General features: G+C 38.8%; 1 protein-coding gene, 1 long non-coding RNA gene, 1 other non-coding gene and 1 pseudogene across 7 annotated transcripts; 3 read left to right on the top strand and 1 right to left on the bottom strand.

The window, feature by feature from the left end:
* Positions 1-26,158: 26,158 nt before the first annotated feature.
* Positions 26,159-102,042, bottom strand: WAPL (WAPL cohesin release factor). Of its 2 annotated transcripts, none has more exons than XM_030862800.3 (19): positions 101,738-102,042; positions 98,543-99,063; positions 77,705-78,748; positions 74,392-74,510; positions 50,450-50,545; positions 49,139-49,291; positions 48,727-48,863; positions 47,898-48,009; positions 45,481-45,708; positions 42,244-42,355; positions 41,769-41,866; positions 40,978-41,054; positions 38,015-38,190; positions 37,194-37,309; positions 36,656-36,820; positions 33,185-33,392; positions 32,352-32,440; positions 28,817-28,912; positions 26,159-28,489 (listed from the first exon to the last, which is right to left on the bottom strand). In XM_030862800.3, the coding sequence occupies exons 2-19, from the start codon at positions 99,039-99,041 to the stop codon at positions 28,424-28,426; spliced, it is 3,591 nt and encodes a 1,196-aa protein (XP_030718660.1). In that variant the 5' UTR covers positions 99,042-99,063; positions 101,738-102,042; the 3' UTR covers positions 26,159-28,423. The 2 variants fall into 2 exon arrangements, with proteins under 2 accessions (XP_030718660.1, XP_030718659.1); XM_030862799.3 differs by having other exon boundaries at positions 74,392-74,492.
* Positions 34,740-34,839, top strand: LOC115856495 (U6 spliceosomal RNA; annotated as a pseudogene).
* On the top strand, positions 89,761-89,867 carry LOC115856503 (U6 spliceosomal RNA). The gene has a single exon (XR_004040873.1). It is a non-coding gene; the product is annotated as a U6 spliceosomal RNA (small nuclear RNA).
* A 283-nt stretch (positions 102,043-102,325) lies between the features above and the next one.
* On the top strand, positions 102,326-108,537 carry LOC115856284 (uncharacterized). 4 transcript variants are annotated; one of them, XR_009559376.1, is made up of 3 exons: positions 102,326-102,465; positions 103,287-103,463; positions 103,725-108,537. It is a non-coding gene; the product is annotated as an uncharacterized lncRNA (long non-coding RNA). The 4 variants fall into 4 exon arrangements; XR_011376801.1 differs by having other exon boundaries at positions 102,341-103,463; positions 104,907-105,011; positions 105,664-108,537; XR_011376800.1 differs by having other exon boundaries at positions 102,341-103,463; positions 103,725-103,850; positions 104,907-108,537.
* The last annotated feature ends 35,642 nt before the right edge of the window (positions 108,538-144,179 follow it).

Raw genomic sequence — 144,179 nt, 5'->3', positions numbered from 1 at the left:
GGATTGGATTGAATCTGTAGGTTGACTTGAGTAGTATGATCATTTTTATGATATTAATTCTACATTCTTACAATCCATGAACACACTATATCTTTCTATCTGTTTGTGTGGTCTTCAGTTTTTTTCATCAGTGTCTTATAGTTTTCTGAGTAGAGGTCTTTTACCTCCTTATATTTATTCCTAGGTATTTTATTCTTTCTGATGTGATGGCAAATGAGATTGTTCTCTTAATTTCTCTGATAGTTTGTTCTTAGTGTACAGAAATGCAACAGATTTCTGGATATTAATTTTGTATCTTGAAAGTTTACTGAATTGATTGATGAGCTCTAGTAGTATTTTGGTGGCATCTTTAGGATTTTCTATGTATAGTATCATGTCATCTGCAAACAGTAACAGGTTTATTTCTTCCATTTTAGATTCCTTTAATTCTTTTTCTTGTGCAATTGCTATGGCTAGGATTTCTCATACTATGTTGAATAAAAGTGGCAAGAGTTGGCATCCTTGTCTTGTTACTGATCTTAGAGAAAATGTTTTCAGCTTTTTACTGTTAAGTATGATATTAGCTGTGGGCTTATCATGTATGGCTTTTATTATGTTTAGGTATGTTCCCTCTATGCCTACTTTCTGGAGAGTTTTTTATCATAAGTGGATGTTGAATTTTGTCAAAAGCTTTTTCTGAATCTGTTGAAATGAACGTATGATTTTAATTCTTCAGTTTGTTAATGTGGTATATATCACATTCATTTGCAGGTGTTGAACCATACAAGGTTATTCTTTTTGTAATAATTCACTAAGCTTCCCATTTGTTTTGTGTCATTTTCTATACATTGGATATTTGATACAGACTAAGAACTTCTAACTCCAACACCCAAGGCTACAGCCCACAGAGGCAGAGTCTGTCAGGTAGAAAAAAGGAAGGCTCCAGGGATCTCTAGTTAAGGCAAGGTTGGGAAATGGGTCCCCTGCTACCCATACTGGAGACTCACTGCAGGGAGCGCTGTAGGCACACTGGAATCAAGGAAAGGACTGCAGTTTTTTGACCTAACTCCTGGGAAGCCCAGAGGCCTCTCCAGTCCAACTCAGAACCGGAGAGCAGACAGTGAAGAGGGCGTCGGGGATCTGAGCTCCGCAGCTGGTTGACGTCAGCCCCAGGGTTGGACAGGCAGGCCTGGGCACGTGGCCCTGAGCACCCAGAGAACTGGCCTGCAGCCAGGCACAGGAGGGTGGAAATGTGCAGTTCGCTGAGCCCCAGCCAACAATCTGGTCCAGGAGGAGGCGGCCCACCGCCCCCCCACCCCCCGACCCCACGGCTGGCTGACTGCCAAGCTCTGCTTGTCCCGGTGGCTCCTTTGATTGGGCTGATGCCGATGGCAGTTGCCAACCTCTCGGACTTCCCCTGCATCCCGCTCAGGCGGACCCCAGCCTGACTTGGGCTCTGGAGCTGTTTGCACTGGTTGGGGTCAGCCTCGCCACCCTGCAAGTTCCCCCACACCCACATCTTCCAGGCTCGGAGGAAGGGCCAGTCGATCCAGAGAGGATGGTGGCGCAGGGACAGAGGAGGTCAAAATTGGAGCTGATGGGCTCCCCTAGGGACTGTGGGGAGTGGGAGAGGTGGATCTTCCCGTGACTGAAGGCTGGGAGCACGAGGCCATGGGTTTGAATGGGGGCCAAGGTGCCAGCACCTCCTAAGGCCCCCAGGGGAAGGAGCAGAGCAGGGCGAGGTCCAGGGAGGTGGTGCCTACGCCAGGATGTGTCACTCTGCCTACCTACTTACCCACGCGGTGACACCTGCGAATCCTGGCCCTGTGCCGCCGGCCCCAGGGTGCTGACGAGACCCCAGGAGAGGTCAGACAAGGACAAGTTTAGGCAGGCGTGGGGCCTATGATGGCTGTCAGCAGCTGCCAGCGTCAGCCTCCTCTCCAGGTAGCCCTTGGGAGGCTTGCTCCTCCTGGGGCCTCTGATTCCACCCCTGGGTGAAGAGAGCTAAGTGGAGGGGACATCCAGCTGACTGGGGTCAGCAGTGCAGTTTCCTCCGCAATCTAGCCAGTGTAGAGATGCACGCAGGGACTGGAGCCCTGGACTTGGAGTCCACCAAGGGCAATCTCCTGCCCTCCTTACTGCTCCTTGTCAGCTTTGAGCTGGTCTTGGGGGTAGAAGGGCGAGTCAGCCCGGCTCCACTGCCCTCGGGTGCTGACAGGAGGGAAGGACACACCAGTGTCTGCAGTGAGAACAGAGGGGGCAGTAGATGGAGCAGGGGAACCATAGGAGGGGAAGTGACAGATGGCACATGAGGCATGGGAATCACAGGACAGCCGGCAGAGGACTGATGCACACGTGCTCCTGAGGGCTGGTCACCACTACTGAGATGTGTCCTAAGTTCCCTGTGTGTCCATCCCTAAGGGACCTGAGAGGTTCCTTGTTCTGTGCAGCCTGCAAAGACCTAAGGAGCACGGGCAGGGCAGATGGAGTAAAGCACAGGAGCAAAGGCTTCTGGGGACCAAAGTGTGAGCACACCAAGACCCAAAGTAAGTACAGTTCTGATCAGTTCGGGTCACTTGTAGCTGAGAGGAGAGAGAAGTTTGAGAGGTGATGAAAACAAACCATGGGAGTCCTTGAATGCCATGGGGAGATGCTCAGACTCCAGAGGGGATGGGCAGCCATGGCCAATTGCAAGGTTGGGCAAGGCAGATTCAGAGCTAGGTTGCAGACTGATGTATCTGGAAGCTGGGGAAATGATTTACCTAAGGGTGAGCCTAGAGACTGATTTGGCACCAGCACAAGAGCCCTAGTGGGACATGAGAAGGACCTGAATGAAGTGGTGGAGATGGAAAAGCAGGGGGTCAGTGTGACAGATGCTGTGGAGGCCAGCATCACAAAGACTGATATGGAAGAGATATGGGTTAGGCTTATTTATTTAATCATGTGGACAAGCCCATTCAGGCTGCAAATAGTGGGGAAAGGGATGTCTTCTATAAGGGCAGAAATGAAGCAGAATCAGGCCTCATGGGAACAAGGCTCGGATCTGGGAAGCATTAAGATCAGAGGAGGCTCCTCTTTTTATGTGTGGTCCTTGTCTCTCCTTTCTGAGACTCTACCCTGTTCTCCACGGTTCCAGGTTTCTGTTCCCTGTGACTTCATTCTGCAGTGGTCCAGGGTTACCATGGCACCAATTCTGACCTCTTATCTCTGTGACCTGAAAGTTCCAGTGCTGCACAGTTATGAACAGTTTGGGATCTTGACATGGGAATACTTGTCCAGCATTGAACTACGTGTGTGTTGGGTCATGTATCTACTCTTGGGTGGGGTCACCCAGGGCTGCCCCTTCTTGAGCTTTGGCAAAGCAGATTAGATCAGAAGTTGAATGACATGTCTGGTAGAAATGCTGAAGAGAAGCAATCAAAAGCAATAGCAGGGACAGTCTATTCTTATTGAAATACGTTGCTGCGTCTCACTGAAAGGAAAATATGAGAGGGAGCATTTGATGAAGTTCAACACCAGGTCGTAACTTTAAAAAAGTCTACATCAGAGATTGTTGTTAATGGGAAAATGTTAAAGTTCCTTTAAAACTAGAAATATATAAAGGATGACCACAATCACCACCTCTATTCAATATTCCATTGGTGATCCTAGCCAATGTAGTAAGAGAAGAAAAAGAAAATGTATAAAAAAATGGAAAGGTAGGGCTTCCCTAGTGGCTCAGTGGTTGAGTCCGCCTGCCAATGCAGGGGACGCGGGTTCGTGCCCCGGTCCGGGAAGATCCCACATGCCGCGGAGCAGCTGGGCCCGTGAGCCATGGCCGCTGAGCCTGCGCATCCAGAGCCTGTGCTCCGCAACGGGAGAGGCCACAACAGTGAGAGGCCCGCGTACCGCAAAAAAAAAAAAAAAAAAGGAAAGGTAGAAACAAAATTGTCATTACACAAGTGATATCATTGTCTAATAGAAACCAAAGAAATCTATAGACAAACTATTATGTTAATAAAAACGTATCTAAAAATCAATCACACTTCTATACCTCAACAGTAGTTAGAATAAAATCTTAATAATAACGTATTTTCATTAAGAACAAAAAACCCACAAGATATCCATGGAAAAATCTTACACAAGATGTACAACACCAGTATGAAAAAAATTTGAAGCTTCTTGTAACACATCAAAGACCTAAGTAAATACAGGAGTATACTATGTTCTTAGGAAAACTCAAGATTGAAAGAGGTTAATTTTTCCCAAAATGACTATTCATAGAGTCAATATATTTCTAAACAAAGCCACAATAGGGTCTTACGAGGAGCTTGACAAGCAGATTCTGAAATTTATCTGGAAAAGCAAAGGCCTAAGAAGAGTCAGTTAGCCAAGACATAGGGAGGAGGAGGATGAAGGACCTGCTTTACCAGGATCAATAATTATTATAAAGCAGAATAGAGAGCCTAGAAAGCCTCAGGAGAATATGAAACCTTGATATATGACAAAGGTGATGATGAAGACTATATTAGTTTCCGGTGGCTGCTGCAACAAATTACCAAAGACTGCGTGGCTTAAAGCAGCACAGATTGAATATCACATCATTCTGGAGGTCAGAATTCTAAAATGTGTCCACGGGGCTTTGTTCCTTTTAGAAAGAAGCTCTAGAGAAGAATGTATTGTTATTCCTTTTCCAATTTCTAAAGACGCCTGCATTCCTTGGCTTGTGACCCCTTCCTCTGTCTTCAGAGTACATAACTCCATCTCTGACCTCTGCTTCTGTCCTTGTATTTCTCTAAGTCTACTCCTCCCTCTTATGAAGATCCTTCTGATTACACTGGGTTCGCCCCGCCCACGTAATCCAAGTTAATCTCCCATTCTCAAGATCCTTAACTTAATGAATACCTGCAAATTCCCTTTTGCTATAAAAGGTAACACATTCTCAGGTTCCAAGGATTAGGAAGGTAGACATCTTTGGGGAACCATTATTCACCCTACCACAAAGACCAATAGAGAATGAAGACATATCAAGCTAGGACAATTTGTTATTTATATGGAAAAAATGAAATTGATATTTGTAACACAAAAGTCAATTCCAAATCAAACACTTAAATGTGAAAGCAAAGTTTAATACTTTTAGAAGTTAATACAGGTGAATGTCTTTATCAACTTGGGTAGAGAATAGTTTACTAAATAATATTTAAAAATTCTAGGAGTCCCCTGGTGGTCCAGTGGTTAGGACTGGGCACTTTCACTGCCATAGCCCCAGGTTCAATCCCTGGTCAGGGAACTAAGATCCTGCAAGCCACACGGTGCAGCCAAAAAAAATATTTTTCTAATCATGAAAGAAAAGATTAATAATGCAACTACATTAAAATCAAAAACTTCTCTTTGTTAAAAGACACTATAAAGAAAGTGAAGAGTCAAGCCACAAACTGGGAGAACATATTCACAACATATATAACCAACAAAGGAATAGTATTGAGAATAAATAATTATAACAATCAATAAGGAAATGATAACCTAATAGAAAAATGGATTAAAGACCAGTGGTCCATAAATATGCTCCAGCTTATTAGTAATGAAGAAAGCGGAAGATGACAATGAGATATCATTTTATATCCACCAAATTAGAAAAATTTTTAAATCTGATAGTTCAAAGTGTTGGAGGAAATGTGGAGCAATGGGGACACCTTTAACTGCAGGTGGAAGTATAAATTGGTACAACCACTTTGGAAAACAATTCGACAGTATTTTGCAAAACAGAATATGACCACATTCTATGAGCTGTATATTCCACTCCTTTGTATATACCCTAGAGAAACTCTTGCACAGGTAGGTGCACAAGAAGATATTTGCAAGATGGATCCTAACAGCATTCTTTGAAATAAAAAAAAAAAATACTGAGAACAACATGGATGGGCTAATGCATAAATAAATTGTGGGGGAAAAAATCACGTAGAATGTTATCCAACTGTGAAAATGGATGATCTACAACTACATGCAGAAATAAAGATGAATCTTGGAAACATAAAGTGAGTAGGAGGAAAAAAGAAAGCCTAAGAAGACAACACAGTATAAGAGACTATTTTTATAAATCTCAGAAACAGACAAGTGGAGCAACATGTTGTTTAGGGATACATCCATATTAGGTAACACTATTTTTAAAAGTATGTGAATGATAAATACAAAATTCAAGGCAGGAGTTATCTCTGAGGGAGTAGCAGGGAGGGAGTAGTTGACTTGAAGGGCAAGCTGCTCCAAAGTAGGGGTCATGTTCTAGATCAGAAATTTGGGGTGAGTTTGCAGGTATTCATTTTATTATTATTATAATTTACATATTCATCATATTTTTAAAAAGATAAGTCCTGGTTCATTAAAAGTAAATACTTAGGTTAAGCAAAAGATATCACTAATAGGCAAGCCAGCAACTGGGAGAATAGATTCACAACACATCTATCTGACAAAAGAACACCTACATATCAATAAGAAAAGGAAAAACAACTCAATTAAAAAATGGGCAAAAGATTTGAACAGACACTTCATAAAGAGGCATCCAAATGGTCAATAAGCATTTGAAAAAGTGCTCAACCTCATCATTCATGTGGAAAATGCAAATTAAAACCTCAGTGAGATACCACTACATACCAGACAGGGTAGCTAAAATATAAAAGTCTGACAGTATTAAGTGCTAACAAGGACATGGAGCACGCTTCATTTTCAGAGGGAGAGTAAATCATTTTATCTACTTCAGAAAACTGTTGGACATTATCTACTAAAGCTAAACATATGCTCAACGCTATGAATCAGCAATTTCACTCCTAGGTATTTACCCAAGAGAAATGAGGGCATATGTCTACAAATATGTAGGAAAATGTTCATCACAGCCTTATTCATAATAGCCCCAGACTGGAAATGACCTTCATGTTCATCAACAAGGTATATAAGTGTTGGTATATTTGTACAATAAAAACAAATTACTGATACAACATGGATGAATTTTCGACGTTATGTGGAGCAAAAGGAGTCAAAGACACACATGCTGTGTATTTCCATATGTATGAAGTTCAAGAACAGGTTAATTAATCTGTGATGATAGAAGTCAGAGTAGTGGTTACCTCATGGTACCTAGGAAATGCATGAGGGAACCTCTGGGATGATGGATGTTCTAGATCTGAGTGGTGGTTACATGGTGTATACATATGCACATTTTATAGCATTGTACAATTAAGATTTGTGTAGTGTACTTTATATAGGTCATACCATTAAAAAATTTTTTTTTCTAGTGTCCTCTTTCAACCAGGTTTCTCCTCCCCAGCATGCCCTGTATAAGAATTTTGGAATCTTTGACATTTTGCCTGAGGAAAGCCACTTGAATCACAGTGAGCAAAGACAGCAAAGAAACTGAGTATTATTAGGGGCACAATATGGCTCACAAGATAAACAAGAAACCAGCTGACACAGTTGAGAGGAATGTATTTTGTTGATGGAATGGAGATAAGTAGGACAGGAAAGCTGACTGCCCCATGAATTCATTTGTTTATTCAACAAATACTTTTTGAACTTCTGCCATGTGCAGACATAGTGCGAAGTTCTCCTCTAAGGATCAGGCCATCTTGTTTATCCCTTAGCAATAGAACTAGCTTCATCTTCCCCTTCATAGTTTGTTTCCCTCTGTACCTGCCTCATTCTGTCACCTTTTCACCCTCTTCTCTGTGTACTTTTTATGCTCCCGAGTTTAACTTGCTTGGATTCAACCTTGGGCTATGAATCTTTCCAACTTAGGCTGTTCCTAATAAGGGTCTGTCTCAGTCAGCTATAGCTGTGTCACAAAGTACACTCAAACTTAGTAGCTTAAAACAACAGTCCTTTTGTCAGTTATGATTCTGTGGGTCAGAAATTTGAGCTGGGCTCAGTGGGCATGGCTTCTTCTCCACATGGTGTCATCGGGAACGTCTCAACTAGGGCTTCTCTCTTCTTAACAATGCCTGCTCATTAGGCATTACTTTAATACGTCATCTCCTTTCCCATTGAGGTCTTGTGAAACTTTCACATAATGGCTGCCACAATCCCTAAAACAAACATAAAATCACGCTAAACCAGGGCCTTAGGCTTTGCATCAGCATCAGATGTCCACTGTGTGTCTAAGAAACCTTGGTTAAGGAAACACACAGAGGTATTATCCTTTCTGTAATTAGGAGACTAAGATTCTTTATTTTACTTCTTTCACGAAAGAAAAAAGAAAACGTTACTTTGGGTGAACCCATGAGTGGACAATTAACTCAGTCTCCTCTCTTGACACTGTTCCCCAATACACCCAGCTTCTTCCTGGATATGTCATTCAGGCTACATCTTCAAAAAACCAAAGTATTAGTAAAAAATGTAGATGGAGCAAAACAGAAATAAATGTCAAATACTGCACAGATAAAATACATCAGTCAGTCTTCTAACCCAGCAGATTATTTCAGGAAACATCCATGGAGCTCAGCAGGACATAACTGCCCTTCAGAGCTTGCAGACACAGGGAGCATTGCTGGTACAGGACAGGCTTAGAGAATTGGGTTACAGCACTGAGTTAGCCCTTATCTGCTAACTGTGATCCTGGCCTTCTCCAGGCTGCAGTTCCTGCCAGTGTGACAATTACTGAGGGAGTGCACAGGAAGCCCCTAGCACCATACATAGCACCTTGTAGATATGCAGTAGATGTTGGCTTTTACTGGGACTACTGGAGCAGCCCAGCCCTGCAAACAGCTGGCCATGTCCAACCACTTTATCGAGTGTCATGGAACCAGGCCCTGGTAGGCTCTCCCCACTCGGCACTGCCTCTTCCAAAGGAGTTGTTCATTTTCCTACCACATGAGGCTATATACACCTGTGGCTCACCCCTAGTGGGTCCAGCACTGGCAGGTCATTTTACCATGTAGAAGATTTGATTCAAACGTCATTGTATTAATTTGGTGTAGCATGTAAGGGAGCTACACACTGCATGATAAATAACTCATTAACTTCCAAGCAAGCCCTCAAGTTAATTTTCATTGCTTTTTACCGTCATACTGCCTTGAAAATTAAGAGTTAGCTTGTTCACACTTTATAAAGTCTTCAAGCATAGACTTAGAACCCCATAACTGAAACATCAGCTCTTCTGGAAGTATCTAAATATTGAAGGCTATGCCAGGCATATCCTAGGTGCTCAGTAAAGGTTAGCAGTTTATATTAAAACGTCCCTCAAAATGTCATCCTAGGTTGGAGAGGCAAGGTGAGGTAGTCATTGGAAAATTAACAGGTGCTTTAAAAAGATGGTTTACTTTATTCCATTTTGGTTTCTCTTGAATGTGGTTTTGCTCTGTCACTCCTAAAACCCTAAAAATAAAATGCTGTATTTAATATTAGCCCACTTAAGCTATTTCTGGCTGGCCACGGTAGATCGTGCAGTAATTCATGCTTACCATCTCAGAAACTCTTCAGTGATGCAGAGGTTAAAGGCAGGAAGTGGTTTATTCAGCGTCTGGCATAGATACAGCGAATGTTCAGTGTAGGTGAATTATTTTTATGAAAACTGTGCTTACATTTTCACCTTGAATGACAGCAACAGAAAACGGAAAAAGCTGGAGTAGCAGTATGTGCTTAAGTAATGTTTGACTTGTACTGTTTTATTTTCCATGATGTGCTGTATGGCTAGAGTACTGACAGCTACAGTACTAAAACCCTGAACGTTTATTTTTGTTTCAGTTTAGTCACCAAAAATTATTTGATGCTCCACATGGCTAATCATGCAAGAATTCACACTCAGGTACTTCAGAAACAGTTCCATGGTCTAAAGGTTCAACTCAGGATGTGGGTTCCACCCTGAAGACAGTCCCAGCTACCACTCCCTTTACTTTATAATTTAAGTTTTATCTCTGTCAAAGTAATAGATGTATGTACCTTAAAAAGTCAGAAGTTTTACAGTGAAGATGCTTACAATGAAATATAACAGTTCCCTTGGCTTTCCTCCAACGCACCCTCATCCCCGTTCCCCAGAAGTACCCACATCCTGCTCTTTCAGCTGTTTCTTATGCCTGTTACTTCCTTATTTCTTTTTTTTAAGTTTTTTTAAAATATTTATTTATTTATTTGGCTGTGCCAGGTCTTAGTTGCAGCATGCGAACTCTTAGTTGTGGCATGCATGCGGGTTCTATTTTCCCGACCAGGGATCGAACCCGGGCCCCCTGTATTGGGAGAGCAGAGTCTTAGCCACTGGACCACCAGGGAAGTCACACCTCCTTATTTCTAAACAATATGCTTGTACTGCTATTTCTTGGTATTTTCATCAACTAGCCACCCTGGAAGACTCAGATTCCCTCTCCTATGGCCCCCGCCCCGTATTTACCCTTCCAACATATCTATATCACAAGTTTTGGTGAAATCAATATTCAATATTCATAATAACAATTGTGTAAATATTACTCCCAGATGAGCTATATATAATATACCTCGATTACATTTCTTTTCTTGTGTAACTTTGGTTACCTCTAAGTTAATAATTTGCTTAGTTTTCTAAGTACCTGTCTTTAATTCATCCCAAATTGCCAACTGACATATAAATTGCTTCTCAGCACATTCAAACTAATGAGGTATCCAGCAGCCTAATTTTTTTTTCTTAACTATGTCCCTCCTGGAGTCCTACTGCTTCTAATTACTCTCTTCCTTAGAACTTTAAATGGTTTCTTCTTTGCTGTAAGAAATCAGAATTTATTTTAGAAATTGGATGAGAGAAAAATAAAAAGTTATTTTAAGCTAGTTTCATCAGGACCCTGAGCATTCAAACATGAATAAGCCATGCTTCCTGCCCTCAATAAACTCAGTGTGGATGGGGAAACCCATGAAACAGAAAGATGCAGAGACCCTTGCAGGGGATACAATGAGAGGTCACCCCAGGTGGGACAGCGTGGGTGCTTACCTTTGGACTCAGGCAGTTGTGGGTTTGAATCCTGATTCTGCCCCCTGTGGGACCTCAGGTAACCAACCTGACCTCCCAGAGCCTCAATTTATTTCTCAGTGAAATACAGATACCACTCACCCTTCCAGGATGTCGGAGAGATTATATCAGAGAGGAGACATGTGAAAGCACCGAGTACCACGTTGGACCCGTAGCAGTCACAAAAAAAACTCTCTAAATAAAATCCAAGCTTCACATACCTTAGGATTTGTGCCAACGTTGATTTCATATTGCAGTCATCCTCCCCAAAACCACCATACAAACTCTGGGCTTTTACAGTTTTGTAACTAGGGGAGTAAAAAGCTCAACTTTACTGGAAGGTAAAACCTTTGTTTCAGTTCATCCCCATTTCAGAGCTCGACTCAAGTTTTGTGTGTCAGACATTCTGGCGGTGGTTGTGAGAAAAATCGCCCCAGTAAAAATTCTGATGTTTCATATGCTAAGAGAATTATAAGGTTTCAGATCAGCCATCAGGGAGTATTACTTGAAAGCTGAAAAGTGCGACTGCCCTATGGTGTCATCCTCAACTTGGCTCTTCGTCGGAGGGTCAGGTTTCTGCTGCTCACAGGCCTGCTTTCCCTCCCAAAGTCTTGATCGTTTATCAGCAAATAGTGGTCCCGTTCTCATCACATCCTTGAACAGAGTTGTTTTGAGTTGCTTCTGCTCTTGATGTTTTAAAACACTTTAAATGCCTTAAACAGACTGTTATTTGGAAATCGACTCTGTTTTCAATAGTATTTGCTTTTTTCCAGGGATCAAGACATTCATTAAAAAGATCTAAAAATCATTCCCAGTTTTGCATTAAGCTATTCATATGATGCTGGTTGAAATATACAGTACCTGTTAACCTCTCAAGGACTCTTAGTTGCACGTAACATGTTTATTATATTTACTGCCTACGTCTGGCACTAAATAATGATAACTTGCCCCCACAAAGCTCAAGTTTCCACTGAGCTATTAGGACTATTTGAACTAAGTTGAGGGTGGTTTGCTGGGATGCTCTTGAATGTAACCAGATCACCATTTAGGCTCAATATTTAGAATCCTCTGTAGATAGCTACTAGGTAGCAGTGGCAAAAATACCAGCTTTATGTCTGTTCATTTGATTTTCTGGCCTTTCAAATTTATTTTTAATACATATGAAATGAATAAATATGTTCTTATTTAAAAGAAATCCAAATCGATTCCGATTAAACAAAGTTCACCCTGACATCTCCCCTCACCTCATCTTCCAACATAAAAATCATTGTTATCAGTTTGATAAGCAGCCTTCCAGAATTTTTCTGTCTATGCACTCATAAGCATATCTAGATATCATATAAATATGTACTTTAACTGATTATGATGCACTGTACATATTACTGTGCAACTTAAATATCCCCCTAACAATACGACTTTGAGATCGTGTCAGTAGAAGAATGATCTCTTTCTTTGCACAGATGTATGGTATTTCAGAGATTTGCCTATGTAATGTTTATGACGCATAATCCTTTTTAAAGTTTCACTGTTGGGGCTTCCCTAGTGGTGCAGTGGTTAAGAATCCACCAGCCAATGCAGGGGACACAGGTCGGAGCCCTGGTCCGGGAAGATCCCACATGCTGTGGAGCAGCTAAGCCCGTGTGCCGCAACTACTGAGCCTGCGTGCTAGAGCCAGTGAGCCACAGCTACTGAAGCCCACGAGCCTAGAGCCTGTGCTCCGCAACAAGAAAAGCCACCCTGGGCTTCCCTGGTGGCGCAGTGGTTGAGAGTCCGCCTGCCAATGCAGAGGACACGGGTTCATGCCCCGGTCCGGGAAGATCCCACATGCCGCGGAGCGGCTGGGCCCGTGAGTCATGGCCGCTGAGCCTGCGCGTCCGGAGCTTGTGCTCGGCAACGGGAGAGGCCACAGCAGTGAGAGGCCTGCGTACCGCAAAAAAAAAAAAAAAAAAAAGGAAAAGCCACCCTGATGAGAAGACCGTGCACCACAATGAAGAGTAGCCCCCGCTTGCCGCAACTAGAGAAACCCCACGTGCAGCAATGAAGACCCAACGCAGCCAAGAATAAAATAAATTTTTAAAAAAAGTTTCACTATTATTACCTGGGGACAAGGAAATCCCTCAGGGCAAAAGTGATTGTGAGTGCTGGGTTCTTCCTTCTCACCTCTTTGTTAAGCCAAGTAATGATTCACTAGCCTGTTAGTTCTTCAGTGCTTTTCTTAAAAGGTTTAAAAGAATTTTTTTTGCCAGCATTTTAATTTGTCTTCAGCAGGATGGTTTGAACTCTTCTGTTGGCTGTTCAGTTTTTTTAAATTCTTATCTACTATATTGCTAAACTATCTTTTTATTTCTAACAAATTCTCTATGGATTTATTTGGATTTTGTATTAGACAATCATATCTGCAAGTGGTTTCAGGTTTTCTTTATTTTCAACTTCTATGTCTGTAATTACTTGTCATCACACTGGCTAGAACCTCTAAATAATGTTAAATAGAAGTACTGACATTGGAAATCCTTATTTTGTTACAGACTTTAAAGAAAATGCTTCTAGGATTTTACTATTAAGATACATTTCTGGGGCTTCCCTGGTGGCGCAGTGGTTGAGAGTCTGCCTGCCGACGCAGGGGACACGGATTCGTGCCCCGGTCCGGGAAGATCCCACATGCCGCGGAGCGGCTGGGCCCGTGAGTCATGGCCACTGAGCCTGCGCGTCTGGAGCCTGTGCTCCGCAACAGGAGAGGCCACAACAGTGAGAGGCTCGCGAACCACAAAAAAAAGAAGATACATTTCTGTAGATTTATACTAGATACCTTTGATTGTTTCAAGGAAATTCCCTTCTATTCCTACCTTGCTAAAAGATCTTTTTTTCTTTGAATATTTTTGAATTTGTTTTGTTCATACTGAATCTTCAAATAAAATAATTCTTTCAGCTAGGCTTTCGATTTATTTTGAATATTATTTGAATTTAATTAAATGCTTTTTGTGCATCCACTGAGAAGATCCCACGGTTTTTGTCATTTATTAATGTGAAGAGTTACAGATACTGATTTCCCTAATGTTAATTTACCATTGCTTTCCTGTGATAGATCCAACTTGGACATGTTCTGTATTTTTTTAATAAATTGCTGGACTCAATTTGCTAACATGTTTTAAAGGAATTTAGTGTCTATGGTTTTCAGTGGGAGAAGCCTGCAATTTCCTTTTCCTTGTTGTCCTTGTCTTATTTTGTTATTAGTGTTATATGGACTTCATCGAGTATTTAGGCAAGTTTCCTCTTTTTCAATGCTCTAGAAGAATTTGTGTAAAATTGGAACTGTTTATTGCTTGGAAATTTAGTGGAAATAACTTTCTTTCTTTCTTTTCTTTTTTTTTTTTTTTTTGTGGTACGCGGGCCTCTCACTGTTGTGGCCTCTCCCGTTGCGGAGCACAGGCTCCGGACGCACAGGCTCAGTGGCCATGGCTCACGGGCCCAGCCACTCCGCGGCATGTGGGATCCTCCCGGACTGGGGTACAAACCCATGTCCCCTGCATCGGCAGGCAGACTCTCAACCACTGCACCACCAGGGAAGCCCAAAAATAACTTTCAAAACCATGAACTTTCTGTTATATATGTTATGGAATTTTTTTCTTAATGTTGATTTCTTTAGAAGTTATAAAACTCTTCTGCTTTTCATTTCTTTTTGTGTGTTTTGTTCACTTAATTTTTCTGATTTGATAATGTCTCTTATCTATTTCATTAGCATATATCTATTCAGAGTATTCAGTTAATGTCTTTTAAATCACTATCTCTGTACTTTTGTATTTTTATAGTTAATTTTTAAATGTGTACTTTATGTCTTCCTTCTTTGTCAGTATCCCCAAAGTTAGGTTACCCTCTTCAAAGAATCTATTTTTGGCCAATTAAAAATTTTTTTTCTATTAACTTCTTTTTTTTTTTTAACTTCTTTTTTTTTTCACTTTAAAATGGTTAAACTGATACTTTTATTTTATGCATGTTTTCCTAAAATTAAAAAAGAAGCTATCAAGAAAGTAAAAAGACAGCCCACAAAACGGAAAAAAAATTTGCAAATCATATATCCGATTAGGGTCTAGTATCCAGAATATAGAGAGAACTGTTACAACACAACAACAAAAAAGAACAAATAACCCAGTTTCAAAAATAGGCAAAGCAATTCAATAGACAGTTCTCCAATGAAGATATGTAAATGGCCAACAATCACATGAAAAGATTCATGTAAAAGATTCTTGTATATGAATGCAAGAGATTTTGTGCATTAATTTTGTATCCTGCTACTTTACCAAATTCATGGACTAGCGCTAGTAGTTTTCTGGTAGCATCTTTAGGATTCTCTATGTATAGTATCATGTCATCTGCAAACAGTGACAGCTTTACTTCTTTTCCGATTTGGATTCCTTTTATTTCTTTTTCTACTCTGATTGGTGTGGCTAAAACTTCTAAAACTATGTTGAATAATAGTGGTGAGAGTGGACAACCTTGTCTTGGTCCTGATCTTAGTGGAAATGGTTTCAGATTTTCACCATTGAGAACGATGTTGGCTGTGGGTTTCTCATATATGGCCTTTATTATGTTGAGGAAAGTTCCCTCAATGCCCACTTTCTGGAGGGTTTTTATCATAAATGGGTGTTGAATTATGTCAAAAGCTTTCTCTGCATCTATTGAGATGATCATATGGTTTTTCTCCTTCAATTTGTTAATATGGTGTATCACATTGATTGATTTGCATATATTGAGGAATCCTTGCATTCCTGAGATAAACCCCACTTGATCATGGTGTATGATCCTTTTAATGTGCTGTTGGATTCTGTTTGCTAGTATTTTAGTGAGGATTTTTGCATCTATGTTCATCAGTGATATTGGCCTGTAGTTTTCTTTCTTTGTGACATCTTTGGTTTTGGTATCAGGGTGATTGTGGCCTCATAGAATGAGTTTGGGAGTGTTCCTCCCTCTGCTATATTTTGGAAGAGTTTGAGAGGGATAGGTGTTAGCTCTTCTCTAAATGTTTGATAGAATTTGCCTGTGAAGCCATCTGGTCCTGGGCTTTTGTTTGTTGGAAGATTTTTAATCAGTCTCAATTTCAGTGCTTGTAATTGGTCTGTTTATATTTTCTATTTTTTCCTGGTTCAATCTTGGAAGGTTGTGCTTTTCTAAGAATTTGTCCATTACTTCCAGGTTGTCCATCTTATTGGCATATAGTTGCTTGTAGTAATCTCTCATGATCCTTTGTATTTCTGCAGTGTCAGTTGTTACTTCTTTTCATTTCTAATTCTATTGATTTGCATCCTCTGCCTTTTTTTCCTGATGAGTCTGGCTAATGGTTTATCAATTTTGTTTATCTTCTCAAAGAAGCAGCTTTTAGTTTTATTGATCTTTGCTATTGTTCCCTTCATTTCTTTTTCATTTATTTCTGATCTGATCTCTATGATATCTTTCCTTCTGCTAAATTTGAGGGTTTTTTGTTCTTTCTCTAATTGCTTTAGGTGTAAGGTTAGGTTGTTTATTTGAGTTGTTTCTCGTTCCTTGAGTTAGGATTCTATTGCTATAAACTTCCCTCTTAGAACTGCTTTTGCTACATCCCATAGGATTTGGGTTGTTGTGTTTTCATTGTCATTTGTTTCTAGGTATTTTTTTATTTACTCTTTGATTTCTTCAGTGATCTCTTGGTTATTTAGTAGTGTATTGTTTAGCCTCCATGTGTTTGTATTTTTTACAGATTTTGTCCTGTAATTGATATCTAGTCTCACAGTATTGTGGTCAGAAAAGATACTTGATATGATTTCAGTTTTCTTAAATTTACCAAGGCTTGATTTGTGACACAAGATATGATGTATCCTGGAGAATGTTCCATGAACACTTGAGAAGAAAGTGTAATCTGCTGTTTTTGGATGGAATGTCCTATAAATATCAGTTAAGTCCATCTTATTTAATGTATCATTTAAAGCTTGTGTTTCCTTATTTATTTTCATTTTGGATGATCTGTCCATTGGTGAAAGTGGGGTGTTAAAGTCCCCTACTATGATTGTGTTACTGTCAATTTCCCTTTCTATAGCTGTTAGCATTTGCCTTATGTATTGAGGGGCTGCTATGTTGGGTGCATAAATAGTTAACAATTGTTATATCTTCTTCTTGGATTGATCCCTTGATCATTATGTAGTGTCCTTCTTTGTCTCTTGTAATAGTCTTTATTTTAAAGTCTATGTTGTGTGATATGAGAATTGCTACTCCAGCTTTGTTTTGATTTCCATTTGCACGGAATATATTTTTCTATCCCCTCACTTTCAGTCTGTATGTGTCCCTAGGTCTGAAGTGGGTCTCTTGCAGACAGCATATATACAGGTCTTGTTTTTATATCCATTCAGCCAGTCTATGTCTTTTGGTTGGAGCATTTAATCCATTTACACTTGAGGTAGTTATAGGAACATACCTATAGGAACATAATAGGTATGTTCCTATAGGAACATAATAGGAACATAGGAACATAGGAACATAATAGGAACATAATAGGTATGTTCCTATTACCACTTTCTTAATTGTTTCGGGTTTGTTATTGTGTTTTCCTTCTCTTGTGTTTCCTGCCTAGAGAAGTTCCTGCCTAGAGAAGTTCCTTTAGCATTTGTTGTAGAGCTGGTTTGGTGGTGCTGAATTCTCTTAGCTTTTGTTTGTCTGTAAAGGTTTTAATTTCTCTGTCGAATCTGAATGAGATCCTTGCTGGGTAGAGTAATCTTGGTTGTAGATATTTCCCTTTCATCACTTTAAATATGTCTTGCCACTCCCTTCTGACTTGTAGAGTTTCTTCTGAAAGATCAGCTGTTAACCTTATGAGGATTCCATTAAATGTTGCTTTTCCCTTGCTGCTTTTAATATTTTTCCATTGTATTTAATTTTTGATAGTTTGATTAATGTGTGTCTTGGCGTATTTCTCCTTGGATTTATCCTGTATGGGACTCTCTGTGCTTCCTGGACTTGATTGACTATTTCTTTTCCCATATTAGGGAAGTTTTCAACTATAGTCTCTTCCAATATTTTCTCAGTCCCTTTCTTTCTCTCTTCTTCTTCTGGGACCCCTGTAATTCGAATGTTGGTGAATTTAATGTTGTCCCAGAGGTCTCTAAGACTGTCCTCAATTCTTTTCATTCTTTAATCTTTATTCTGCTCTGCAGTAGTTATTTCCACTATTTTATCTTCCAGGTCACTTATCCGTTCTTCTGCCTCAGTTATTCTGCTATTGATTTCTTCTAGAGAATTTTTAATTTCATTTATTGTGGTGTTCAGCATTGTTTGTTTGCTCTTTTGTTCTTCTAGGTCCTTGTTAAACATTTCTTGTATTTTTTCCATTCTATTTCCAAGATTTTGGATCATCTTTACTGTCATTACTCTGAATTCCTTTTCAGGTAGACTGCTTATTTCCTCTTCATTTGTTTGGTCTGGTGGGTTTTTACCTTGCTCCTTCATCTGCTGTGTGTTTCTGTGTCTTCTCATTTTTCTTAATTTACTTTGTTTGGGGTCTCCTTTTTGCAGGCTGCAGGTTCATAGTTCCTGCTGTTTTTGGTGTCTGCCCCAGTGGCTAAGGCTGGTTCAGAGGTCTTCTGCCACCGTTCCGTAGGTGTTCTGTAGGAGGTGTTCCACTTGTAGATGTACTTCTGGTATATTTGTGGGGAGGAAGGTGATCTCCACATCTTACTCCTCTGCCATCTTGGAGCGCTTTAGCCCAAGCACAGTCAGGAAGCCAGGCACCTTTAGCCTCAGTTTGTCAGTTGGGGAAAAAAGGGGAGGTGAAGACTCACTATCCTCTTCCTCTAGCTGGAACTGCTTCGCCCCCGGGGGCTGTCTCCAGGGCGCAGCACAGCAGAGCCTAATGCCTGTTAACTTCTACTTATCAAAGGTTTATTCTATTGCTGTTCTATCTTTAAAGTGGAAAGTTTGTCCTTTAGAGTTTTCAGTCATTCTGTTTTTCAAATATAAACATTTAAGGTTAAACGTTTATCCTTAGTATTGTTTTGCTGCTTCTTATGACTTTTGATATTTTATTTTTGTCATCATTTAGTTCTAACTTTTGAAGAATTTCCATCATAATTTCTCTAACCCATAAATTATCAGGAGGTTTGTTTTAAACTTTCTAAAAAAAGATTTTTTCATTTAACTTTCTGTTATTTTTTTCCAGACTAATTGTTGTGAATGTTTTCACCTTAGGCTTGTTTTGCCAGTTCTACAAATTTGTATCAATTGATTCATGCTATATGTAAGTTTTTTTTGTTAGGCTTCTTCCACTCAGCATTATAAATATGAGATTTATCTACATTGTTGATTGAAAGAGTAGGTCATTCCTCTTTATTGCTAAATTATGTTGCATAAATAAATCACAATTTGTTTATCCATTGCCTGTTGATGGACATCTATGTTGTTTCCAGTGTTTGGCTATTGTTAATAAAAAATGGCTATGAACATTTTTTCACACATTTTTCTGTTGAATGTTTTCATTTCTCCTGGACAAAATGGAAATACTGAGTTGAAAGAGAAATGTATTTTTAATTTTACAATCACATCCCAAAACTTTTTCAAAGTGGTGTTATGACTTTACATTCCCACCAGCAACATTAACAAAGTTCCAGTTGCTCATTTGTGCCAACATTTAGTGTTATATTTGGTTGAATTTTGGCTGTTCAGTTGAATAGAGTAGTATCTCGTAATTTAAACGTGCATTTTCCATGATTACTAATGATGTTGAGCGCTTTTAAATGTGTTTATTAATTCATACATCATCCTTTGTGAAGTACCTATTCAAGTTCATGTAAAAATTAGACTGTTTGCTTTTTTTTTGAGTTGTAGTTCTTTCTATATTCTGGATACAAGTCCTTCATCAAGCATATGATTTGTGAATATTTTCTCCCAGTCTAAAACTTGCCTTTTCATTTTCTTAATGGTGTACCTTTATGAACAGGCGTTTTTGATTTTAATAAAATTTAACGAATAATTTTTTGGTTATTGATTTCTGTATCTTGTCAAGAAAATTCTTGCCAATCCCCAAATCATGATGATGTTCTTTCATGCTTTCTTCTAAAAGCTTTATAGTTGTTGGGTTTTTTTTATAGGTAGGTGGTACATCTTTATTAAAAAAAAAAAAAACTTCTATTTGATTGACTTAGAAATAATCACTTACAAATTAAATATTTCTAAATATCAAGGTAGCTGGCTAGAATGAACTTTAGGGTCATGTGATCTAGTAAATATTTAATTTTGAGTCAATATCTGGTATTAAAGCTAGCTTAAGCTTGTTGGTTTAATCAATACAGATATATCTTACTTTTTAATTTTTTTTTACATCTTTGTTGGAGTATAATTGCTTTACAATGGTGTGTTAGTTTCTGCTTTATAACAGAGTGAATCAGTTATACATATACATATGATCCCATATCTCTTCCCTCTTGCATCTCCCTCCCTCCCACCCTCCCTATCCCACCCCTCTAGGTAGTCACAAGGCACTGAGCTGAACTCCCTGTGCTATGCGGCTGCTTCCCACTAGCTATCTATTTTACATATGTCCATGCCACTCTCTCACTTTGTCACAGCTTACCCTTCTCCCTACACATATCCTCAAGTCCATTCTCTAGTTGGTCTGTGTCTTTATTCCTGTCTTACCCCTAGGTTCTTCATGACATTTTTTTTTCTTAAATTCCATATATATGTGTTAGCATACGGTATTTGTCTCTCTCTTTCTGACTTACTTCACTCTGTATGACAGACTCTAGGTCCATCCACCTCATTACAAATAGCTCAGTTTCGTTTCTTTTTATGGCTGAGTAATATTCCATTGTATATATGTGCCACATCTTCTTTAGCCATTCATCCGATGATGGACACTTAGGTTGTTTCCATCTCCTGGCTATTGTAAATAGAGCTGCAGTGAACATTTTGGTACATGACTCTTTTTGAATTATGGTTTTCTCAGGGTATATGCCCAGCAGTGGGATTGCTGAGTCATATGGTAGTTCTATTTGTAGTTTTTTAAGGAACCTCCATACTGTTCTCCATAGTGGCTGTACCAATTCACATTCCCACCAGCAGTGCAAGAGCGTTCCCTTTCCTCCACACGCTCTCCAGCATTTATTGTTTCTAGATTTTTTGATGATGGCCATTCTGACTGGTGTGAGATGATATCTCATTGTAGTTTTGATTTGCATTTCTCTAATGATTAATGATGTTGAGCATTCTTTCATGTGTTTGTTGGCAGTCTGTATATCTTCTTTGGAGAAATGTCTATTTAGGTCTTCTGCTCATTTTTGGATTGGGTTTTTGTTTTTTTTGTTATTGAGTTGCATAAGCTGCTTGTAAATTTTGGAGATTAATCCTTTGTCAGTTGCTTCATTTGCAAATATTTTCTCCCATTCTGAGGCCTGTCTTTTGGTCTTGTTTATGGTTTCCTTTGCTGTGTAAAAGCTTTGAAGTCTCATTCTACAGATTCAGTGCAATCCCTATCAAACTACCAATGGCGTTTTTCACAGAACTAGAACAAAAAATTTCACAATTTGTATGGAAACACAAAAGACCCCGAATAGCCAAAGAACTCTTGAGAACGAAAAACGGAGTTGGAGGAATCAGGCTCCCTGACTTCAGACTATACTACAAAGCTACAGTAATCAAGACAGTATGGTACTGGCACAAAAACAGATAGATCAATGGAACAGGATAGAAAGCCCAGAGATAAACCCACGCACATATGGTCACCTTATCTTTGATAAAGGAGGCAGGAATGTACAGTGGAGAAAGGACAGCCTCTTCAATAAGTGGTGCTGGGAAAACTGGACAGGTACATGTAAAAGTATGAGATTAGATCACTCCCTAACACCATACATAAAAATAAGCTCAAAATGGATTAAAGACCTAAATGTAAGGCCAGAAACTATCAAACTCTTAGAGGAAAACATAGGCAGAACACTGACATAAATCACAGCAAGATCCTTTTTGACCCACCTCCTAGAGAAATGGAAATAAAAACAAAAATAAACAAATGGGACCTAATGAAACGTCAAAGCTTTTGCACAGCTTTATAGTTTTAGCTTTTACACTTGGATCTAGGAACCATCTGGAATGAATTTTTTGTTTGGTATGAGGTGGGATCAAGATTTTGTTTTAAATGGATATCTAGTTGTTTCAGAACCATTGTTAAAAAGTAGTTTCTGCATTAAATTGCTTTGCTGCCTCTGCCACAGATCAGTTGGTGATATATATGTGCTTCTGTTTCTAGGCTCTATTTGCTGTACTGATCTATTTGCCCTTATGCTAATATCACAAGGTTTTGACTACTGTAGTTTTATAGTGAAACCTGAAGTTCAGTAGTGTACATCCTTTGTTATTCAAGATTATTTTGACTACTTTAGGTCCTTTGCATTTTCATGTGAATTTTAGGTCCGTGTGCCAAGTCTTCTTAAAAAAAAGTATTGAGATTGGACATCTCTGCCTTTTTCTCAATATTAGGAGTAAAGTATTATACATTACTGTACTTTTCCTATATGCTCTTTTTCTTATTATGGTGGTTCCCATCTATTTCTAGTTTGCCAAGAGTTGGGGGTTTTTAAAATCATGAATGGGTGGGTGCATTTGGTCAAATACTTTTTCTGTATCTAAAGAGCTGATCATATTATTTTAGTCCTTTATTTTGTTAATATGGTTTATTATCTTGATTTTCATGTTAAAACAACCTTGTATTCCTTTGATAAACCCCACTTGTGATGTATTATACTTTTTATATAATAATGGATTTTATTTTCTAGTATTTTGTTAAAGCTTTTGCATCTTTATTCATAAAGTTTGGTCTGTAGTGGTATTTTTTCCCTTTGCTGTTTATTTTTTCCATTGTCTGCCTTTAGTATTAGGGATATATGGGTAAGATCATAAAAGTGATTTGAGAAGTATTCCATTCTCTGCTTTCTCAATAAGTCTATTTAAGATTGATACTCTTCCTTAAATGTTTTATGATACACTAGTGTTCTTCTGGGACAGGACTTTTATTTGTAAGAAGATTTTAAAATATAAATTATTTTTATAGATAGAGGGCAAATCAGGTTTCCTATTTCTTGAGTCAGCCTTGGTAAGTTTTGTTTTTCAAGGAATTTGCTCATTTCACTTAAGTTGTAAAACTTACGGGCTTAAGTTGTTCATAAGTCTTTATCATCCTTTCAAAGGTCTGCAGTATCTATAGTGATATTCCATCTTTCATTCCTGGCATTGGTAACTTGTAACTTCCTTTTTCTTGATTAGTCTTGCTAAGTGTTTATCAATTCTATTAACTTTTCAAACAACAAAATTTTGGCTTTGGTAAAATTTCTCCATTGCTTGTCTTTTTTATTTTATTGAGTTCTGCTCTTGTTTTGACTTCTTTCCTTCAGCAACTTACTTGGCTTTAATTGCTCATCTTTTTCTAGCTTCTTCCAGTAATTAGCTTCTTCAAGCTGATTTTCCTCTAAGCACTGCTTTATCTGCATCCAACAAATTTTTTTTTGTATTTTGTCATTTAGTTCAATTTTTTTTCTAGTTTTCCTTTCTGATCTGTTATTTAGAAGTGTATTTAATTTTCAAATATTATGTTCTAGATATTGTACTGTATTGCCTTCTGATATAATTCCTTGTGATCAAGGCTTCAGTCATCTGAAATTCACTGAGACCATCTGTGGTCTGTCTTGGTAAAGGTTTCACATGCATTGGAAAAACGGTTCTGTGTAAATGTCCCACAAATGTCAGTTAGGTCAAGGTAGTTGATATTGTCATTCAGTTCTTCTTTTCTTACAGATTTGTAAAATATATCAATTCCTGAGAGGTGTTAAAATATCAAACTGTTACTGTGACTATATCTATTTCTCCTGTGGAAAAAGAATGTTGCCTGCTCTCAGCCACTGCGCACCCCCTCTCCCCACCACCACGAAGGCATACCCTGAGGGGAATTCAGGATGGAAGAAAAAAGTTAAGATTCTGTGATCTGGATACTGGCCCTAGGTAGTTAAGATGCATATCTAAGGAATGATTTGTGAGCCGACTCTTGCATCTTCCCATGCACAGAAAAGCACTAAAACCATTAGCTTGAAGTTTTTGTGATCAGCAGTAATCTTTCAATGTTTGACTACATGTTCTTTTCAGCAAAAACTCCTGTGTTCTGGCTCCACCCTCACCTCTTTGGAGGAGTTCCTCAGAGCTATATGAGAAGCTCTCGGGCTATAGTCCTCAGTAAGGTCCCCAAATAAAACTTAACTCACAACTTTTAGGCTGTTTTTCTTCAGTAGACACTCCCTTTAATTTCAGTTTTTGCTGTGCATTTTAAAAGTTCTACTGCTAGGTGCATAGCCATAATTGTTATTTCTTACTGATACAGATTTTTCCCTTTCCCTAATCACTATGCAATGCTTTTTAGACTTGTTAATATTCCTTTGTCTTAAAAGTCTACTTTGCCTGATTTTAATCACTCCAATTTTCTTATGATTAATTCTTGCACAATGTATCTTTTCCCATCCATCTTCTTTGAAACTATTTGTATATCCATTTTCTTTGAAATTATTTGTATATTTGTGTTTATTGTGTGACTCTTCATTTTTCAATTTGACAATCTCTGCGATTTAATTGGAGTGTTAAAATAATTTAAAATAATTACTGGTATCATTAGATTTAGTGAACAACCTTGGCTTGTTCCTGTCTTAGGAGGAAAGCAGTTTTTGCTTTTTACTTACATGTGTTTTCTATTTTTCTCATCAGTTTTTGTTACTGCTACTCTTTCCCTACCTTTGGTTAATCAAATATTTTCCAGTGTTTGACTTCGATTCCTGTAAGGGGCTCCAGCTGTTATCTTTTTGCATTACTTTTTACTGGATGCTTTAGGCATTATAACAGGCATCTTTAATTGACTTCAGTCTACTAAGTATTACACTACTTTACATTAAGATTTCTGAGCCTTGTAACAGTATAGTTCTATTTACCCATAGTCTCCGTTATACAACTGTGGCAGACAGGTCCTTTTAATCTAGGTGGTGTACAGGTATGGTTTTCTATTTTTGCTCCTTGAGCCAGTGCACGGCCTTTGGAGTATTCAAATTGCAAACACAGAAGCTAAGGGAATAGAGGTTTGACCAAAACACTCAACAGTATTTATTCAATTTTTTTCTTCAGTTTAAAAACTTTCTGTATGAAATTATCTATGCATCCAGTATCAGGATACCAATTAACTGACAGTGAATTGTGCAAACTTCTTCTGGTCCTTGCTTCTTATGTAAGGAAAAATCTTATTTGAAACATTTTAATGATTACTTAATTTTATTCCATTTTTCCCCTGCTTTATTAGTCACTACCAAGATATTAATAATATGTTTTGAAACAACAATTTTAGAGATTTGCCTTTAAAGTAACCCAAACCCAGTACCCACAGTGATATGCAAAGGTATTATCCCAGGTGTTTAAAATTGTTCTGCACATTTGTTCTTCCATTTCCTGATGGAGTGAAAACAAAATTGTTTGATAAAAGCTACTGTTTACCAAGACCTGTTTGAAACACTGAATGCTTCACATGTACCATCTTAATTGTCACAACACTGAGGTTAAGTACTATCCCCCATTTCTGGCTGAGTAAACAGAATAAAAGTTCAGGAATTTATTCAAAGTCCATAAACATCATTAATATTCAAAATTTATGCATTTTTTTTACGATCTTTCTATATCCTTAGCCTGCACTCTTAAACAGGTTATATACTATCTCTATGTGGGTAAGAGGGGAAAGTAGATGGGAACTTCCAGGACAGATCCTTTCATCTAGGTTTGTAGTTAAAAGCACTGAGGAGAGGTTGAGGAACCCACTTGAGTAAATACAGGAAACTTAAAGGCTGTCAACTAAGAAGAAAACTGAAAAACTAAAAAGCAGCTCTAAAAACTCAAACGCAAAGAAGTCTTGGGTCATATTCAGAGGAGCAAAAGGATTAAAGCAACTTAATAAACACACCGAGGGCATGACTACTTAACCAGAAAACTACCATCCCTAATATGTGAGCTGCTCAGTTGACATTACATTCAGATGAGTATTATTAAAAACATGGGGAGATATAGTGTTTAACAAAAATTGGTTAAATTTTTATGTGCATATTCAAAGTGTGAAACTCACTTAAGTGACACATCATGTTTCCCATTAGTTGGCTATATCAAGTTCGTGAGACTTCCTCCTCCAAAATAGTTCAATAGATTTATGTTAAAGACAACATGTGTATTGAAAGTAGCAATTTTATTTGAGTTAAAATTATTTACAAAAACCCAAAGACATACTTCATGAAACTGGTACAAACTAGTTTTTTCCTGCCGTTGGCTTTTGCTCCAAAGATCACAGCTGAGAAATACTGTATAAAATAAAAATAGGATTGGATTCAAAAAAGTACTCTACCTTCTAATTTCCGATTGATAGTATTTACAGAAATATTTACAATGGAAAAAAAGGTTACTTTAAAACTTTAATTTGCAAGTCAGCCTCAAGTACCCTAAAATGCAGAGTTCTCTGAGGGTTAAAAACACACAAATGCACTGCGGTTGGTGAGGTGATTTCTCCCCCACCACTCCCCACCAAAATCTGCATCTCTATCAGTGCTTGACAATTAGTTATTATTTAAAAAACAAAACAAAAAAACTGTTAAACACTGAGGTAAATCAATTCTCAAATGATTACCAGTGTAACAGAAAAATGTAGTTCGCCCTGATTGTTCTTATCCAAATGTTTTATAATACCCCTTACCATCTGCCACAAGTCAGTTTGATCAACACTAAAAATCTCTTCCTAAATCCAATGAGTAATAAATATCAGTGTATTTTAAAATAATTTAACTAATTCAATTTTATGGATATCATTTACCAATAAGCTTTTAAAATAGTTTGCTAAGCTAGCTTTTATACTCAGGGCAAATACAACCTCAATCTTTCCCAAGTTACACTGGCATACTATGCTCTTACAAGGTGATGGGTGGGGTTTGGGGTGGGTAGGAGGAAGAAGAAAACAATTTGACTGGAATCAGTTACTTCCTTATAGATTTCCCAACAATCTGCATTATCAAAAATAGGAAGACAATAAAAGGCAGCCACTGCATTAAAAAACATTACAGGTGGCACTGATCCAAGAGCCCCAATTTGTCACTTTATACAAGGAAATAACAAAGTCTAAATGGGTAAAAATTAGACTTTCAGCTATTTTCCCCAATACACACCAAACTAATATTTTTATGGCTTCAAGTTTTACAAATCCAATGAAGAAACATAACTACCTGAAAGGTATTTTAATGTATTAAACGAAATCTCTGGAAAGCCTGTATTCAGGCCTGATCAAGAAAAAAGAAAAAATGTATTAACCAGTGGTCTGAACAATAATTAATATAATAAAAATTTGCAGTGTTGTGAAATTAAATACATAAAATGTGTTTTGTGTGTTCCAAACAACACACTGTTCTATGAACTAAAAGAATCTGAATGAAAAAAAGGATCTTCTCTAAACCAACAATTTAAGGCTTTGCGTTTATGCATTTGATCCTGTCACTCTTATAGAAGAATATACATGTTATCTGGAAACATGAATTCTACATTGGTGTTTTAGCTTACTTATATTTACTGTACTGAACATTAGAAAATATATCTAGAGAGTTCTCCCTCAAAACTTAATCATGTTTCAAGAGCCTCCCCTAACATTAAGGGTAAACTACCCTGGGTTTGTCTATTTTGCTTCATCCTTTTAACAGGGCACATCATCTTATATTCCCTCAAACTGTTATTTGTTTTCTTGCGTCTATAGCTATGACTCATTATGATATGATAATGAATATGGTCATGGTCTCAAAGGTGAAAAACAGTTTTGACAACCCAAACCAAATCAAGAATAAAAAAATATACTATTAATCCCTTGTGTCTTTGGATTCCATCTAATTTTAAATATAGACAGTAGTTCAGGGAACAACAACAAAAAAAATTCACAAAATTATTAAAAGCTTTATTTACGATCGGAATCATTCAACAAAAAAGCAAAAGCAAATGAGCCTGAAAAAGGAACTAAGCTGTTGTCTAGAATGTCCCCAGAACATTCGATACCTCAGTAGCTAAGCTGCCTTTGCACCTGGCTGGCATGACAACAGTGGCTCAACATACACAGCAGTTGCACTAACAGCAGCACAAATTTTCCCCTTAAAACTTGCCCAGAATAAAAGCAAGAAAACAAGGGGAGAGTATAAATTCTGCCAAAGTGTGTTTAAATACTGTGTGGAACTGTTAACAGCCTGAACCTTTTCCCTCATTTTTGATAGTTGCAGATTGATGTAGTAACTGTCATTTAGCAAATGCAGAATGCATGACGAAGAAGAAATCAGGTGGCCTTAAAAATCCACATATGAATGATACTGATGAATGTTCTTGGTATATCTTCAAGGACTTCTTTCGTGACTTTTCTTTGTCTAAGAATAGCTCCAGCATTACCGAGCACCTGAAGCAAAGGTAAAGCAGCTAGCAGTGTTCCAAGTATTCAATCACTCTAGAGATAGATTTCTGGCCTGTGGTTCCAACAGCACACTGAAAAGGGGAGGATTTGAGGTGGGGGCGGGGGGGAGAGGAAGTACCAATTAATATTTATCAAATTTTCAAAAGTATTGAATAAGAGCTTAAATTCTTTAGCTTTACTAAACCAAACAAACACTATGAATCAAAACAGATTGTGGCTTTGATAATACAGTATCAATATATTTGGCCATAATAATTCAGTTATCTTAAAGAAACAGAACACAATTATTAAGAGAATCTTTTTTTTTGCTTCTATTCACTATGGCCAAGTATTTGTATTTCTACTGTCATTAATGTATCATAATTAAAACCACAGAAGCTGCAATAGAAGCCACTTACAGTAAGATTCATGAAGCTCAGGAATTTTTTGAGCATCTCTGTCATTATTGAAAAGTCCCCTTCTGGCAGATACTCACGCACAGTGGTCACATTGATCTGAGGAAACATGGAAACATTGGTCAGGTGACACAAACCATAAGCTTGAACCTTGCACTGTGTTGTTGATTTTGGCACACACACCCTATTTCAAACTTCTACAAGGTCCTTGAACTCCTTGTAGATAGTAGTTCAAGGACCTATGTGATTTCCTTTTCCACACTCCTTAATTCTGTAAGTGTGTGTGTCCATTCCCTACTCTATCCCATTCTCAGAAAGAAAGGAAAAAAGGTAAAGCTGACAAAGGCTACAAAGAAACATGTGCATGTTTACTTTTGTAAATGCACAGAAAGATGCCTGAAATAACAAAATGCACTGTTGAATGTGTGTGTTGGGGGGGTGAAGGGTGGTGGAGATGGAAGGAGATGGAGGGAGAGGGAAGGAGTACAGACTTAGAATGTATCCAAAAAGCTGCTTAGGAATACAAAGAAAAAGATCAAAGAAAATTCTTAGTGTTCCTATGTAGGCTAGGAATTAACTGTATCTTTCCAAAGATAATATAATATTATCTATGAGAAGGAAAATGTAGGCAATGCCAGGAGAGAAGATTAAAATGTTTCCCTCCATTATTACCAAGAAGCAGCCAAACTATATATAAACCAATTTGTTGTAAGAAAAATAGATGGCCTGCTTTAAAAACTGTTTTATTTCAATATATTTTTTAAATGCTTTAAGCATTTTAAGTATAGCTCTTCTAAGGAGGCTCACCTGTAATAAAAAGCACATACAAAAAAATGTTGTCCCGAGTTTTGGGCCACAAGATGGGGAGGAAGTGGGAAGCTTCCGATTTGACTTTTGTTGATGGAGGCAGGGGAGGAAAGAGTACATATTATCTCTTAGGAAATTTGCAACCAATCCCCTCCTTCCAACTTTAACTGCTACTGGGTTAGATCTTGGAGCTAAAATCTTTAAAATACTTATATTTTTTAAATATACTGAAAAGTGGAGAGTATGTTATAAGGGCAATAGCTATGGTAACTAACTGCAGAGGTAAAGGAACGCTGGATTTAATGACATCTTTAACCAGTTTCTAGGAAAGGGACATGATAGCACCGTGGTGGGAAGAACAGTGGCTATGTTGTCTATGAAGAGTGCTCAATAGAAAAGTGTACTTCTATCATTCAGAATAAATGATGAGATCCTAGACTTTGAGTGAAAGCCCTCAACAACCCAAATCAAATCCTTTTCTATCAACACACTACAGAATACAACATAAAAAGTAGCTGAGGCATAGGAAGGAGAGCCTGAGCAATTTTTTTTTTTTGGCCGCGCTGCATGGCATGTGGGATCTTAGTTCCCTGACCAGGGATCGAACCCGTATCCCCTGCATTGAAAGGTGGATTCTTTACCACTGGACCACCAGGGAAGTCCCTGAGCATTTATTTTTAAATAGTGTGCAGCAGGTATAAAAAGAAAAGGTGTGAAATGGCATGGCCTATTAGGGAAATTTAGAAAAAGTACCCACAGGGTATGACAGATTTTAATATTGGATCAACTATACTTCAATAAAATAAAATTTAAAATAAGAAAAATTGGAGAAGCATTTAAGTTTGGAGTCTTACAGTAAACAAAGTCATCATTCCCTAAATGATGGTGAGTCAGGAAAGACTGATGAGAAAGGAGTTACATGATCAGATGTGCTCTTAAGGAAGTCAGCTATGGTGGCAGTGTGCAGGATTTCAGGAATGGAGAGTGTCGAGAGCAGCAAGGACAGAAAGACCAGAGAGAAGACTGACCATTGCAATGCACCAAGATGTATAGTGGGTAATGGAAAATGACACCAGGGTCTCCTGGGCTTCCTAAGCATGTTGTCCTTTACCATAAAGCAGCACTTAACTGCATATAACCACCTGCTTTCTTGTCTCTCCTCCACTTAAACATTGGGCAAACCAGTTTCTTTCAGATTTTGTGGCATCAGCTAGCTCTTTGGCGTTATAATCATAATGATTCCCAAGGCAACAAAGACATCCTGGGCTCTATGAATTCACAATATTGTTTACAACCTAAGGAACTTATCTCTTTAGAGACAGGAGAGAAACAGACAAATAGGAAATTATTAACATGGGAAAAAGATGGCCCTAAATAAATCACACCTGATAATTAATTTTAAGAATGATTATTTAAGAAAGAACATGATTGAAACCAGGTGTATACAAAATACAATACCTAAAAATCTTTAAATTTAAATAGCATACCCATTGTTTTTTTCTTTTGAGGGGGCGAGGGGGGAGTCTTCCTCCTTCCCTTTGCTTGGTATGTGTTTCTCATTTGTCCTTAATCTCCGGATTTTAAGGAAATAAGGAAAAGAGCTGAGCTGAAGGATTCAGGAAAAGGAATAAAGATTTGCAGAGACTCCAGAGCCACAGTAAGAACTCTGGTCTTGATCCTGAAAGCAGCTGTGCCAGCAAAGGCCACAACGAAGTGGGCTACTGTGCATTTAGATCTGAGCTGTCTATAATATAAATATGGAAGAGATGAACAAGAAGGAGTCAGAAAAATGCACAGGACTTAAGACAGATACAGGGCAATGCAGAAAACTCAATGGCAAAAATGAGGAAATAAGGGTAGGCTGATAGAAGCCCTTCATATCATAATTATGTTCTTCTAATCCTCCTATACAATACATCTCCACTCTTTCTTGCGTCCTGAATGCCCTTGCTTGTAAGGGAAAAAAACAACTCCTTTTTTTGTAAAATTTGGCTCTTCTACTGGGCCTTTATGTTAAAAAAAAAAAGAAAAAATCCACATGTCCCCGATTTTAAAGCAGACTGTCTGAACAGCCAGAACCTGTCCACTTTTGTGCTGATCCAGCCCAATTGTGTAGACACTCACATGCTTCTCATAGTTACATAATGATGATCTAAATCTCACATAGTAATCCCATTTTCCCGGCCAGTGAGTAGATCAAACAAAATCATGTGAGCTAATGTTGGCCAAGGTAAAGGGAAGTCTACTTTTTGCAGTGGGTGTGGAGAGGTCCTAGAGAAAAGAAACCATTGCTCTTACAAAGAAACAAAGAGGCCACGTTCTTCTGCTGGACATTATTTAACTAGATGAGACACATAGCCAGAGTCAGCATAGGGCCATGAAGAGAGCTAGCAAAGGATAAGACAATATGCAGAGGACAGCAGAGTTTAAGAATAGAAATTATGAGTCCTTGATGATATCACTGAGGCTAGACTTTTCCACCTTAAGTCAGCTGAGTGCAGGTTTTATATGATGTTCTTTTACTTCAACCAAAGACATGTGAAATCATTCCTCCATCAATCTGGAACTTACTCATCAAACCCAATATACTCTTACTTTGAAATGCACCTTCTAAAGCTCACCAAATATATAAATGTTTTTAGCATGAGGGGAAATAAATAATAATTAGGTAATGATGTGAAGTGATCGCAATGGAATCCTTTTAAGATACATAAAACAACACTGAACTTACTGGACTCTCCTGGCAGAGACACCCGAGAAGTAGTGCTGTGTATGAGGCCACAATGCAGTCCTCCATGTGTTTGCCAGCATGCTGAAGGGCTGAAAGTATTAAAACAAAACCGTAACAGCACATCCAAAAAAAAGCCCACAAGAAAACAAACGCCCCCAGGAAACCAACTGCTGAACATCAATAAATGGTGCTAGGAAGATGGGATATCCACACAAATTAACAAAAAAATAACACAAGTGGAAGAGGGACCTTAATTAAAAGCTAAAACCGTAAAACTTTCAGAAGAAAACACAGGACTAAATCTTTGTGACCTTGGGTTAGGAAATGGTTTCTTAGACATAACACCAAAACCACAAGTGACAACATAAAAAACAGATTAAGTTAGACTTCATCAAATTTAAAGCTTCACCATCAAAAAAGTGAAGACAACTCACCGAATTTACCTGCAAATCATGTACTTGATAAGAGTCAAGTCTCTAAAATACACAGAATTCTTAAAATTCAACAACAACAAAAAAAGACAACCCAATTTAAAATACGGGCAAAATTTCAAAACTCTAAAACCTTTAGAGGTCATATTATTTGGCTGCTTCTCTTTACAGATGAGTAAAGAACGAACCAGGGAGGAAAAGCAAACCTCCCCCACACTGCACATATACCTTCCTCACTGCTAGGAAGCCAAGGAAGAAGAACTATGAAAAAGCAAAGCTTGTCTGCACTGAACTAGAGAGGCCATAAAATAGCTAGATTATTACAACACACGAATTAAAAGAAAGTCTTGCAGGAAAAAAACCACATTACTTTTTTTAATACACCAGTCAAAATAAATATACCTTTATTGAGGTCAAGTTCTTCATCGTCCTCCTCCTTCTTATGTTTCTCTTCTGTACCATCACTCTTTTCAGTTGATACCCACTGTATTTCTCCACTTGTTTCTTGCCACTCTCCACTCTTATCATGCTGAGTGGTGGGAGCATCTTTGATCAATTCATCTGTTTTACTTTCTGCCAACTGTGCTGCTCGCTCTCTCTCAAGGAATAGCTGATAAACATCATTTTTGAAGATCATTAAAAGGATCACCAACCAACATGTATGTACCCAAATATAAGGCTCTATTTGCTTTTAAACATCACTAACCCTAAGAAGCATGCTGTTTGGTAAAAAGGGTATCAATAAAAGCCTTCACTCTACATCCAACTGAAGGCCAAAACAAAAATATAAATGCCACTGGGGTTCAATCAAGTGCAATCTACTGATGATGCATCCATTGTTTTTATGCATACATTGTTTTTAAAAATGAAAATCTTAACTCCTTCCCTTAATTTAGATAATACTGACAGGAAATTCAAGCAAAAACTACAAATTAAAGGTTAAAATTAAAAGAGTTAAAAATTCTTTAAACCTAAGCAGCCTGGATAAATTAACTGGAAGGAGGGAAGGAAGGACACTGAATAAAGCTACATAGTATTGGGGAAAAGCAACATAGCTTCTTTAAAAGAAATTTAAAGAAATAAACAAGAACCAGTGAAAGTAAAAGGCCAGTTTTCAGAGAGACTCAGAAGTGAATCTCAACTAGTATTATTAACAATAGAAGTACCGGGTGTGGAGAAAAGGGAACCCTCTTGCAGTGTTGGTGGGAATGTAAATTGATACAGCCACTATGAGAGCAGTACGGAGGTTCCTTAAAAAACTAAAAATAGAACTACCATACGACCCAGCAATCCCACTACTGGGCATATACCCTGAGAAAACCATAATTCAAAAAGAGTCATGTATCATTGCAGCTCTATTTACAATAGCCAGGACATGGAAGCAACCTAAGTGCCCATCAACAGATGAATGAATAAAGATGTGGCACATATATACAATGGAATATTACTCAGCCATAAAAAGAAACGAAATTGAGCTATTTGTAATGAGGTGGATGGACCTAGAGTCTGTCATACAGAGTGAAGTAAGTCTTTGAAAGAGAAAAATACTGTATGCTAACACATATATATGGAATCTAAGGGGAAAAAATAATGTCATGAAGAACCTAGGGGCAAGACGGGAATAAAGACAGACCTACTAGAGAATGGACTTGAGGATATGGGGAGGGGGAAGGGTAAGCTGTGATAAAGTGAGAGAGTGGCATGGACATATATACACTACGAAACATAAAACAGATAGCTAGTGGGAAGCATCTGCATAGCACAGGGAGATCAGCCCGGTGCTTTGTGACCACCTAGAGGGGTGGGATAGGGAGGGTGGGAGGGAGGGAGACGCAAGAGGGAAGAGATATGGGAACATTTGTATATGTATAATTGATTCACTTTGTTATGAAGCAGAAACAAACACACCATTGTAAAGCAATTATACTCCAATAAAGATGTTAAAAAAAAAAGTACAGTGCTCACTTCAGCAGCACATATACTAAAATTGGAACAATAGATTAGCCTGGCGCCTGCACAAGGATGACACACAAATTCGTGAAGTGTTCCATACTTTTTACAACTAGAGATTATCATACTAAGTGAAGTAAGTCACAAAGAAAAAAATACCATATGATACCACTTATATGTGGAATCTAAAATATGACACAAATGAACCTATCTACAAAGCAGAAACAGACCCACAGATACAGCGACAGATTTGTTGCCAAGGGGGAGGGGAGTGGGGGAGGGATGGACTGGGAGTTTACGGTTAGTAGATGCAAACTATTACATACAGAATGGGCGGACAACAGGTCCTACTGTACAGGACAGGGAACTACAGTCAGTGTTCTGGGATAAACCATAATGGAAAAGAATATGAAAAAGAATGTATGAATATGATAATGGAAAAGAATATGAAAAAGAATATGAAAAAGAATGTAACTGAGTCACTCTTCTGTACAGCAGAAATTAACACAACGTTTTAAATCAACTATACTTCAATTAAAAACAAACAATGGAAGTACAATTGTCAATGGAAGTATACACCAAAAAGTCTGAAAGGGAACACACACTAAAATCTTTTGCCTTCACTTACTTCCCTGTGCTGATACAGTGTTGAATGTACAGAAAGCATTTCATATATTTGCTGATACAATTTGGAGAAAATCCCAAGTTACTAATGACAACTACCTGAAAACTAAATGCCAAGTAGATCTCAAAAACTTGCTGAGTATATACAAGAGTGGTATGTAAACTTTAATACCCTTAAGAAAATAAAATTTAAGCTTTATATAAAGCAATATTTCTTAAAATTGGGTTCAAGGATCCCTAGGGGAACGCAAGATCCTTTCAGGGAGTCGGTGAAGTCAAAACTGCATTCATAAGAATATTAAAAGGTCAACTGACTTCTTTCATTCTCTCATGACTGTATGGTGGAGTGTTCCAGAATCTACATGCTATGTGATTATGTTATTGCTCCAGTGGTTAATAGAATGAGTGCCTGTATTTTACACTTTTCTCTGTTTTGATTTCTAATTTAGTAAATATCAATAGATAAAGCACACATAAACAAAAGTTCTTTGGAGTTCCCAATAATTGTTAAGAGTATAGAGAAGTCCTGAGATCAAAATGTTTGAAAAGAGAATGATGGGCTTCTAGTTATGACTCAGGAAAAGATCCAAGTTGTTGAAGATTACCTCAAGACACAGTTCAAGCACTTCTAGTTTCAAAAAGGCCGAAAGGATTAAAGGTTAGCAAAGGCTTCAGAAAAAAATGAAAAGAATGGTTCTCTATCACTTGTGAACATGTACAAATTGTCATTTAAGAAAATTACACAGGTAGCTAGGAACTGGCAAAAAGTAAAAACTGTAATGCCCAGCATTGTCAAAAAACAAAAACTCACATACGGTTTGGGGGGGAGTATAAATAGAGGGGAGAGGGAGTGTTCGGTTTTTGGGGTGGAGCGAGTTGGAGACATCAATTTTAAAACACATATTCTGACACAATTCCTAAGCCAGGAAATTATACTTTGAAAAGTACGTCCCAATATTTAGTTGCACAGATCAGACCAGTAAGTAAATGCTGGAGGACTTGAACCAGGATAGCGCTAGAACTTAATTCCTAATTTGTTGTTAATCATCTACCTTGATTCATAAACAAATATGCCTTGTTTCTGCTTTTTGCTAACAATGTCTAACAAGTGATTATAGTAGTTGAAAACAGTCAGCAGAGAAGTAATGGTATACATTCTAACCCAGTGTACCTCTCACAGAACTGGTGAGAGTTAGAGAAAGGGAGAGGGGAGGGAGGGGGGAGAGAGAAGATGCAACTGATCAAGAAATTGGACAGATGCAACAAACTGAAAGTGTTAGGTTTTAAATTGTTGCTTACCTGCACTAACGCCTGAACTGCGTGAACTTGTCCAGCTATCCTTAAACTATCATCTCCTTCTCCACTACAGAAGGAAGAATCAAAAGAACACGATGTTTCCATGTTGACAAGACAGTGCCGATTCCGAGCACTATACTCCACTAGATTTATCAGTAGACCTAAACCCTATAAAAATTAAAACATGCATGTTACCACAGGGAAGAATTAAAAGCAAATGAACACAATATACATAACTCTTACTGGCAGCCAGAAAACTAATCAGTGCTCTACCATCTACAAAGTGGTTAAAAACCAGTATATGATCTTCCCAAACAAAGATTTCACCACTTTTAAAAGTCACCACTTTTAGTTCTTATACTTTTTATTTTTACACAGGGCCCTTCATAGCTCTCTTTTGTACAATAAGAGGTATATTCATAAGGAATCAATTGAAACCCACAACATATTAAACAGCTGGTTCTTAAATCCAAAACTAAGATGAAGTTTTTATCTTAATAGATCAAGTACTCATTTCTGAAACAGTCACACTTCAACTCACCAGCACTCGAATATCAAATCTCTGCTCCTGAGGTAGGTACTTTGGAACCTGAAGCACACAGTTCATCGCTGTGCCAATCAAGCCATCCTGTTCTCCTGTTTTGGTGCTGCCCCATTCTAAAATGGAGAATGGGAAGAGTATGAAAATTGTTACTGATTCTTTATGACAACCAATACTTATTAACATGAATATTAAAAGTTAAAAACATGTATCTTGAAAAAAAAGTATAGCTATTCCTTTATTAAAATACATCGTTGATTATAATATTTCTGAGCCAAGCTACCAAGCTGGTTCTAAAAATATCAACTCCTAAAAGCAGTTAAATCTATACATGAATAAGTGAATTACATGATGGCAATTTAAAAATCACTACATCAAGACAAGAAACAAGGGAGAGGCTTCCCTGGTGGCACAGTGGTTGGGAATCCGCCTGCCAATGCAGAGGACACGGGTTCGAGCCCTGGTCCAGGAAGATCCCACATGCCGCAGAGCAACTAAGCCCGTGTGCCACAAGTGCTAAGCCTGTGCTCTAGAGCCCGCAAGCCACAACTGCTGAGCCCACATACCATAGCTACTGAGGCCTGCACACCTGGAGCCCATGCTCCACAACGAGAGAGGCCACCACAATGAGAAGCCCACACACTGCAACCAAGCGTAGCCCGTGCTCACCGCAACTAGAGAGAGCCCATGCACAACAACAAAGACACAACACAGCCAAAATAAACAAACGAAAGAGTAAAAAAAAAAGGGGGGGGGGATTAACTTTCTTAAACATGTAATACAATCTATCATTGAGAATATATGTAGAAAATATGACTTACCATTATCATTAGTTAAATTGAGTAACACCCCAATGATGGCTCTCATGCAGTCTTCCACTGCTTTGCCCACGTGATTAGTTACATTCTGGTGAGGCAGAGGCTTACTGTCAGGTAAGCATATACTGTTCTCAGCACGGTTATACTGCTTAATCAATTCTTCACAATGCTGTAATGCTCTTGAAGAGAAGACAAAATACAGACTATTATGCTAAACTAAAATAGTTACACTAAGAATTTCTACCTACTTCGACCTTAATGTTTTAAATCTGTCATAAGGACCACCCTGGTGGTCCAGTGGGTAAGACTCCGTGCTCCCAATGCAGGGGGCCCAGGTTCAATCCCTGGTCGGGGAACTAGATCCCACATGCATGCGGCAACTAAAGATCCTGCGTGCCAGTACTATGACCCGACGCAGCCAATAAATAAGTAAATAAATATTTTTAAAACATACAAAGAAAAAAGATAAATCTGTCATAAATGCTGCCAAATTAATTTTTTTCTACCCCAAAAGTTATATCAACTATCCAGTCATGTACCAAACATGTCTGATATCACACCAGGTGCTCAATTTTATTTTGGGAAAACCTGATAATATAAATTTTTCTAAGCAAAGTTAAAATTATAAAGTCAATGCAGAAGTTTATAACTATACTACCTACAGCTGTCCCCCATTTTACCAATCTCTCCAACATAACAGAACTACCACTACACCACTCCAAACAAGGTAAAACCTTTAAAAGCTAACACTGGACACTTCTGAATTTGATTTAATGTTTTTTCCTTTAGAATGTAAGCTCTTAGCAAGTAAAGTATATTATTTATATTAACAGTGCATAATAACCTTATGTAAATGGATGTTAAAATACTTCATAAACATCAGAGCAAATCATTTTTTTTAACATGAGGTCATTTAACTGACATGTCTCCTGGCAGACATACAAGGGTACCAGATACATCCAAGGACTCTCAAGATGCTACCCAAAATAACAAGGAAATGTAATTTTTAAGTGGGTCTAGTATTTCTCAAGACTCTCTTTAAATCACTAAGTCCATTAACTTAAAAAAGTCTATGAGAGAATGAGGTAAGCTGACTCTGTCAGTTGATTCTTCATGTATTATATACCACACAAAACCCTTAAAGAAAACTGTACTATATCTAATCCCCCTCTAGCTGCTCCTTAAAACACATCCTCTAGTGAGGAAGGTGTTCGTGTCTAACCTAAAATAATTTGTTTAGATGTTTGAGGATGTTCGCCAGAATTACCATGCCGTTACTGTTAACTGCCTTAAGTAGCACTGAGCTAAATCTGTTGGGAGGTGAGGGGAGAACAGTAAGGGTATACCATTTAATTGTTCAATATGCTATCCCTGCATTTATCAGGGTTCTACTGAAAGTTTCAAAAAGTCTTTCACAAACATCCAATTCTGACGTCTACTGCCACTTCTAAGACTTGTGTCAGCTCTTCTGACACAAGTTCCTAATCGCAAAGGTTCCTAACCTCCTTTTAGAAGTCCATTTGTCAGGGGTCATGAAGTATACAGGAGACGTTTTAAAAATAAGAAATAGATTTAACTTGCAAGAATACTCTTTGGTGAGGGAGAGTAAAACATGGTAACAAAACAACAACACATGCCTTAAGGATACTAACTGTGATACAAAATTTAAAGAGATGGAGGGGAAACCTACAGCTTAAAAACAAGTCTATTGGGAACTAGAGACTATTAGAAATTTGAGACTATGGGAAATTTGAATACTGACTGGATTTATGATAATATTAAGCAATTAATAATTTTTAAGAGATGAAAATGGTATTGTGGTTATATTTTTTAGAGTCCTCTTTTAGAGATTATATACTCAAGTATTTATGGATGAAATCTGTAATTTGCTCCAAAATAATGTAGAGGGGGGAATGGATAGGGTTATACATGGAAACAAGACTGGCCAATGTTTGATGATTATTCAAGCTGCATGAAGTGTACACTGGGGTTTATCAAACTATTGTCTACTTTTGTCTCTGTTTGAAATTCTCCAAAATAAGAACTTAAAAAACAGATAAACTTGAGTCAGGCTGTAGTGGACCTTTGATACTCTACTAAGGACTTTGAACATACATCCAAAGACAAGGGATCACAGAGATTAGGAGTTTGGGATTATTTTTACAAGACAGAAATCTGGGGAAAGTTAAACCCCTGTGGTATTATGTTGGAGAGGCTAGAGGCCAGAGTACCAGGGCAGAGGTATCAAAAACTAAAATAGACTTATTAGGAAGAAGCTGCTGTAATAAGCTAGAACCAGGACTGGAGACATACTTGGAAATTTTACACACACTGAGTGACAGCATTAGCCTAATGTCAAGAAAGTTGGGTGGAGAGTGTGAAATGGAGGAAGCTACATATAGATCTGGGGAAACAGGTATAAATAAACAGTAGAAAGCAGCTAGTCAACTTCATTTACAATAAAAATAAGGACTAATGCTTAGTGCTTACTATATGCCAAGCATTGTTCTAGACTTTACATATATATATAAAAACTCCTTAATATATATTGTATATAATATATATTATATACAATATACAAAAGATAGTTTAAAAATTTTTAGAATTAAAATATTATTTAAAATATATATCATATATAATTTAAGATACATTAACATATACTAATTCTTTTTATTGCAACAACAACCTTGGGTGGGTAGATACAATTATTACCCCTCTTCTGATGAACCTGTAAGTATTCTTGCCCAAGGTTATAGGGCTGAAGTTCTGAAGCTGGGATCCAAACTCAAAGTTATTCTGGCTTCAGAATCTGTACTCCTCTAACTTTTGTACTATACTGCACCACTTCTGGTTCACAGAACTTGACAGAAAGAAGTACTTTATGGAGGAAGGTGATACAATGGCACTTCCTTTATGGTCAATCCAAATGCTTTAAATAAATAGCATGACATTTCAGAAAAACTTACTTAGCTGATGAAACAATGAGTTGTGAATCTTTATATGCTATCAAGTAGCTTTGATTCTCTGGATTATGCACCGTTACCTAAAAGGGAAAATTTTGAAGTTTTGTGGCAATCCATAACATTCATTCATTCACACACAACACACAGTGCTCTAAAAGACATAAAGATGAGGCATAATTAGCCCTTGTCATCTAAGGGAATAACAACCCACATGTTCTAAATTTAAAATAATAGAGCTATAGCTTTTTTACAGAATGTAAACACCACTCTTATAATTGCTTGCTCATAATTAATATATTCTGTACTATACATTCACTGTAATGAACTACCAAGCACTTTAAATGTCAGAAAAGAGCAATCACTAACTTAATAAACTAATATTTTAAACTACTTAAGTAGATTCATTTAGAATTTTAAAAAATTAGATCTGTTTATCAAATGTACCTGACACTCTAGAAAAGGAACAATTTCAATTTCATCTGTGCCAGGAACTTTTCATTCACACTAGATTATTTTCCCATAGATGTTTCATAAAGTACCTAGCTAATCCAATCTGGTCAACACACAGTCTATGCATCCTGAAATTCACCGGCAGAATAAATTCTAATCTACACTGAACTGGGTTAAGTCATTCATAAAAGTCAAAGAACAAATAGACTGCATTACAGTTACAATTTCAATTTGGATTAACAAAAGTGAAACTCTAGGGATATGTAATATAAACTATGACAGTCTCACATACAGAGTCACATTTAAGATTAAATAATTTTCTCCAAATAGTTGTCCATACTTACACTTTCTAAGACTCGTAAACATCTCTCTGCTCCCCATAATGAGGCTACTAGTTTCTCTTCATCTTCATCTTTACTTAAATGATCCACACATTCTTTCACTAGGAGAAAAGAAATGGACATAAATTAGCATGTCTCACCACTTCAATACTTACCCCCTTTACTAACATTAAAAGCCATCTGTACACATGCTATGAATATGCTGGAACCTCTCCGAACACTGTTTATTCTAAGTTTTATAGTGTGAGATGCTGAAATTTACGAAAATCTGATTTATTATAATTATTTTATTTCCATAATTCCCCAATATCAAACTGTTAATGGCCTTTCCTTTAAAAGTTAAGAGATTTTCAAGATGCTACGAAAAGGAACAGACCTTTTCAAACTGATGCAATTATTCTTTGAAGTATGTAAATAGAATATTTTCCGCAGGCTTCAAATAATATATAAAAATGTTATACGTGTGTGTATATCATACCTTTATCTACAATATGATCCAGACCACCCAAAAGCCGTAGTTCTTCTTTAAACCAGTCTCCGGCTCGTTTAGAAGTAAGGGACAGTAATGTCTCCATAGCTAAATGCCCAGTCTGAAAATCAAAAGCACCATTAATGAATACTGACTCTTAGCAATAACTGAGGCAACACTTCTAGAGACTGCTTTTTTTAAAACGCATACTGCATGCTACCAGCCCACAGTAATACAGAAAATGCTTTTTTAAATAAAATTAAACATTTAAATTCTTAAGCTGAAGAAATGTTTTTAACCATTGGGTTGTTTTCAGAGAAAATCCATTATTTAAAGTAGTCTATCACTTGCCAGTTCAATAAAATATATACTGGTACCATCATATAAAGACTCAAGGGCAAATTGAAGGGTACATGTATTTTAACTGCAAATCAATATGTTGGATTAATTTACCACAAAGGCTGTAAAAAGTAATACTCTAGGAACAAGGTGTGGGTGTGTCTAAATTTTTGTCTGTTGGTAAAAACTGGTATCTTATTGCTTTACTTTGCATTTTTCTAATTGTAGCAAATGAGCTCGTATTCATATATTTATCAGTTAACTGTATTTCTTCTACTGTTAAGTCCCGTCAAATATTCTTTCCTTATTTTCTTGCAAAGTTGCTTGTCTTTTTCCTGTTGTTCTATACATTTTCTTATCTATTCTGAACAAAACTCCTTTGTTACTTTTAGGGTTTCAGATTCACCAGTTTTAAACTTTATACTACAGGGTTATTAGCAGCTTAGATATACATAATGTGGCCACCATGACAAAATTATATATAAATAATGATTCAGGACTACCACTAGAGGAAGCATAGAACAGTCAGAGCCATATTTATAAACCAGTTTCGGTTTTTCCTTCTCTTTATTTGCCTTTAATTATTAATCTTACTTTTTATTGTATTTCTTTTAAAAAACATAAAACCACCCACCAACAATGGGCAATTTGGTTCCTGTTGCAATAAAGGAACGTTAGTGTAACAAAAGAAATGCTTTAGTTAACAAGGCTGAAAAGACCTGGGTATCTTCCCAAAGCTTTTTCCTTTGAAAGATCCAAGTTTACATTAAGTCTTCCTGGCCTATTTGGAACTGCATATAAAATAGATATTCAGAAATGCAAAAAACAGACCTTATCAGTGAAAATCTTCCTATTACTGATTTAGAAGAGATTTTATTCTGTACCTTATAGATTTTACTCTATACTTTAAAAAGAACAAGGTTGATATCCAAGGTGACAAATATATAACTAGAATTCAACACTACAAAAACAAATTAAATTTTGCTCAATTCTCATTCTAAGTCCCTGAAAGAGTAATGTAATGAGATCGGTACAGGCAGGTTAGCACATGAGTCACAGAAGTGAAACTGAAGACTAATGAGGCTTTCTTTGCTTATGAAGATTTGATGTTAATATAGCAAAGACTCATAAGATTTTATGCAAAAAAGGGACTTGACTGTTTCTATAGGCATAAAAAGGACTGTTTGATATTTTAGGCTATATTCAGTATATAATAAGCTAGTAATAGCCTACAATTCAAACATTTTATTTGAAACTGGAATAGTCCTCAAAGCATTAAAGCACAACCAAATCACTAATCAGAATGCTATTCAGCAATTGTGAGCTCTCAGTTATTTGAATTATATTTTAATATTATAGTATTAATGTTTTAAAGTATCTTTCCATGGCAGATCAGGAGAAGCAATGTATTTCAAGGAAGAGGTTGAGCAATTAACGAAACAAACAAAATTAATGTGTAGGAGATAGTCACTGTATGAAACAATTCTACTGTTAAAATTTAAAACAAACACAATATCCAAGAATAGCTGAAGTTGGGGTGGGGGGAGGCAGGCATCCTAATATTAGCAACTGTGTGTTCTGGTTTTAATCATGTGAGTTAACTACTTAACACAGTATAACAAAGTTATTATCTGGTGTTTACCATCCTAATAAATTCCACAAAAGATGGAGAAAATTCAATGAACAAGTTTCCCATCATGTTATTTAAGAGCGAATGCCTGGAAAGAATCTAAATGTTCAATAATATGGGAGATGAACTAATAATAATAATTTTTAAAAGCTGTATTTATTCCATTATGCAAATAAAAATTATAGGCTCAAATTTATTTTATAGCATTAAAAATTAGTATATGTTGTAAAATTGTTAAAAGTAAATAAAAATTATGAATATATTTTAAAAGCAGTATACAAATAGTTTGGTGAGGTAGAAAGATTGTTTAGCCACACTTTGAACATAACAGCTATTTTCTAATTTTAATAAGTGAAAGTACTGAATACGTGTCAATTTTGTATCCTGCTTTTTAATGTTAACTTGCTTTACCCCTCAACCCTCCACTCTACCTGAATCTATTCCCTACTCTACCTTAACTAAACAGAGCAATAACCCTAAGTTCATATGTGGGTAGCACAAAGCATTCTGTAATTTTCTGAGGCAAATGTCTTCAGTTGTCAGTTTAGTGGGCAGTCGAAAAATCAATGTTTATATAGTTCAGATGTTGGAAATATCTGAAAGTCAGGTATATATAAATAATCTTATTTTTTCAAAACGACAAGGCCAATTCATCTTCTACTGGCCTACTAGTCTTTGGGGATTCTACAAGTTAAAAAAAAGCCAGAGGAAAGTAGAACTAAAATCAACCAAAGGCAACATAGTCATCTTGAACTTAGGGAGTTGTATTGAGCATAAGGGTAGCCATGGCCATGACCCTGAGTATGAAGGACACTGCTTGACAGAAGGGCAGGTGCCTAGGAATCTTCCAAGTCTTGGTGCCTTGCAGCAGTTAATCAGACATCGTAAGATACTATGGAATAAATGAATGCTCATTGAAACTGGTTCTTTCTGAAGATCCTTTAAATCTTTATTCCTGAAACCCACAGAGGGTTAAAAACTGAAGTTCCTAATAGCCTAAATGTAGTTTCTACGCTGGAAAAAAATTTTTTTCAAAAGGGAAGGATTAGGCAAAACACAATAAAAAATTTACTGGGAAAAGAAATCTAAATACCAATGGGCCAAGTTTAGGAATTTCAGGCAGGGAACAGAATTATGCTCAGAGCTAAACCTTAGAAGAATTTGCCAAATTGTAAACCAAGAGGTTAAATGATTTGTCCAAAGTCATACAGCTGCTGTGACAAATTAAAAACTTTCTGAAAGTAATTTTCATTTTACAATAGAAGGAAGGAACCCACCGTTATATTTTCTAGATCAAGGTGCTTGTTGTGTACAGTTTCACAGAGCCTTCGAATTTTTTCTTTTATTTTGTTCATGTCTTTTTCATTCAGCAGCTTAGCTGAAGAAGCATCTTGTTCCAGTTCTAGAAGTCGAATCATTAGATCTAGGCTAGCTCTATCAAGATCCATGTTCAAACGATCTCTACTCAGTATGTACATGAGGGCAGCTGTACAAAGGGACAGATTCTTCAACGGACCCCCCGCAAAAAAAAAAAAAAAAGTTAATGTAAGCAATTAGTGACAATTTCAGGAAACAAGACTATTTTGACATTTGTTCATATGTTGGAAACCTTGAAAATGTTTTATTCAGTGAAAACCTCACTCTTAAAATATTCTAGGGAAATGTGAATTAAATAAATACATAAATAAAGCACCACTGCTTAAGATTTTCCTTTCTACAGACCTTCCCTATATGAACGCGCCACAGCTAGAAGCATTTAAGTGGAATTACATGTTTTTGGCCATTCTGTGCTAAATGAAGAGTTTACAAAACCTTTTTTCAGATATATAATCCTATTTTACAATACACTTCACTCTTTGTCCTTTATGATACAGTAAAGTCAAATTTCCATTTAAAATCAATAATGTAGAGACTTCACTAGTGGCGCAGTGGTTAAGAATCCGCCTGCCAGTGTAGGGCACACGGGTTCGAGCCCTGGTCTGGGAAGATCCCACATGCCACAGAGCAACTAAGTCCGTGTGCCACAACTACTGAGCCTGTGCATAACTACTGAAGCCAGCGCGCCTACAGCCCATGCTCCACAACAAGAGAAGCCACCGCAAATGAGAAGCCCACGCGCCGCAAAGAAGAGAAGCCCCCGCTCGCCGCAATTACAGAAAGCCCAAGCGCAGCAACGAAGACCCAACACATCCAAAAAATAAAAAAAACAAAAACAAAATCAATAATGTAAATGTGTTTTAAAATCTGTATCAGAAACTTATTTTTTTCTTGTAAAAATAAACACAGCTGGGTTTGTGTCAATACATAAAACTAGGATGCTCAAATAAACATATTTAGACTCATTTCTTTAAAATAAACCTATCAGGTATGGTTGAACCAAGTAATTTTTTTAAAATCATTAATATAATGTGCTCTCAAAATCATTCAGATCTGGTAGTTAGCACACTCTGCTTATAATAAAATCTACAAGTACTGAAGGTGATATAGGTAAGCATTAATATAACAAAGAGGTCTATGTTTGAATATTCCAACATTTGAGATATTACTTTTTTTCCCTCCTACATATGTATTTATTTTTATTGAAGTATAGTTGATCTTACACTTATTTCAATGCACAGAAACACAATTAACTATCTAAAGATTTAAACTTTGAATCCCCAAAATTCAGACTAGGTGACTAATTAAATGCTTACACAGCAAAATATATTTGGAAATAAGGATGCCACAGTACAGGACTTAGGAGATCCACTGCCCCTAAGAACACATATTAATGCCTTGGTCCTCTCATAACTGCATAAGAAAGCAAATTAATTCTTAGTTCTCTTCTCCCTCATTGTTTTGTACCTGCTACAACTTGGTAATGGAGTTATCCTCACTCGGGGTTAAGTATACTGATTTCAGTTTCAGAAGACTCAATATTAGATTATGTCACCTAATCTGCACTTGGAACATAATTTCCCTGAACAAAAATATAATAAAGCCATCTCAAAATATCACTATTGATGATTAATAATGATTTTTTTCTAACTTTGAAAATGTTAAACCCGATTTTTATATGTAAATACGCTTTATTTTTAAGTGTCAAAGTCATAATGAAAATGAGGATATGATTCCATTTCACAGTGGGATTCAACATCCAGACAGAACGCTAAAAAAAAATTAGTATCAAAACTTTTTTTTCATGCTATTATCATCAAAAACTAGTAAAAGATTTTTTTTCCAGTACTTTCTGATTTGAGGAAATCAGTACTTACAGAATTAAATATCCAGTATGGCATGGTATGTTAGCTACAGTATCCAGTATGGTATGGTATGGTATGTTATATAATGGTTAATAGGATATACTGACAAGTTAAGGAGGAAAAATGTCATGAGAAGATAATCTTAAATGATTTATTAAGCAAGAATTCTGGCATTAAGCTCTAAATATTTAGCACATAAAACTAACTCAACCCATAATGAGAAATATTTACAGATGAATATCCAATGAAGGTTGGTTTTTTTTCCTATTTTGGTCATGCCACACAGCTTGTGGGATCTTAGTTCCCTGACCAGGGATCGAACCCAGGCCCCTGGCATTGGAAGCTCAGCGTCCTAAGCACTGGACCACCAGGGAACTCCTGAAGGTATTTCTCAGTAGCCAAATAAACTAGAATTCTAAAATAATGCTTCTCAATCCCAGAAACTTAAATACCTGATGATGCTGGGAATCATCCAAGGTTTTAAAGACCATTGCTACCATTCCATGTGCTCTCAGGTGCATTCGAAAACTGGGCATGGCACATTTAGTAGCCAAGCTAATAACACTAGAAGAAAATAGACTAGGTTAAGGGGGCTGAAGTTTTTTTATTTGCGTAATACCAAAATAAGCAAAAGGGTGCTCAGGGGTGGGGGTGTATGTGTGTCAAAGCATTGCCCATGCAGATCACAATATTAAAAACACGGGCAAAGCAAGTTATTAAAAATTTACTGATGTGATTAGGTATGCTATATAAAAAATATGAATAACCCATGATCATCTTCAGTGTTTTCCTTACATTACTACTACCATTAAATGAAAAGCAAAAAATCTCAGCTACCTTTCAAAATGCTTCTGATCCATAAAGATTATAAATATCTAATTGGACATATTCCAAATGACTAGATAACTCAATCAAACCAAAATATTCAATCCATTACAGTATGTAAAAGATGATCCAAATCAAAACATGCTTAAATTAAATCAAATCTATCACTTGCATGTGTAAAATCTGGGGCTAAAAGTACTTAAAAGATTCTTTGGCATAACACTCTTTTAAGCATCTGGAAACTGAAGCCTATGCTGTGCTAAAATGCTGTATCATCCAACTTTCCTTTGTGCATGTAGAATCAAGTCCCTTAAAAGAAATCAATCACATTTTAACATCACTGGCTATAACCTACACCTATGATAAGAAAAATCACAAATGTTTGGCTCTAATGAGCTAGAAAATTTTAATGAGAAAGCATGCACACAATTTTCAAATATAAAAATAAGATCTTACCTAAGGCAACGTGTGTTTAGAGGCTGAGTGCTCTTTAAGCCACTTAACAAGTACTCAATGTCATCAGTGAACTCTTGATTTTCACCAAATTCCACCACATCATTGAAGTGCTTCACGTGCTGAACAACAGTATACAACTGCCAAGAAAAAAATATGTCCACCTCTTTTGTAACTATGAAGTAGCATATTTAAATATTTAAAGCACTTCCTATGCTTTATTTAAAAGTGTATAAAATAGTTTATTAGATGGCAACCAAAAGAAATGTTTTAAAAACATGGGTAGTAGTAGGACAAGATAAGTTTGTGGTTCAAAACTGAGTATCAGTATACTGATATGTGTTCAAGATATTAAAAGGCTAAATTACATACGAAATTCTATCCACGTGCAGTAAAACTGTATATGGCTGCTTACTTCTTTGTCTTCTTTTCTGCATTTCAGTGCAGTAACTATATCTTGGTAGGGCTGAGTAGGTATTGTCACAGTTTTTATCACTTTGGGTGGTGGTGCAGGAGCCTTAAAAACTCCATCATCTTTTTGATTTTGCTCCTTTGAAGACAGCCTCACCTATTAATAAAGGTATTAAATTAGTTGTTCTAAATAAATATATAAAAATAGTAACATCTCATCTACTTGGCAAATTTAGCTTAAGAGTAATAAAACCCCTATTCTCCCCCTCAAAGGTAGGAGGAGGCCTCTGAAAGGTCACAAGGGATACTTTAAAATTCCATGCACTACAAGATAAGACTCATATGTATTTTATTCACAAAAGAACCACTCAGGAAGTTATTCTGGTCTTTTTAACTTTACATTTCATACAATTTGTTATCATCTCCAGGACCATTACAAGGAATAAAGAACCACCATTACATACATAAATAGCATTGATAAGCAGCTCAGGACAGACAGGAAAACTACAATAGATAGACAAAAGAATTTTTTAAGTACAGGAGTCCATAGTTTGGGGTAGGGGGAAAAAGCCATAATAAGAGCATGGTATATAATTACTAATATACACAATAATGGTTTAATACTAGTGAAAGTAGTTTAATATGTCAAGAAGACATGGAACTGTACATTACATTTTAGAATGATCTCTATCCCTATTTTTTGTTGTTGTCTATAAAGAACTCATTCCTTGATAGCTCCAGATGACTGAGGTGTCACCATTAATCTGTAAGTATTAATGCATGGTCCTACCAGTTATTCTGAAAAAAGTAATTTGATAAGAATCTTTTTCAAATGTGTTTTGAATTGAAAGGTATTACTGGAATGCAGGAAAAAGTTCTGCTCTGAAAAACAAATTAATCACTCAAAGACACTTTAAGATCAATGTAGGATATAATTTATAATATAGCTTTTAATCATTAATACAAACTTGAAATATGTAATTTATAATATAGCTCTTAACAGTTAATAAAAACTTCAAATAATTTACCTTTAAACACTAAATACTATAATTCCATAAAATGTCAGGAGTGAAAAAGTAGTCCAATATTTTTTAAGGCTTTCATTTATAACCGAGCAACACCAGAATTTGTTATCCTGTCCACAATCCTTACTTTTCCAATGAGTTAAACTAAAGCCACTAAATTTTAGTGAGGAAGTTGAAAATAAACTGTTAAACAGAAAAGCCAGAGACTTTCAAATTATGAATGAAGATAGCAACTGTTTAATTTAAAATTCATTACACAAACATGAAATTAAAAAGTACAGTTCACTTACTGTGACACTCTGAGGTTTTACTGCTGGTGGCCCAGGTAGTTCTTCTGAATCTGGATGATTCCAATGCCTGGCATTATATACAGCTTTTGTAGGAGACTAGAGAAATGAGAAAAAGATCAACTGTTTCCATCTTACTTTGCATCCTTATAAAATTACCTCATTTTAAAACTAAAACTAAAAATCATAGAGAGTAATTTAAATACATAAATATATATCCTAGACAGAGCAGGATAAACAATATCTGGCTTATACTCCCACCACGCTCCCATGCCGATGGCAGACATGGAGTCACAGTGCTATTCTGACACAAAATCAACAATCAGTGTTCCGGACAGTCATTACCAACCAAGAAAAGCAATTAAACCTCTTGCCAGGCTTATATTAACTTATAATTATATTAACTAATCAATATAGTTAAATTCAACCTGTTCTTTATTCCTCGTAACTGCTGATTCATGCCCCACGTTCTTCTAACACGGAAAATAAGGCAGGTTATGACAAGGGATAAAAGTCCTTATTCATTTAAGTGAAACTGGTGAGGCCAGATGAGTGCCGTTATTCAAGTTTTCAGGTTTTATAAAGGTAACTATGGTATGTATAACATATTACATAACACACTGGAATCTAAAGCAGTACTATATACTAAAATACATGCAAATGTATAAAAATTCACACCCGGTGGGATAAAGATGTAAATTGCCCCACCCCAGTTCAGATTAGTTTGCTGCCAAATCAATATACTATAAGCTTAATGAAAAAAAACTTTCAGTTTTAACACGTTGAATTTCAGAATTGAGGATAAATAACTGTGAGCCTGCATGATCAAATCCATAGGATTAAATCTGTATAAAAGGAACAAATCCTCACTTTCAAAAGGGGACTAATTAAACAGACTGACATTTTCTCCATCCTTTACAAAAGTGATATTAAATTATGTCCTTTAAACTTCAAATAAATAATCTCATTAGAAATTTTTTGTTTTTAATACTGTAATTAATGATCTTCATACTTTCAGTACTACATTAAAAAAAAGAGTACAAGAGAAACATACTTCAAGACTGGCCAAAAATCTGCATTAAAAAATTAACCATCTTCCCTTATTAGCTGCAGTGAAGTGACATAATTGGAATTAAGCATCATACAAAGCTATCTTTTTATACAAATATTATCTTCAAAATAACCATGCTGTGACAAAGACAACAGTGTAAGCTCCAAAAGAACTGGTTTTTCAAAAGATAAAGTTTAAACTGACTCACATATTAAATCTGTCAGAAAATCTTAATGCTAAAAGGAATCTACTGTGAAACTTACATAAAGCAGTCTCATTTGTATTGTGTATATGAACGTATTATTCTTATATATCAGGTTAGCATAAAGTAATGCAGCATTAGTAATCTAAAGCAATTTATGCACTCATGCAATGACTTGATCAGGCCCCCTAAGGCACAACCATACAGAGCAGACTGAACATAAATTTTTAAACCTAGCTCTATTCCTTACTATTTTCCTCTCAAACATTATCTATATAATCTACATGCCTGCTAACTGTTAGATCCCTCATTTAAGCAACCTCTAATCCCCAAAGCACAGCCATAAGCTCAGGAAGATAACAGACTTTTGAAAGGAATAGGTGCCTCAAGGCTTAAGCACTTTACTTATTTTTAAAAAGCACTGATTTCAGGTAACAAACCATCTTTTGGATAACAAAAAGATTATCTGGTTCCACAGATAACAATATAGCACAGTCAGGTCAACGTTCTAAATTAAACAGACGCTGGAGATTGGGACTGACATATACACACTACTATATATAAAACAGATAACTAATAAGGATCTACTAGATAGCACAGGGAACTCTACTCAGTACTCTGTAATGGCCTATATGGGAAAAGAATCTGAAAAAGAGTGGATATATGTATATGAATAACTGATTCACTTTGCTGTACATCTGAAACTAACACTGTAAATCAACTATACTCCAATAAAAATTTTAGAAAGATTAATACCAAAAATTATATATAAATTAAACAGACCCCCTTCCAGTTAATTGTGAGTGGCAATATATACCTAACAGTTATAAAGGAGACACAGGAACCAGATGGTCCAGATAAATAGTAAGCTCTACTACTGCCTGTTACTAAACATCTTTCTCATCTGTAAAATGGGGTTAATAACAGTACCGACTGTAAAGGGTTGTTGTGAGGATTAAATGAATATATGTAAAACACATATTAGAGTGCCTGAAACAATATGTGCTATACAAGTTTTATTGCTGATAATTCAAGTTATAATAATTATGTGATGATGTGCAATTCTGAGTTCAGCATCTTCATAAAAAGAATTGGAGTATATGGTCTACCCACATAACAGAGGACTGCAATAAAAGGGATAACTGACATGAACACACTCTGTTAACAAATACTATTATTACAAAAAGTAGACTGGGATATACTGTTCTAATTCATCTCAAAAGTAATTGAATGATATGCCTGATAAATACAGAGGCAAAAATCCTCAACAAAACACTAGAAAACTAAATTCAACAGCACATTAAAAGGATCATACACCATAACCATGTAGGATGTATCCCTGGGATGTAAGGATGGTTCAACATATGAAAACCAACCAATGTGATACACCACCTTAACAGAATGAAGGACAAAAATCACATAATCATCTCAATTGGTGCAGAAAAAGTATTTAACAAAATTCAACTCTCTTTCATGAAAAAATCACTCAACAACAGGAACAGAAGGAAATTGCCACAACATAGAGGTCATATTTTAAAACATCATACTCAAAAATGAAAAACTGAAAGCTTTTCCTCTAAGATCAGGAACAAGGCAGGGATGACGATGCTCACTGATTCTACATACTAGCAGAAGTAATTAGGCAAGAAAAAGAAATAAAAGGCATCCAAATCAGAAAGAAAGAAGTAAAATTTTCTCTATTCACATATATAATCTTGTATATAGAAAACCATAAAGATTCCATCAAAAAAAAAACCCTGTGAGAACAAATAAATGTATTTAATAAAGCTGTATGATACAAAACTCATCTGCATTTCTATACACTAACAAAAAACAATCGAAAGAGGAAATGAAGAAAATTCCATTCACAGTAACATCAAAAAGAATAAAATACTTAAGAATAAACTTAACCAAGGAGGCAAAAGATTTGTACACTGACAACTACAAAATGTTGAAAATAAAGGCACAAAGAAATGGAAAGACATCCTTTGTTCATGGATTAGATGACTTAATACTCTTAAAATGGTCATACTACCCAAAGTGATCTACAAATTCAATGCAGTTCCTGTCAAAATCCCAGTAATGATTTTTACAGAAATAGACAGAATGAACCTAAACTTCATATGGAATCCCAAAGGACCCTGAATAGCCAAAACAATCTTGAGAAAGAACAAAAAAACCAAAGGCCCCACACTTGCTGATTTCAAAACATTACAAAGCTACAGTAATCAAAACAGTAGGGTACTGACATAAAGACAAATATATAGACCAACAGTACAGAATAGAACGCCTATGAATAAATCCATATATAGTCAAATGATCTTCACCAATGGAGACAGTCTCTTCAATAAATGGTGCTCGGAAAACTGGATATCCACATGCAAAAGAATGAAACTGGACCCGTATCTTATACCATACACAAAAATCAACTAAAATGTATTAAAGACTTAAACATAAGACCTGAGCTACAAACTCCTAGAAGAAAACATGGGAGAAAAAAATACGTAACACTGGTCTTGGCAATGACTTCTTGCCAAGAAGCACAAGCAACAAAAGCAAGCATAGACAGGTAGGACTACATCATAAAAAGCTTCTGCACAGCAAAGAAAACAATCAAGAGAGAAAAATGCAACCTACGGAATGGAAGAAAATATTTGCAAACCATATATCTGATAAGGGATTATTATCCAAAATATATAAGGAACTCCTATAAGTCAACAGCAAAAACAAACAAAACAAAAAACCCTGACTAAAAAATGGGCAAAGGACTTGAACAGAAATTTCCCCAAAGAAGAAATGGCCAATAGGTATACAAAAAGATGATCAACATCACTAATCATAAGAGAGATGCAAATCAAAATCACAATGAAATATTACCTCGCACCCATTAGGATGGCCACTAGCAAAAGAACAGAAAATAACAAGTGTTGGCAAGGATGCAGAGAAATTGGAACCCTCATGCAGTGTTGGTGTGAATTTAAATAATGAAGCCATTATGGAAAACAGCATGAAGGTTCCTCAGAGAATTAAAAGTAGAACTACCACATGATCCTGCAATCCCACTTTCAGGTATTTATTCAAAAGAATTAAGAGCAGGATCTCATAAAAATATTTGCACTCCCATGTTCAATGCAGTATTTTTCACAACAGCCAAGAGGTAGAAACAACCTAACTATCCATCAACAGATGAACAGAGAAAATGTTACATATCCATACAACAGAATATTATTCAGCCATAAAAGAGGAAAAAGGAAATCCTATCATATGCTACAACATGAACCTTCAGGATGTTACCCTAAATGAAATAAGCCAGTCACAGAAAGACTTTAAAACTGTATGATTCCACTTATGAGATATCTAGTCAAACTCATAAAAACAGAAATGGTGGTTGCCAGGGGCTGGAGGGAGACTGAAGTAAGAAGTTACTATTCAATGGGTATAGAGTTCCGATCATGCAAGATGAAAAAATTCTAGAAATCTGTGGCACAATACTGTGCTTACAGTTAACAATACTGTACACTTAAAATGTTCCTAAGAGGGTAGACTTCATGTTGTGTTTTCTACCACAATAAAAAAAAACTTTGAAAAGGCTTTGAAGCTTAGAAGTATACAGAATAACTGCATAAGTTATATTCAAAAGACACATTCAATGAACATTTTGTTTACTCTGTTGAACTAGGCAGCTTAGTAAATACTATTATTTTAAAAGTTTTGACAAGGTTTTGCCATTTTAATGCTAATGATTAATCTAAAAGAAAGTGAATCCAATGAGAACTGTTCCTCGACTATTAATTATTTCAAAGTTTTACAAGGTTAATATAGAGCTTACCATCGGCAGCAGGAGATGAAGATACACCCTACTATCTAAAAATTAAAATAAAAAATAACATCTGGATGTGGCTAATACATACACATGGGGTGGGGGGGTGGCAGAGGTTAAGTTATGACAACACTGACCGACTCTGAGCTCTTCACATCATTCCAAATGGTATAACAGTTCCACATGCACCTAAGTGAATTGTATATGGAAACAATACAACACTACTATGTCACATCATAATGTCACTCAGTGAAAGTGACTGTGTACAGTATCTGCAAATATACCAGATAGCAATCAACTTTTCATGGAAAATGAAAATCACTCCTATCATTTAGCAACCTAGCTAAGTTTTAACTGGGTCATTCTGATTACACCACCAGGCTTATCTGTAATTCTTGTTAATTTTTTTCTGGTTTAAAAAGCAGATGCACATATTAACCAGATTCCTTAACTTTTCTGTGTTAAAAGATTTGTGGATTCTGTTTCCTCTGAAATGTAATGGGAAGAATACTTAGAACAAAAAAAGCAGAAAGCTCTTAAGACTACTCTAACATTCTAAAGATTTGCAATCATTGTAGCACATTTCAGTCCTAGTAATCTTAAACATACTATTCTCTTCTTTCAGTTCTCCAGGGGCATGACAAACAAGAACCTCAAATGTAACACTGTATTACAGCTAAGGAAAAAATATGCCAGTGACAGACCCACAGAGCATTTATCCATGAGAGAGAATCCAGCATCTACAAAAACAATGGATAAAAACTGGTTTTTACATTAATGCCAAGGCTGTGGTTAACAGATTGGCTTATTAAATCACAATTATAAAGCAGAGGTAAGAAGAGTTCCTTCATGAAAAGCTAAGAAGAAATTACAGTATTATGTTATCCTTTATTGAGCTGGCTCTCAAAAGGGAAAAAAATTGGAATAACCGCTCTTAAGCCATATGAATTTTTTAGCAGTACCAAACGTATTTCTGAGTTTTAAAGAGTACTGTGTATACTGTGTACTAAAGGAGAACAAATATAGTAAGCCTATTAGAATTCATCCAGCCTTACGCACACAAGGATGTCCTAACTGAATTGCACTCCCACCAGTAATTCAATCAGCACGTTCTAAAACTAGAAGAGTTCTGAAAAAGCAAAGTGCCACAACGCACCACTGTGCGTGCGTTTGTGCACACGTGCAGTACTTTATAGTGGCAATTCAAAAAGGGAAAATTAATCTGGATTTGGCTTTTTAAAAAAATTGTTAAGTTGTTTTTTTTTTTCCCCTAAAGATGGGCAGTAGAAGCAGAGGGAATTTGAGGAAGAAAGTTTTACAAAGATTAGGGTACCTTTTAGCTCTTTAGAACTTTCTTTTAAGCATAATCATATAATCCCAAATTGTCTTAAACTATGACCAAAAAAGCCTTAAAGTAAATTTTCATAATTTGTTACATATTCAGGGCATTAAATTATTTGAGGAAAAACTGCAGCTATCCCTAAACTAAAACCAAGAATGTCTGTACTGCTAAGAACTAGACATTTAGAATATGTTAAGATAGAGCACTATGCAAAGAATATAATCCAAAGGTATACGGGAGAAGTAGAGCTGAAAATCTTTCTTTTCTGCCTGATTCAATTAAGTGCTACAGATAAACCTTTCAAAGATACAGCTGCTATTTTTATGAAGAAACTGTCAATTCCTATCCACAAGAAGAACAATACACCTACTACTCAGTTGTTTTAACTTCAAAAGTATTTATATCAATATTATAAAACTTTATAAAAGCGAGCATTGCCACATCAGAATATCACCTTGAAATAGCATAACCTGAACATAAGCTCTAAAAAAGTCCAGGTAACAAAGCATAAAATCCAATACTTGGCCCTTTGTGAAAACTAATACAACTAAGCCTACAATTCAACAATTGTTAAATAAAAAGATACTAGAATGAGCCATGATGAAAAATCGGCTGAAATAAGCATCAGTTTTACAACTAAAAATATCACTAAATATAGAATGGACCAGTCGTATTAGGGAGATGATTTATCAAATTTAGAAACACGAAAAGAGAAGCTGAAAATATCTTGAGACACCTATGGGTAGATAGAGAATGTTCATTCTCCCCTTCGTTTTCCTCTTATTTAGCTGGACGTATGCTTGCCCTGATTTTCCAACATCTCTTGCTACTTGTGTGGGCACATGACCAGGTTCTAGTCAATGAATGAACAAAAAAGTAGGGTACACCTTCTGGGTCCTGGCCTTCTAGGGATGGTTCTTTGCCTCCCCTTCCCGTTCTTACTATTTGTACTCTTCAATACTCTAGAGATGGCAGGACACCACCCACAGAGGAAGGGGTCTCTGACAATACAGCAACTTGAAAATAGTCCAGAGATAAACAGCCAAGGTCTGATACGCCACAGAAAAATAAGCTACCTATTAAAAACTAACTTGAGATTTCTTTCACAGTAGTTGAGGCAAATGCTACAACTGAAATTAGGACTAAATAATGATAGGGGTGTGCTGAATATATAAGATTTTGCCAACACTGGATTTGTATATATATAACCTACACACGTATAACCTTAAAAGAAACAATTTGAAGGATATAAAGAACATTTAAGAGAAGAAGGAAAAAACCAAGGAAAAATACAATCTAAAGCCAACTTTTTTTAAAAAAAAGTGTGAACATACATATTCTGAGGAAGATCTATGAACTCACAGGGTACAATTTCCAAGAGTTATTACTAAATAAAAATTTAAATAGAAAGAAAAGTGCACATACAGATGCTACCTTTTATATAAGGGGGAAGATAAGAAAATTTGTGCTTATCTTTATAAAAAGAAATACAGAAAGGATAAAGCAGAGAAGTCCCTACCAGGGTGAGTGATGGGCCAGAACATCACTCAATGAAGTGACCGTTCATTGAACTTACCTTTTTGTATAGTGCTGACTTTTGGAAGCATGCTAATGTTGTACATATTCAACCAAATAAATTAAATAAATGAGAATGAAAGGGGAAAAAAACCTAAAAGTGAAAGCAAACCAGAACACATAAACCTACTCATAATTCAAATGAATAGCAAATACAATGAAGGGAAGATAGGAAGAAAAGACAGGCAGACAGAACTCATCTAAATTACTTATGAACACAGTATTTGACTTTATACCTTGGGTCAGTGGCAGTGTAGGGTAGGGCAAGTGCAGGATTACAAATAAATCCTAAACACAGTAGTAGAGTTATTTATTGTAGTGGAATGGACAAAGCAATTCTCAAACTATTTTAGATGTATTATAGATTTGAGTAAAAGTGTTGATATTGCTGGGAGTCAGGGTTAAGACAGAAGGCAAGAAAGAACCCTGTAGGGATGGACTAATATTGAAGTTAGTGTGAACTCATGATTTCTAGAACAGGTACGTGCATATGCAGGAATCTATATGCATATACATGAATGTTTCCTATCTCCATCTATTACTAAAAGGGCCAAGAAGTGATGACCACATCTACTGCCCAGATCTTGGTCTCTAGTACCATTCCCCACTAAAGGTAATGGAGACTTCTCAGAGAATGGGCTTAATTCCAGGGCTGGAGCAGAGCAGGTACAATATGAATCTGGAAAACTGTGTTATGTCAATAAGTAAGAAAATGCCCATAGAATGATGGGGGTATGTCACAGCGACAGAAGAGCCAGACTAGCCAAATCAGGACAACTGTACCTCCAAAATAAATAATGAATTTTGAACCATTAAAGAGGCAGGGATTCATGAGTCCATACTGATAAAAGAAAAATAAAACAACCAAACAAATAAAATAAATAAATAAATGGGGAAAATCGACTGAATATTTTGCAAGCGGCACAGCAAACACTGAATCAGGAAAGCATCATCATGTATATTAAATCTAAGAGTATGAAGAACAAGGTATTTGAATAGTCTCTTCAAAGACTGCTTTTTAGTTGCATGGGGAAGAAAATAATTATACAGCAGAGGAATAGACAACCCCTTAACTGGGTGATCATAATTAACATTCTCCAGAGGTGGCACGCTGAAAAAAATACATCATCACTTACACAGTATCCCAGCCTAGAATGAATAACCTGAATACAATCATGAAGAAACTTCGATTAAACCAAAGTGAGAAGCTTTTTTTTTAAAGGGGGATCAGGGGATGTCAATGTCATAAAAGACAAAGAAAGACTACAGAAATGTTCCTGGTTAAAAGAGACTAAAGACACAGCTAAACAGCTAAATGAATGACAGCTAAATGAAATACCTCACCCTAGACTGGATCCTGTAGCAGAGGCGAGAAAATGCTACAAAGGACATTACTGTGTCAACTGACAAAACTGACACAACAGATTAGGTAAAAATACTGGAACAATGTTAAATTTACTAAAGATGATTACTGTGATGTGGATATGTAATTGATTAGGAAGTACACACTGTATTTAGGGTAAAGGGCTAATTATATATATAAAATATATATATGAACTTACCCTTAAATATTCAGAAAAAATACATATGTATGAATATACACACAAAGAGAAAGAACAAATGAAAAAGCGAATATTAAGATAATATTCATAAGGAATGTTTGTTGTACTATTTTATTTTTGTAACTCTTCCGTAATTTTGAAATTATTTCCAAGTACAAACTATTTTTTAATTATTCCCAGATAAAAAATATTAAAAATCTTTAAAAATTCTCTCAGAAAACTTTTAAAATAGAAAAAGTATAAATCATCATTCTATCAGTTAATATTTTAATTTCCATGAAACAACTAAATCAAATTCAGACAACAGTTAAATTAAGAAATCAAAGAGTAATAAAAAGATGAATTCAAGTTTAATACAGGCAATCCTACAAAATGGGAAGGGATAAAGATATTCTTCTTTTATGTTCTTTAATCAAATGTTAATTAAATAGCCCATCAATAATAAATGAAATAGCAATACTTCTTAGCTGAGGCACAGAAAAAGATGAAAACATAACCCATACCTGGTGCAACGGTAGTAAGAGTTTTCTGTTTTTAATCTCCCCTCCTAAAAAGCAAACGGGCCACTGATAATCTTCTTTGCCCTGGCTTCTAAGAAGCTCAAAGTTGTATTTGTGGTAGATCCCCAGGAAATCCATCAAGACAAAAAGGCTTGAATTTTGGATTCAACTCATCTATTCCTTACTTTTTCTTAACACAGTTTCCTCATTTATTTTCAATCTGGTTCTACCAAATTTGTCTCTGTTCACTGTAAGAACAGACCCAGAAACAAGGCAGATGACAGAATTAGGAGACAAAGACACTGAAAATAACTGTAACTATATTCCACATATGTAAGAAAGTAGGGAAAACAACTGAGTACGTTAAGTAGACAAGAAAGATATAAAATAGACCCAAACTAAACTTTCAGAGATGGGATTAATAGCTGCTTAGACGCTGTAGAAGAACCTGAAAATGGGCAACAGAAACTATCTAAACTATCTCCAAATGAAACCAAGACTGAAAAAATTAAAAAGATGGAAAGAATGTCAGCACACACTGGGACAAGTTCACCCAGCCCAATAACTGTATGAGAAAGTAAAAATTAACTCCCTTCACAGATAGTACTTTGCCCTGAACCTCTCAAACACTGTTTCATTTAAATTTTACCCAAACTCCCCAGTTCCCCCAAAATCCTACAAAAACTTTTCTTTGGTAAGATGCCCCTTGGTTTCTCTGCTGTGCAGTATCCTTTATTGCAATAAGTCAATAAGCCTTATTCTGTCAGACTACAGGTTATACGTGTTGATTTTAGGCTGATACAAGCAAGACAAGTATAATAAGAGTCCCCAGAAGGGGACAGAGAGCCAAAAACTATTTGAAGAATATTGGGTAAAATTTTCCCAAATTTGATGTTTACCAATTTTCAAACATAAAAAAGCCAAACATGTAGTACTATATGAAGATTATTTGCTGAAAGATACTTTCAAAAATCCTAGAAATAAACATTTATGAACACCTTCTGTATCTCAGACACTAAGAATTTAAAGGTGAAAAAATATATGGTCACCATCCCCCAAAAACTCCCAATATTTTACATCTAATGTTAATTTATGGTCATCATTAGCATAAAGTCGTAAGACTATCAATAAAAGAAAGTTCAGCAAAGAGTTTTCTGGATGTCAGAATCCCAATGAACTCTAAATAAAATGTACTACAAACTAGAAAACCAAATTCCAAACTATAAACAACCTAACACACACACACATTCTCTCTCTCTCTCCCTCTGTCAAATGTTTGTTCGAGTTCCCATGTTCTTGATTAACCCATGGCTACATTTTCTCATTTCAAACTTCACTTTCTGGGAAATAAGTGATAGTGAAATATTTTGAACTTTCAAACTTTAAAGGAACCTGAACTACAGAAAATAAAAAGATTAATGGTGCTTTTATTCCTTATTAAAATCCTTCCAGAATAAAATATTACAGGAAAGAAAACCACCCGAATTAGATCTCATACAGAAAATAACTTACACTTTCCTACATCTTTATAGAATACAGATCAATGACTTAAGTACCTGGTTCAATGTTTAAGTTAAATACTACCTATATAAAAGGAAGACAGATACTCCTGCTTTGGAACAAACATAATGAGTATGAAATACTAAGACTACTCAAAAGTTTCCGTGGGGAAAAAACATTCTACCTCACTTTCTAAGACACTTACTTATTTTTCTCCTTTTTATATCCCCAGTACCTAGTACTGTGAAATGCAGGTATTATGTAAAAACAATGACAACGAAAAGTCAACTAAAACTGACCCTCTTCCATACCCAGGCTCAGCCAGAACACGCTCAGCTTCAACAACTCTTTGACTCACCAACCTGCTTTTTACTTTTACACTTTGGCCAGCATCCCTCATCAGCAGACCAGTGGCTTACAGTCTCTCTTTTTTTCGGCTTCACGTTTATCTATGTCTCAGGTTTCTAGTCCATGAGACTATAGTGAATCTCATACTGCTATCTCGATGACTGGATCCCAGGATGGTCAATGAATCCCCAGACACAGAACAAAGGTAACCATGGGTAAAACAATTTGACAGAAAAATAAGCTGCTTCATCAGAGTGAGTTCTAATTGCTGGAGAAGGATACTATAAAGGAACATCTGTTCTTGGGTGAGAGGTGGAACTACCTGTCCTTTAAAATCTCTTTAATTGTAAGATTCTGTTTTTAAGTTGACAACCTATATATATAAACTCATTTTATAAAACAAAAAAAAATGAGTTTACAAAACTATAAAAACTATACTGAACTTTAAAACTGCAGCTTTATACAATTTTAACTTTTGAATACAGCTAAATATATAACCATGATTTATACTGATAATCAAGTTTTAATTCAACTGCCCATAAACCCACTATCCTATGTCATATTGAATGACAGGAGGGAAGAGGAAAAAAAAGTCCAGAATGTTCTTTTGAGAGTCAAACAAAAGACAGTAACACATGGGCCCAGCATTAAACCACAGGGAAATGATGAAAGTGAAGCTATAAATATTTGAGAACTGAAACTGAGATTGACATTATGGTTAGTTTCATCAATGACCCAGCAAATAGTCTTAACCGGCAAAATAAGATGGCCAAAGCCCAAGGTAAAATATAACCCTCCAAGCACAGAAGGTTAGTTGGGATGATTATACAGATAATCCCTTAGGAAGAGAGCAAACTGGCAGCAGCTGAATGGAAAGCTAGAAATCAAACAAAAAGCAGGGCAGGCAGAAAAAATGATCTAAACTTATCAGCACATACGGGGTTGGCCAAAAAGCTCCTTCAGTTTTTAAGTAAAAATAAAAGACACATTTTTCATTTTCCCCAACAACTTTATTGAACAACGTATTCACTGTTTTGTTCCACTACCTTCTGCCATTCTTCAGGCAATTTCATAATTCCATCTTCCCAAAACTTTTCATCTTTCTGAGCAAAGAACTGTTCCAGGTGCCTTTTACAGTCTTCCAAGGAATTGAAAATTTTTTCCATTAAGAGAATTTTGTAAAGACCAAAAAAAATGGAAATCCGAAGGTGCAATCAATGTCTAGTGAATATGGCGGATGAATCAGAACTTCCCAGCCAAGCTGTAACAGTTTTTGCCTGGTCATCAAAGAAACATGCCGTCTTGTGATGGAAGATTATGCGTTTTCTGTTGACTAATTCCGGATGCTTTTCATCCAGTGCTGCTTTCAGTTGGTCTAACTGGTAGCAGTACTTGTTGGAATTAATCGTTTGGTTTTCCAGAAGGAGCTCATAATAGAGGACTCCCTTCCAATCCCACTGTATACACAACATCACCTTCTTTGGATGAAGACCAGCCTTTGGTGTGGTTGGTGGTGATTCGCTTGCCCCACAATCTCTTCCATTCCACATTATTGTACAGTATTCACTTTTCATCACCCATCAGTTTGTTTTACAAACGGAACATTTTCATTACAATAAGTAGAGAATCGCATGTGGAAATATGGTCAAGAAGGCTTTTTTTGCTTAACTTATGTGGAACCCAAACATCAAAGCAATTACATAACCAAGCTAGTGAAAATTATTTTCAGCGCTTGATTTGGATATTTTGATTATGTCGGCTATCTCCCACGTGGTATAACGTTGATTGTTCTCAATTACTGTCTCAATTTGATCACGATCAACTTCAACTGGTCTACCCAACTGTGGAGCATCGTCCAGCGAGAAATCTCCAGCACAAAACTTTGCAAACCACGTTTGACACCTTCGATCAGTCACAGCACCTTCTCCATACACTGCACAAATCTTTTTGTGCGCTTCAGTTGCGTTTTTACCTTTCTTGAAATAATAAAGCATAATATGCCGAAAATGTTGCTTTTTTCTTCCATCTTCAATATTAAAATGGCTACACAAAAATTCACCAATTTTGATTTTTTTTTTTTTTTTTTTTGCGGTACGCGGGCCTCTCACTACTGTGGCCTCTCCCGTTGCAGAGCACAGGCTCCGGACGCGCAGGCTCAGCAGCCATGGCTCACGAGCCGAGCCACTCCGCGGCATGTGGTATCCTCCCAGACTGGGGCATGAACCCGTGTCCCCTGCATCGGCAGGCGGACTCTCAACCACTGTGCCACCAGGGAAGCCCCTGCTGTTTTTTTTTAAATGCACGCTGATATGACAGTCACATACAATCTAACAAAATTGTTTCAAATGAAGTTAGTGACAACTAAGCACTACTAGAGCCATATTATGGAAAAAAACTGAACGTACATTTTAGCCAACCCAATATATGGCAACTACAAATAATGGGATTCAGGGAAACTGTAGCCAGTGATCAGAAATAAGATGGCACTGAAAGAAAAAAAAAAACATTAAAATTATCAAATGATCAGGACTTCCCTGGTGGCGCAGTCGTTAAGAATCCGCCTGCCAATGCAGGGGACACGGGTTCGAGCCCTGGTCCAGGAAGATCCCACATGCTGCGGAGCAACAAAGCCTGTGCACCACAACTACTGAGCCTACGCTGTAGAGCCCACGAGCCACAACTACTGTGCCCGCGCGCCACAACTACTGTGCCCGCGCACCACAACTACTAAAGCCTGTGTGCCTAGAGCCTGTGCTCTGCAACAAGTGAAGCCACCACAATGAGAAACCTGCGCACCACAACGAAGAGTAGCCCCCGGGCTTCCCTGGTGGCGCAGTGGTTGAGAGTCTGCCTGCCGATGCAGGGGACACGGGTTCGTGCCCCAGTCCAGGAAGATCCCACATGCCGTGGAGCAGCTGGGCCCGTGAGCCATGGCCGCTGAGCCTGTGTGTCTGGAGCCTGTGCTCCGCAACGGGAGAGGCCACAACAGTGAGAGGCCCACGTACCACAAAAAAAAAAAAAAGAGTAGCCCCCGCTAGCCACAACTAGAGAAAGCCCACGTGCAGCAACGAAGACCCGACACAGCCAAACATAAATAAATAAATATTTTTTAAAAAATTATCAAATGATAAAACCACATACAGAAACAACAGGTACTCAGGCTCAGGTACTTAAAACCAGGTATGTTTCAAGCTAATGCCTCAAACTCTATATTTACTTTTCTCCCTTGTAAGTGACAACTTTTCTGAGTAATCATTTCAAATATGTTCTTACCAGAAGTTTACTTTACCTCCTCATCTTCTTTCTGCCACATGTGTTTACCCAGCCAGCCCTCAATTCTGTTACGAACAGAATTCTTTATATACCTGGTGAGGTGTTGGGGAAAATTCTCACAGCCAGCAAGCTTAAAAAGTTAGTTTTTTGTTTTTTTTGGCTGCACCACACAGCTTGTGAGATCTTAGTTCCCTGACCAGGGATCGAACCTGGGACCCCAGCCATGGAAGTGCAGAGTCCTAACCACTGGACCACCAGGGAATTCCCAAGTTAATGTTTTCTAACATGGGAAGATAGAGAGAGGGAAGAGGGACCTCTTGGCTGGTGGCACTAAAGCTGAGGAGATGGCCTGTGTGGTCAGGAAATTGGCTATATACAAGAGGACTGAGCAAATACGTAAATGTATTGAGGATACTGGGAAGCAGATTCCTCGCTGTCGGCAAAGAGAAGTAAAATGTGCAAAGTGGGAAGGCTAGAATAAAACATGTGGTGTTGAACTAGAATTGGAGGTATCAGTGTGAACTCATGGTTCTAAATATACATAGATATGAAATAAGTATGTGTCTGTGTGGTGGCGGGGGGTGGCGAAGGAGAGAGGAAGAAAATGCATATATTCACGTGTTTCCTTGCTCTGTTAACTCAAAGAAGGCCTAGAAGCAATGACACCCCAGAAGAAATGACCATACTTTGCAACCAAATTTTAAAGATCATTCTCCACTAAAAGAAAACAGGGGTCCTTGGAGGAATGGTTGATTCCACAACTGGGAATGTGCATCATGAGCCTTGAACATCTTTGTGTGTCATTAGTAAGGAAATGCAAAGTGGTGGGCCATGTTAAAAGCCAGTTTGAAAAACCACGAACAGGCCAAGTCTAAGAAATTCTGAGTATCGAAATAATAACAGTACTATCATTTAAATAAATAACAGTAACAAATGACTGAATAAAACAGAAATCCATGTTCATACTGATATAAAGAAATTTATAAATAAATGAATATATAATGTATATACTACATAATGAATATATAAATACATATATTCTTTTATATACATGAAGGAGAGGAAAAAAATCTACCTTACCAGTAGAAGGCCAACTACTAACAACTAGAGAAGGCAGGATGTAATTAGAAAAAAAAAATTCAACAACCATCATAGTAAAGATTGATTCAGGCAAAAATCAATGCTAAAACTAGTGGGTAAAAGTTTGATGAGGAGTTGAGGAACCTGACAGGCCTCAAGGGATAGTTAATATCAATAGCAATGGTACAAAGTGACATTGTGCACCACCTGGTATGATGCAGTAAGAACAGAGCACCTCTTCTGAGGTATTTCCACCAAATACACAAAACCTAAATCTAATCGGGAGAAAACATCAGACAAGCACAAACTGAGGGACATTCAACAAATAACTGATTTTAACTCTTCAAAGATGTCAAAGCCATGGAAAAACTAGGAAAGACACAGATGTTCCAGACAGAAGGAGGGTGGAGACTTGTGACAACTAAATACAACATGTGATTCTGAATTGGATCATGGGTTCTTTCTCTGGGAGACGTGGGGGAGGGGGGAGTAATGTGTGATTTGTTCTGCTATAAAGGCCATTAATGAGACAATTGGTAAAACTGAATGGGATCTGTGGATTAGACTGAATTATTATATCAATGTTATTATTAGCTTCCTGGTTTTGATGGGTATACTATAGCTATAGAGTAGAGTACTCTTGTTTTCAGAAAGTAAAGACTAAGGTATTTGGGAGTAATCTGCATTAAGTCTACAACTTACTCTCAAATCATACATACACACACATACCCCCAATGAGAGGGGAGCCCATTTGACCCCCATAGGACATTTAGTAATGTCCAAGACATTTTTGGTTGAAATGGAGGCGCACAGAGCAGGGGAAAACAGGACTAGCATCTGGTGGGTAGAGGCCAGCGATGTTGTTAAATATCCTCCAATGTACAGGGCTACCCTCCACAACAGCTTTATTCAATCCAAAACATGAGCTAAGAAAGCCTGATAGGTAAGGAGGAAAATTTGCCACTACAAGACGTGGGCCACCTCTCTACCACTCAGAAATGAGGTCATTAGTGCCTTTAATCAGAATGCAGAAGACCCAGATACTCCCACTGACCTATCAGCTACAGGAGGGTATTTCTATTATAATGGAGAAATGGAACAACTGCTGAGTACATTTCCTATGCCCACCTACCTAGTGACCCCTGCCTTTCCTTTTTCTCTGGAGATTTGGGGGATAACCTACATAAAACTCCTTGGAGAACTGAGCTTATCCTTTTTTACATCGAAACCATGAATCCTGATTTCTCACATATGAAACAAATCTATTCTTTCCACTCTGTTAATCTATAAATGCTTAAAACTTTGATCCCATTTATTTCCTGTATTCCTTTATACTCATCAAAACTCAGTAAGGTTAAATTTCCAGTATTTCTGTTTCTCAATGGTTCTCTCCTTTTAAACAACTCTTAAGTAGTCTTTTAGCTGTCCTGAAGACAAATGGATGACCTATTTATTTTAAGAGCTAGGGATTTTATACTGCTTAACTTCTTGCTGCTCTCTTCCTGAAGGAGGCTTCTAAATTCTTTACCTAGATATTTTCATAAGGATACATAACTTCCATGGGATCTAAAGCATTTTTTATTACTTTTTACTAAAGTACTATAACATTCTGGATCAAAGTCTCATTTTTGAATCTTACTGATCCACCTAAATAGTAGTAGTATCTAAGTGAAAAAATTCGGACACAATTCCACTTAAAGAGGGTTTTGGGCAAATCTTTCAATAGGAGGTTTAAAAGGAAATTAAAACATTTACTGAAGCCTCTTTGGGGATTAAATCAGGACTATTGTTTTAAGGCAGGCTTTACTTATATTACATCTTTTAAATGAGTTCAATCTCATAGCTCTTTTGGTTTCATAAATTAATAATGATTTTCTTAATTTTCCTCTGACACTATCCATCAACAGTAAATAGGTCTTCTGCCTACTTGGTTGCATGACCTGATTTACTTTAGGCCAGAGAGATTCCTTCGTAATCGGGTCAAGTACATGTACACTGCTGCCTCCTAAGTTGTGTTAGTAGGAAAGAAATATATCCAATATTAAGTTTAAAACTAAGTTTAAAAAAATGAACATAAATAAGTACATATGAACTTGAATACTGAATTAACATACACAAGATAAAAATTATTTCAAAACTTTTGAACACATTACTATGACTTCATCATTAGTGAAATAATCTAAAGACAAAAAGAACTGGAAAGAAATTTTAACTTCACTTAGTGTATTTACTGTTCATAATAATATTGGTGTTATAATTTAAAAAGTAATGTGTGCTGTACAATAAAGAAAGCTAAGTACCAAATTTTGAAATGTTAGATTTGAAATGAAACTATCAGTATGAACTCAGTTTATTTTTCAATGTATTTCATAGCTCTGTCCAGTGAAAGAGCCTAGAAGCAATGAACACACCCAGCACTTAGTTCTGGGTTTCTAAGTACTAATCCCCACAAAAAGAACCAAGGATCCTTGGATGGGTCCATGATTGAAAGCACAAGATAAGTCCGGGTCATCTTTCGTGCAGAAAGCAAAAGAAAAGCTCAAAGATGATGGGTCTATATCAAAAGGACACAAGAAATGGCTTGAAATGGTTTACTCTGGCCAAATCTATTATAAATACATTTAATAAGTAAAAATTATTGAGTCTATAGTGATAGAAGTTCGGGGTTGGGATGGGGAGAAAGAAAACTCCTTTTTACAAAATTCCAGTTATTAAATGTAGAAGAAATCGCAATTAGAAAACTCACCGTTCTGTAACTGTCAGTGTAATAACTGATGCAGGCAAAGATCAACAATGGATGCTAAAATTATGAGGTAAAACAATAATGGGGAACAGAATATTCACGTGCTGCCAGAGTCACATCCAGAAGCTTACTAATTAAATTATAAAAGGAAAAACATACTTTTATTTTGGGGAGATCCAGTGGTCACAACCTTCAATAGGTGGTCAAACAATTTTGAGTGGAACAACTAGATATTACATACCTTCCGATGTGATGCAACATACACAATATGACTTTGAGGCATTCTTGCCAAAATATGTTTAAACCTCAGCCTAATCAAACGTAGAGACTTACTTCCAGTGTTCTATGACACCATACTACTTTAATATAGTGGAGTAACAACTTACATCATCAGGAAACAATCAGATAAATTCTGAATGTGAAACATTCTACAAGACAGATATCCTGGGCTCTTAAAAGCAAAAAAAAAAAAAAACCAAAAAACTAGTGCCATGGGGAATTTTAAAAAGATGAGGGGACTACTCAAGATTAAAGAGACATAACAAGTAAATGATTATAGTTTGGGGAGAAAAACAGCACTAAAAGACATTTTGGAGACAGCTGAGGAAAACTGAATATGGCCTGGACATAGGATTATATCAAAGAATTACTAATTTTCTTAAGTATTACAATCATATAACCACAGTTAGGTATGAGACTGTCTTTTTTCTTAAGAAATGCATGCTATCTCAACAACTTTCAAATACGACAGGAAAAATGTTATATAATACACACACACACACACACACACACACACACACACACATGAAGAGAAGAGAAAAAGGGGAAGGGGAAGGGGACTGTGTGTAATTATGACGATTTGGTGGGGGGGTGGGGATCAATCTAGATAGAGGAATATAGTTATTCATCACATTTTTTTACACTTTCTGTATATTTTAACTTTTTATAATAAAAAGTTGAGGTGGGAGAAATAAAGTAGAATGCTTTAAAGGACTCAGGAAACTCTTCCAGGGTGTCTACAAAGACAAAACCATTTTCACAATAATAATATGTTGTTTGCCTTTTTCACTTCGTTGATATTTGCAGGGATGGTGCAAAAGCAATGCTGGGTAAAGCTGTTGGTGTCTTAGCATGAATCAAGGCAGGGGCTCTGAACTGTACATAAGCAGTCATATTCTTCACTGCTACACACTTCATAGTTAAAAAATAAAATGCCAGTTTCACATAAGAAAAAAGCCCTTGATAAAGGAGTGAAAATTAGTGATTAAATCGTAACCCTAAGTGCACTAATGGTCTATGTGACAAAACCAGTGTGCCTAAAACACTTCTGTTGCATACAAAGTGTGGTTGTATCAAAAAAAACCACTACTGGCTCAAGTTTCAAGCTGAACCAGCCACTTTTTTCCTGAACACCATTCTTTACTTAAAAAACTGACAAACTATGCTTATACAGACTTGGGTATTATGCAGACATTTTCTCAAAAATGAACAAAGTAGGCCTGTCATTGCCAGTCATTTTCCCTGAAGTATTTTCTGCCAATGAAAAAATTTCAACTTTTAAGCAAAAACTAAAATTCTGGAGAACTGTGAACTTGATAGCTTCCCAATACTTAAAAGACTTTTCTAATGAGTTTGACAGTGATATTAATGATATTTTTGATACTGTATAATGAAGTGTGTCACCACTGAAAGATTTAGATAAATCAGTCTAACCAGTATTTTCCAAATGACCAATGTATAATGTTACAAAGCATGCATGTGTAAAAGATCCATTCAAAGGCAAGACAGACCAACAGATTTTAATGCAACATTATGAAAGGTTCACTGGCACGGTTTTACACTCCAAGTTACAACTAATCTTTAAGAAGCTCCTGGGGTAGGTACTTTCCTCGTGGTCCAGTGGGTGAGACTCTGCGCTCCCAATGCAGGGGGTGCCTGGGTTCGATCCCTGGTTGGGGAACTAAATCCCACATGCCAACAACTAAGACCCAGCACAGCCAAATAAATAAATAAATGGATGGATAGATAGATAGATAGATAAATAAATAAATAAATATTAGAAAAGAAAAGAAAAACTCCTGGGGCTTCCCTGGTGGTGCAGTGGTTAAGAATCCGCCTGCCAATGCAGGGGATATGGGTTCGAGCCCTGGTCCGGGAAGATGTGACATGCCGCGGAGCAACTAAGCCCATGCGTCACAACTACTGAGCCTGCACTCTAGAGCCCACAAGCCACAACTACTGAAGCATGCACGCCTAGAGACCATGCTCTGCAACAAGAGAAGCCATCGCAGTAAGGAGCCCACGCACCGTAAGGAAGAGTAGCCCCCACTCACCTCAACTAGAGAAAGCCTGTGCGCAGCAACGAAGACCCAACAAAGGCATGCATAAATAAATAAATAAATAAAATTATTTATTTATTTATTTATAAAAGAAACTCCCATTTTTTTTCAATTTTGGTGTAATGTCAACGAAGAATGTCTATAATTATCTGAAAAAGCTACTTAAAATACAACTACTTATCTATGTGAGGCTGGATTTTCTTCATATTTTTCAACTAAAACAACAATGAAAAATACTGAATATAGAGGATATAAGAATCTAGCTCTTTTAAAAAAAATTTATTGAAATATAGTTGATTTACAATGTTAGGTTAATTTCTGCTGTACAGCAAAGTGACTGTTATATATATTCTTTGTCATATTCTTTTCCATTATGGTTTATCACAGGATACTGAATAGAGTTCCCTGTGCTATACGGTAGGATACTGTTGTTTATCCATTCTAAACATACTAGTTTGCATCTGCTAATCCCAAAGAATCTACCTGTCTTTTACTAAGCCAAACTTTATAAAGAGATTTGCAAAAAATGTACAATGCTACTCTTCTCACCACATTTTTAAGAAAATAATTCTCGCTAAAATGTTATATTAACATGTAATGGGTTACTGTTAAGTGAATTATTAATAAGTATCTTTGAAATATGTTTTCACTTCCAATTTGATAAATATAACATATATAATCAAAAGCTTTCTGGGATTCTTAATAAAATTTTAAGAATGTGAAGTAATCCTGAGACCAAAAAATGTATAACTTTTACACTAGAAATCAACACATGCCATACACAATTTTATAAACCAAAACCTCACCTAAGCATTAAGGGCTATAGCCATTATACCACACTACCCTGGCCCCTGGCTCCAGAGCAAGTTAGCTCTGTTGAAATAAGCATTAAGCATTTTTTTTTTCTGGTGGGGGGTGAGCACCTGGGGCTGCAAAAGTATAACACAATCACTCTGAAAAGATTCCTAACTGGCTGTTTACAGAGGTAAAAGAATAAAAATAAAACGAGGCCAGATAATATGGACACACTCATTCTTTGGTTGCTTAAAAGTAGTTCAATCTACAAAAAATGTCAACAACTTCTAACTGCAATTTTCAATAATAAAACTGTTTAACACTATACAAGCTATTTAAGTAAAGGAATTTTTTTTTAAAAAAGGTAAAGTCAAGCAAATTATTCTCAATACCTATGCTGGACCATATTAAAATGACTTATATAATGCATAAGAATGAAGTTGGACCCTTAACTTACACTATATACAGAAATTAACTCAAAATGGATCAATGACCTAAACTATAAAAACCTAAAACCTAAAACTATAAAACCTAGAAGAAAACATAGGGAAAAGGTACATGACATCCAATTTGACAATGATTTCTTAGATATGACACCAAAAGCACAGGTAACAAAAGAAAAAAATAGATAAGCTGGACTTCACTGATATTAAAGCACACTACCAAGAAAGTAAAGAGACAATTCACAGTATAGGAACATCTATGTGCAAATTATGTATCTAATAAGACATTCATATATAAAGAACTCCTATAACTCAACAATAAAAAACCAAACAACTTGATTCAAAAATGGGCACTGGCGATAAAGAGTGGCCCCCGCTTGCCGCAACTAGAGAAAGCCCTCGCATAGAAACGAACACCCAACACAGCCAAAAATAAATAAAATGTAAAAAAAAAAAAAAAAAAAAAAGGGCACTGAATAGACATTTCTCCAAAAAAGATATACAAATGTCCAGCAAGTACATGAAAAGATGCTCAACATCAATAATTAGGAAAATGTAAATCAAACCACAATGAGATACCATTTCCCACACATTAGGATAGCTATTATCAAAAAAAAAAACTCAGAAAATAAATGTTGGTGAGGATGTGGAAACATTGGAAACCTTGTGCATTGCTAATATGAATATAAAAATGGTGCAGTCAAGGTGGAAAACACTTTGGCAGTTAAACGAAGACCTACCATATGTCCCCAAAATTCCACTCTTAAGTATCCAAATCAATTGAAAGCAGGGACTCAAATAGCCAAAAAGTGAGAACCACCCAACTGTCCATCTACAGATGAATGGATAAACAAAATTTGGTATTCAGCCATAAAAAAGAAACATTCTGATATATGTTACAACAGGGATGGACCCTGACAACATAATGCTTAGTGAAATAAGCCAAGTACAGATAGACAAACATTGCGTGACTCCACTTATATTAGGCACCTAGAATAGGCAAATTTATAGAGACAGAAAGTAAAACTGTGTTTACCAGAGGCTGGGAAGGTCAAGGTGGAGTTATTGTTTAATGTGTACAGTGTTTTTGTTAGAGACGATGAAAAAGTTTTGGTTATAGGTAACAGTGACGGTTATACAACACTATGAATGTATTTAATGTCACTGAATTGTACACTTGCATATAATAAAGACTATGTTATATATGTTTTACCACACTTCAAAAAACGGTTACAATGCTTTGAAAAAATAATTTACATATATCCTCTGAAAGACAAAATTTAATTGCCATGATGTTTGTTAGTAATTTTTAAATAAAAAAAGAGCTGAGCCCTCCAACAATAATACAAATCACCGATAGTGCTTTACTTACCCGTTTGGGGCCACTAAAAATCTTTCTGGTATTTTCCTTTGATTTATCTCCTTGTTTATTTGGGGGCTTCTTCACATTTTCAGGCACACCAGGCAAATCCTCTGTAAAATCCAAGTTTTCTGAAATGGTAATCAAAACTAGCTAGCTTTCTATTATTTCAAATTATCTACCAGACAACCTATGAACATTTTGAGGAGAAAGAAGCATATTGTGGGGAGAAAAAAAAAGGAATAAAAGCACCACAGAGTTGACAAAATACTCCAATGATATTAAGTCTCATTCTCCCGTGCTCACTCCCTGCTTGTCCCCTACTCTAAAAGAAAATCAGAAACCTAGTTGCTGTGTATGTGCTCCAGTTTCACTGGCAAAATCAATTCTCTTCCAGAATAATTTGTTCTTCGAAGTTCATATAATTGCTAGTTATCTATCAACATTAACACTGGCATGGTCTAGTTTAAACACACACACACACACACACACACACACACACACACACATCATCAGGTGATATGCACCTGTAACATTTTTCTAGAATTTAAGTACACTTAATCATGTTGGCCTTCAAAGAATGCCTGCTTACATCTGAAGAGGCCACATTTTTAAAAAACCCCAAAAAAGGATATAGCTATCCTTGGCAAGATACAGAATGACCTAGTACAATGTAGTTCAGTGGTCTGTGGTACTACCACAAAACTAACCAAAGGATTACACTAATTTCCAAATGGCTATATTTTTTTCTAGCCTAAACAAAAACAAAAAAGAAAAAAATAGTAAGGGGACTTCCCTGGTGGTCCAGTGGCTAAGACTCCACGCTCCCAGTGCAAGGGGCCCAGGTTCGATCCCTGGTCAGGGAACTAGTTCCCATGTGCATGCCACAACTAAGAGTTCGCATGCCACAGCTAAAGATTCTGCACGCCGCAGCTAAAGATCCCGCATGCCGCAACTAAAGAGCCTGCACGCGGCAACGAGGATCCTGTGTACGGCAACTAAGACCCGGCACAGCCTAAATAAATAAGTATTTTTTTAAAAATAGGAAGACTTGGGCTTCCCTGGTGGCGCAGTGGTTGAGAATCTGCCTGCCAATGCAGAGGACCTGGGTTCGAGCCCTGTTCTGGGAAGATCCCACATGCCACAGAGCAACTGGGCCCATGAGCCACAACTACTGAGCCTGCGTGTCTGGAGCCTGTGCTCCGCAACAAGAGAGGCCACGACAGTGAGTGGCCCGCGCACCGCAATGAAGAGTAGCCCCCGCTCGCCGCAACTAGAGAAAGCCCTCGCACAGAAATGAAGACCCAACACAGCCAAAAATGTAAATAAATAAATAAAAATGAACTATCAATTCCCCCCTCAAAAAAAAAATAGGAAGACTTTTCTCTGTCCCAACCCTTAAAAATGTTTGCTGTTTCATACAGTGTATGAAGACTCAGATTCCAACTTTGGATATATCAATCAAACAGTCTCTCATTTTTAAACATTATTTGTTATCAACATGATGTTTTTCAAAGGGAGCCTAATGATTTACGATAACTTGCTATCAAGGTTAGGATAAGAGCTAAGAAGGCTGTAGCAGAACTGGAGCTCAGGTTTCAGTACATAATTACTAACCATCTTCCTGAGAAAGCAAATGTAAAGCTGTCTACCCAGTCATATCTCAAGTGACTAGCAAGGCTGCAGCAAACTTCAGTTCTTCAGAAGCAATTCAACACAACATTGAATTCTGAAAATACTCTTATTTTTTTGCAGTGGGGAGTAAGGCGGGCTCCTAGGGGCTACTCCTGTGTAATTCTAGCTTTAGCGATTCTAATCTAGCAAACCTATTTTTAGGCCAAATGAAGCAAAATGGTAGGTAGCCTCAAGTATGATACACTCTATAAGAAAATCTGTATGTAAGAATACTATGGGATCTTTAGTTGCAGCCTGTGGGCTCTTAGTTGTGGCATGAGGGATCTAGTTCCCTGACCAGGGATCAGAAGCCAGGTCCCCTGCATTGGGAGCATGGAGTCTTTTTTTTTTTTAATTAATTAATTTATTTATTTATTTTTGGCTGCACTGGGTCTTTGTTGCTGTGCACGGGCTTTCTCTAGTTGCAGCGAGCAGGGGCTACTCTTAACTGCTGTGCGTGGGCTTCTCATTGCGGTAGTTTCTATTCTTGCGGAGCATAGGCTCTACATGTGCGGGCTTCAGTGGTTATGGCTCACAGGCTCTAGAGCACAGGCTCAGTAGTTGTGGCGCACAGGCTTAGTTGCTCTGCAGCATGTGGGATCTTCCTGGACCAGGGCTCGAACCCGTGTCCCCTGCATCAGCAGGTGGATTTAACCAACTGCGCCACCAGGAAAGTCCTAGGAGCGTGGTGTCTTAAACACTGGACCACCAGGGGAAGTCCCTACTATGATAGTTCTAATTCACCATAATGACTCTTGTTCTATGACCCTAAAAGGACAAAAGCTCTATTTAACAAGTAAACTGATATAGGAAAACTGTATTTGGTTAAATACAAATAAATATAACCCCTGTATCCCAGAGGCTTTCACATACTCTTCGTCGCTCAACAGTCAATCCACTTCACAAAGCCCTTGTCAAGTAGTGACTTACTCATAGCAAAGCTAACCTATTTCTTTTGTTTGTCTCTCAGTGGAGACTATCAACTCAAGGACTTCAAGTCATTACTGGTCCTACTATCTTAAGGGACAAATTAATTTTTCACTGGTAAGAGTGTATAAATACTTAACTAGCACTTTTTAATTTTATTAAGTCAACTTACGAGGATGATTCTTAAGATTTAATCTTAACTTCATAAATTTAAGATTTCTTTAGAATGTTTTTTAACATTTATTGATTAGGCTTTTTTATTTTAATTTCCTAATACTTCCCTCATTACAACCACCTAGTATCAATATAGTTCTAAATGACCAAAATCTATCCTTATGTTTCCATTGCATTTAGTTTTTCAAAGCTGAAATATCAAGATGTTCATTATCCCTACACACACACACACACACACACACACACACACACACACACACACACGGACACACACACGGACACACACTAAAATTCTCAAGTGCTAATGGTAGAATTAAAATACAAATATGAAAAGACTCCCCAATTTACAAACTGGTTCCTTACAAGGTGGGACTTTATTAACATTTAAATGCTGTTATCTTTGGATAAGGTAATCTTTGGCACTAAATAGGTACTCCTATTAAAATTAAATGTAGTAACAAGCTAAAACTAAGTATCCAGGAGGAAACTAAGTAGCTGTTACTTAAGCCTGAAAAACACGTTTACTTGTAGTTTTTTTTTTAAGTCTTACCTGCATTATTAGTACTAGACTGACTGTCCTGGGAATTATCACTGCTTTCTGGAGGAGGCTGCAAGGAGGGTGATGGAGCCGTTTTAGATCTTTTTTTGTTTGTCTTTCTTTCCACTTGACAGTCATCATCTTCATCATCTTCACTTTCACTGAGATCATCAAAGCCAAAATACTTAATTTTGTAATTAGAACTCCCAGAACCTCCTTCATCACCTCCTGTCTCATCATGATCTTCAAAACCAAAAAATTCAAGTTTAACATCTTTTTTAGACTTAGTATTACTAGGTCGAAATCTAGTAGTGGTCTTAGACGTTGCAATATCTGCTTTTTTTCTTAGCCGGCCAGCTTCTCCCAAATCTGCAGGAGTTGATGCAGTGAACTCATCCATGCTGCGTTCCATAGTATCCTGTATGGTAACATTACAAACTGACAAGCAAGATGGATGTAAAACAGTATAATCTCTAGTCCGTCCAACCGTCCCTCTAAAACTGGTCCCACAACTTACACTGCCTTTTTTTGCCTGATTCAGGCCATCTTTACTTGATTCACTGTTTGCTTTGGCTAAGCCCTGACTGGTGCCGTCCATTAGCTTATCAAAATTTGATGCTCCTTGTGAGGATTTTGCTTTATTGGCCCTACAATACGTCCTACAGTTGCTTGGCCTAAGAACCCTTTGCATGATGTCTTCCTCAATGGCTTCATTTAGATTTTCCAACCGATTTTTAAAATCCTCATCCTTCATCTCCAAAAGAGGATCACTATCCAAACTTAAAATACAATCTTCTGATCTGCTATCTTCAAAGTCATTATCCCATTCATACAAACCAGTTCTTACAGATCCCTTGATTGAAGATGTTTCTGATGGAGATTCTGACCTTCTTCCAAGCTGGGAGTTCCAAGTATCATTTGTTTCTTTGATTTCATCAGCTTTGTATCCAGAAGCCACTGTTGTTTCTGCATTGGGTTTCTTAGTACTGTCTTCAGCATTTTTGTAAATATGGTGACTATTTTTTTCATGTTCTTCACTAAAGTTCTCCACTTTATCTATAAAAATGAAAAATAAGTCAAAGGATAAAAATATGAGTGACAGCAATATAAAAGTTAACAAATAAAAGGGACATTTGGTTAATTAATAGTACAATTATGAAAAAATTGCAAAAATTTTAAATTGTGAAAAAAATAAATGTTTATATATCTGATAATTCCCCTTCCAGTATACAGCTCTCATGTCTTCCAGTGACCTCTCCCTAGGCATCCAAGTCCCTTAAAATTGTTACCCTAAACTCAAGAGATTTCAGCAGTGTTAAAAAACAGGATCAATTCAGAATGACATATAAATAACTCAGCCAAACCTTCTAAGACATACTATGGATTTTTCAAATAAAAATGTTTAATCACTGTAAAGCAATTATACTCCAATAAAGATGTTTAAAAATTATTTAATAGAACCTTAACAATGTAACACAGTTAATGAAAACATTCTGGCAGTGTCTATTCCTCTGGGGTAGGGTTGCCCATATGGCATGCCAGCTCTGTCTAGAAACCTGTTCCAGGGTCAGGTTTCTTTATTTCTGCTTTCCATTCTTTTTTCTAATGCTAAAAGCCATACAACTTCAAGGCTCTTTTTTTTTTTTTTTTTAAACAGTGGCTCTGATGCCTAAGTTACATGGCTACAGTGGTTATTTATCCATATCAGCCAGTGGTAAATCTTAAACTGCCTACTCATTTTGTACTTGGGAAATTCATTTCTGTTGTCTTTAATTTTATCATCAGAAATATTTTTTAAATTTTTCTAAATGAGATGGAAATGTGATTCAAACTGGTACTACAATTAATTCTCCAAGCACTTGTTAGTAGGAAAAGTCGGGTTAAATGTTTATGCCAGGGGCTTCCCTGGTGGCGCAGTGGTTGAGAGTCCGCCTGCCGATGCAGGGGACACGGGTTAGTGCCCCGGTCTGGGAGGATCCCACATGCCACGGAATGGCTGGGCCCGTGAGCCATGGCCGCTGGGCCTGCGTGTCCGGAGCCTGTGCTCCGCAACGGGAGAGGCCAGAACAGTGAGAGGCCCGCGTACCGCAAAAAAAAAAAAAAAAAAGTTTATGCCAAATAATAAAATTACCAAAAAACAAAACAAAACAAAAAAAACCTACATTTAAGAAAAGTCATTTACAAATCTCAATTAACAAACCATCAAATAAAAGCAAAGGGATGCTTTACATGAATTCACTGTACAATTTTTAATGCTACCCAATGGGTGTAAATGTAATTTATATTTACCTACCTCTACAAGGCAACTAATTTATAGGTATACCTGTTTTATTCTTGGATATTTTCCAACCAAAGGCAAGGAACTATAGTTTTCATAATCTCAGAAGTACCAAATCAATAAGTATACAATACTGAAAAGCGAAGAATTAAAAGCTGACTCTGGCATCTGATACTTTCTTAAAGGGGCAGAAGCAAAGCCAAGTTTAAAACCAAACCTGAAGAAATGATACCACTGCTCTTATAACAAGTGGAAAGAGCACTAGTAGTTGAATTTGGAGACTTGTGTTGCCCTAACCAACTAGCCCTACAGAGCTCAGGCAAGACCCTTAACTTTGGGCGTTTTCCTGAGGGCTTCAATTTCCTCCTGTGCTCAAAAGGGAATCCACTGACCCATACTACTTTACAGCATTATTAAAGGAATTATTTGCTAAAAAATGCCTATGGGAATGTTTTGCATGCCTAGCTATACAGACGTCTATGAGATGTCACTAAATGTTATACCACACCACTTTTATAGTTACATAGCATTCTACTGTCTTAATGTCACAAAATTTATTTAAGCTGTTTCTAATTGTTTTATGTAATAAACATCCTTCTGACTTAAAAAAAAGGTTATGTTACCGTAAACTTTATTATCCATGTTTTTAAAAATTACTACTTCAAGTTTTACTTACCACTCCCATTTCCCCTAAAGTCAGAGAATATGTGTTGTGTTTTAACAGTTACTATTCTCATGGGCTGCCTTTCATATGTAAATCTAACTGTTGTGAGTATACCTTATAAATTTAAGTGCAAAGAATAATAAAGAGCCTTAGAGAAAGAAGTATTATCACTAAAAGTTATGTCACTAGTAAATACAATTTATTCATGTATTCAATTATATAGCATAAACAATCCTACAGATTAATTATTAAAGTATATTATATAATTTTTAAACTTCAGAAATACACTGCACAGATAAAAACTAATTTAATCAACAAAGAGTTCTGCACAAGAAAAGCTATCTAAGTTTTCCACAACAGTATTCTGATATGTAAAATAAATACTTTCTACAGTCCTTCATCATTTAGGTCTTCAAGAAATATTCTTAACTATACCTTCAGAAGAGAAAGCAAGGTTATCTTGTCCTAAAATGCAAAATAGCAATTACTTTCAACTGCCCTCCTTCCTCAAACATCCCAGCTTCCTTGTCAGATAAACTCACTTTATATCTCAAAACATCAAGGGTGGGGAGGGGAAATAAAAATGAGTTGGTTTTTTTTTCTTTTAAAATGGCTTTTATTGAGACACTTTTAGGGCCTCTGCAACATTTCTACTCTTCTTTATTTCCAGTTCTTAGGTGGCTAAACTCTCTTCTCTCTTTAGCCGGTTTTCAAACATTCCAAAATACATTTTTTAATTGGTAAATGACAAGAGAAGGAGCAAAATATCTGTGGGAAATCAGTATATGTTAATTGCAGAATTTCAAATCTCTATGGGAAGGATTATTCAATAATGTATACTGGAACATCTTGTATCTTTAACCATAAAGCAAAAGAAATTTCATCAAAATTAAATGTCCATATATACACTACCAAACATTAAGGTAGATAGCTAGTGGGAAGCAGCTGTATAGCACAGGGAGATCAGCTCGGTGCTTTGTGACCACCTAGAGGGGTGGGATAGGGAGGGTGGGAGGGAGGGAGACACAAGAGGGAAGAGATAGGGGAACATATGTATATGTATAACTGATTCACTTTGTTATAAAGCAGAAACTAACACACCATTGTAAAGCAATTATACTCAAATAAAGATGTTAAAAAGAAAATTAAATGTCCATTAGAAAACCACTATTTAGGGAATTCCCTGGCAGTCCAGTGGTTAAGACTCCACACTTCCACTGCAGGGGACACAGGTTCGATCCCTGGTCAGGGAACTAAGATCTCACATGCTTCAGTGCAGCCAAGAAAAGATTAAAACACACACACACACACACACACCAAAAAACGCTATTTAAGAGAACTACCATACCAGAGAGAGAGAGAAAGAGAGTGAGTGAGAGTGTGTGTGTGTGTGTGTGTTTGTGGGTGTGTGTGTGTCTGTGTGTGGGTGTGGGTGGCCGGGGCAGGGTGGGGGGTTGATTACAACTATGTAAAGAATGCCCCAACTCAATAAGACACCCAATAAAAAGTTAAAATAGAAAAATGATCAAGAGACTTGGACTTGACCAGTCACTTGATAAAAAAGGATATTCAATAAACATATAAAATATAAATATATTAAAAGACACTGACATTCATTGGTTATTAGAAAGATGCCACTGAAACCATAATGAGATGCTACTAAACAACCAACGAAAGAGTTAAAATTCACAGTGCCAAGTATTGCGGAGGAGGTAAAGCAACTTCAACTGCTCAGAATGGAAATGGGAACAACCACTCTCGAATTATCTACAAAAGCTAAACATAACAGTTATCCTATGACCCAGAAATTCCACTTCAAAGTACTTACCTAAAAGAAATGTATGCATATGTGCACTAAACGACTTACTAAACTTAACCATATGAAACTTCCACTTTTAAAATAATCAAGTATTCGCCATTCCACGTGGTTCAACATAAGGGAAGTACACTTATGACGTCATTCCAAAACAAAGAAATATAAATATCCATTAACAGTACAATCAATAGTGGTCTATTAATACAAAGAAATACTGCAGAGCAATAAAAATAAATAAAACTACATTTCTGTAGGAGTATATCTTAGTACAATCACTACAGAGAGCAATTTGGTAATACTTTTTAAAATTAAAAATGTACATATGAAAGAAATAGACTGACCCTGAAGCAAGCTGTTTTATTTACTCTACAAATAACTCTCCATGAGTATGAATAACATAAGCAACAAGGAACATTGTTTCCTGATTTCTGCTTTCATAAACAATACAAATACCTATCAATAAAGAACTAACTAAATTATCATACAACCACATGTCTGAATACTATATAGCTGTTAAAAAGAATGAGGCAGGTCTACAGATATGGTTGCCCTTAGGGAAAGGGATGACAGAAGGATAAAGGGAAAGTCTTCCATACCTCTTGAATTTTATATTGTCTATAGTCTATTCAAAAGTCTTAAAAGTAAAAATTAACCAAAAAAACAAAAAAAAAGTAAAAATTAACAAAGGTACATATTAAGTACCTTAAACTGTAACAGTGATCCTACAGTTATCTTTTTTTTGGAGTGCTGAGCTGTTAAAGAATTATATTTATGGGCTTCCCTGGTGGTGCAGTGGTTGAGAGTCCGCCTGCGGATGCAGGGGACACGGGTTCGTGCCCCGGTCTGCGAAGATCCCACATGCCGCAGAGCGGCTGGGCCGGTGAGCCATGGCCGCTGAGCCTGCGCGTCCAGAGCCTGTGCTCCGCAACGAGAGAGGCCACAACAGTGAGAGGCCCGCGTACCGCAAAAAAAAAAAAAAAAAAAAGAATTATATTTATGTATGAAATACAGTGTCTGGAATTTGCTTCAAAATAATCCACTGTTGAAAGGGAGTAGGTGGTAATAAAAATAAGACTGACTATGAATTGATATTTATTGAAGATGGATATACACACACACCTGTGTAACTGTATGCTAGTCTGTATATACAAACAGCATATATACTACCTTCACCCTTCTTAGAAGAAAGTGAAGATATTTCCTTTCACTTTTCACCAAACCCATCATTATAGAGATAAAGAAAAGGCAGCCCAGAGAGGCCAATGACGACAAAGGCTGCCAATTAAACCAATGACCAAGAGATCTCATAAAAAGAACCATACCAAATTCTAATACACATTACACTACCTCTAGTGGTGGCTGCTGAAAATTGAAATACTAAAGCAGATAAACCATCTTAACCCACATTAATATAAGAGGTCTAGATGAGATGAAGAGGTTAAAATCTAATGTGTTGGGCAAATTGCAGTGCGTATCACCTGATGTGCTAAATACTAAATTTAAACAAAAACCTCTGACTTCTAAGGCGACTGTACAGATGATAGAGAAGTGGCTTTGGAGACCATGACCCATGAAATACAGTTGAGGTACCGAGAAAAGTTTAATTTGTGTGTGTGGGGGGGGTGTGTGCCACCATTACATGGCAAGCTGCCTCTAATTTGAGTGGCTGTCATGCAAAGAGAGAACAAACTTATTCAATGTGTAGAAATCATTCAAATTCATAGAAACTAAAAGGACTGATGAGCATTAAAGGTCAATTAGAGGGACTTCCCTGGTGGTCCAGTGGTTAAGACTCTGCGCTTCCAACGCAGGAGGACCGGGTTCAATCCTTAGTCAGGGAACTAGATCCCGCATGCCTCAACTAAGAGCCCACAGGCTGCAACTAAAAGATCCTGCATGCCGCAACTGAAAGATCCTGCATGCCGCAACTAAAGATCCCACACGATGTAATGTAGATCTTGTGTGCCACAACTAAGACCCGGCACAGCTAAATAAATAAATATGTAAATATAAATAAATAAATATTTTCTTTAACAAATCAATTAGCGCTGTCCAATGAAGGGGATGCCTAGGGAGGAGAGTGTACTCCCTTGTCATAAAAGAAGTATTTGATAAAATGGGACTACATCAAAACCAGTAACTTCTGCTCTACAAAAAACACTGTTAAGAGAATGCAAAGACAAGCCACAGAGTCAGAGAAAATGTCTGCAATAAATATGTCTGATATAATACTTGTACCCAGAATAAAGAACTCTCAAAATTCAGTGAGAAAATAAACAACCCGATTAAAACTGAGCAAAAAAATGTGAGCGGATGTCACCAAAGAAACTATACTGTTACCAAATAAGTACATGAAAAATGATCATTAGTCATGAAGGAAACGCAAAAGGCTGATTTCCTTAATATACTAAGAATTCAGGGCTTCCCTGGTGGCGCAGTGATTAAGACTCTGCCTGCCAGTGCAGGGGACAAGGGTTCGAGCCCTGGTCTGGGAAGATCCCACATGCCGCAGGGCAGCTAATCCCGTGCACCACAACTACTGAGCCTGCACTCTAGAGCCCGCGAGCCACACTACTGAGCCTGCATGCCACAACTACTGAAGCCCGCGTGCCTAGAGCCTGTGCTCCGCAACGAGAAGTCACCGCAATGAGAAGCCCACGCACCGCAATGAAGAGTAGCCCCCTCTCGCCGCAACTAGAGAAAGCCCAGGCGCAGCAATGATGACCCAGCGCAGACAGAAATAAACTAATTAATTTAAAAGATTTCTATGAAAAATATATATATACTAAGAATTCTTACACATCGATAAGTCCAATGAATGTCCCAGCAGAAAAAGCAGGTAGAGACACATAAAAGCAATCAATAGAAAAAGAAATAGAATGAATTAATAACTTATGAAAAGGCACTCAATTTCATTCACAATTAAAAATCAGAGTACACAATGTTATATAATAATTATACTTCAATAAAGCTGGAAAAAGTAGAACAATTGAACTATATACTTACTAAGGCCTCAGTATGTGCCCAGTACTGTCCTAAATACTTTCCATCTATTAATTCATTTGATCTCTTAGCAACCATCTGATGTAGGTACTATTACAAGTTCACAAGCCTTTATCCACAATTCTAACATCTAAAAAGCTCTGAAAACAAAGTTTTCTCATAATGCATTTTGAAGCAAAACCTGACCTCACCTAAGTGAGGCTACTGATAGTATTTTTTCCTGAAGAAACAGCTGTCTTGATTAGACTGCTGCCTAGCCCCTGACGGGTGTTAATGTAAAATACATACACTTTCTAAATTCCAAAATAATCCTAATTTCAAGACAAATCTGGCCCCAAAGGTTTCAGATAAGGAAATGTGAAGCTGTATCCCATTCTGCAGATGAGGGACGGTAGATTTCAGTTAGTAGACAGTTGACAGCCACATAGTTAAGCGGTGTTTATTGTCTGAAAAATAAAAGCAACTTTTTAAAGAAAACAAAAACACTGGAAGCAACCCAAAGGTCTGACAACTACAAGGAACTGGTTAAGAAATTACAAAACATAGGGAAATTGACACACCATGCAGCAGTATTTTTAAATAAAAAAGGGAGGGAGGCCAGAAAGAAAACTTTCATATACTGACATAGACTTATTCCCAAGATATATTAAGTGAAAAAGCAAGGTACAAAACAGCACGTTATCATTTTGTAGATCTAAATACACACACATATATGCAACTGTCTGTATTGCTTGTAGGTGCACAGCATATGTCAGAAAGGGTAACAAAATTATGAATGGTCGATCACTCCAAGAAGAGCTGGGACAACCGGAGAAAGGGGCTGGGAAGCTTTTAACCACTATCATTTTGTACCATGTGCAGATAGATTTTAAAAATTTTTAAAACATAAAGATATATATATTCTAAAGCAGAAAAAATTAAACCCCCAAAATAAACATTTTTTTTCTACTTTCAGCTAGACAAAGTCCAAAGTTAGAATGATATGCTAGGAAAAACAAAGCCACACTGTTAAGTGGGAAATTTGGCAATATCAATTGAATATTTAAATGTATATGCTCTTTCAATTCTAGATGTTTCAACTTCTAGAAACATCTTCTGCCACTATACTGACAACATGACTCTCAAAAACATAAGTAGAATGATTTTCCAAGTAGCATTTATTTGTAATAGCAAATGACTATAAACAGCCAAACTACCCCTAAGAGACTAAAGTATGGTACATCCATATAATGGAAAACCATGAAGCTGCTAAAAGAGAACAAGATAGATTTATAAATACTGATGTGTACATCTTAAAGATTTTTCTGTGGTTTTTTTTGTGTGGTTTTTTTTTTTTTGCTTTACGCGGGCCTCTCCCGTTGCAGAGCACAGGCTCCGGATGCACAGGCTCAGCGGCCATGGCTCACGGGCCCAGCCGCTCTGCGGCATGTGGGATCTTCCCGGACCGGGGCATGAACCCGTGTCCCCTGCATCGGCAGGCGGACTCTCAACCACTGCGCCACCAGGGAAGCCCTTTCCGTGTTTTTTAAGGCACAATACACTATACACACACAGTATATACATCATGCTCCCATTTATGTGTTTGTTTTTAAGGATACACAGATTTATATGCTGTGCATATTAAAGATTATGAAAGTCTATGTAAGAAATTGTTAACAGCACTTGCTTCTGTGAAAGGGAACTGATTTTTCACTGTCAATGAAGGTATGTGGCTATCTATCAAGGGCACTTAAAAAACTCACAGGAAAAACATGGCACATCATCCTCAGTGGATCAGTTTTACTCAAAGATGTGGAAGGTAAAAAGTACTTAAAAAGTTAAGCATTTCAAGTGGTAATTTAAAATGTTTTTACATTTTATAAATCATACCTATCAAACACACAGCCCACATGTAATTTTAAAGATAAAACAGTAAATATAAAACAACTTCAGGGACTTCCCTGGTGGTCCAGTGGTTAAGAATCTGCACTTCCACTACAGGAGGCACGGGTTCGATCCCTAGTCAGGGAACTTAACATCCTGCATGATGCACAGCATGGCCAAAAAAACTTCAAAAGCAGCATTCAGCTGGGTCCACTACACAGAGCAGTCCAAGTCAACTCAACTTCCCCTCAGTTCCCATCAACAACAGCCCATGGAGAGCCTTACTGCCCACTGCCATTGCCCACCCACACACCAAGAAGCTTGTCTGCTCCTGTGGCCTCCTGCTCAAGCTGCCTAACTCTGCCCACCCTTGCAGAAGAACAGGGAACCACACCCACATACCCAAGCCAATCCTCAAACTGTAGGCCACCCTGACAATTAACTCTTCAAACTAGATACACAGACCCCTGGAGTTACACAAAGACCTTCCAAAACATATACAGGCACAATTAAGTTTTAGGGACGTTGGTTTCTAAATCCCCATCTTCCTCATGTACTCTGGTCCAAAAACTGATCTACCAACCCACCTGGGATTAATCATTCTTCTCCCACGTTACAAATAATGGCATATCCCTCACCTACCCGTAATCTATGATACACTGCTCCTACTCTGGCATGACCTATAAAGAAATAATGTGATACATTATTAGCTTCTGTGCTTAATAACTGAGTAACTCTAATGTCTTGGTAACAAATCCTTTGCATGTCAGGTGGTTCCAATTATTGCTTTCCAAATAGAAACTACCATAGCAAAACTCTCTCCATTCTTATTTTTGTCAATATGGTATCTCAACATTTACATGTATTAAAAAATAGGAATAGATTGATGCCAAAGACTTCGTAATTCTAGCAATAATATTCATCCACATATACATGAGCTAATTGAAAAAAGGTGCCACGCATATCATTAAGAGGTGTATTTCCAATAAACTTTGCCTTTAAGACTCACAGCAATCACATTTGATCAATTATACACTAATAATTGTGGTCATAACTTAATCTAGAAGAATTTTTAAATACTTAAAGCATCAGAATCACAGAAAATTCTTAAAAGTTTACATTTAAATTTATAAACGTATTTTTGTACAAAGAATTATGAAAAGATGACCGTTAAAAGACATATTCAGGGGCTTCCCTGGTGGCGCAGGGGTTGAGAGTCCGCATGCCGATGCAGGGGACACGGGTTCGTGCCCCGCTCCAGGAAGATCCCCACATGCCGCGTAGCGGCTGGGCCCGTGAGCCATGACCGCTGAGCCTGCGCGTCCGGAGCCTGTGCTCCGCAACGGGAGAGGCCACAACAGTGAGAGGCCCGCGTACCAGGGGAAAAAAAAAAAAGACATATTCAGGGGGCTTCCCTGGTGGCGCAGTGGTTGAGAGTCCGCCTGCCCATGCAGGGGACACGGGTTCGAGCCCTGGTCCGGGAAGATCCCACATGCCACAGAGCAACTAAGCCCGTGCGCCACAACTACTGAGCCTGCACTCTGGAGCCCACAAGCCACAACTACTGAGCCCACATGCCACAACTACTGAAGTCTGTGCACCGTAGGGCCCGCGAGCCACAACAAGAGAAGCCACCGCAATGAGAAGCCTGTGCACCGCAACGAAGAGTAGCCCCCGCTCGCCACAACTAGAGAAAGCCCACGTGCAGCAACAAAGACCCAAAGCAGCCAAAAAAAAAAAGACATATTCATTAGGATCAAATTCTAAAGGGCAAGTGGGATAGAAATACAATTTCAAAAAGGATAAAGGGTGCTGTAAATCTTCTGGCTGTTAAAGAAAAACTTGTTTTTTTTTTAATGTATGAAAGTGAACAGCAAATACTTATGTATTTGTAAGCAAGAGGTGATTACAATAAAAAACAGGATAGCAATTACTTTGAGGTGAAGGAGGGGACACAAGGAAGAGCTTCTGGAGTGGCTGGCACTCTTCTGTTCCTTGATGTGGGTGGTGGTTACAACAGTGTTGCTCTTATAATAATTCACTAAGCAAAACATGTATTTCTAGATATTTTATTATATTGTGTGATTTTCTGTATCTGTGTTTTATTTTACAATAAAAAAGTTAAAGAAATCACTATGATACCTATTGCATGTCAGTTTTATTTTAAAATGCCAATATTTACAGGAAATTATATTATTTATTATTTTACAGAAAATGTATATCCTTTGCAAGCATTTCAGTATTTTCGTGACCAGCAATCCACACCTAGGCTAGGTACTTGCCCCAAGAGGAATATGGACATATCTCTACACAAAAACCTAAATGGAATTGTAAGCAACTTCATTCATAATCGCCAAAAACTGAAAACCCAAATGTCCTTCAACTAGTGAATGGATTGTGGTACGTACAATGGAATACTAGTCAACAATAAAAATACTGATACAGTGCTCGCTTCGGCAGCACATATACTAAAATTGGAACGATACACAGAAGATTAGCATGGCCCCTGCGCAAGGATGACACGCAAATTCGTGAAGCGTTCCATATTTTTGGCATGGACATATATACACTACCAAACGCAAAATAGATAGCTAGTGGGAAGCAGCCGCATAGCACAGGGAGATCAGCTCGGTGCTTTGTGACCACCTAGAGGGGTGGGATAGGGAGGGTGGGAGGGAGGAAGATGCAACAGGGAAGAGATCTGGGGACATACGTATATGTATAACTGATTCACTTTGTTATAAAGCAGAAACTAACACACCATTGTAAAGCAATTATACTCCAATAAAGATGTTAAAAAAAAACCTGAAACATGCAACAACGTGGAATACTCTTAAAAGCATTATGCTAAATGAAAAAAGCCAGACTGAAACTGCTACATACTCTATGACCTCAGGTATATGAAATTTTGGAAAAAACAAGGCTGCAGGAACAGAAAACAGATCAGTAGATGCCAGGGTTGGTGGTGGGAGAAGGGACCCACCACAAAGGAGCATGAAAGAGCTTTTGACAAGAGGGAAGTAGTCTCTATCTTGATAATGATTATCTAATTGTGTACATTTCCACTTTTTTTTTTTTTTTTAGATATTGCACCAGTTATCTTCTACTTGCCCTTCCAGATGTACTCTCCACCCTGATCTCAGCCCCGGGAGGCTGACCTGTAACAAAGTTTCCTTACCCTCAGGCTTCCCTCGGGTTCCATCTATGAGGAGCCTCAGGACAGAGGAGGGAAGGAGCAGAGTTAGGTTCAAATACTTTATCCTCAAGCACCCTCCTTATGAGGCCCCTTCAAAAGAAGGATACTGCTCTTCTTAAGGTGGCCTCTAAATGGCCCAATTAATCCCTTGCCCCTGTGAAACTGGGTGATAATAGCTTCACTGCAGCTAACCCAGGCTAGGCTTTCCCTAACATTCCTCCCACACCTTTGTAAATAGCCTAAAACCCTCCCGGTTTGAGCCTAACTGGGGCATGCCATGTTTCCAAGTGCGACCTTGACTGATAAATCAAGATGAAAACTTTAAAAATATATGAGAAGGCAAATACATCTTGTCATCTACCTCCTCCTGTACTCTAACACTCAAAATGTACCTGCACTTCTTTCCCATCTCCTAATCCAACAACCCACTACCCCCACCCCCCGTACCTTTTAAGTCCAGAGTATTCAGGCCTCAGTGAAGAGCAAACTCACACACACCTGGGGGCCATGCCCTCTATCACCTCCTTGTCCTAACTGAAACCTAAGGATGCTACTTCTCCTGCAGTGCCCTCTAGTATCTCAGAGAAGGATGGCTTGCCCTTTATAAAACTATTACTACTCCCCACTCTTATAAAAGCCCATTCCTTTGAGGCTTGTGCCACCTAGTTACCCTCTAATATTCCTCATATCTGTCATCTAACAACCTTATTCTTCATTAAAGGATTTTACACAAAGATTTATAATCTACCCCTGCATGCCACTTTCGCTATCATCCTGAATTCCACCAAATTCCAAACCCCTAACCTCCCAGTTTCTTAATCTTCTCCCATCAACAGTCTTCTACATTCCATCTGTGCCACCAGTTCACAGTTTCATCCAGGAACTTGTCATGTCCTAAAATGCTTCAACTTTCAAATATTAAAAAATCAGATAACCCATATTTTAATCACTACCAACTATCCAACTTGCTTGTTCCAGTAATCCTATTCTTGGCTTTTATTTAATAAGACTCTCAGTATACTGACCTCTCTTCTCTCCTTTCTCCTACCCACCCACCCTGTCCAGTTAGTAAACTTTAAACTGCACAGTCCATCATTTCAGTCACTCTCTGGTTGATAACCTAAATTCTTTCTTCTCTATCTGTTCATTCCATATCTACTCAGACAAAATGCCAGTCCAGGGTAATTCTCATTATTCTATCCAATTCTGTATTTTGTGCAGGTTCTGGCTAATAGGGCCTACTAAAGAAGAGGGGGAAACACACATACTCAATGGGGAGATCAGCAACCATGAGTTTTCAGTTTTCATGAGTTTTCAACTAAGGCATCAATAATGTCCAGAAATTCTACTTTCTCCCTAGACAGCTCCCTCCTTTTCCACTTTCTGCAACATCTATTTGAACCCTTTGCTCCTCCCCTCCAGCCACCACATACCCATCCTTTTTTCTATCTCCCTTTCAGAGATGACTTCTTTTGCCACTTTATGGAAAGAAAGAAAAAAAAAGAAGCTTTTGTTCATAAACCACCTCATCTTCCATCTTCCCATTAAACTCACATTTTCACCCACCTTTCCTCCTAGCCAAGAAATGCAGCATCCCTTCTCCTAAGACCACTCTCCCCCTGGGTTTTGGATCCTACGCTTCAAGGCTCCCTTGTGTAATCAAACTTTCCAGAACCCCTCATTTATCTCTAGCTGCCCCTTTTCTTCTCTCCTTCAAACATCTTTAACAAGTTGTGTACACTTGCCAACCCCATTTCCTAGCTGTGTACTCACTGCTCAGACCACTTCTATCCAAGCTGTAAAATCCAATGCCTGCTTTGTAGTCCTCATTTTCATTGATTTTACAGCAGGAATTCCAATTCAGTAGACCCTTAATGAAACACTTTTCTGTTGGGTTCTATAAAATATCACTCACATGATTTTCCTTCAGGTACTCTAGTTTCTCCTACTCAATTTCCTTATCTAGTTTTTCTTCCTCTTTTCTCCATCCATTAAGTATTGCAAGTTCTTCACAGTTCAGTACTTCTCCTTACATTCTCTGTAATGACTTCTAATCCTGTACTTTCAAATAACATTTATATGCTGATTCACAAATTTATCATCGCTAACCAAGACTTCTTATCTAAGAAGTTCCATACCAGCAGATCCTGCTGCCTCTTGAACATATCTCACAAATATCTTAAACTCAATGTATCCAAAACTGAACTCACGAACTTCCCCTCATAAATGTCCCCTTATCTCAATGAATGACACTACAACATACTCAGTTGCTCACATCAGATACCTGGGATTCATTCTTGATGTCTCCTTCCTTATAGCCCACATCACCAAGCAGGTTCACTTTTATCCTTTCCCAGTCACCAGCAGGTCTCAAGTCAAATGTCAGTCTTGCCCCCAGGCCTCACTCAGACCAGGTAAATTAGCCTATATTTCACAGCATCCTATATTTTTCTGTCATTTTCTGCAGAAAATGTTTGTCTTTATTCAATCTGTCTTATTCTTTATTCAATCCATCTTGCCCACTAGAATGTGAAAAAGCAAGATCTTTTTCATGGACATACACCCAACACCCAGCATACAGAAGACACTGAAATTATAGTTGGATGGTTGGAAGGAAGGCATCCCCACAACTACTTATGAAAAATTCATCCTCCTCTACCACCAGAGGTCTGGAAAAGTTGAGGACTATTTCCTAAAGAGTCAGGGGCTGAACCATAAAAATATACAGTGCATCATCTTGTTCTAAATTCTAAGAATATGGAATACATGTTGAAAATGCTCTGAAAAACAACAAACATTACAAAAATGTGTTGCCATTGTTTTAGAAATACTTATTTATCATAGCCAGCAGAAGTCAACAGTTCCATCCCTAGAGGACAGAGACTATGCTTACGGTTTTCTTGTACCAGCTCATGGCTGGTATTCAACCTGGATCTGAGAAGAAACTTATTAGTGATTACCTGCGCTTGTGTTACTGCTCAAACGCTAAGAATGAACCTCCTTTCACAAAGAAACTCCTTTACAAGAAACTAAAGTTCTACTTTAAAACAAAATGTATTTACTTGAAATTACAGTGTCTCAGAATTTGCATATTGTTAAATTTCCATACAGAACAAAAAATTAACAAACAGAAGATACCTATTAACTATAAAAATAAGGTCAGCTTTCTTCAGCAAGTATTATAGGTAGTTTGGCCTCTATTCTTATTAAAAAGAAAATTACTTAAACAGAGGCAAAAGATAATCCATAATTTGTTGTCAAAGTTATTTCCAACATCAAGAGAAAACTCATTGTATAGTGACAGTCTGTTAAATATAAAGCTTTAAATATGATAAAATTAAGTTCACTCACATCAGAATACAGCAGCACTGTACGAAAAGAACACTTTGGATGTTTCTCAGATCTTCCACTTAATAGTTCAAGTTATTCAACTTCTCTGAACTATGCTTTACCCGCTCTAAAATGGGAATAACACCTGCCTTAAATAGTTGTGATTAAAGAGCAACTGATACATAAAGGGCTTAGAACAAAGTAACAACAGGCATCTTCTCCTCTTCTCTCTTTTTTTTTTTTTTTCTTTTTTGGCCAGCTTTGCACCTTGCAGGAGCTTAGTTTCCCGACCAGGGATTGAACCCATGCCCCCTGCAGTGGAAGCACAGAGTCTTAACCACTGGACCACCAGGGAAGTCCCTTATCCTCTTCTCTTAAAAGAAGCTGATTTCAGGTACGACAGGTATATTCTATATGACAAATACATTCAATATCTAAATGAAGGCAGGTAACTCTTGCTGATGCTGTACTTGCAGAATTCTTTAGTAATCCTTATTAATCACCTGTACTTTATCCAATGAGTAGATGACAATCTCCTCTCAGGTCACAAGTTCCTGGCCTACTTTAAGCTTTCAGGACGAGAACAATTCATTTCCCTTTCTAAAAACCTCTTCAGTTCTAAATCAAAGTTGCTAATTTCCTGACAGTAACAGCCCTCTAACTTATACAAATACTCAGTACAGCTTTAAGCAAATGGAAAAAATTTTATTGGCTACAAAGACAGTCATGCAAATTAAGAGCCTATGCCATAGTTATCTCAATATTTGGCAGGAAATGTAGACTGAATCCCAGCTGGCTAGCAAGGAAAGTGTGCCAAATAGAAATACAAGTCTTTACACACTTTATTCTGGAGCCCAGATTAAAAACCTGTAGCAGAAAGCACAAAGATGGAAAATAGAAGTAGCTGCATATAAAAGGCAAGAGAAGCTTTCTTTTACCCCTAATGCACATAGCCCTGGATTCCAAACTTTATAAGAGTACTCCAAGATCTCTCAAAAGGTCAAAGTTTTAGGCCCTGCTAAAAGTCATTTTTAAGTGTCACACTTGTTTGAGGATTCACTGGCTTTAATGATAACTGCAACTGAAGTATCTACAGATAAAATAACAAATCCTGAAGCTGCTTTAAAATAATCCAGGAGAGGGACTTCCCTAATGGCACAGTGGGTAAGAATCCGCCTGCCAATGCAGGGTACACAGGTTCGAGCCCTTGTCTGGGAAGATCCCACATGCCGCAGAGCAAATAAGCCCGTGCGCCACAACTACTGAGCCCTCGCACCTTAGAGCCCGTGCTCCACAGGAGAAGCCACCACAACGAGAAGCCCGCGCACCGCAATGAAGAGTAGCCCCCGCTCACCCAACTAGAGAAAGCCTGTGCTCAGCAACAAAGACACAACGTAGCCAAAAATAAATAAATAAAATAAAATAAATTTTTAAAAAAATCCAGGAGGCAGAGAGAGTAGTGTCTACAATAGATGGAACAAGATTTGCCATATACTGACAACTGTTGAAGCTAGAAAACAGGTACATGACGTTCTTTTTAACATTCTATTTTTGTGTGTCTGAAAGTTCCACACTAAAAAGTTTTTTTTCTTAAATCAAGGTTAGGATGTTTTAGCAACTCAGTCCTTCCCTGTAGTTCTCATTCAGTTTGTAATCTTGCTTCTGGTTCCCTTACCCACCAAGCACCTATTTGGAAAATAGCAACCATCATATTTTATCATGACCTCATTCTGGGTTTCCTCTTCAAGTAAGCCATAATCTTAAAAAGCACTATCTGGTATGAAATATTTAAAACAAAGAATTTTAATAGTACCTAAAAATTAACTACATACTACACCATAAAGAGATCTACTTTAAAACTTAATGCCAGGAGATATGATATAGTAAGTCTGAGCTTGGATAAGTCCTTTTCACTGATGTGATATAATTCTGCAGCAAAAATGGTATGAATGAGCAGGAACATTCCACTGGAAGGATACCAAAGAAACTGACTTGTGCACTTTGAACAGAATAATCATAAAATTTCCTGTACATGACCTGCAAAGAATTTCTAAGACCAAAATAGGTGTACAGCACTTTTATCTGAAGTCCAAAATTTTATCATTCTCAAAAGACCTCTAATTCAAAAAAGGTTTAGGAACCACTCTAGATTTACAGAGACTCCTTTTATCAAAACCTTAGGTTTGAATTTCTAAACTTCAGCTAAAATGAGAAGGTTTTCTGAATGATAGCAAAGGCAATGACAATCTGACAGACATAATGCAAGAAAAGAGTCTAGGCACAGAGAAATGCCCAAATTTTAGAGAAGACGGGCAAAAAAGGAAGCTCATCATGTATAGAAGTATTCTCAGAACTATAACCAACTTATAAACATGAACTTATACAGGGTTTATAAGAACAATAACTTTTACATCTTAGGGATAGGATAAGACCATGAGAATTAAATGCACTCCTTCAAAGTTCCCTTCTTATCCTACAGCAAGCTACCAGGGTTGCTGCAGCTCTGGATGGGTGAGGGAGAGGAGAAAGTAAGAAATATTTATAGTGCTACACCATTCCCTTTCTACTAAGGGTGCCTTGCGAAGAAAGAAGGAAGAGGAACAAGATGTTCTTGAACATCTATTTTCTCTATTTTAGTATATATTTTCCCCTCACAAACCCATTACAATGGAGTTTGGATTTCCAGTCAGTCCACAGTATCAGCACCAGAACTACAATTTAGCTACATTATACTGGGAAGCTAATACCTCATTTCTACAGAAAATTATGTTTCCAGTTCCCAGTGAACAACTTCAAATGGCACTCTGGATATATATAGATGTAACATGAGCAAAACTATATAAGCAATTGCTGCCTATGAATATTTCACTTCCAAGTTCCTGTTCTCCCTGTACCTAAACATTTATCCTATTGATGATACCCTCTGCCTGCCAGTGATGCCCCCCTCTCCTCCAAAGACAGCACTTGGGAAAGCTTATGTCTGCGCACCTTGACCAGTTTCACCACTTCCCCAGCCTCATCTTCCCTCCTCCAGCCTATCTGTCCCATACTGAGGACTAGAACACTGGATAACTGACTGGAACAGCATTCCCAGAGCCTGGCACAGTGGAGGACACAAAGTAGGTGTGCGTTTTGAAAAAAATCAATAAATGAATCTCATTCCAATTCTGCCACTACCCAAACTTGGACTGTTACTTAATCTTTTTGAGTCTCATCTATAAAACAAGGAAAGCTGAATTAAAGTTCATTTTGGCTCAATGGTTCTATGATTAGAATACACTTTTAGGAGCTTATCTGGAAAACAGCTTTTATGCTCTGTTTTCTAATGAAAATTTAACCTAACCTTAATTTATGAACAATGTTTCAGGAGAAATGTAGGAAAAGGATAAGAAGAGCCAAATCAGAATTAACCAGGAGGACCAAGGGAATGACAGTAACAGCTGGCTCACCCTCTCATCCAAGGGTGAGAAAAAGAGTGAAAAATGTTCAGGATTTTTTGTAAAACTATGCAAGGCAAAGTATTTGAGGTGCCTTATAGTAAGCCCCCAAAGGACAAATTCCTCTACAGAATTCCGAAATAGGAAAGTTTTGTCTTTACCTCCTTTTAAAATATGAGCTCTCTGTAACTTTTTTTTTCAAGGCTGCGCAGCATGCGGGATCTTAGTTCCCTCACCAGTGATCGAACCCGACCGAGCCCCTTGCAATGGAAGCGCCAAGTCTTAACCACTGGACTGCCAGGGAAGTCCCTATGTAACCTTTTATTATCACTAAATTTTGTCAGGAAGTCAAGAACTAAGGTTTGTTTTAGACCACAGAGAAATCCTTATCCTATTGCTGATAAGGCACGCAGGCTGTCTCCCTTGCCATCTCCAATCTAAGCTCTTCAGTCTTTTAGTTAATTGCACTTTTTATCATTTATTATTGTAAGTCTTAAATCCTTTACATAAACGAGTTAGGGGCTTCCCTGGTGGCGCAGTGGTTGAGAGTCCACCTGCCGATGCAGGGGACATGGGTTCGTGCCGGGAGAGGCCACAACAGTGAGAGGCCCAAGTACCGCAAAAAAAAAAAAAACGAGTTGGGGTACAACTGATAAAATACATTGTTTTAAGAACAAACACTAGATGCCAGGTTTACAAATTAACATTTTAAAAATACAACTGGTTTTGTGGATGAAAATCTATTAATACAAGTTGCTACTGGCACCAGACTCCAAACTAATTTCAATTTGCTCAATTCTTTGTTTCCACTCCATACTTCCTTAATCTTCCTAGTTTTGGAAGAAAGTGTTAACTCCTAAACTTAATCCTCATTGTAAACGCTCATCTCAGTTTCATTATCAGTAACCATCCAAATCCTCCACAGTAATAGAAATGAGATACTGTGCAATCCCAACACAACAAAAAGATGTTTCTTACTTCAACTGGAGTTAAGGATTAATGAAAGATCACTCCCAAAATGTACTGTGGGTACAGTCTGGAAACATTAATTTCCAAGTTGCTTAAGTAAAATTTCAACTCCTAATTGGTTTCTTTAATTTCTTAAATCTCTTGTACAAAATTATCTTTGGTCCCCATTAATTATTAATGCAGAAAAAAAACCCCAAGAGGTGTAATATTTCAGAATCTAAATCAAAATCATTTAACTAAATATTAGCTTACACAAAGCTCTCCTGGCTCAGAATAAAGAAAATCAAAACTTACCTGAAGTAATTAATTTAGCACAGCTACTTCTGCTTGCATCATCATCTAAGACACGGTTTGTGCTCTTTTCTTTCCCAAGCAAAGTATCCTCCAAACGTAAGCATTTATCAGATACAACAATGTCTTCACCCATCACATGACTAATTTTGCTATTAGTTTCAAGTACAGAAGTGACGTCTTCCAGCTGAGCAGCTTCACTAGATTCTGAATAAGAGGAACCTTTACCCTGGGCTAAATTCTTTGAAGAAACTGGTAGAGACTCGTCATCACTGTCAAATCCAAAAGGATCTCCAGTGTCTTCTTCTTCCATCTTAGGTTTCTTCGGAATTTCTTGGATATCCGGTTTGAAATTGGGCCTCTTCTGTCCTAATTTAGCCATAAATGTGGTCTCTCCCCACTTTGTGCTAAGGGTGGTCCGTTTGTTGGAAAAGACTTCATCAAACTTTGAACTGCCATTTCCTCCTTTCCTACTGTATGTTTTCCCAAATCTGGATGTCATTTTGACACCTGTTTCATATTCTCTGTGAAAAAAAAAAGTAAGAAAATATATAATCACCAAATATTTAACAAGTAAATATGGCTTTTCTCCCCATATGGCTTTTCCACATTCAAGGTACAAATCTTTAAAAACGGTTAAATAAGGGGAGAGAGTATACAGAGAGGGGCTCATTTTTTACTCTACATACTTCTGTTAATCTTTTTTACGAGTACATATTCATTTGCTACTTTCAGAATAAGAAAGCCTAACAACTAACCAACTTATAAGCCAGCATTCACAAAACCAACTTATACTGGAACACTGATTTCTTTAAAAGTTTCAAATTCATCTACTTATTATTCTCATATCACTTTTACCATAAAAAATAATCTGAATAGGCTAATTACTCTTAATATAAAATCTTAAGCACAAAATGTTAATTTTTTTCAGGATTTTAGAGATGTCAAATAATTGACTAAATATAGTTCCTTGAAATTTCAGAGCACTTACTCATATAAGGGGGAAAAAGTCAGAAAAATGGTGCTATTTTCCCACATATTAGAACCTGCAGCTTTTAACCCATCCTTAAAAACCTGATTTTTGGCCTAATGTAATATGAATTATGACTTGAAAAATATTTCTTACTTGGTCATCTCCCTTAGTGCAAGAAACCGTATTTCTTCTCCCTTCCTTGTCTCCATAGTGCTGTGCTCATTTGCTGGAGCTAGTGAACTCCAGCATATTACAATGACTGGTCCATGGATTATTAAAAGAAGCAATAGAAACATGTAACTTTATTTTCCTCTTTGCTTGAAGATAGGATAAATTGATTCATCTGATTTATCTACATACTAAGTACTAGGACAAAAATTTCAGGACAGTAAATCAAGAGTCAAACATTTTTAAAACAAGTTAAAGTACTTCTTAAACACTATCAATCCTTATCCATTTCTTACACAATACAACCATCAGAATGATATTTTGACCTATACTTTTCAATGTTTTAATCTGTAGTTTATGTTTCCCTTTATCAACTTAAATTCTCCCAATTTATAGGGAATCCCTATAAACTCAGTTTGATATATGTATGTGTGCATATATATATTTAGTAAAGCAATTTCCCCTCTAATATTTTGGTTAGAAGCCAATTCTAATTGGACAAAATAATACTTAATTTAGTCATCATACACATCTGCTTTAAGAGAAAATAATTTGTAATTGTTCGAAAATCTTTTAACATCTCACAAAACTTTCTCCTTTGGGAAATCTATTTCCCCTTCTACTGTAGATTTACACTAAAAAATCTTGTCTTTCTTGTTAAGAATAGCTAAAAAAACTAACTATATTTAGCAGGTACAAGAAACACAAAATAAGTCATTTCTTTTCATTCCTCCTGGGATGTAAAGCTCTGATCTACAGATCTATATTTACACATACACCAACAAAGCTGGAATGTTTTGGATACACTAACACGGTAATTACCTAAAAATGCTGACTAAAGGCCAAACCAAAAATCTAGACTTGGGCTACTTTAGGCCCATACCAGAAAAACTCATGGCAAAAGTGGTCCGAGAACCATAAAGCATTAACTGTTACAACTTGAAAGTCTGCAGATGAATATTTGATATTAAGGAGTGAATTATTTCAAGTTACAAGAAAATCATGCTTATGTTTTTTTTAAAAAACCCATGTCTTTAACAAATATATACTGAAATACTGATGCAATAATGTCAGTGATTCTCTAACTTGAAGGAGTGTGGAATGGAAAGTGCATAGATGAGAAAAATTTGGTTTAGAGTTAATAACTGTTGAATCTGAAAGATGAATACATGGGAGTTCATTACACAATATCCCCTACCTTTGACTGTCTTTACAGTTTTCCACGTCTTTTTTTTTTTAAAGTCACTAGACAAACTATTGTGATGGCATTATCCAAGCCTCGAGTGTAAAGCACACAGAAATTCAAAAACAAGTGTGTAGACGTATGTGACATTGTACTTTCAGTATACTTCAAGAACACAGGCTATCTTGCTCAGGCTTCAAACGCCAAAGATTACCCTAACCAAAAAGGAAAGAATGATTCACAAGTAAGTCTTTTCTGTCGGTGGGCCTTTGCCCCAGCCCAAAGCCAGGTCGAATTTTCTGGGAAGTGCGCTAGGATAAAAGGTCCTCACACTTAACCCCCAACCAAATCCAGCGTCTTTCAGATCTCCAAGGGCTTAGGGGCTTCCACGACGGAATGAAAGCCGGAAAAGCCAAACCTCATCACCCAGAAATCCTCACCTGGGGGCGGCGGTGCGCGAGGAGGTGGCGGGGAGAGGCGGCCCCCCTCCCGGGGAAGCTCACGCAACTTTTCTCCTCCCCACCCCCACCTCCCAGGAAAGGGATGTTGCTTCCGACGCCCCGGAAGCCTCTGCCACCGAATCCCCAGGGCAGTGGAAGGCCTCCGCGGCGGCCAGGGGCGGAGGAAAGACGGCAAAAAATTCCGGCCTGAAACCGACGCACTTGACCGTGCCTGGGGAAGGAACTAAATCAGCCGTAGCCCAGAAAGAACTCAGAATAAAAGGGAAAAGAGTTCTTCAGATCGTTCCCCTGCCCAACTTCCTCAGAGGCCGGGTGGGTGAGGTACAGAGACTTCCATCACCCCCTCCCGGACCCCTGCCTCCCCCACCCTCGGCAAGCTCCGGGCCTAGGCAGCCACCCGAGACCTCACTTACCCTCGGCGCCTGGCGAGTGCTTTAGCCTCGGGCCGCCTCCGCCTCTCCCGCTCCCAACGGCCCACGGGCGGGCGCCGGAGCCCCGCGCGGGAGAACGGGGCCGGCTGGTGAGCGAAGAGAGGCAAAGGGCTCCGCCACCGTCAGAACCCGCGACTCCGCTCTCGGTAAATAGGAAACCCGGTGGAGGGGGGGGAGGAGAGGCGGCACCGCAACTTCCCTCCCCGCCTCGAGCGCCGCCGGCCGGGCCCGGGCCTAGGCCTCCCTGGCTACCGCCGCCGCCGGAGCTGGTACCAGAGCCCGCTACGTGCCCCCAATGGGCCGCCGCCGCCTCCTGCGCCGCCGCTTCCGTCGGTGAATGGTCAGCGCTAGAGTTTGAACAGGGCCCTGAACCATCTCAACGCCATTTGCGCTCCCGGCCCCCACCTCCTTCCTCCAACAGCGGCTCGCTCCGTCACTCCGCTTCCCACAGGCCCCGCGCGGCCGCCCGACCCCGCAGCCAATCGCGCAGCTGCTTACTCAAACCGCCGCGCAGGCGCCGCGCCCCGCATGCTCCGGCGCCCGCCATTGGGCCGACCGCGGGGCCCGACGGGAGTTGTAGTCCGGGTCCGCGAGGTCGCGGCGCTGCGAGCTCGGCGCGGGAGCTGGCAGCGGGAGGAGAGGTGGCGGCGGACCCGGACGGCCCGGGCTCCGGAGCAAGTTCCAGCTGCTGGCCCTGCCGGGAGATGCAGGTGCCACGGGGGAGGGCCGGGGGCGCAGTGCAGGCAGCTGTGTCAATCGTTTCCCCTCCAGGGACTCGCCGGTGTCAGGGGACGGTGGGTTGTACAGCTGCGCCGGGCCTGCTAGGGTCGCCGCCTGGGAGCCGGGAGGCTGGGAGCTCGCGGCTCCGTGCGACCCTCGACCCGTCCTGGCCGGTGCTGTACCTGCGCAGTTAATGACAGCGGGAACTGGGAGGCCCGGGGAGCTGGGCAACCGATCCACGGTCGCGGCCTGGAGCGATGTCAGCTCGGCTCTTTATTGTGCCACCTGTATCCCCTCGGTCCTTACCTTCGTAGTTCTTTCTCCCTCTGTCCATCCCGAACCCGTTAAAAGTGACCCCTGAGAATATTGGATGGTATTAAGGAATTATCGTTAACCTTGTTGGGTGTGATGACGGTAATGTGGTTATGTGAAGGAGAGAAAGGAAGAAAAAAAAAGACGAAATACTAAAAGGTTTGACAGATAAAATGATCCAGTGTCTGGGATTTATTTTAAAATAACTCCTACAAAAACTGATGGAAGGAGGATAAAACAAGCCAGTGGGGTGTTTTCCATTGCTGATGCTGTGTTATACACGGGCTCATTCCAATATCTCTACCTATATATCTGAAATTTTCCATAATAAAAAATTTAACCAGTGATTGCCTCTGGGGAGGACAAGGAGGTGGCGGATGATGGGAGATCATTTATTTTTCTTTATACACCATTTTGTGCTGTTCGAAGTTTTTTCCGTGTCAATGTATTACCTCTTCAGAAACTCGGAAAGTTTTAGTTTTCCTTTTTTGTTTTTAAGGCTGCGGAAGGAAAACCACGTTAAGAGTAGCACAATTGGTTCCTCCTAAGAGATGTACATGATTCTTTGGGCTCGGATGGCACTGCTGTTAGGTAGGCGGTGAATGGAGATCCACTTGGGAAATTAGAAAACTACTAATTGCTTTATCTGAAAAGCCCGCCTCTTCCTCCACAAAAGGTAATTTGCTTTTGAATGCACCAGAAGTTACCAAACTCCTCCAATATATTCGGGCAACTACAAACAGAAAAAATAGTTCAGACATCCTGTAGCCCTTCCCAACAGGAATTTAAAGTGGATTTTAGTATGGCTGAATTGTTTTACTTTTGCACAACTGCTTGCAAAATTTACATTCCGACATTTACAATTTCCCAAATATATCAATACTTGATTGTATCAAAACCAACTTTTTTCTTTTTTTTTTTTTTTTGGCTTAAACAGTAGAAATTTATTTCTCACATTCTGAAGGCTAGGAAGTCCAAGATCAAGGTGCAAGTTGATTCTCTTCCTGGTGAGGACTCTCTTCCTGGCTTGCAGATGGCTGCCTTCTTGCTGTTTCTTCACATGGTAGAGAGAGATGATTTTTGTCTCTTCATATAGTGGTTCTACCCTCATAAACTAATAACATCCCAAAGGCCCTACCTCCAAATGCCCTCACATGGGGGTTAGGGCTTCACTATATAATTTTTTTTTTTTCAAAACCAACTCAAGTAGCTTATTCTAATGGAAGTTGTAATGAGTCTGCGTGTTCCACGGCATGTGACTTTTATTTGGGTCAGTTTTGTCTTTTTAAAAATTGGCTTAGGGGCTTCCCTGGTGGCACAGTGGTTGAGAGTCCGCCTGCCGATGCAGGGGACACGGGTTCGTGTCCCGGTCTGGGAAGATCCCACATGCCGCGGAGTGGCTGGGCCCGTGAGCCATGGCCGCCGTACCTGCGCGTCCGGAGCCTGTGCTCCGCAACGGGAGAGGCCACAACAGTGAGAGGCCCGCGTACCGCAAAAAGAAAAAAAAAATTGGCATAGGATCTTGTTTTATCAGTTTGTTTGAAGACTGCCAGCAGAGGTGCAAGCTGCACTTACTATAATTATTTAGATGACATGGTGGTGGGTGCTAATTAAGGGGTAATTATCATCAGAGGCAAAGGCTAAGATCAAAAAGCTGAAAGTGGTGGGGAGACAGTTGCAGGATTTTTCTGTAAAAGGGTGCTGTGAACCCTCTGGGACCAAATGATGCCCTCACAAAGCTCATTATGCCCTGGCCTGGCTGGTGCTGGGCACTTAGCTGGGTCAGTGACTTTGCATGAAGCTGAAGTGGAAAAGTAAAATTTTTAAAGAAATAGCTAGTCCGTGGAGCTCCTTTTGAGGGCTTTTTGTGTGGTCGTTGTGTTAAGTAATGGAACTTAATGTTCATTCTTGCTACTCCAAGAGTGACCCCCCAGCATAGTCAGAACCTGGAAGCCTTTTGGGTAATGCAAGAATCCTTGTCCCCTCCCCAACTCCCCTGAATCAGAATCTGTACTTTAACAGGATTCCCCCAGGTGATTGGTCCACATGTTAAAGGTTAACAAGTACTGTTTTAAAGTATACCCATAGCATTTGACAGTAATCTAATTCTTTTTGTTAGGATGGGGGAGAACATTAAGAACCTACTATGCATCAGATATGATATCAGGCTCTTGAGGAAGTCTTCATTTGCATCTCTACCTGTTATCTTTATTTTACAAGTGAGGTAATGGAAATGTTGGCATTTGCTCCAGGTGTTGTAACTAATGAGGAAATCAAACTTTTTCTTAAGCATTCAGGACCCATTATTACTTTCAGATCTTGAATCCAGTACATGATTTGAAAAATAAATTGTGTGTGTGTGTTAAGTCTGTGGAAGCTTGGTGTATGAATACCGAAAAGAGCTGTGCTAGGGCTCTCCACCCTCATGTGTCCCACACTAAAGACAGGAGAGCCTGCCCATTCCAGGGCCCCTCCTAGAGGAGGTTCAGACTGTGGATTTGCAAGCTGTACCACCACTTTACCCTTTACCTCCCTGGTTCCACTGAGGCTAACAAATGCTCTGAAGGCTCCACCCCATTCCCTTGCCATGGCCCTGAGTTCCCTACCAGAGTGAGTGAACTGGATTCCAGTGTGGATAACACATCGGCAAGCAGCTTTTTGGGTTTTTTTTATATTTTATTGCTTTTGTTTTCTTAGTTCCCTCAACTTATACTCCTGCCCATTCCCCATTCCCACCCCCTAGGTTGGTTCTCTTCACTTCATTTGAATCTGTGCACATACATACCCAGTAGGTGCTTTTTTCTTTGCTAGAATGCCTCTATGCAAAGCTCTCAGATGTCTGATTTTTTTTCCATTAAATTTCCTATGTATTTCAGAAACTGAAAAGGATCTAAGGCAAGCGTGTACCCTTTGATGCTGCAGGCTGTCCCTGTATGCTGCCTAGAGGAGCACAGCATCCCCACTACCTTGAGTTCCACTCAGATGGACTCTAGCTGAAAAAAGAAAATCCCACAAAGAAAACTAATAGAATAATCTATTCTGCCATTGTTGTGCCTTTGTTTTAGCCCAGTCATGGGAACTGTCAGAACTGGAGTTGCTAAATAGAGCTATGCAGTCTTTCTCTGATAATGTGTAGTAAAATGTACTACAACTTATATAATTCAGTTCCAAGAACTAGAGGTCAGAAATTACATCGGCTAGAGGAAATTTTTCCTTTTCATGGAATGTGGAATAAAATTATAAATCATACCCTTAACATTGTAGCGGTTGTATTACAAGATGTGGGCCCCGCCCTGCCTTTATCTCTCTGACACTCTGCAACCCTTCTCTCTGTTCCGAGGAATATTGGGCTGATAGGACTTTTTTAACTAATGTCCCCCTGACTAGCTAGCCTATTTTAAATTGTAACACACCCACTCTCAAATGTTCACTATTCCCCCCCTTATTTTTCTTCAGGGCATTTATCTCCTCATCCAACATATCACATATTTTGCGTGTTTATCTTCCGTATGAGGTTAGAGATCTTTGCCGGTCTTGTTTTCTGCTGTATCCCTTGCACCTGGAAGAGTGTGGCACATAGTAGGTGCTCAGTAAATATTTGTTGAATAAATGGCCCCATTTCTTTCTTTTTTTAATGTAAGATTATATCATAAAAAGAAAGTGACTTGAAACTAACAACAGTTTCACATAAATTGTGGCTCCATAAGTTGATGACTGGGTTTTCCCAAGTGGGAGGGAGTGCTTTCTGGAGCTACCTTTTGTTCTTGCTTTGGATAGGTTTTCATTCTGAGAATTGAGGCGATGAATATTACTACAATCCCAATTACCTTGTTTTCTGGGATAATTGGAACATGTTCTCTGTAGATAGTGACATCCTTTGGGGAATAAACTGCTGTCTAGGTAACTGAAAGACAAAGCAAGGGAAATTCCCTGGGGACAGGCTGCCTGACAAGGATTGGTACCCAGTCATCTCTAAAGGTCTGGCTACCTGACTCTTGTCTGGAAACAGCCCTCTTCTCCCCAAGGTCCTCACCCCTAATGCTCTATGATACCCCTCTCCCTCAACAAAAACCCTCCTGGGACTTCCCATCACGAAAACTAAAATCCAAAATCCTTACAATGGCCTATAAGGCCCTGCATGATCTGGCCCCTGACAACTCCTATCCCTTCCCACTTTGCCAAGCCTGCCTCTGTCTACTACTAGAACCTCCCAGCTACTGCCTCAGGGTCTTTGTACTGCTGTTCCCTCCACTGGTCCTAGAGATAAGCACAGGACTCAAGCCCTCACCACTCAGGTCTTCGCTCCAGTGTCTCCTCAGTAGCGTCTACACTGACCATGCTATTTAAGTTAAACCCCTCACCCTGCTATCCCCACACTCCATATCCTTTCCCTCTGGTCTTTCACCATAGTAATCATGTTTGTTTTACATATTAACTTGTCTGTTTGTTTCCTTCCACTAGAATATAAACTCTATGAGGACAGGGATTGTTGACTTTTCACCCATATATGCCCAGCACACCTAGAATAGTGCCTCACACACAGAAAGCATGCTGAAAATATTTGTGAACTAAATACCTCGTAAATTATGTTGAACTCTTCCATATCTTTACTTATTGTTTGTGTGCTTGAACTACCAATAATTGCAAAAGGTATCTTGAAACCTCCCACTGTAAGAGGAATTTTGTCAGTTTCTCCCTACAATTCTATTTCTGTTTTTATGTTTTTAGGATATTTTTTTGGGCACATAGAGTTTAGCATTGTTATAACTTCCTGATGGTGTTGAAAGCTTTTTAAGTAATATGGGAGATGAATTGCCAAAATTGCCTGAATTTTCCACCCCTCCCTGTACACACACCTCTTGCAATGTGTCTTTCCAATTCCTCCCAGAATCTGGGCTGGCCTTGTAACTTGCTTCTGCCAAAAGAATGTGGCAGAAGTGATAAATAGTTCTGAGCCTGAGCCTTCATAAACCTTGAATGCTTCCACATTCTCTCTTGGATCCCTGCCTCCACCATGAGAACAGGCCTGGGCTAGCCTGCTGGAGGATGAGAAGCTATATGGAAAAGAGCTGAGGACATCCTATACCAGTCAACAGCCAGCAGACCCCAAACAGGCAAGCCCAGCCAGGATCAGCATAGCCACCCACCTGACCTGCAGCTGCTCACAGATGCATGTGTGAGCCCACCTGGGCCCAGAAGAACTGCCCAGCTGACTTGTAGACTCATGAGCAATAATAACTAGCTATCATAGTAAGCCTGTGAGTTTTGAAGTGGCTTGTTATACAGCATTATTGTGGCAATAGATAATTGATGGTTAATGCCTCCTCATTTGGGTCGCAGCCTCAGAAAGGCTTTTCCGACTACCCAGGCAATCTAAATCTGCCTCCCAGTCTCTGTATAATACGGGTGTATTATTTTCTCAATAACGCCTATCACTCTCCAAAATGATTTGTTGACTACTATCTGTCTCCCACACTAGACTGTCAGCGGTATGATGTCAGAGACCTTGTCCACCTGCTCATCCTCAGCATCCAGCACGGTACTGCACTGTCCAGCTGTGTGTGTCCACCAAGCACTGGAAATGTGGCTAGTCCAACCTGAGATGTTCTGGAAATACAAAGCACTGGGTTTCCAAGGCTTAGTACAAAAATTGTGTATATAAAGTATCTCAATTGTTATACTGATAAAAGGTTGAAATAATATTTTGAATATATTGTGTTAAGTAGAATATGTTATTAAAGTTAATTTCATCTCCTTTTTACCTTTTTTAATGTGGCTACTAGAAAAAGTAAATTTGTGACCTTGCATTATATCTTTATTAGATAGACAGAATCTATAGAAGTTGCTATAGAAGGTCAGTAAATATTTATTGAAGGAAAATGTAAAAAAACAGACTTATGGGGCTTCCCTGGTGGCACAGTGGTTGAGAGTCCGCCTGCCGATGCAGGGGACGCGGGTTCGTGCGCCGGTCCGGGAAGATCCCACATGCCGCGGAGCGGCTGGGCTCGTGAGCCACGGCCGCTGAGCCTGCGCGTCTGGAGCCTGTGCTCCGCAATGCGAGAGGCCACAACAGTGACAGGCCCGCATACCGCAAAAAAAATAGACTTACCATGAATCATATACCCTCTCACATAAGTCAATTATCCTCTATTCCGTGTTTCCATAGTTCTCAAAAGTAGATACAGAAAACCAGGCATGTGGAGTTTTGGTCATATTAGAGTTTTGTGCCTCTTTCTAGTAAGTCTGGAAAATGGCTATGATGAGTGTATGTATTGGAAGTGTTGAAAAAGAATTCTGATAGCCGTAGGCAGGCTAGAGATTAATATCCTTGAGATGGAAACAGTGGCAGAACAAGGCTATTGAATGTCAGTGAAGATCTGCTTGGGCTCTCCTCCTAGGCAAGAGGCAGTGGGATATGCTGCTGGGAGAAAGATCCATCCCAACAGTGAGGTGGTGTTAGCTGACTGCCTAGCTACGGTGACAGGAGGCAGGCCTCTGGGTTGTCACCTGCTCTGAAAGCCAATCTCCCTCTGACTGCTGCTCACCCAAGCCAGGATGCCAGGGTGATTCAGTTTCAAGTATTTCACTTGCAGGGCAAACGCTAGTGTGGTAGTGACATTACTGTCTCTACTGTCATGTAGTAGAGCCTCAGGAGAGCATGTGAGAAAACAGGTGAGCAGGCTTCCAGGTGCTGAGTTTACGATGCAGATTTCCCTACATCTCCTTTTCAGGGATTTTGGTTCTATTATCCAGCCACTCTGCTGATGGGAAACTTAAGGAACACTGTCAAAGATAAATGATTTGCCAAAGATCACCCAGCTACTTAGGTGTCTGTCTTTCTCCAAAGGTCACAGGCATGAAGCATGTACTATCCTGGGCCCTTAATATCAGGCCATGTAGAGGAACCCTATAGTTTTGCTGTCCTTTTAAGCCAGAGGTTCAGGCCTGCCTGGAAAAGTAAGAATCTGGTTGAGACTTTGGGGGTATTTAGAGGAAGAGGCCAGGTTGGAGTCAGGAATGGACTAGTCCTTGCAAGATAAAACAAATCTAGGAGACCCTAGGAGATATGTAATCTGTGAACACCAAGGGTAGAGGGGCAGACAGGTGTCTACAAGACCAGGCTTATTCAACAGTTTGGGGCCACAGTGCCTAGTCTTACCCAGGTGATATACAATCTCTTCCCACCTTGTCCATTGGGTCCTCTGACAGCACCCAGATGCTATTACTGGGATAGAGAGCGGGCTCCTCTACTCTAAGCTGTTCCTCCTCCCTTCCCTGTGTCCCTCAGCTGGCCCAGGGGATCCACAACTTGGGACAGAGGAAACACAGGAACTGGGATTTCAAAGAAATTCTTATGAATAACCTGGGCAGGGATTTCTTCCAGTGACAAACTCCAGCTCTTGGGTGAGAGCCCTCCTAATCTGTACATACCCCAGCCTGGCCCATAGTTTGGGCAGCTCAATATTCTCTGCGCTGAGGGACCTCTCCCAGGAAAGTGGGAAGGAATTCTTTCTTTTATGTGACTTGCTTCATCATGTATGAGTGTTGTTGGCTCTCATAGTTGAAAAATGATCATTTCTCTGTTGGGTTTTCCCAGCTTGAGGAAAAAGCTTTTGGAAGGCCAGGCAGCGCCTGCTTGGAGGGTTTAATGGATTAAAGAATGTTGAAGTTGGGCTTCCCTGGTGGCGCAGTGGTTGAGAGTCCGCCTGCTGATGCAGGGGACACAGGTTTGTGCCCCGGTCTGGGAGAATCTCACATGCCGCGGAGCGGCTGGGCCGGTGAGCCTGCGCATCCGGAGCCTGTGCTCCGCAACGGGAGAGGCCACAACAGAGAGAGGCCCGCGTACCGCAAAAAAAAAAAAAAAAAAAAAAGAATGTTGAAGTTGGGGAATTGTGGGGGCCTGGCAGCGTTCCAGGACCACAATGGCGCCCTGGCGACCTCCACAGCCTCTCTCCAGCACATATGAACCCCGAGCCCTTGAAGTCATACCTGCACAACTGGAACCCCATATCCTATGCGCGCATCCCGATTTGCTCTCATCCCGAGAGGACGGGTGGAGAGTAAGTGATGTACCTGTTCTAGAAAGAAACGTTGATGACTTGAATCATCTCATCAAAAATTAATCCATGTGAAGGGATTCGAACAGTGACTGGCAGAGTGTCAGCGCTGCCAAAGTGTTCGCGGGTACTGTTATCATCGCTAGCAGCTGGGCTGAGCAAAGAATCCGACAGGATGCTATTTTGGCAATAACCCGACAACTATGGAATGTGAGCAGGGAAACACAGGTCAAGTCTTTTAAAAACACCAGTTGTGACAACCCTCTGTGTCCTCCCGCTAAGGAGGCCGGGCGCGTTAGGCTCAGGCCTACGGGCCAGAGACACAGAACCTCGCGGTGGTCGGGACTTACCCCAAGACATCCGGAATTCTAGCGGCCACTTGGCGGTGGAGCTGCGGGCGGGGATCTGGCCTGATAGCACCTGGGCGGGGCCTGGGCTTGGCTCCGCCCGGGCGCGGCACCGCCCCGCCCTCTACCTGTGGCCCGGATTCCACCGTGCGGGTCGGGGGGCAGAAGTCAGCGGAGCTGGGGCCGTCAGCCCGGAGGGTGCAAATAAGGGCCTGTAGATTGGGAAAACTCTCTCTTGGAATCTGTGCACAAAGGAGTCTTTTTAAAGCGAGTGGCGGGACTGTGTAATGATTTACCCGCGTTTGTCCTAGTACACCTGCCTCTCTTTGAGACCAACAAATGTTTACCCGGCTCCCACCCAAGCCAAATGCTGGTTTGTTTATTAATCCCAGAGGCTGCAGCCTGCTTTCAAGGAGACAGATCCAGGCCTAAGGGAAGCTTCAAAACATTAACATTTCAAATGAATGCGCTCCGTAATTGTGGGGGAAGGGTGCGGAGTGGGGGCGGGATTCCTCCGGCTGCTTCTCTCCCGGGGCTCCACTGTGCCCGGGGACCCGGCCCGGTATTTATAAGACAGAAGGCGCCGCTTGGGGCCGCCTTTGTTGTACCGACGACCTCGCGGGCACTTCCCGGACTGACCGATGGCCCGGCGGCTTACGCGGGGCTACTCGGCAGTGGCCCGGGGAGCGGATGGGGGATGATGAACGAAGGCGGGTCCTTGGGCTCCCGCCGGCGGAAGAACGCGGGGCAGCAGCCTTCGCCCGAGCACACCGGCTCTACTGACCCGCACAGTGGTCGGGAGCCGCTGGGGACCGGCTAGCAGCGGCAGGATTCTCCCGTCCACCCCCAGCTGGGCTTTGACCTCCTTATCTGAGGCTTTTGAGTCCAAAAGGGCTTAGCAACGACTGGCACTGAGCCAGCCCGGTTGAAGTGGACACCCACACCTCCGTGCCTCCCGCCCACAGCGGGTTTGGCCTGTGCAGCTCAGGAGGGAAGTGTGGGAGTGAACCCGCGGTCTGCAGCGGGTCCTGGGCGCCGGAGGCCACGCACAGTGCCCATCGGGCCACGCACCATGCTACCGGGGTCTCTGCTGCCGGATGCACGGTTCCTGCACGTTTTGCCGCTGTCCCCTTTCCCCGGCGCCCACACCTGCCTTGCTTCCTCTGTCCTCCCGAAGCTGATCAACACAGCAAATCTGAGGCCTCCGAGCCCGTGGCCTCTTATCTGCCCCCAAATCCCTGGGCGACCCCGAAGGTATTCCACAAAGTTGTAGTCGCAGTCATAATTAGTTGTGTGCGCCCTGGACTTTCTCAGGCCTTGGCTTCGCTCTGTCTCCCCTGCAGAATGAATGTTTGCACACACAGTCTCACGTACTCACCCCAGGCTGTGCACCCTTTTCTCTGGAATCACGGAGATATCTCCAAGAGGACCCCTGGGATTATAGAAAAGGAATGAGTTGTCAGTTTCGGTGAAATGAAAACAATAATACCAGTCCCCCTTCCCCCTACAGAAAGGGTTTTAGGAGGCCCCATTGAGTTAAGGCCACTGTACTTCAGACAGGGTTGATAAACTGTAAGGTCCGATCCTAGGCAGCTTCCGAGTTTTATCTCACTCTGCCCAGAAGCAACAGTGGCTCTCAACCTTTGAGAAAAATGCTATGAGCTCTGTTAACCCTGTGCCCTGAAAAACGCACGTGATCTCTCAGCTTTGCACCCAGTTTCAGTCTCCAGGCCATGAAATTTGTCTGGGCCCAGGTATATGAATCCTATTCTAAAACCTTCCCAGCCTCCACTTCCCTGCTTATTCCCTTACCCCTGTCAAGATGGCTTACTTGTTATTCCCTAGTAGGTACCTGGGCTGGCCAGCTTCAGTGTCTGTTAGCAGTGAGTTGCCTACAGGAATGCCACCCCTTGCAACTCTCCTACCCCTCCCACCCTCCACTGCAGCCACGGGTCATCACCTCAGAACTTCCACAGCAACTGACTGAACCTTCTGACCTGGAGCCAGCTGCCTCCTAGCCTTTGTCTTCATTGGGTTTGTCTCAGTTCCCATGACTGGCACACTCCTGGGACAGGGCCTTTACTTCGCTCTTCTCTGTTCCCTCTCCACCCACCTTAGTCCAGAGCTGACTGGAGGACCCCTTTGATAACTTCACCTCAGAGGTAACCTCCCAGATGCTGCTTTCAGTGGAGATGTCACCAAGGATGGTTCAGAAATCCCCAAACGGCACACAGAATAAATTCAGAAACTTGGCAGGATTCTTCTGCCTAGGACAAGCAGTAGGGCTGGAGAACTACTTTGGGGCTTCCCACATTGAGGGCTCTGCTAATATTCTGTGGGCAACTCTGAGCTCAGTGGCGTGGGACCATCAGCAGGATGCTGATGGAGGACTGCTGTGGGCCAGGCAGCAGGTCAGGTTAGGGGTACCAAGAGCACGGGATCTAAAAGATGACAGCTACTGTGTCTGTACTCAAGCGCACACCCTGAGCTACTCTCAAGGCTTGAAATTTCTTCCAGCTCCACCCCACTGCATTAGTTTCTCCCTCTCTTTGAGTACTTACTACGCTATCATCCGTTAGTTTTATCAATGCCCACCAGAGCCAGGCTGGTGCCCACCTGAAGGAAGGTCACCAAACAGATGATGGTCAGGACGACCTCCAACCCCAACTCTCAAAGGAAGCCAGGAAAGGGATTCCAAGGTTGGCCCTGGGAACTCAGGGGTTTTTTTGTTTGTTTGTTTAATTTGTGGTTTTTGTTTGTTTTAGTGTAGCAGGATATAAAAATTACACAGAGCTCTCAGCTCTTGGTTTCAAATACCATTCTCCAATAAAAGGAACCAGGGTCCCTTGGAGATATGACTCATTCTAGGACTGGGGTAACAAATGTGCAAGAAAAACCTGGAGCATCTTGTAGTGCCAGAAAGTAAGGGAGTGCTGAAAAACAAAGCCTCACAATTCTGGGAGTGTTAAGGGGACACAGACGTCAATTGAAAGAGCTCCCAATGGCTAAAGCTGGAGCAATTTGATCAATAAAAGTAGTATCGGTGATAACCCAAAATATAAAATAAATATCCATGAGTCCATGCTGATATAAATGATTGAATAAATAAATAAATGGGAAAGAAAAGACAAATCTCCCATTCACAAGAATTTCAAATAATGCATGCTGCTGACGTGAGTTAGTTAAATCTTGAAATTTTTTTTCATAAAAGGCTGCTCCTGTGTTTTATGTTGCAATCTGACCTCGGGACAAGCTGGGTCTGATCTCTATAGTCCAGTAGTACTCAGTCTTGGCTGCAAGTTAGAAGGTCTGTGAGCTGCTAAAACCCAAATTAAATTGGACCCCAGAAAAATTAAATCAAAATTTCTAGGCATGAAAGCCAGAGACAGTGTTTTCTAAGACTCTCCAGGTGATTCTGATGTGTAGCCAAGGTTGAGAACCATAGTTCTCGTAGTAGGTCTAGATACAGCACCAGGAGGGATTGGCCTTCTCTTGCAGGTAACTCGCTCCAGAGTCTCTAACGAGTCTTCAAGCAAGGTGACTCTTCAGACAAACGAGGCTGAGTATGGTTAGAAGTGTGAACCTCATTGCACTTTTGAGAATCCTCATCACTGCCTTGACTTTCAGCTAAAAAACAGTGAGGCTGGGGCTTCCCTGGTGGCACAGTGGTTAAGAACCTGCCTGCCAATGCAGGGGACACACGTTCGAGCCCTGGTCTGGGACGATCCCACATGCCGTGGAGCAACTAAGCCCATGCACCACAACTACTGAGCCTGCGCTCTAGAGCCCATGAGCCACAACTACTGAGCCCATGTGCCACAACTATTGAAGCCCATGCTTCTAGAGCCCATGCTCCACAAGGAAGAGTAGCCCCCGCTCGCCACAACTAGAGAAAAGCCCGCACTCAGCAACGAAGACCCAATGCAGCCAAAAATAAATAAATAAATAAAATTAATTGAAACAAAAACAAAACAGTGAGGCTGTGAATTCAACTGATCATGTAATTTATCAGATTACTGCTCAAACTTTGGGTCTGACTTTTGGCTACCTTGTAGCCAGTGGCTACAAGAGGTGAGAGATTCTTTTAGCACAATCCCAGGTTATATGATTTCATTCCTCAAAGAATTCTCAGTCACTTTGAGCAAGTGGTTTTCCTACTGTATTCCTGAATGGAGGCAATCTCTTTCTCTGACTTTGTTTTTATTAAATAAATGTCTTCACCATTATGTGCGGTGGGTAGAAGTAAAACCATACAAAACTTGAAATTGCTTTTTTGTTTGTTTTTTTTTGTTTTTTTTGCGGCACGCGGGCCTCTCACTGTTGTGGCCTCTCCCGTTGCGGAGCGCAGGCTCCAGACGTGCAGGCTCGGCGGCCATGGCTCACGGGCCCAGCCGCTCCGTGGCATGTGGGATCCTCCCAGACCAGGGCACGAACCCATATTCCCTGCATCGGTAGGCGGGCTCTCAACCACTGTACCACCAGGGAAGGCCCCCCCATAGGTTTTTGATTGTCGTGTTTTCATTGTCATTTGTCTCTAGGTATTTTTTGATTTCCTCTCTGATTTCTTCAGTGATGTCTTGGTTATTTAGTAATGTATTGTTTAGTCTCCATGTGTTTGTGTTTTTTACATTTTTATCCCTATAATTCATTTCTAATCTCATAGCATTGTGGTCAGAAAAGATGCTTGATATGATTTCAATTTTCTTAAATTTACTGAGGCTTGATTTGTGACCCAAGATGTGATCTATCCTGGAGAATGTTCTGTGCGTACTTGAGCAGAAAGTGTAATCTGCTGTTTTTGGATGGAATGTCCTATAAATATCAATTAAATCTATCTGGTCTATTGTGTCATTTAAAGCTGTCTTTCCTTATTTATTTTCATTTTGGATGATTGGCCCATTGGTATAAGTGAGGTGTTAAAGTCCCCCACTATTATCGTGTTAGTGTCAATTTCCTCTTTTATAGCTTTTAGCTGTTGCCTTATGTATTGAGGTGCTCCTATGTTGGGTGCATATATATTTATAATTGTTATATCTTCTTCTTGGATTGATCCCCTGATCATTTTGTAGTGTCCTTCCTTGTCTCTTGTAACATTCTTTATTTTAAAGTCTATTTTATCTGATATGAGTATTGCTACTCCAGCTTTCTTTTGATTTCCATTTGCATGGAATATCTTTTTCCATCCCCTCACTTTCAGTCTGAATGTGTCCCTAGGTCTGAAGTGGGTCTCTTGTAGCCGGCATATATATGGGTCTTGTTTTTGTATCCATTCAGCAAGACTGTGTCTTTTGGTTGGAGCATTTAATCCATTCACGTTTAGGGTAATTATTAATATGTATGTTCCTATGACCATTTTCTTAATTGTTTGGGGTTTGTTTTTGTAGGTCCTTTTCTTCTCTTGTGTTTCCCACTTAGAGAAGTTCCTTTAGAATTTGTTGTAGATCTGGTTTGGTGTTGCTGAGTTCTCTTAGCTTTTGCTCATCTGTAGAACTTTTGATTTCTCCATTGAATCTGAATGAGATCCTTGCCGGGTAGAGTAATCTTTTTTTTTTTTTTTTTTAAGGCTTCCTAAAGTATATTTTGGTGTTGTTTTTTTTTTATCTTTATTGGAGTATAATTGCTTTACAATGGTGTGTTAGTTTCTGCTTTATAACAAAGTGAATCAGTTATATATATACATATGTTCCCATATCTCTTCCCTCTTGCGTCTCCCACCCTCCCACCGTCCCTATCCCACCCCTCCAGGCGGTCACAAAGCACCGAACTGATCTCCCTGTGCTATGCGGCTGCTTCCCACTAGCTATTTACCTTACGTTTGTCCATGCCTCTCTCTTGCTTTGTCACAGCTTACCCTTCCCCCTCCCCATATCCTCAAGTCCATTTTCTAGTAGGTCTGTGTCTTTATTCCTGTCTTACCCCTAGGTTCTTCATGACATTTTTTTTTCTTAAATTCCATATATATGTGTTAGCATACGGTATTGGTCTTTCTCTTTCTGACCTACCTCACTCTGTATGACAGACTCTAGGTCCATCCACCTCATTACAAATAGCTCAATTTCGTTTCTTGGCTGAGTAATATTCCATTGTATATATGTGCCACATCTTCTTTATCCATTCATCCGATGATGGACACCTAGGTTGCTTCCATCTCCGGGCTATTGTAAATAGAGCTGCAATGAACATTTTGGTACATGACTCTTTTTGAATTATGGTTTTCTCAGGGTGTATGCCCAGTAGTGGGATCGCTGGGTCATATGGCAGTTCTATTTGTAGCCTTCTAAGGAACCTCCACACTGCTCTCCACAGTGGCTGCATCAATCCACACTCCCACCAACAGTGCAAGAGTCTTCCCCTCTCTCCACACCCTCTCCAGCATTTATTGTTTCTAGATTTTTTGATGATGGCCATTCTGACTGGTGTGAGATGATATCTCACTGTAGTTTTGATTCGCATTTCTCTAATGATTAGTGATGTTGAGCATTCTTTCATGTGTTTGTTGGCAATCTGTATATTTTCTTTGGAGAAACGTCTATTCAGGTCTTCTGCCCATTTTTGGATTGGGTTGTTTGTTTTTTTTATTGAGCTGCATGAGCTGCTTATAAATTTTGGACATTAATCCTTTGTCAGTTGCTTCATTTGCAAATATTTTCTCCCATTCTGAGGGTTGTCTTTTGGTCTTGTCCATGGTTTCCTTTGCTGTGCAAAAGCTTTGAAGTTTCATTAGGTCCCATTTGTTTATTTTTGTTTTTATTTCCATTTCTCTAGGAGGTGGATCAAAAACCGGGTACAGTAATCTTGATTGTAGATTCTTCCCTTTCATCACTTTAAGTATATCATGCCACTCCCTTCTGCCTTGTAGAGTTTCTGCTGAGAAATTAGCTGTTATCCTTATGGGAGTTCCCTAGTATTTGTCATTTTTCCCTTGCTGCTTTTAATAATTTTTCTTTGTCTTTAATTTTTGCCAATTTGATTACTATGTGTCTCGGCATGTTTCTCCTTGGGTTTATCCTGCCTGGCACTCTCTGTGCTTCCTGGACTTGGGTGGCTATTTCGTTTCCCACGTTAGGGAAGTTTTCGACTATAATCTCTTCAAATATTTTCTCTGGTCCTTTCTCTCTCTCTTCTCCTTCTGGGACCCCTATAATGTGAATGTTGTTACATTTAATGTTGTCCCAGAGGTCTCTTAGGCCATCTTCATTTCTTTTCATTCTTTTTTCTTTATTCTGTTCCACAGCAGTGAATTCCACCATTGTGTCTTCCAGGTCACTTATCCATTCTTCTGCCTCAGTTATTCTGCTATTGATTCCTTCTAGTGTAGTTTTCATTTCAGTTATTTTATTGTTCATCTCTGTTTGTTTGTTCTTTAATTCTTCTAGGTCTTTGTTAAACATTTCTTGCATCTTTTCGATCTTTGCCTCCATTCTTTTTCTGAGGTCCTGGATCATCTTCACTATCATTATTCTGAATTCTTTTTCTGGAAGGTTGCCTATCTCCACTTCATTTAGTTGTTTTTCTGGGGTTTTATCTTGTTCCTTCATCTGGTACATAGCCCTCTGCCTTTTCATCTTGTCTGTCTTTCTGTGAATGTGGTTTTTGTTCCACAGGCTGCTGGATTGTAGTTCTTCTTGCTTCTGCTGTCTGCCTTCTGGTACATTGCTTTTAGTTTTCATGTCCTTTTAATCTCCTTCACTCTGGAACAATTCTTCAGTCTTTCCCTAACCTTTGTATCCTTGATATTTTGGGAGATTACAGTTCAGTTATTTTTTTTTAGCTCCCAATTTAGATTTGTCTGCTATTTCCTCATGATTAGATTTGGGTTATCACTGACGTGATATTGTTTCCTTCTATTTTCATCCAAACAGATGGTGCATGATTTTGATTTGTCACATTGCTGGTGATGTCCACTTTTTTTTTTAATAGGTTTTTTTTTTGGTCTCACCACATGGCACATGGTATCTTAGCTCTCCAGCCAGGGTTCAAACCCGTGCCCCCTGCAGTGGAAGCTCAGAGCCCTAAGCGCTGGACCGCCATTTTGACCACTTAAGTAAGAAAGTGTCTGCCGGGCCTTGCCACTGTAAAGTCACCGTTTTCTCCTTGAAATTAACAAGTATTTTGTGGATATTTTGAAACTCTGTAAATATCCCATTCGTAATTAATTAATTTGTTTATTAATTTATATAGACTCATGCTTTCCTGTTTTATTTTAATGAGTTGTACTTTCTTAATGTCATTTCTTTTGACTGGCTCAAATTGTCCCAGATTTGGCCAGCAGGAACCCCTTCATGCTGGCTCACAGGTCCTTTTGACGCGTCTCCAACATTCTTTGAGCAATCCTTGCCTTCTGGTACAAAAAGATGTTTTGAGCTCATCTTGTATATTTCCTGCTCTAAGCCTGGAATCTGCCATTTCTCTAAGGAACACTGGTTCTTTTTTAGGAAAAATGGTATTTCTGGTTGCTAGGTATGATCATTGCTATTAGGATTATCCTCTTCCAGGCCCCCTAGACAGCAATAGGAAACACACACACACACACACATCTATCTATCTATCTTATCTAGAAAACCATGAGTTAACATTCATACCTCTGACACCACAGGATTTATGTTATTTTTCTCCCTTTCTATATTTGTAACTCAGTCTTCTGACAGTGAGAAACTCCAGTTATCCTTAATACACTTACTCACGTGCTCAATCCCCTGTATGCAAACTATCTTCCACCACTGCTCCCACCCCCACACAGACACAGATGACTTCCTCAAACACAGTTGGGCTCTAACTCCCCACACCAGTCTGTCTCTCCACATGGATGTCTTCTTTACCCTGCTTGGGCTCTGGAAACCCAGGCCAGCTTCCCCTTTGTGTGTACGCCCTTCTCACCCTGCTCAGACTGTGAGACCCCATACCAGGCTGTCCCTCCATGGCTTCTACAGTGGTTTTAAAATATGTCTGTGAATTCTCTGATACTCCTGCCTAAAAAAGGTGGAACCTAATTCGTTGGCCGTGGGCTGGATTTAGCGACTCACTTCTAATGAATAAAACATGAAGGAAATGATGCCATATGACTTTTTACACTAGGTCTTAAAAAGGATCACTTCTTCCTGACTCACTCTCTGGGATCACTGGCTCTCCGGGAAGCTAGTTGCCGTGTTGTGAAGACACTCAACAGCCCTGTGGAGAGCGCCACATCTGGATAGGCCCACATGGAGAGAAACCAACTCTTTAGCACTGGCTTTCCAAGTCTGAAGTGAGCCACCTTAGAAGCAGATCCCACTCAGCTGAGACTTCAGATGATTTCAGCTCTCCACCTGTCAAGTCTGTCAGCCAGGGCTCCAGATGTCATAGAACAGAGACAAGCCATTCCTGCTGTGCCCTGTCTCAGTGCTTGACCCACAGAAACTGTGAGATAGTAAAAGTTTATTGTTCTCATATACTAAATGTGGGGGTAATTTCCTATGCAGCAAGAGGTAATTAATATACTTTCAGTGTCATGCTCAGGCTATGACGCCTTCACTGAGCATCTCCTTTGCAGGGCTGTCCTACTCACCTTTCTTGGGCTCTAACACCTATGCTAGGCCACCCTCCTGTGCCCTCCACAGCCAACTCAAGTTCTGACTCTCTATGCCAGGCCGCCCTCCTATATAAATGCTCTCCTTACCCAATTCAGACACCAATACCCGCTCTGTGCCTCCACAGTTCCTTCCACTCCAGGCACAAATGCCTTCCTTGTTCTGTCCTACCTAATGCCTTTAGGATTGAATTTTTCAGCAAGGTAAGGGAAAAGAAGAAAAGGGGAAAGTAAAAGTAAAATGAAGTAGAAGAGGAACAAGAATTTATGAACTTGTGCTTATCAATCTCTTTCCTTAAATTGTGCAGCAGAGTTCAAAGCAATGGCATCACCCATAGCCCTTAAATTCCTTGTTTCCTATACGCTGGTTTTTGGTGTCAGCCATCTGGTCCCCAGAGCCTTGCCTCAATGGATACTTCATTGTAGGCAACCCTAAGCAATAGTTAAATTACTTATTTCATCACCACATGCCATAACTTGCAAGTTCCCATCCCTAAATAATTACTGTTAGTTACCTTTGGTACGTAACAAATTACTCTGCAATTTAGGGGCTTAAAATAACACACGCTTATTATTTCACGGTGTCTGTGGGTCAGGAATCTGGGCACAGTCTATATGCATCATCTATGTCAAGGTCTCTCACAGGGTGGCAATCAACGTATCAGTTGAGGCTGTGATCTCATCTTGATGGAGAAGGATCCATATTCAAGCGCTCTCACATGGTAGTTGAGAAGATTCAGTTCCTCATGAACTATTGGTCAGAAATCCCCATCAGTTCCTTATCATTTGGACCTCTCCAACATGTCAGTTTGCTTCACTAAAGAGTGCAGACATATGGTAGGAATGTAAATTGGTGCAGCTACTATGAAGAACAGTATGTAGGCTCCTTAAAAAACTAAAAATAGAGTTATCATATGATCCAGCAATCCCACTCCTGGGCATATATCTGGAAAAGATGAAAACACTTAATTCAAAAAGGTACATGCACCCCAATGTTCATAGCAGCACTATTTACAATAGGTAAGATATGGAAGCAACCTAAATGTCCACTGACGGATGAATGGAAAAAGAAAATGTGGTATATATATATATATATATACACACACACATACATATATATATACATATATATACATATATATAAATATATATATATATACATACATACAATGGAACATTACTCAGCCATAAAAAGAATAAAATAATGCCATTTGCAGCAACATGGGTGGACCTAGAGACTATCATACTAAGTGAAGTAAGTCAGACAGAGAAAGACAAATATCATACGATATCACTTATATGTGGAATCTTAAAAAATGATACAAATGAACTAATTTACAAAACAGAAAAAAACTCACACAGAAAACAAACTTACAGTTATAACCCAAAGGGGATAGCAAGGCAGGGATGAAGATATAAATTTTGAGTTTGGGATTAACATACATACACTACTATACGTAAAATAAATGAGGATTTACTGTATAGCACAGGGAACTATATTCAATATCTTAAGCTATAATGGAAAATAATCTGGAAAAGATTATATGTATATGTATAACTGAATCACTTTGCTGTACACCTGAAACACTGTAAATCAACTATACTTCAATTAAAAAAAAAAAGAATGTAAACATAGAAGGGAATAGAGCAAGATGGAAATCATGGTCTTTTGTAACCTGATCTCGGAAGTGATATCCCATTATTTTGCCACACTCTATTTGTTAGAAGCGAGTCACTAGGTCCAGATTACAAAATAGCATGACTAACAGGAGGCAGGGATCTTTGGGAGCCATCTTAAAGACTGCCTACCACAATTATCTTAACCCCAATAAGGGAAGATACCAGACTCAGATTCTCTCCATTTCCCTGAGAGTCTATTGCTTATACCTCACACCTCATATGAATTGCTGTTATATTCAGGGTTCTTCATGGCAAAATAAAAAACCAATTCTGGTTAGCTTAAGCAAAAATGGTCTCTATAGGCCTTCCCTGGTGGCGCAGTGGTTGGGAGTCCGCCTGCCAGTGCAGGGGATGTGGGTTCGAGCCCTGGTCCGGGAGGATCCCACGTGCGGCTGAGCAGCCAGGCCCGTGCGCCACAGCTACTGAGCCTGCGCTCTAGAGGCCAGGAGCCACAGCTGCTGAAGCCCACGCACCTGGAGCCCGTGCTCCACAACAGGGGAGAGGCCACCGCCATGAGAAGCCTGCGCACCACAGGGAAGAGTGGCCCCCGCTGGCTGCAACTAGAGAAAAGCCCGCACGCAGCAACGAAGACCCAACGCAGCCATAAATAAATAAATAAAAGTTAAAAAAAAAAAAAAGTTCTCTATAAAATTAGGGTTAGTGTTCTAAAAAGTTCTTGATATTCTCAAAACTACCATTAGGTATATAGCGAACACTTTGTGGTTTTTTGAATAAGCTAGTGAGAGAATGAATGTCTAAATGAATGAATTAATAAATTCTCCAGTAGTAGGTGGATGTTATCTGGTGGCATATTTAGCTTGGGAAAACTCTTTAAAAACTAAGCTTATTACTGTGAAGCTACTTTCTAAAAAGCATGATATCTATAATTACTCACTTGGGAAGTTGTCTACAATATATTTCTTGATGAAAAAAGCAAGCCCTAGAACATGAACTTGTTCTGAACAAAATTCAGCTACATTTAATCCCAAGAAGTTATCCAAGACAATCATGGTGAAACTAAAAATCAGAGATTTGGAGATTTCTTTAAAAGGATTAGAGAAGAGTAGTCTTCCAGAATACATTGGACACTCCAATCAACATTGGTGACTCCACCACACCGATGCAGAAAGGAGTTTGTAAATTTTTTATTGCCATGTCACACATCATCCCAAAGCTTAGTGACTTAAAACAATGGCAATCATTTTATTTTATTTTATTTTTCTCGGTCACCACCTAGCTCAGCTCAGCAGTTCTCGATGGTATCTCTCCTGTAGCAGTCAAACCACGGCTGGGACCTGAAGGCTTTCTCATGGTTAGAACCTCAGCTGGGGTTTCAGCTGGATCACCTGCCTGTGGCCTTTCCCTGTGACCTAGGTCTCATCACAGCTAGATTCCATGAAGGAGTGTCCCAAGAGGACACAGGCAGATAGAAGCTGATCTACTTTTATGATCTAGCCTCGGAAGTCACACGATATCACTTCTTCTGTATTCTATTTGTTAGAAGCAAATTACTAGGGACAAGGCATATGCAAGGGAAGGGGAATTAGACTCCACTCCCAATGGTGAGAATCTCCAAGAATTTGTGGCCATGTATTAAAAACCACCACAGGAATCATTAGGGAAATTGCTCTGGGCTCTGCAAGCAAAGGCTTCCTGGGCAAATGCAGTGTTTGAATCATGAGGGCACACACCAACTTCAGGAAATACAGAGGGGGAAAGGGCTCAGGACGTGCAGCAGCCTAGGGCATGGAGGAGGAGAAGAGGCCATTCCCCGTGCCCAGTGCTGGACCTCATCCCTGGTGCCGAACTTGCCCACTCCTCAAGTCAGCTCCTTCCTGGGCAGTGTAGTCCGGCCTGGCAAAGGATGCAGACCAACCTGTTTCCCAGTGTGGTTCTGCCACCTACGAACCCTTAAACTTGGGTGAGTTACTCCTTATCTCTTTAGGGATTATATCGGTCAGGGTCCTGGCAGAAAACAGATGACACACTCTATGGGGTAATTTGAGGAGAGTTTACTAAAGGGACTATTTACAAAGGTGTGAATAAGGTGTAGAATAACCACCAGGGATAGTGTGGTCCTCTGGGAGCAGAGACTAGGGACTAGGAACAATAGGGCTGTCATCTCCCGTGGGCCTCAAGGACAAACACTGGAGACAGAGAGGCTGTGCGGAGGGCTACCCTATGGGTGGTGGGGCCCTTAGTGGCTGGACGTAGCCAGCCAGTAGGGGTTCTTCAGTGGAAACTGGGGAACAAACACCTCAGGTGCTCTGTCCTCTGTGTGCCACCTCCTGCGGGTGCTCCCCATTGGCCAAACCCAAGGGGAAGCCAGAGCAGGAAGGAGCTGGCTGATGCTGTCTCAACAGCTCAGCCTCTGGGGGGCACAGGGTGGGTGGAGAGGGCTGGGGAGCGGATGGGGGGTGTTGCGGTGCAGATATTAAATGGAACATGAATGAAGACTGCCTGCCCGGCCCAGAGAAGACCCTCAATAGTCCTTAGTTCCAACTCACTGCTCAAAAGATGTAGAAAAAGTTATGCTTCCAATTTGCAGATCTTTACTTGGCATAAAAATGCATACAGGTGTGTCCTAACACAAAACATTTTTAAATGCATGTTTGTCATTTCCCCACAGGAAAGAGGAAAGGCAAACACTGCCTGTCTGGGAAGCATATCACAGCCTATAGCAGCATCTAGTGGTTGTTTAATACATGGGGAAATGTGAGGATCAGGATATTCCTGTCAAACCAACTGCCATAAACCTTAGTGATGGTTTGCATCCAAATGTGACAAATTTGTCTAGGACTCCTGGAATTTGGACACCATGTTTTTAATCACACCTTTCTTGGAACCCATCTAAGGATGTAACTAGGCAAAAAATGCCAGCAGATGATTCAGAATAAATTTCAAAATCATAGTGAGATGGGCTGCCTGACAAAAATGAAAACTGATGTTGAAGAGATATCTACACTCCCCCGTTCACTGCAGCATTATTCACAACAGCCAAGATACAGAAACCACCTAAGTGTCTGTCAGCGGATGAACGGATAAAGAAGATAACATACATATATATAACAATACATAATAAAAAATAATAACAATACATATTTCTATTATATATAGACTACTAATCCATTTTATTCTATAATATTCTAATATATGTAAATATATACATGTATATGTGTATTAGTATTATTAGAATACTATTGTGCCATGAGAAAAAAGGAAATCCTGCCATTTTCTACAACATGGATGGACCTTGAGGATATTATGCTAAGTCAGTCAGAGAAAGACAAATATGGTGTGATATCTCTTACATGTGGAATCTAAAAAACCAGATTTGAAGAAAGAGTGGAATGGTGATTACCAGGGGCTGGGGGGTAGAGGAATTGGAAGAGATATTATATAAGGGTTCATACTTACAACTAGTAGATAAGTAAGTCCTGGAGATGTACTTGTACAGGGATTATAGACCACAATGTCATAGCGTAAACGTGTACAGAGTACAGTGATTATAGACAACAATACCATTTTATAAACATCAAACTTGCTGATACTAAAGTTTTAATTGTTCCCATCACTTTGAAAAATGGTACTTATGTGACATGATGAACAGTTAGCTAATGCTACAATGGCAATTGTATTGCAATATAAATGTATCAAATCAACACACTGTACACCTTAAACTTACACAAAGTTTTATGTCAATTGTATCTCAGTTTTAGAAAGTGAGACCTGATATTCGGTTGTCACTCAACAGCCAACTCAGTGAAGTGTCTGGTTCACTTTGTCCTTCCCTTTTCTTACTGGAAATGCAATAAAAGACGTGAGTGATGTTTTTAAAAAAGAAAATCACCTATAATCCCACACCCGAACATAGCAACTTTTTTTTGGAGTGTGTTTTCTGGTCTTTGTTCATTTAACTTCATATTATTTTACTACAGCTATAGACCATTTTCTCCACTTAAGTGTTTTTCAGTGGTGCAATGGTTCAACAAAGACTTCATAATTATCATCCTTTAATCACTCCATAATATTCATTGAAAAGATACACTGTAATTTATTTGACCTGTTGTACATTTATATTATTCTAGTTTTTTTTTTACTTTTATAAGAGAATAATGTCATGGACACTTTTATACATCAAAGTTAGTTCTTGAGGCTCATCTTCCCACAGTTCCTGAAACAGGATTCCAGGGTATGGGGCTAAAGATGAGATACATGGTATCAGCACCAAACACTGCATGTCTAAGCTAAGTCCTGCAATGTTGGGAAACCTTCTGCTTTGTTAAAACAAACATGTTTGTGCCTCAGAAGGGCCAGGGTTTGTAATGGAAAGATCAGTCAAGCACGCTTGGGTGTACATCCCTGGCTTTGTGAGGCTATGCATTAAAAACCAATATACCACACCGAGATACCATTTGGAGATGGCTGTTAGTTTTAAAAAATGAAAAATAAGTGTGGGTAAGGATGTGAAGAACTTGGAACCCTCATATATTGCTGATAGAAATATAAAACAATGCAGTCACTGTGGAAAACAGCATGGCAGTTCCTCAAAAAGTGAAATGTAGAATTACCATATGATCCAGACATCCCACTTCTGGGCATATACCCAAAAGAACTTAGAGCAGGAGCTTGAACACATATCTGTACACTAACGTTCACAGCAGCATTATTCACAGCAGCCAAAAGGTGGAAACACCCAAGTGTCCATCAACAGATGAATGAGTAAACGAAAGGTGGTACATCTATACAATGGAATATTATTTGGCCTTACAAAGGAAGGAGATTCTGACACACGCTACAACATGGTTGAACCTTGAAAACATTATGGTAAGTTAAATGAGCCAGACACAAAAGGTCAAACATTGTACGATGCCATTTTATAGGTACATAGAATAGGCAAATTCATAGAGACCGAAAACAGAACAGAGACACCAGGGTTGGAGGGAGGAAGGAACGTGGAGTTACTGTGTAATGGGTGTGGAGTTTCTGTTTCGAATGATGAAATGGATAGTGTTGATGGTTGAACAACATTAGGAATGTATTTAACGCCACTGAATTGTATGTGTAAAAATGGTTAAAATGATAAAATTTATATTATGTGTGTTTTACCACAATAAAAAAGATAGATCCAAATGAAGAAAAAAGTAATTATAAATTCCTTTGTTGTCATTTTATCGGGGTTTCCAGAGTCATAAAATTAGACACACATGTTTAATTCACTTTTTTATCTGCTCAGTGAATATGTATTAAATGAATAAATGAATCAGATCTAATGGAAGTGTTGTTGGACATATACAGAGGAGCAAACACACAAACCTTCACGGCTGAATCCCTTTTTCCCATCTGTCTTTTAAATTTCAAGAGCAGTATATGAATTCGTGGTTGTTATTAAAAATTATACACCCTCAAACAGTAACTATGTGACGGTTCACTTTCACAGATTCTCTATCCTACCCCCACTCTCAAGCTTTTACTTCCAAGGATAATTGGCTGAAATTAACACCCATGTGTACCTGTCAAAGCTTGCCTTCCAGCTTAAGCCAGGACCCTGGTCCAGCAGCCTCTTCTCAGGAAAGCCTCTTGTGTTCTCATGTCTGACTCCTACCCCCACTGCTGTCCTATGAGACACACACACACACACACACAATTTTAAGATTAAGGGGACTTCTGTAGCCTCTTTTACTTTTCCAGCAGCAGTGCATACCTGGAGATCCCTGCTAGGTTGTGGGTTCACTTATTTACTCTGATTTCTATCTAGAGAAACTCTGACAAAATCCAGATGCCTGAATCAGGGTTACTAGTTGCAAACAACAGAAGCCAACTCTGACAGATTTAAGGAAAATGGAATGTATAGCATGAATATGGGGAGACTTGGAGACCCAGGCCTGGAAAATGAACAGGTCCAAGGGAAGCTATGTAGCCAGAGCCACAGCAAATATTATGCTGTAAAACGAAACCAGTGATATAAAATGAGGCCGCTGCAGCATCTACTGGGTCTGTTAACGTGGAATCTGGGACATCACCACTGGACCCACTGTCAGCCCTAGACTCTCTACTACCATTGTTTCTGGCCTACACTGTCCCAGCACCTGGGTGGTACCCTTGTTGCAGCTGATGACCCTAGAAAGGATTCTTCACACCACTGGCTCTCACTTCAGGCTCTAGGGAGGATGCAGCTGATTGACTAAGCCTGTGTCGTACGTGCCCATGCCCTGTTTGTAAAGGAAGCTGGAAAAGTGGGTATCTGGCCCTTATGGCTTCCATAGTGGAAAATGATCTCTGCCTCCCACCAAGAGACATAGATACGTTCATGCTTGGCAGCTTTAAAAGAAAGTCAAAGCTCCATTCTTCCCATCTTCAGCTAGATTTTTCCAAGCCTCCTGTGTCACTGTGCTAATCACTGCCCAGACATCACATTACTCTGTAGTGCAGAGCAGAGTTACTGAAGATTTAAAGAAAAACCAGGGAATTCCCTGGCAGTCCAGTGGTTAAGACTCTGCGCCTTCACTGCCGAGGGCCCGGTTGGATCCCTGGTCTGGGAACTAAGATCCCACAAGCTGTGCGGTGCGGCCAAAAAAAAAATCAACTGAAAAATGATCTTTGATGCTGGCAATGAATGATGCTTGCCTGGATGCAGATGGAGCTTGTGTGTGTGCATATGTGTACATGTGTAAAATAATTTTATTACATTCTTCCTAGATTTGATGATATCATTCTTGGTGGGTTTTTCTTAAATTTTTAAAAATATTGGTAATACATTTACCTGGTTCAAATACAAAAACAGTATATAAACGTTCATGCTCAGAAGTGTTGCTTGCACTCACATCCCCATCACCCCATTACCTCCCTATCTGCTCTCTGCAGAGAACCACATTTTTTCATTTATTGTGAATACTTAGTGTTTATTTATGCAAATAAAAGAAAATACAGGTAAGTGTATATTACTCATCAAGTTGTATCATTAAATATATAGAGTTTTTTGTAGGTCAATCAGACCTCAATAAAGTAGTTTATTTATACACATTTTTTCTCTCTTTCTTACAAAAACAGATAGTACGTTATTTACACTGTTTTGTGCCCTGCTTTTTCATTTAATACTATTTTCTAGAGAAATTTCCATATCAGTATACAAAGAACTTATTCTTTTTTTTTTTTTTTTTTTGCGGTACGCGGGCCTCTCACCGCTGTGGCCTCTCCCGTCGCGGAGCACAGGCTCCGGACGCTCAGGCTCAGCGGCCATGGCTCACGGGCCCAGCCGGTCCGCGGCACGTGGGATCCTCCCGGACCAGGGCACGAACCCGTGTCCCCTGCATCGGCAGGCAGACTCTCAACCACTGCGCCACCAGGGAAGCCCCAGAATTTATTCTTTTTTAAAACTACCTGCCACTATATGGATGAAACATGGTTTATTTAATCAAAAACCCACAGAGGGACACTTGAGTTTCCAATATTTACTATTAAAAACTATCTTATAAGTAAGTAAACTTGCATACACATCTTTTTGTCCATATGTAGGAATATCTGTCAGATACATTATCAAAAGTGAGATTGCTGGGTCAAAATGTATGTGCATTTGTAATTTGGTGGTTATTGCCAAATTTCCTTCTTTGGGGAAGCTGCCATTCTGCATCTGGACCAGCTATGCATGAGCTGCATACATATGTGACTGTCTCATGCATGACTGCTTTCCCACAGTCTCAGCGGGTGTGTTGTCAGTCTTTTGAATTTTGCCAATCTGATAGGTGAGAATGCAACCCCATCATGGTATATGTTTGCATTCTCTTTTTATAAGCGAAGCTAAACATCTTTTTCATATTTGTATTGCTTTTTCTGAAAACTATATTCATGCCTTTCTACATTTTTCTGCATAAATGTTCTGCATAAATTGTTGGTCCTTGACTTCTTGATTTTTAGAAGTTCTTTATTATTAGAGAGATTGGCCTTTGTGATCTGAATTGCATATATATATATATATATATATATATATATAACCACACTGTGAGGCTTGCAGGATCTTAGTTCCCCAACCAGGGATCAAACCCTGGGCCCCCAGCAGTGAAAGCATGAGTCCTAACCACTGGATTGCCAGGGAACTCCCTGAATTGCATATATACACACACACACACACACACACACACACACACACACATATATTTTCACTGCATTGGGTCTTTGTTGCTGCGTGCGAGCTTCCTCTAGTTGCAGTGAGCAGGGGCTACTCTTTGTTGAAGTGTGCAGGCTTCTCAATGCGGTGGCTTCTCTTGTTGCGCAGCATGGGCTCTAGGCACGCGGGCTTCAGTAGTTGCAGCATGCAGGCCCTAGAGCACGCAGGCTCAGTAGTTGTGGCACATGGGCTTAGTTGCTTCATGGCATGTGGGATCTTCCCAGACCACGGATCAAACCTGTGTCCCCTGCATTGGCAGGCGGATTCTTAACCACTGTGCCACCAGGGAAGTCCCTGAATTGCATATATTTTAAAAACCAATTTGAAATTTAAAAAATCAGCTCAATTGAAGCATAATTTACATATAATAAAATGTTCCCATTTTGAGTACAATTTGATGAGTTTAGAAAAACATACACACAACCTGTAACCAGTACCACAATCAAGATACAGAATATTTTTATCATCCCTAAATGTTCCCTGTGCCCATCCCCAGGTGATCTACATGCACCACTCTCAGATCCAAAAAATCACGTATCTTCTTTCTCTAACTATAGATTTGTTTTTCCTATATTTTGTATAAATGGAATGTACAGTATGTACCCTTCTCTGTCTGGCTGCTTTTGCTCAGCAGATTGTTTCTGAGACTTAACCATGTTGTTGTGTGTATCAACAGTTCATTCTTTTTTTTTTTTTCTTCCTTTTCCTGCATAATATACCACTGTATGGATATACAATCATTTATGTATCCATTTACCTGTTGATGGACATTTATACTGTTTCCAGATTCTAGCTATTATGGATAAGGCTACTATGAATATTCATGTACAAGTCTTTATTTAAATATATATTTCCTTTCTCTAGGGAGTACAATTGCTGTCTCTTATGGTAAGAATATATTTCATTTCATTTTTTAAAAAAACTACCAAACTGTTTTCCTAATTGGTTTTAACATTTCATACTCCTACCAGAAATATATGAGAGTTCTAGTTTATCTTTATAATCATAAATACTTGTCAGTCTTTTTAGCTTTAGTTGATCTAGTGGGTGTGTAGTGGTATCTGATCATGGTTTTACTATGAATTTCTCTGATGATTACAGACGATGAGCATCTTTTTCTGTTTTTTGGCCACTCATGTGGTGAGGTTTTTGTTCCTATTTCACCAGGCTTTTCTCTTTTTCCTTAATTGAAAGAGTTCTTTATATATATTGGAAACAAGTCCTTTTTCAGTTTTGTGTATTGTAGATATTTCCCCAGTCTGTGGTTTGCTTTTTCATTTTCTTCATGATGTTTTTCAAGCAGCAGTTTTACATTTTTGAAATTTAATCATTTTTCCTTTTATGATTTGTGCTCTTTGTGTCCTATCTAAAATGTATTTGTTTACTCCAAGGTTGCAAAGGTTTTCTCTTATGTTTTCCTCCAAATGTTTCATAATGTTAGCTTTTTACATTTAGTCTACAACCCATTTTTTAATTATAGCTTTATCAAGATATAATTCACATACCATAAATGTCACCCTTTAAGTGTGCAATTCAGTAATTTTAGTATATTCAAAGAATATACTATAAAATTTTTGAACATTTTTATCATCCTTCAAAATAAACTCCATATGCAGTTGCTACCAATAAATACCAGTTACTCCCAATTCCCCCTCCCCAGGTCCTGCCATCACTAACCTACTTTCTCTATTTTGGATTTTCCTATTCCAGGAAAGTCATATAAATGGAATCATACAATATGTGGCTTTTTGTGGCTGGCTTTTAAAATCTAGCATCATGTTTTTGATGTTTAGCCATGTTGTAACATGTATCAGTACTTCACTCCTTTTTATTCCTGAATAACAGTCCGTTGTAGGGGGAGTTCCCTGGTGGCCTAGTGTTTAGGATTCCAGGCTTTCACTGCTGGGGCTGGGGTTCAGTCTCTGGCTGGGGAACTGAGATGCTGTAAATTGCTCGGTGTCGCAAAAAAAAAAAAAAAAAATGGCCATTGTAGGTATATAGGACACCTTGTTTATCCATTCATCAGTTGATGGACATTTGAGTTGTTTCTACCTTTGACAATTATGAATAATGCTATGAAACAGTCATGTTCAAGTTTTTGTATGAACATGTTTTCAGTTCTTTTTGAGGAACTGCCAAACTTTTCCACAGTGGCTGCACCATTAACATTCCCATCAGTGATGTATGAGGGTTCTCTACATTCTTTTCAACACTTGTCATTTTCCATTTAAAACAATTAAACCCATCATAGTAGATACGAAGTGGTATCTCATTGTGGTTTTGATTTGCATTTCCCTGCTGGCTAACGATGTTGAGCATCTTTTCATGTGCTTATTGGCCATTTGTATATCTTTTTTTTTTTTGGAAAAATGTATTGTGCTCAAGTTTAAAATGGATTTTTTAAATTGTTAAGTTGTAAGAGTTCTTTATATATTCTGGATATAATCAGCCCTTTATCAGACATATAATTTGCAATTATCTTCTCCCACTCTATGGTTGTCTTTTCACATTCTTGATGGTGTCCTTTGAGTCCCCAAAGTGTTTAATTTTGATGATGTCTAATTTATTCTCCCCCACTTTGTTTTCTTGTGCTTCTGGGGTCATACCTAGCTTAAGGTCATGAAGATTTCATTCTATGTTTTCTTCTAAATGTTTATAGTTTTAGCTCCAACAGTTAGGTATACGATCCATTCTGAGTTAGTTTTTTTCCATATGATGTGAGCTAGTTCACTATGGCATGTGGATATCCAGTTGTCCCAGCACCATTTGTTGAAAACACTATTCTTTCTCTTTGAGTTATCTTGGCATCTTGTCTCTCAATTGACCATAAATGTAAGGGCTTATTCTTGGACTCTCAGTTCTACTTTATTTATCTCTCTAGCTATTCTTATGCCAGTACTACACTCTCTTGATTCCTGTAGCTGCCCAGTGAGTTTTAAAATTGAGAAGTGGGACTTCCCTGGTGGCACAGCGGTTAAGAATCCGCCTGCCAATGCAGGGGACACAGGTTCAAGCCCTGGTCCAGGAAGATCCCACATGCTGCGGAGCAACTAAGCCCGTGTGCCACAGCTACTGAGCCTGTGTGCCACAACCACTGAAGCCCGCGTGCCTAGAGCCACAATAAGAGAAGCCATTGCAAAGAGAAGTCTGTGCACCACAACGAAGAGTAGCCCCACTCACTGCAACTAGAGAAAGCCTGTGTGCAACAACAAAGACCCAACTCAGCCATAAATAAATAAATTTATTTTTTAAAAAATAAATAAATAAAATTGAGAAGTGTAAGTCTTCCAACTTTGTTCATCTTTTTCAGGACTTTTCGGCTATTCTGAGTCTCATTCATTTCCATATGAGTTTTAGAATCATCTTCTAAATTACTGCAAAAAAGTGGGGGCACCTGAGACTTTGATAGAGATTGTTTTGAATCTCTAGAACAATTTGGAGAGTACTGCCATCGTAATATTGTCTTCCAATCCATGAGAGTGCAATGTCTTTCCATTGATTTAGATCTTCATTAATTACCTTAAGCTACTGTTCTGTAGTTCTCCATGTACAAACCACGCACTTCTGTGAAATTTATTCCTGATATTTCATTCTTATTGCTGGTACTGTAAATGGGATTATTTTTTCTTTCTTTCTTTCTTTTTTTATAAATTTATATATATTTATTTATTTATGGCTGCATTGGGTCTTCGTTGCAGTGCCCGGGCTTCTCATTGCGGTGGCTTCTCTTGTTGCAGAGCATGGGCTCTAGGCATGCAGGCTTCAGTAGTTGTGGCACACAGGTTTAGTTGCTCTGTGGCATGTGAGATGTTCCCGGACCAGGACTCGAACCCGTGTCCCCTGCATTGGCACGCAGATTCTTAACCACTGGGCCACATGGGAAGTCCCGTGATTATTTTCTTAATTTCACTTTCAGATTATTCATTAGGAGTGTATAGAAATACAATTGATTTTTGTATATTGACCTTACATCCTGCAAATTTGCTTAACTTGTTTATTATTTACCAGTTTTTTAGTGCAATTTTTAGGATTTTCTATGTAAAAGATCATGTCATCTACACATAAATATAGTTTAATTTCTTCCTTTCCAATCTGAATGACTCATTTCTTTATGTTACCTAATTACCCTGACTAGAACCTCCAATACAATGTTGAATATAAGTGGGGAGAGAGAACATTCTTGTTTCTGATCTTAGGGAAAAATAGTCTTCCACTATTAAGTATGTTTGCTACCTGTGGGGTTTTCATAAATGCCCTTTATAGCTTGAGGAAATCTCCTTCCATTCCTAATTTGTTGAGTGCTTTTGTCACAAAAGGGTGTTCAATTTTGTCAACTGCTTTTCTGCATCTATTCATGTGAGTGTGTGGTTTTGTCCTTTATTCTATTAAACATGTATTAGGGAATTCACTGGCAGTCCTGTGGTTAGGACTCTGTGCTTTCAGTGCCAAGGGCCTGGGTTCAATCCCTGGTCAGGGAACTAAGATCCTGCAAGCTGCGTGGCAAGGCCAGAAAAAAAAAGATAAAAGGTGTATTAGTGTTTATAGTATTCCCTTAAAATACTTTTTATTTTTGTAAGGTTAGTAGTGATGTCTCTTCCTTCATTCTTGATCTTAGTAATTTTAGTCTTCTCTATTTCTTGTTCATTTTACCTAAAGATTTGTCAATTTTGATAATATTTTCAAAGAACCAATTTTTGGTTTTGTTGAGCCTCTCCATTTTTAAAAAAAATTCTCTATCTCATTAGTTTCTGCTTTGATCTATATTATTTCCTTCCTTCTGCTTGCCTTGGGATCAGTTTCCTCTTCTTTTCCTATTTTCTTTTTCCCAGCTGTATTATGATATAATTGACATAGAACATTGTGTAAGTTTAAGATGTACAGGTGTTGATTTGATACACTTATCTATTGCAAAACGATTAACACTACAGCTTCAGTTAACACCTCCATCATGTCACATAATGACCATTTCTTTTTTGTGGTGAGAACGCTTAAGATTTACTCTCTTAGCAACTTTCAAGTACATAACAGAGTATTATTAACTATAATCCCGAGACATGCTGTGTATTAGGTCCCCAGAACTTATTTATCTTTCACTGTAACTGAAAGTTTGTACCCTTTGACAACATCTCCACATTTCTTCCACCTCTGAGCCCCTGGTAACCACCATTCTACTCTTTGTTTCTATGAGTTCAGCTTTTTAAGATCCTACATATAAATGATATCACACACTATCTGTCTTTTACTGTCTGATTTATTTCACTTAGCACAATGCCCTCAGGTTCTATCCACATTGTTGCAAATGGCATTACTTTCTTCTTTCTCATTGCTGAATAATATTCCATTGTGTGTGTGTACATACATATATATACAAACATATATATATACGTACACCGCATCTTTTATTTTTAACATCTTTGTTGGAGTATAATTGCTTTACAATGTTGTGTTAGTTTCTGCTGTATAACAAAGTGAATATACGTATACATATATCCCCATATCCCCTCCCTCTCGCATCTCCCTCCCACCCTCCCTATCCCACTCCTGTAGGTGGTCACAAAGCACCGAGTTGATCTCCCTGTGCTATGCGGTTGCTTCCCACTAGCTATCTATTTTATGTTTGGTAGTGTATATGTTTCAAGGCCACTCTCTCACTTTGTTCCAGCTTACCCTTCCCCCTCCCCACGTCCTCAAGTCCATTCTCTACGTCTGCGTCTTTATTCCTGTCCTGCCCCAAGGTTCTTCAGAACCTTTTTTTTTTTTTAGATTCCACATATATGTGTTAGCATACAGTATTTGTTTTTCTCTTTCTGACTTACTTCACTCTGTATGACAGACTCTAGGTCCATCCACCTCACTACAAATAACTCAATGTCGTTCCTTTCTATGGCTGAGTAATATTCCATTGTACATATGTGCCACATTTTCTTTATCCATTCATCCATTGACAGACACTTAGGTTGTTTCTGTATCTTGGCTATTGTGAATAATGCTGCAATAAGTATGGGAATGCAGATATCTCTTCAAGAGTCTGTTTTCGTTTCCTTTAGATATATACCCAGAAGTAGAATTGCTGAATCATATGGTAGTCCTATATTTAATTTTTTGAGAAACCAGCATACTGTTTGGATGTACCAATTTATATTCCCATCAATAGTGCACAAGAGTTTCCTTTACTCCACATCCTCCAACACTTGCTATCTCTTGTGTTTTTGATGACAGCCATTCTACCAAGTGTGAAGTAATATCTCATTGTGTTTTTTTATTTTTGGCCGCACCATGTGGCATGTGGGATCTTAGTTCCCTGACCAGGGATTGAACCTACGCCCCCTGAAAGGGAAGCGCAGAGTCTTAACCACTGGACCACCAGGGGAGTCCCTCTCATTGTGGTTTTGATTTGCATTTCCCTGATGGTTGCTGATGTCAAGCACTTTTTCATATACCTGTTGGCCATTTGCATGTCTTCTTTGGAAACATATCTGTTCTGTTCTTCTATTTTGTAATTGGATTGTTTGAATCTTTTTTTTTTTTTTTTTTTTGCTGTTGAGTTGTATGAGTTCTTTATATATTTTGGATATTAGCCGCTTATCTTTATTTTTTCCTTTCATGTACTTATTTTAGATTTAATTTGTTGTTTTCCTAGCTTCTTAATGTACTAAATTGGATTTTCGATGTTAGACCTTTCTTATTTATTTATTTTTTGGCTGTGTTGGGTCTTTGTTGCTGTGCACAGGCTTTCTCTAGTTGTGACAAGTGGGGGCTACTTTTTGTTGTGGTGCATGGGCTTCTCATTGTGGTGGCTTCTCTTGTTGCGGAGCAAGGGCTCTAGGCACACGGGCTTCAGTAGTTGTGGCACAGAGGCTCAGTAGTTGTGGCTCACCAGCTCTAGAGTACAGGCTCAGTAGTTGTGGTGCATGGGCTTAGTTGCTCTGTGGCATGTGGAATCTTCCTAGACCAGGGCTCGAACCCATGTCTCCTGCATTGGCAGGCGGATTCCTTCCCTGTGCCACCAGGGAAGCCCATTTCTTCTTTTTAAATATAAACATTTAAAGTTGTAATATTCCCTTAAGCACTGCTTTAGCTTCATCCCACAAATTTTGAAACGTTGTGTCTTCATTTTCAATCAGTTGAATGTATTTTCTGATTTTCCTTGTGATTTTCTCTTTGATTAATGGTTATTTAGAAGTGGTGTTTAACCTCCAAATATTTGGAGGTTTTTCTAGATTCATTTCTAATATTGATTTCTCTTTTAATTCAATTCAACTACTCTTTCTTAATTTAATCTCATTCATACAAATGTTAGACTACTTGATATTGTCACATAGTTCATTGAGTGCTATTCACTTTTTTCAGTCTTTCTTTTGCTCATTTTGCTTCATTTTGTATTTATGTAATTTCAATCCTTTTAATATTATTGAGGCTTGTTTTATGGCATTTGGTATATTTTAATAAATGTGCACATGAAAATTATATATTGAGTAGAGTGTTCTATGAATTTAAATTAAACTGTTGATAATGTTTTTAGGTTTTCTACATTCTTACTGATTTTCTTCCTATTTATTGAATCAATGACCGAAAGAGGCATGTTTGTATTTCCAAATATAATTGTCGATTTATTCATTTATTTTAGCTTTTCTGTTTATTTTTTCATGTATTTTGAAGCTTTGTTATTGGGTATGTATGTATTTAGTATTTTTATGTCTTTGTAATGTCCCTCTTTATTCCTCGTAATATTCTTTGTGTGATATTAGTTTAGCCATTCTAGCTTTCTTATGATTGGTGTCTCCATAGTATATCTTTCTACATTCTTTTACTTTATTTTGTCTGTGTCTTTATGTTTAAAGTGGGTTTCTTGTATACAGCACATTGTAAGGTATTGCTTTTCTATCCAGTCTGATACTTCTGCCTTTTAACTGGAATGTTTAGGCCATGTACATTTATTGTACTTATTGTTATGATTGGGTTTAAGTCTTCTATCTTCTATTTGTTTTCTACTTGTTCCAACTGTTCTTTCTTTTCTTACTGCTTATTTTGGATTTTCTTTTTCTTTTGCCATGCACGTGGCTTGCAGGATCTTAGTTCCCAAACCAGGGATTGAACCCGGGCCCTTGGCAGTGAAAGTGCAGAGTCCTAACCACTGGACTGCCAGGGAATTCCCTTGATTAATTTTTTATGCTTCCATTTTACATCTTCTATTGGCTTACTAGCTCTACCTCTTTGTTTTATTAGTTTTAGTGGTTGCTGTAGCACATACAATATACACCTTTAACTTTTCACAGTCTACCTTCAAATAATACTATATAACCTAATGTAAATTGTAAGAATCTTACAACAGCACACTTCCATTTTCCTTGTTCCACCCACTTTCACACATTTTACTTCTGCATTTGTCATGACCCCGAACCATTTATGGTGCCATTCCTTCCTGTCTATAGATCAAGGTTTCCATGTGTTTCATTTTCCTTACATCCAAAGAACTTCCTTTAATATTTCTTGTGGTACAGGCCAACTGGTGACAAATTTACTCAGCTTTTGTTATTGTTGTCTGAAAAGATTTTTATTTTATCTTCTTTTGTAAACAATATTTGATACATATGTATTCCAGGTTGATCATTTTTTTTAGCACATTAAAAATGTACCATGGCCTTATGACTTACATAGTTTCTGAAAAGTTTTCATTAATTTTTATCTTTATTCCTTTGTTTCTTTTTTCCTCTGGCTAATTTCAAGGTTCTCTGTTAATAATATTTTGGCTTTCAGCTATTTGATTATAACATGTCTTGATTCTGGTGCTGGTGCTGGTGGTGATGTGCGTGTGTGTAGTCATCCTGTTTCGTGTTTGTTGATGTTTTTGGATCGTATTTATCACCAATGGAAAAAATTTTGACCACTATTTCTTCAAATATTCTTTTCTGTATTATTATCACTCCTTTCTTTCTGGGTTTCCAATTAGAACTATGTTAGACCATTGGATACTGTCCCACAAGTCACTAGACTCTGTTCACTTTTTTTTTTTTTTTTTTTGCGGTATGCGGGCCTCTCACTGTTGTGGCCTCTCCCGTTGCGGAGCACAGGCTCCGGACGCGCAGGCTCAGCGGCCATGGCTCACGGGCCCAGCCGTTCCGCGGCATGTGGGATCTTCCCGGACCAGGGCACGAACCCGTGTCCCCTGCATCAGCAGGTGGACTCTCAACCGCTGCGCCACCAGGGAAGCCCTGTTCACTTTTTTTAAGTCTTTCTTTTTCTCTCATTGTTTCATTCTGAATAGAATCTATTCCTGTATCTTCAGGTTTACTGATTGTCTTCTTCATTGTTTAACATGCTTTTAATCCCATCCAGTGATTTTTTTTTCATCATAGGTATTGTTTTTCACCTCTAGGAGTTTCATTTTGTTCTTTTTTTCCTATCTTTCATCTCTTTCTTTATTGTGTTCATGCTTCCTCTCCTTATTATGTTCATGTTTTCTTTTAAATACATGAAATAGCTATAATCACTGTTTTAATATTCTTATTTGCTAGTTCTATCAAATCTATCATTGAGTCTATTTGTATTGACTGATTTTTCTCCTAGTTATAGATCACATTTTCTGGCTTCTTCCATGTCTAGTAAATTTGGATGTTAACAATTGTTTTACATTGTTGTGTGTCTTATTTTTGTTTTCTACCTCTATGGGATGTTGGGCTTTGTTCTCATAGTCAATGAGAACAGCTTGATCCTTTTGAGGCTCCTCTACAGTGTAATTAAAGTGTGTTTAGAGAGGCCTATATTCTAGGGGTAGTTGAGCCTTTTTACTAAGGCATGGCCCACTTAGGGCCCCAAGTAATCAATTAGATCTCTCTATTCTGGCTGGTCAGAACTCAAATGTGTTCCAGTTTTTTGTGCGTTTGGGGAACCGTTCAGCTCATAGCTTCCCGGTTGGTCTCCATCCAGCCTCACGAAGTTTTATCCCATACATTCACATGTTAGTATTCAGCAAAGATTCATGGAGGTATCTATGGAGATTTCTGGAATTCTTTTTCTGCATAATCAACTCCTCTCTGAACTCTGCCCTGCAATTTCCAGCCACCTCAGATAATCCTGAACTCTGGCTCTTCATCTAAGCAAGACTGTTGGACTATGTTTGGACTCCTCTTCCTTACTCTATAGTTTGAAATACGCCTCCAGGCAGAAAGCTGTGGAGATCATAGGGCTCAACTCATTTGCTTCCTTTCTCTCAAGTATCACAGTTGTGGGACTTCTCTGGTGGCGCAGTGGTTAAGAATCTGCTTGCCAATGCAGGGGACACAGGTTCGAGCCCTGGTCCAGGAAGATCTCACATGCCACAGAGCAACTAAGCCATGCGCCACAATTACTGAGGCTGTGCTCTAGAGCCTGCGAGCCACAGCTACTGAGCCCATGTGCCACAGCTACTGAAGCCTGCGCACTTAGAGCCTGTGCTCCACAACAAGAGAAGCCACCACAATGAGAAACCCACACACTGCAACAAAAGTAGCCGCCACTTGCCGCAACTAGAGAAAGCCAGCGCACAGCAACGAAGACCCAATGCAGCCAAAAATAAGTAAATAAAATAGATAAATTAAAAAAAAAAGTATCACAGTGTGTGTTGCCTGTTATTTGATGTCTGAGATCAATTTCACATATTCTGCCCAGTTTTTTGTTTAATTTGTCTTTTGGCAGAATGCTAAATCTGGTCCTTTTTATTCCGTTACAGCCTGAAGTGAAAACCTGCCATTTTTTTGGATAATTTGTTTCTAGAGTTTTCGTTTTGTTATTAATTTTTTTCCATGCAGAAATGTCTAGATTTTATGTAATCAAATTGACTGAACTTTAGTCTATGACTTCTGAATTTTGAAGAACTTTGAAATTAAAAAGGATGTCCCCACTCCAAGTTTAGGAAGGCATTCTAGGCCATTTCTTCACGCTGATTCTAACCTTGTTTTCCATGCAATTCATGTTGAATGTCAATTCACTTGAACACTTCTAATCTCTTTGCCAGGTCATATTTGTCCTGCCTGTCCCCAGGGAAGTGGAAATTTTATCTCAAATGTGTGAAGTGGGGTTAATTTGGCATTTTACCTACAGTTCCTCAAAACAGTTATTTATGGCATAAGTTAGATGCCCTGAGTTCTTTTGGGCTTTATTTTTGACATCCAAGGCAATGGAAAGCTTTGGGAATTCTAAAACCCTTTCTATCAAAGTGGTGTCTTTGTCACAAATTCTAAAAGCCTATTTTAGAACTCAAAGAGTTCTTTGATACCTATGCCCATTTGAAGTAATTGACCTCTATTGAGACAGAATTGGAAGACGTGCCTGGCTGATTGGTCTGGGGAGGGCCACAAGGCACTAGGAATTGAAAAGGGAAAAGCACAAAGATTAATATATCAAAATATGTTTCTACCACACCCTCTGTCTTCTGCACTTTCTACACACCAGCAGAGTAACACCATCAAAAGAGCAAATGAAGTTAGCCTGATACTGTCTCTTCTTCATTCTGGGGTTCACTGCCTTTTAGGTCAGCTCACAAACCAACCTCTCCAAAAACTCAGTCTACAATATGACCTTGGATCTGCAGGAAGTTCACTATGGAGAATTCTTTTTTGGAAACTGGAAATGGTAACCAACTAGTTTTGTTAGCTTATTTGCAAGTTTTCCAGAATGTAATTCGTCAGAGCAGGAGACCTGTATTATTTAGAACAGTTTTCTTATTAATGCTGTCACCCATCTTTGGATCAACTCCCTTTTGGTGAACTTGGTTCTGTACTTTTCAGTACCATAAACAAGGCCTTTCTCACAGTCATCTATCAATATTATGTCTTTAGCTTCCAACAGAAGACTCCATTTCTTGCTCTGTAAATTATTTGCAACCAAGTTTTGTATTCCCTGTCTTATTTGAAACATCAGTTGAATTTACCATTTTATACGCCTTTTAAAATATTAAGCTGCTTTTCCTTCTGGTGCGGGGGCTGGATTTTTTTTTCTAGTGGGCAGGACTCTTCCCATTAGGAAAAGTGACCTATTAGCATAAAAGTGAAGCAGAAAGCTTATCCTGAGCTTGGAAAGTAAGACACTGAGCGCCCCACTGTCGACAGAGCTGTAGGAGTATTTCCTGACTTGGCAGCATAGCCATGGGACTCTCAGGCAGAGAGCCCTGCTGCTGGATTCATAGAGTCCAAGGCAGGAACAGGTCTCACCTCCCACCTAGCGCCCCATTCTGGCCAGCTGATAGCCCAGCCTCTCTTTGTTGTCCTGGAGCAAGGGTCAGGAAACTCAGCCTGTGGGCCAGATCTGGCCTGCTGCCTTTTTGCAAATAAAGTGTTATTGGAACACAGCCATACCCGTTTCTTGCCGTATTGTTTATGACTGCTTTCATACCACAGTGGCAGGGCTGGGCAACTGCAACATAGACCATATAGTCCACAAAGACTAAAATATTTCATTACTGGCCCTTTACAGAAAAAGCTGGCCAAACCCTGTCCTAGCACACTGGAACTGTGAGGGAATTTTGGTATTCTCCTTTTTCTAGGTTATTCCAGAGCCCTAACTGGGCATCCGGGAGTGATTATTGCCCTCAAACCCCTTGGCTCCTCCATCCTGGCTGATTCCCATTTCCTACTTGCTAACGAAGCAGAGCCTCTTAGTTTGAGTAGACCCAGGAGCAGATTCTGACATAAGGATTTAAATGAAAGTAATTTATTTGGGAAGGGCTCCCTGGAAACCCCATTAAGGGTGTGGGAAAGTAAGTTAGGGAAGGAAGTCAATATACTATGTCATCAAGCAAATTACGGTTGTGGGCAACAGGAAGTCAGTCTGGTATGGAACTCTGGAAGTCAGTGTAGAACAGCTGGCTCAGTGTTCTGCCAGCTGAGGAGTGAGGGAGCTGGGGTGTTTATACACCAGCTCCTGCCTATGATTAAGTAGAGGGCTGCCACCAGGAAGGATGAACTCTCTGTCACTTCTGGACTGTTTTTGAAGGCACAGTGGGCTCTAGAGAATGGTCTCAGGCACTTAGGTGCACATGCCAGCATTCAGAAGTCAGGCCAGCATACAATGAAGTGATAAAGTTAAGAGGGTGCAGGTAAGGTAGCATCTGCTACAGGAAAATACAGAATACCAAGGTGACTGCCGGAAGATCCTCAGGGCAAAGGGGCTGGCTCTCAGAAAAAGAAAAACAAAACGTTCCTTGTGAAACATCTAGTTGAAGAGAAGTGAGCACTCAGTTCTGACTGTGTGATCCTGGCCAAGCTCCCTACACTCCTGGGGGTTCAAGGGGCCCGCCTGTAAGACCGAGGTGAACTGACTGACCTCCTCCCTGACCTGGTGAGGGGCAGTGTTTTGTTTTGGCAAAATTTGTGCACAGCAATTTATTTAACACAGGTTCACTGTGGGAATTTCACAAGCTAAGAGCATACAGGATAATGTCTCTTAATAAGCCAATAACGAAATAACATACCCCAAACTACTGACAGGTTAATCACACTATTGTTCCAGGCAAGGGGAGAGGAAAGGAATAAAGTCCAAATTCAGCATGAGGTGTACCTTTATACAAGCTGGGAGGAGACAGATGCCTTAGCCAACTACTAGC

The sequence above is a fragment of the Globicephala melas genome, chromosome 16 (genome assembly GCF_963455315.2).
Source record: "Globicephala melas chromosome 16, mGloMel1.2, whole genome shotgun sequence".
NCBI lineage: Eukaryota > Metazoa > Chordata > Mammalia > Artiodactyla > Delphinidae > Globicephala > Globicephala melas.
Note: the sequence above shows the minus strand (reverse complement) of the source record. Positions and strands in the feature narration are given on the sequence as shown.

Excerpts from the sequence above, each read along its gene's own strand:
- WAPL (XM_030862800.3), bottom strand. The coding sequence starts at position 99,041 with ATGACATCCAGATTTGGGAAAACATACAGTAGGAAAGGAGGAAATGGC. Across the intron at positions 42,356-45,480 it reads TTGATCTAGAAAATATAACG|ACTGGGCATTTAGCTATGGA; the intron begins GTGGGTTCCTTC and ends TTTGATTTTCAG. Across the intron at positions 28,490-28,816 it reads TGAGCTTCATGAATCTTACT|TGTGCTGTTGGAACCACAGG; the intron begins GTAAGTGGCTTC and ends TCCCCTTTTCAG.